At 43.9% G+C, this 144,179-nt stretch overlaps 1 protein-coding gene, 1 non-coding gene and 2 pseudogenes across 3 annotated transcripts; 2 read left to right on the top strand and 2 right to left on the bottom strand.

Annotated features, from left to right (window-relative positions):
• Positions 1-42,911: 42,911 nt before the first annotated feature.
• On the top strand, positions 42,912-44,036 carry LOC100345344 (transcription factor-like 5 protein pseudogene; annotated as a pseudogene).
• Positions 44,037-75,759: 31,723 nt separating this feature from the next.
• Positions 75,760-139,391, bottom strand: SLC25A24 (solute carrier family 25 member 24). Of its 2 annotated transcripts, none has more exon segments than NM_001082777.1 (10): positions 75,760-77,780; positions 80,676-80,826; positions 83,132-83,299; positions 87,753-87,860; positions 98,619-98,765; positions 101,318-101,476; positions 103,513-103,624; positions 117,961-118,048; positions 121,149-121,275; positions 139,199-139,391. In NM_001082777.1, coding segments are annotated over 10 exon segments (1,428 nt in total). In that variant the 5' UTR covers positions 139,382-139,391; the 3' UTR covers positions 75,760-77,595.
• Positions 90,062-92,759, bottom strand: LOC138850589 (RNA cytosine C(5)-methyltransferase NSUN2 pseudogene; annotated as a pseudogene).
• A 322-nt stretch (positions 139,392-139,713) lies between the features above and the next one.
• On the top strand, positions 139,714-141,878 carry LOC127493577 (uncharacterized). Its single transcript, XR_011390545.1, has 2 exons — positions 139,714-140,024; positions 140,105-141,878. It is a non-coding gene; the product is annotated as an uncharacterized protein (transcript).
• The last annotated feature ends 2,301 nt before the right edge of the window (positions 141,879-144,179 follow it).

Below are 144,179 nucleotides of genomic sequence, written 5' to 3'. Positions count from 1 at the left end.
GCTTTATAAAAAATATTGATGTTCAAGTGCCACAACCAGGATTCTGAGACAGCAGGTCTGGGCTGGGGTCTAGGTCTCAGGGCCATTAATTTGCCCAAGTTCACCCAAATTTTGTTTATTATGTTTTTGTTATATTACTATGTTTTTATTTGTTATTATATTATATTGTTTTGTTATTACATTATATTTTTATATATATGGAAAGCCAAGACACTCTGGCAAAAAATAAAAAAATGATCTAATGAAAGATCTCTGTGAGTGAGATCCCAGTGGAAAAAATGGGCATATTTTTGTTATTAGTTAGAGATGGTCATTGCACCTGGTTATATATCGGCTTCCCTCTCCTGAGCTTCTGTAGTAACCAGAGGCAATACATAAACAGCTCCACTCTGGGATGTTTTTCATCATGAGATCAAGAGCACCCTCAAAACCACATGTGGCTCAATGCAACTAGAGGGACTGAGTCAAAAGAGCATTGTCTCCAACAGGTGGAATTTTGTCCATTCCCTACCACTTACATCACAGGCCAGAAGGTTCTGAATAAGGTCTGGGAAAAGTAATCATTCTGCAGTTTCTACTGGCCAGTTTTATCCTGTAACCAAAGGCAAAGCAATGTGTTGCATGCTTGCTAAGTGTGCATGCCTCCCCAACACACACACACATACACACACAAACTAACTATAACTCACAGCTAGAACTAGACAGCTCTCTCAAGCCATCTGCAACTGTCCCTGAAACACAAAATCATTGACACATGCCATTTTCTTGCAAATATCAATACTTAATTACATCTGACCTTGATAAATATCTTGACATCTGTATTATAATTTAAAAAAAAAACAAGTCAGCTAATTATTTTAAAGATATTCCAAAAAAAACCCCATCATAACCCATTATCATAACCATGAAAGGATATGTCATCACTCAGGGATGTGGAACCCACGCACCCATTGTGGGTGCTACTTGGCAGTGACCCCTCAGGGCTCAAATCTCTCAGACATCACTCCTCTTAGTCACTTGATGTTTCAACATCCTGAAAACTGTTATTTCATGTTTTCTCTGGTTTTTTTTTTTTTTTTTGGTTGCTTCTGACAAAAGTTAAACACAGTTTCTATTACTTCATGTTAACCCAAAAGGGAAGCCTTGGGTGCAGTTACAACAAAAAAAGAGCACATATTAAATGTATCGAGAGAAAATAAAATTGCTTCCTCACTGTCCGCACTAGATTCAAGGGGAAAATGAGTCAGTGGCTATTATCTTCACCTTACATAGAGTATTCTGACAACCAGATTTCCACAGTTCTAAGCAGTGGCAATTACTACACACACATTGATCTGAAAGTCAGTTTGGAAGGTTTGATGAGAGACCCACCACATTGAACATACACCCAACTGTAAGGCACACCATGAAAAACATTTCAAATTCTTTATTTGAGAGACAGAGAGAGAAAAAGAGATGGTCAGAGAGAGCTCCCATCCATTGGTTCACACCACAAAGCCCACAATGCCCTGGTTGAAGCCAGGAGCCAAGAACTCAATCCAGGTCTCCCATATCAGTGGCAGGAACCCAATTACTTGAGTTATCACTGCTGCCTCCCAGGGTCTGCATTGGCAGGAAGCTGGAGTCAGGAATCACAGCCAAGAATCAAACCCAGTTACTCCAATGAGGGTGTCTTATCTGGTAGGCTAAATACCTGCCACCTTAGGATCCCAAATGTTCTAAGCGGTGGTTAGGTTGGTCAGAGTATTTCAGTCACACTGTGGATAAAAGAGATTTCTGTGACCTTTCTAAGTTCCTGATCAATATGTATAACCTGTTTTTATTGGAAAAATTGGTCCCAAGCAAAAACATAACCTCCTTCTTCCTCATGCCATCCTCTGGAACTCAAGGTTACTTGGGTGACAAAGTCCAGATCACATGAAGGAAGGGCATTTATGATGCTGAGGGCATTTCTCCCCTGCTTCATTAGTGGCTCTCTAGTGCATTGGAGTTCCCTGGGGGGCATGTTACGACACGTTATTGGACCCCACTCCAGAGCGTCATGGGTCATGAGTCCAAGATGGAGTCTCAGAATTTGCATTTCATTTCTAACAGGCTTCCAGGTGATGCTAATGCAGCTGGACCTGGGACCATACACTTCTCTGCAGCTTTCTTGGTCATACACCAACAAGGATGCAAGAGCAAAAACCTTGCTGTCTTGGGAACACCACACCCTGGTCTAGGTTTGGTGATAAGTGGAAGTTGACTTTATATATACAAGGCAATTTGTAAGCCAGACATTCCCAATTTGAAGAACGCCATCCTGAGGACACATAATCTTGTCACCTATAGTTCTAATACACTTTACATATTTAACTGTTAAGGAAAAAAAAAAGAACTCCATCCAGGCTTCCCATGTAGGTGTCAGAGGCCCAAGATTAAGATTGCCATCTTCCTATGGAAAGCCAAGACACTATGGCTAAAAATGACCTAAATGAAAGATCTCTGTGATTGAGATCCCAGTGGAAAGAATGGGCCATCAAAGAAGGAGGTACCTTTCTCTGAAGGGAGGACAGAACTTCCACTTTGATTATGGACATATCTAAATAAGGTCAGAGTTTGTGAATCATAAATAAGAGTGTCAATTGTTTTTGTTTTACTGTTTGAATACTAGTTTTACCGTTAATTTGCATAGTACAACACATTAATGACAGAGATCCTACATGAGGAGTAAGTGCACAGTGACTCCTGTTGTTGATTTAATAATTGACATTCTTATGTATGACGTCAGTAATCACCCAAAACTCTTGTCATGAGCTGCCAAGGCTATGGAAGCCTCTTGAGTTCATAAACTCTGACTTTATTTAGACAAGGCCACAAGCAAAGTGGAAGTTCTCTCCTCCCTTCAGAGAAAGGTACCTCCTTCTTTGATGGCCCGTTCTTTCCACTGGGATCTCACTCCCAGAGATCTTTCATTTAGGTCATTTTTTATTTTTTGCCAGAGTGTCTTGGCTTTCCATGCCTGAAAAACCCTCCTGGGCTTTTTAGCCGGATCTGAATGTCTTAAGGGCTGATTCTGAGGCCAGAGTGCTATTTAGGACATCTGCCATTCTATGAGTCTGCTGTGTATCCCGCTTCCCATGTTGGATTGTTCTCTCCCTTTTAATTCTATCAGTTACTATTAGCAGATGTTGGTCTTGTTTATTCGATCCCTTTGACTCTTAGTCCTATCATTATGATCAATTATGAACTTAAATTGATCACTTTGACTAGTAAGATGGCATTGGTACATGCCACCTTAATGGGATTGATTTGAAATCCCATGGCACGTTTCTAGCTCTACCATTAGGTGTAAGTCTGAGTGAGCATGTGCCAAACTGTACATTTCCTCCCTCTCTTATTCCCACTCTTATATTTAACAGGGATCAATTTCCAGTTAAATTTAAACACCTAAGAATATCTGTCCTTACGTTGTTTTACTATGTGAATTAATGGTAAAACTAGTCTTCAAACAGTACTTTATACTTTGTGTGTCTGTGTGGGTGCAATCTGTTGAAATCTTTACTTAGTATATACTAAGTTGATCTTCTGTATATAAAAATAATCGAAAATGAATCTTAACAAAGAAGGGGATGGGAGAGGCAGTAGGAGATGGGGTGGTTTGCAGGTGGGAGGGAGGTTTTTGTTTTTGTTTTACTGTTTGAATACTAGTTTTACCGTTAATTTGCATAGTACAACACATTAAGGACAGCGATCCCACATGGGGAGTAAAACCACTATAATCCAAAAGTTGTACTTTTGAAATTTATATTTATTAAATAAAAGTTTTCTGAAAAACAAAAAAAAGATGTGGTAAGCATTTGTTGGGAGAATGAGCAGCCAGATTCTAAATTAAAGTTTGTTTCCTTGATTGAAATTTCAAAGAAAAAGAAAAGATTGCCATCTTCCATGGCCACACTATAGGGGAAAGATTCATGTTTACACAAGAGAAGAGAAGATGCTAAGCCACTACTTTCTTCTAATCTCTTTCATTTTTATTATCCTATCATCCTAATAATTGATAACCATCGATGAAAATGGAAATTGCTGACTCCTGGAAGTAAAGGGTATTTTTATCATTATGTAACTGTTGAGGACCATTTTAGCACAAATATCATACAGTCACAATTCCACCAGCTGTGTCTAACCCCTAGTTGTTGGTGGTGTCAATAGGCAACTGCAGGAGGCTGAGAACCCTCACACCTCCCTCACTTTCTCCCTGCACAGCCTGCCACCTCTTGGTCTTCCAGCCTCAGACAGCTTCTTGCACCTGACCCATTTAGCTGAGGAGACAGATAGCCAAAAAAAAAAAAAATTGAGGCAACAAAATTGGTGAAGATCTTATATTTGTTGTGCTTACCTTTTAGTAAATTAAAGAAAAATTATTCACCAATCAAATGATCTGGAATTTAAGCCTTATACTTGGTTTAAAGCATTTTTAAGATAAGTTGTTTTCATACTTCAATGTATATTATAATTACCAGGAGAGTAAAGCTAGGGATGTGTATTTTTAAATTATTTTTTATCGATAGATTTTATTTTAGAACAATTTTAAATGACAGAAAAACTAAGGCAATAGTATAGAAAGTTACTGTACTCTTATACCCTATACGCACCTATTTATACACTTCCTTCTATTAACATCTTACGTTAATTAGTATGATATATTTGTTACAATTAAGGAACCAATATTGATACACTACTGTTAACCAAAGTCCATATGGTTTACTCAGATTTCCTTAGATTTTATTGAATGTTTCCTTTCTGTTCCAGAGTCTCATTCAGGATTCCACATGCTATACAGTCAGCCTTCTGTTTCCCTGGTTTCCACATCCACGAATTCAAACAAATCTGGATAAAAGATATTTGGAAAAGGAAATTTTATCTGCAATGAACATGCACAGATTTTTTTCTTGCCATTTTCCCCTAAACAACCATTTTCATAGCATCCACTTTGCTTAACGTATCAGAAGTGATCTAGAGACGACTTAGAGTATCCAGGAGGATTTGCATAGATATACGAATAAACACTGCACCATTTTAATAAGTGATTTGAATACCAGCATTTTTAAGCACCTATGGGATCTGGAGCCAATCCTGCTTGAATATCTAGAGATTATTGTTTTTTACAGTTATCAGGTCATCTTTTTTATTTTAAGGACAAGAGGAAGGGAGGGACAGGGGGAGAGAGAGAGAGAGAGAGAAAATGTTCCATCTACTAGAGAGAGAGAGAGAGAGAGAGAATATGTTCCATCTACTGGTTCACTCCTCAAGTGGCTGAAACAGTCAGGTCTGGGCTTGGCTGAAGCCAGGAGCCATGAACTCCATCCAGGCCTCCCATGTAGGTGTCAGGGGCCCAAGCAAGTGGGCCAACTTCTGCTGCCTTCCCAGGTGCATTATCAGGAAGCTGGCTTGGAAAGAGTGTGATAGGACTCAAACCAGCACTCTGGTAATGTGACAGTGCCATTGTAAGTGATAGCTTAACCCACTGTGCTACAATGCCACCCCCAGTTATCACGTCTTCTTATGCTCCTTTGTCTGAACTTTGTTTGGAGGGAGGCTTCTGTCATATGATTTTTCTTTCTGAGAGACAGAGAGATAGAAAAAGCAAGATCCCATCTACTGCTCACTCCCCAAATGCCCACTGAGGCTGAAGCCTTGAACCCATCCCATGTCTCCCATGAAGGCAACAGGAACCCAGCTACTCCAACCATCATTGCACTCACATAGCCTTCCTTAGTAGGAAGCTGACATCAGGAGCTGAAGGTGGGACTCAAACCCAGGCCCTCCCATATGGGACACAGGTGCCTTAAACTGCAAGGCCAAATGCTTGCCCCAAGCATTTCCTTGTTTTTGATAGCCCTGACAGTTTGAAGGAATACTGGACAAATATTTTCTAGGATGGCTCTCTACTACAATTTGTCTGAAATTTTTCTCATGTAGTTGGGTTACAAGTTTTGGGGAGGATCACAGAGGTGAAATGCCATTTTCAGAACATCATATCAAGGATACATAATACAACAGGATTTAAAACTGTTATTAACATTGATCATTTTACTTAAATAACGTTAGACAGATTTCTACACTGAAAAGTTACTATTTTCCCCTCTTTCCATATTGTCCTCCTTGGAAGGAAGTCACTATGTGTAGCCCACACTCAAAGAGTGGGGAGTTACCCTCCCTATCTTTTAAAATGAAATCTTAGGGGTTGGAAGTGTGGCACAGCATCCATACAGTGATGCCAACATCCCATACAGGCACCAGTTTCAGTTCTGGCTGTTCCATCTCCAATCCAACTCACTGCAAATGTGCCTGGGAAAGCAGTGGAAGATGGCCCAAATACTTGGGCTCCTGTCATCCACGTGGGAGACACAGACAGGACTCCTGCTGTGGTCTGGTCCAACCCTAGAGGTTGCATTCATTTGGGGAGTGAATCAGTGAATGGAAGATCTCTGTTTCTGTCTCTTCCTCTGTCTCTGTAATTCTGCCTTCCAAATAAAGAAATAAATCTTTAAAAAAAGATTTCCACATGTCTTTGTAAATATCTACATGAGAGATTTGTCTATTTTCCTCATGGGTTAATTTATTCAGTAATTCATTATCAGTTTGGACTCACAGATATTTATTCTATACTTTGGATTGTAATTTGGTACTACTTTATATTTTGGCTCACAGTGGCCTGGCTTTAACCATTGGGGAGGCTCTTTCAGTTGGCTCCTGTTCACCTGTGACATATCTCCATCAGTATGTCTGTGTGTGTTCAGCATATATTTGGTTTCCAGCTGAAAAATCCTCTAGACTCATCTTAATATATATTCCTGTCCCAATCCTTGAATCAGCCATCTCTCCAAAGAACCCTGTTTCCTTTTACTGGAGAATAATATAAAACACAAGAGGCAGGTACTTGGTAGGCTCATTGCTACTGAGTGTTATTCCCTTTGGGCCACATGTAGATAGGAATCTCTCTCTCTCTCTCTCTCTCTCTCTCTCTCTCTCTCTTCTCTCTCTCTCTCTCTCTCTCTCTCTCTCTCTCTCTCTCTTTGTGTGTGTGTGTGTGTGTAGGTAAATACATATATTCCTATATGTAACTAACTGCAACTATATTAAGTTAAACCTGAGTTCTTACAAATGTTTCCAACTCAAATTCATTACCACATGAATCCTTCTCTCATTTATAATCTCCCAATCCAACAGTGAGAAACTGGGCTCCCACCATCCTCTCTCCATCTACTTAATTGTTCAATTCCAGCATACTTGTACATATATAGTAGTCTCAGAATTGTTAAACTTACTCCTGGGAAAAACATTTTTTACTATATTATGGCACTTATGTGCCTTTAGCCTTGCATACTCACCTGATTTCCAGAGTTACTTAGGTCAGCAGCTTTTGCCTTGCTGCTTCAGGAGGGTGCTCCACACAGGAGAAATACAGTGAGATACTCTCGTCACAGTCCGCAGTCTTTCCTGTGGTTCCTGACTTCCTAAGTGATGTATTCAATTTGCATACATTAAAACTCACTCTTATGTTATAACATTACTTGGGTTTTGATGACTAATGCATGTGCCATGTTTACATCATTACAGCACCCTACAGAACAGTTTTACTGCCCTAAATCAACCTATTCCAGATTTCCCCACCCTCCAAGCTCCTAACAACCACTGATCTTTTTATTGCCTGTGTACCTTTTCTCTTTAGAGAATATCATATAATTGTAATCATCTAGGATGCAATCTAGGATGCAGTCTCTTCAGACTGGCTTCTTTCACTTACAATAAATGTCTAAGTTTTCTCCACATCTTTCATAGTTTGACAGCTCAGTTCTTTTTATGGTTGAATAATATTCCATTGTTTGACTCTGCCACAATTTGTCCATTCAACAATTAAAAGGCATCTTGGTTGCTTCTAGGTATTGGCAAGTATAAATGTAACAACTTATGTGCAAGTGTTTGTATACACTTAAGTTTTCACGGTATGTAAATACTCAGTAGTAAGACTTCTTTATAGTAAGGTATAACCATACTTGTTTTTAATATTGTAAGAAAATGCAAACAGTATTGTCTTTTGCATTCCTACCAGGAATGAATTAAGAGTTTTTGTTGCTCCACATACTCACCAACATTTGGTGTTGTCAGGATTTTTTTCTTTTTAATTTTGGCAGTGGTATTGCATCGTCTTATTTATTTATTTATTTATTTATTTGAAAGGCAGAGTTACAGAGAGGCAGAGGCAGAAAGAGAGAGAGAGAGAGAGAGAGAGAGAGAGTGAGAGAGAGAGAGAGAGAGAGGTCTTCCTCTTCCATCTACTGGTTCACTCCTCAAGCGGCCACAATGGCCAGAGCTGGGCTGAGCCAAAACCATGAGCCAGGAGTTTCTTCTGTGTCTCCCACGTAGGTTCAGGGGCCCAAGCACTTGAGCCATCCTCTGCTTTCCCAGGCCATAGCAGAGAGCTGGATGGGAAGTGGAGCAGTTGGGCTTTACCGGTGATGCCACAGCAACTGCCCCTGCATTGTCTTAATTAATTTGCAACTCTCTAATTATAAATGATATTGAGCATTTTTTTCACATGCAACTTTGTGCATATTTCATTTTGTGTTGCCTGGGTACACTTGTTTAAGAAATCTTTATGAATAATTCTGGTTAAGACCAAGACTAGAAGGCCATCGCTCTAGATCCATCATTTGCCACATATCTCTACTTACTGCCTGTCCCCCATGAGAGCATCCTAGTTGCCAACAGGAACACTTCCTCCACTTCATTTCACAGCTAATTTTTTTTATTTGAAAGTCAGAGTTACAGAGAGAGGAGAGGCAGAGAGAGAGTCTTCCATCGATGGTTTACTCCCAAATTAGCCGCAACGGCTGGAGCTGGGCCGATCTGAAGCCAGGAGCCAGAAGCTTCCCCTGGGTCTCCCAAGCCGGTGCAGGGGCCCAAGGACTTGAGCCATCTTCTACTGCTTTCTCAGGCCATAGCAGAGAGCTGTATCAGAAGTGCAGCAGCTGGGACTCAATCCGGCACCCATATTGGGTAACGGCACTGCAGGCGGTGGCTTTACCTGCTACGCCACAGTGCCAGCCCCTAAACATTTTTTTGTCTTTAAAATTTCACCACTTATTCATTAGTGATTTATTTGCATAGAATAGTGATCTATTCTAAGTGAACTAGGAGGTAAACATGAGCATCCCCTTGCCTAAGGAGATCTTGGTTTATTCTGCAGTTTGATGAATTCTTAATCAGCGAAGTGTGATTCCATGCGCTATGGTTACCTAGTGCACCTGCCCAGATTTCTCAGGCGAGGACATCTGGCGCCATAGGTTCCAGTTCACAATTCAGAACAAATCCTTTTCCTATGGACATATAGTTCTTTAATTAAAGAATGCATAAGCCCACTTGCAAACAGTATGACAGCAATTTAGAATAAGCCTCCACACAAAAACAAGACAAACAGCTTCTCACACTAAAACACCAGCTGTTGAACAACGGCCACTGAACCACTGCTGTGTCTCTCATATGTTCTAAGAAGAAATCTTCTTTCTCTCATGTTTTAGATGTCTTAGGACCTGTATGACCGACAACCTCCTGGGGACTCATTATTTCCTACACCACACTCAGAGAGATTTCCATTTTTATAGAGAAGGGGGTCTTTGATCTTAGCTCTCCCAATCAGCAATACATTACTTTATACACTGAGATCCTCTTCGAGGGGACTAGAAGTTCTGTTTGCTTCCTTCTGTCTGCTTTCTGTCACCATCACTTCACCATCATCATCATGGTCTGATCACATTATCCACTCCTAAACCTCTACAGATATCATTAACTGCCTTCTCCCTGCTCCTAAAAAGCTAGGGAGTACGTCCTTGGTGAGCAAATTCCTATTCTCTAAGTTATCGACCCAAATACTTGGCAGATTTGGGCAGCTGTGAGAGTTTTAACTAATTCTTTCAAATTACCTAATAATTAGCCCTCCTCCCTCCTTCTAAAGCCACCTCTGAGTTGTGTCTATTCCTGCTTTTGACCACCGATTTCTTAAAATCTGTTTTTAATCTCTTCAAATTGTTAAATATGCTTACAGTTGAACCATTTTGAAATTCTTCTTTGAACCCAACAGTGGAAATCCAGTTTATGTCTTCTGGCTTTCTCTAAGAAGCATAACCCATCTTCTTTCCTAACTGCCATCTACCTTGCTGTATATGCAATTCTGTCTAGACAGGGACCACATTTATCTATGTGGGCCGTATTATGCATTGATCTCAATGTGAGAAATGTATACCTGTCAAATTATGGCAATTGATTATTCTTGGCTGCAATATTGACCTGAGATATGACCTTCCTCAAGTTGTGTAGATTTCTTTCTACTTCAAATGTCTCCTGTAAAAATACTGACCTAGTTAAACAGAAACACTGTGAAGACTAACTAACAGATTGTTCTGAAAATGCCATGGTCTATAAACATTATTATTAACGTACTGAGCTATACATATAAACAGTGATGTAAGCAAGCTGTTGACTTTTTAATTAAAAAAAATTCTAGCTCGAATACTTTAATATTATCTATATTTCCCTAGCATAATGCTAGGTAAAAAAAAAAACTAAGAGTTCATTTTCCCCAAGACAATGACCAATACACACCAAAAGTTGTTTTAAATTACAGTTAATGTTCACATCAAAGAATTTTCTGGAATCTAAGACTAGGAGATCTTAAAGATCATCGCACTCCAGGGGCCAGCCCTGTGGCGCAGCGGGTTAACGCCCTGGCCTGAAGCCCGGCATCCCATATGGGCACCGGTTCTAGTCTCAGCTGCTCCTCTTCTGATCCAGCTCTCCACTGTGGCCTGGGAAAGCAGTGGAGGATGGCCCAAGTCCTTGGGCCCCTGCACCCACATGAGAGACTCGGAGGAAGCTCCTGGCTCCTGGCTCCTGGCTCCTGGCTCCTGGCTTTGGGTCAATGTAGCTCCAGTCGCAGCCATTTGGGGAGTGAACCAGAGGATGGAAGACCTCTCTCTCTGTCTCTACCTCTCTGTGTAGCTCTGTCTTTAAAATAAATAAAATAAAGCTTTAAAAAAATCTCTCTCTTAAAAAAAAAGATCATCACACATGGCACTCCTACCTAGAACAGGTAGGAGTATTAAAGATCTGGGGGCGGGGGCGGGGGGCTTGGTGCTGTGGTGCAGCGGGTTAAAGCTCTGGCCTGAAGCACCGGCATCCCATATGGGCATCGAGACCCGGCTGCTCCACTTCCAATCTAGCTCTCTGCTGTGGCCCAGTGCAGTGGAGGATGGCCCAAGTCTTTGGGCCCCTGCACCCTCATGGGAAACCAGGAAGAAGCACCTGGCTCCTGGCTTCGGATTGGCGCAGCTCTGGCTGTTATGGCCAATTGGGAAGTGAACCATCAGATGGAAGACCTTTCTCTTTCTCTCTCTGCCTCTCCTCTCTCTGTATAACTCTGACTTTCAAATAAATAAATAAACCTTAAAAAAAAATCTGGATACCTGGTGCTGTGGCATAGTGGGTAAAGCCTCTGCCTGCAGTGCCAGCATCCTGCACGGGTACTAGTTCAAGTCTCGGCTGCTCCACTTCCCATCCAGCTCTCTGCTATGGCCTGGGAAAGCAGTAGAAGATGGTTGGGCCCCTGCACCCATATGGTGGAGACCCGGAAGAAGCTCCTGGCTCCTGGCTTCAGATCAGCACAGCTCTAGCCATTAAGGCCATTTGGGGAGTGAACCAGCAGATGAAAGACATCTCTCTATCTACTTCTGCCTCTCTGCAACTCTGCCCTTCAAATAAAACAAATAAATCTTTTAAAAAATAAAATAAAGACCTGACCACCCAGGCTCTTGGTAGACCCTGTAAGAGCATCCTATTTCATATGGTGACCTTTTCAGGTATGTGATGGAAGCTAACTGATGCTGCCTTCTTTTAAAGGAGATGAAATCCTCCATTCAATTTTTTATTCTGTGATCTGATCTTTGGCCTGCGATCTGGAGGTAAACACAGTGAGTCTAATCACTTTTACATGACAATCTTTCAACTATTTGATGACTGATGTCGGAATCACCAAATGGTTTCTCTTCTCCAGATCCCAGTTGCTTCCTGGCTTCCTGAACCCAGCCTTCATCCTGTTTGCCCTCTCAAGACAGGCCCCAGTGTCTCACAGTACATTTCAGAAGCATTACTGAAGACTGATGACAGAACTCTAGCAGCAGCTGCCCAATGGGAAACAATGCTGGGACTCACCTCCCTTCCTGTCCTCCTCCCACCAGCACAGGGGTCCAGCTGCAGGCAATGATAAGATGCTTTGCCACTGAGCCCTGCTTCGTTTCCTGAGTTCCATCCCAGAGCTCTAACTGCAGTTTGTCAGAACACCCCAGAGCCTGGTTTCCCCTTATACATCCTACCCCCTAAACCCCTGGTGTCAAATACAAGTACCAGTCAGCACCTACCTCCCCAGCCCTGCAACTGGAGGCCTCTGCCAGCTTGCACACTGATAGCTCCTTATGCTCAAGGGCTCCTTGATCATCAAGGGTTCGCCAACCTGCCTGCACATTAGATATCCCTTGGGGCCTTTACAAAGTACTGATGCTGCTACCCTACCCTTCCCCAACAGGTTCTGATAGAATCAGGTGATGTAGGATGCAGGCATGGTACTTTCTAGAAGCTTCCAGGGAATTCCACACTGTAGTCAGAGTTAAAAACCAGTGAGGAAACATGGACCTTCCCTGAGGCTACTCCTTCCCGTATGAAGATGCTTAATCTTCCTGTCTCCACTTATCAGAGCCAGTAGGTCATTCCCCTAGTTATACTCCCTTCGATGCTGCCAGTCAGTATTGCAGGCATGTAATGTAGAATGCTGAATGAATAAATACGCTTGTGCTCCTTTGAGATCCACACTCGAGACAGACACCTCCCCCCTTCATCTTTGTCATCTGACAATCTTGTATCAATGCTTGCATATTCATCATGATCTTATGATCTTCATTTCCCAATCTTTATCATACTCAAGGAAATCAATGCCCACATTGACTGTGTTTCTACAACCTGGGCTCCCCCTCTTTGATCTCAACTCCAATCACTTAATCTCCACTTCCGTCAGCCACTGGCTTCCAAGTTCACATGCAGTTTATGTCATCATTCAGAGCATGTCCACCCTCTGACATGTGAAGCTCCACTATCCTCTTACAACCATTCTCTGTCCAGCTCTCTTCTTTTCACTCCCAACTCAAATCTCTTTTCTTTCAAAGTGAAGCTTCAAGAAACGGTACCTTTGGCCTGCGCCACGGCTCACTTGGCTAATCCTCCACCTGCGGCGCTGGCACCCCGGGTTCTAGTCCCAGTTAGGGTGCTGGATTCTGTCCCGGTTGCTCCTCTTCCAGTCCAGCTCTCTGCTATGGCCCAGGAAGGCAGTGGAGGATGGCCAAAGTGCTTGGGCCCTACACCCACATAGGAGACCAGGAAGAAGCACTTGGCTCCCGGCTTCGGATGGGCACAGCACGCTGGCCGGAGCAGCCATTTGGGGGGTGAACCAACGGAAGGAAGACCTTTCTCTCTGTCTCTCTCTCACTGTCTAACTCTGCCTGTCAAAAAAGTTAAATTAAATAAAAAAATAAAAATTAAAGAAACGGTACTTTTCATTGTCCAACAACCATTTTTCTCTCACCTATCTAGTCCTTAACTCAGAAAGACAGAGAGAGAGAGAGAGAGGTCTTCCATCCACTGGTTCACTCCCCCAAGTGGCTGCAATGGCCAGAGCTGGACTGATCCAAAGCCAGGAGCCAGGAGTTTCTTCTGGGTCTCCCACCCACATGGGTGCAGGGGCCTAAGGACTTGGGCCATCCTCTACTGCTTTCCCAGGCCATAACAAAAAGTTGGATTGGAAGTGGAACAGTGGGACTCAAACTGGCACCCATATGGGATGCCAGCACTGCAGTAGTGGCTTTACCCACTATGCCACAGTGCCAGCCCCCAACATACACTTCTAGGGATACTTCTAAGTCCTCATTTGCTCGAGTGCTTTGCAGCATTGGTGCAGCACTGGTACAGCCATTCTTTCTTTCTTCCCTCAGTTTCTAGAGCCACATTTTCCTGAATCACCTGTTACTTCACTGCCACTACTTTTCAATGCCCTTTGCAGGCTCTTCTCCTGCCAGACTCTTAAATGTTGCTGGTGCCTTACTCACATTTAAATTATTTTAATCATGCCCGTTGCTTCAAACATTCAAGAGGTTCACGGAAATGTATAATATGAAGATTATCTGTGGATGTCAAAAATGTTGCACAGAAATTAACTTATCTTTTAATCCCATTTGCCATGAAATTTCAAAAGTATCCTTGTATTGCTTTTACCCAGACAACTCCAGCCCAAGCTCTTTTCCTGACATATAACTTGAATTTCCATTTACTACAACCTCCAAAAGAATATCCTGCAGTCTTTTCAAATCCAGTATGTTCAAAAATGAAGTCATTATCATCTACTCACCATCATTGGACTCTAAAGCCGAAGGGGCTGAGAACTCCATTTAGCTCAATCTATGTCCTATAGTGTCAAAAACTCTAAGGACATGTGTATTTCTGCACACAAGCAACCTTGTAATTCATTCAACTCAATATTTTCCTGGGAAGACTTTGTGGCAAGTACACCCACAATGGACCTGCACCCTGAATTTCCATCTTGGCATACCACACCACCTTAGCCCAGTTGCCCAATGGAAAAAAACCACAAATTTCATATCCAAGCGGCCTCCAAGTCATAGTAGTAATTCTGCCTTCTGAAAATCTCTTCTCCTTCAAAAATATTTATTAACCATCTACTATTTTCCAGCCACTGTGTGAGTCTAGGGACACATAACCTTGTCTCACTATCTCCATAACAAATAGCCAAGGGTCAATCAGACTCACTTTGAGGGATAAAAGATCCAGAGTATAGATCTGACCTTATACAATTGTGGGAGCTGTTTAACAAGTTTATGTGCCATGTTGTTTCTTCATTTGATGTTGGCCTGAAGTCAGCAGGGTAGGCAGTCAAGAACAAAAGACAGACAGGAAGCAGGGGAGAGCAGAGGTAAGCTGGAACTCACCAGGGTTAAGTTGGAACCCAAGAGGACAAAGTGGAATGGGCACCACTCTGTCAGTACCTCCATGCCTTTAACTTCAGTGCTGTGAATGGACTGAAACAGATACTGGCGCCCTTTGTCAGGAAACTAAACCAATGGCTGGCACATGAGTTGGGAAGCTGAAAGACGAGATCCAGCAGTAGCAGGAATAGCTGCAGATCCAGAAGGCAAACCCTAACTATGCGGGTGATCTGCAGTTGTGCCTGCCCCTACGCTGACGTTCAGGGTACACAGAGCTGGGGCTTCACTCCCCCTTCTCAACCTTGTGAAAATCCTAACTCAGAACCAATGCCAGGAAAGGAATTCTGGGAAACCCACCGCTAAGCTGACCCGGCACGATGCTGCTCTCTCTACCATCTCTCCCCAGTACAGAGCTACTAGACCTGCCCCTGATCCCAGTGTCTTCAGGGGAAGGTTCTACTGTGGGCGCTGATCAAATTGCTGTCCTGCCCAAATTCTCTACTACCTCTCCAGCAGCAACTGCAGAAAACCTCCCCTCCTTTTCTCAATGGACTAGGTAAAATTAGATATGTCATCAAGAGAAAGAAAACTAAATAGTTATTTAAACGAAATAGAAATCTATCTCTGTCTCAGGTAGGTAGTTTGGAGGTATAAGGGTTTCCATGGCATCAAGGACTTAGCTAGGCTCTCTCTATCATGTTCTGTATGGATAACAGTATTTGATTTCCAGAATTGAGATTGGAAAAAAGACAAACACAAAGGCAAAAAAGAAAGATCATGGAGGGGGGCAAATGCTCTCATGCTTCACTGTCTTTGAGGAAGAGTCCCTGGAGCTGCCCTGTGATCCATCCATTGATAGAACTCAGTCCCCTAGCCACACCTAGCTTCAAGGAAGCTTGGGAAACATAGTCTGTAGTCCAAGCAGCTCCTTGCCCAGTTAACATGTCTGTTGTTAATTGATGAGGGAAGAAAACAAACAATGTGGGGCAATTAGTCTCCCCCATACATGACATATTGGAATCTTCAACATCCTCCAAGCTCATTTCTTTCCTATTTACATCTCATATTTTAACAGGAAAGCTAAAATACTTGGTGTTTGCACACAGAACACTCTATGAAATAGTTTCCTGACTTTCCACAGACAGTTTCCTTGCTAGAATTCCTTTCCTCAGTTGCCTGCTGGGTAAACACCTATTTATACTTGGAGCACTTTGGCTCAGAGCTCCTTGGCTGAGCTCATTGGCTCTTTGCTCCCAGGTGTTCCATCTCTCTACACACCCTGTGCCCTTTGACCAAGTACCCATTAAAATCATTAGGCCATCCTATGACAGTTTGTTGCTATGTCCCTCTCCTTGCTGACTGAATTCTTAAGAGTATCGGGAGGGCTGGCACCGCGGCTCAATAGGCTAATCCTCCGCCTTGCAGTGCCGGCACACCGGGTTCTAGTCCCAGTCGGGGCGCCAGATTCTGTCCCGGTTGCCCCTCTTCCAGGCCAGCTCTCTGCTGTGGCCAGAGAGTGCAGTGGAGGATGGCCCAAGTGCATGGGCCCTGCACCCCATGGAAGACCAGGAGAAGCACCTGGCTCCTGCCATCGGATCAGCGCGGTGCGCCGGCCGCGGCGGCCATTGGAGGGTGAACCAATGGCAAAGGAAGACCTTTCTCTCTGTCTCTCTCTCTCTCACTGTCCACTCTACCTGTCAAAAAAAAAAAAAAAAAAGAGTATAGGGAATGTTTTTTAGCCCAGAATCTCAAAACACAGCTCAGTGTTCACTGCATAATTTACAGGAAATGTTTTCAGAAAGAATACATACAGAGCACAGAGGGCCTGGTACTTCCATCAGTCCATATGTGAGATTTCTACAAATGCAATCTGGAGTTGCTGGGAGCAGCAGCCAGCCAGCCACATGCTTCTATAAGTGTGGAATCACTACATTTCTTTTTCTGTTTACTGGGAAAGGATCAAGGCAGAAGCTTCCAGACTGAAAAAGAGCTTGCCTGAGGAGAGAAGTAATTGCTTCTTTATCTCTTAAACACAGTATTGAGGGCAAGCACAGATGGTTCCCTAACTCCCTGTGCCTTCAGGGAAGAAGACAAAATGTCATAAGTCTAGAGCCAAAATACCATAGAATGCTCTAAGAAAGTTAGGAAGAGCATTCCTAGAGTAAAACTAAAAACCAAATGACAAACATTGCTTGCCAAGACACAGAGTTAAAGCTGTGATAAAGGTGGGGAGACAGTCTTCTGCCTACTGGGATTCCTCTCTGGTCTCTTGGTGTCATGTCCCCTGTAACAGCAGAGCCCCCACACTCACTCACCATCTTTTGAGAAGATACATCTTTTGAGAAGATATAAAAGCTCTTTCTTTGCCATACAAATACTTGAAGCATTAAGGAAAACCCTTCCTGGCAGTTGGTAACTATCATTATGTTTTGCTGATGTGCAAATATGAAAACATATCCAGGGTCAGAGGTTTGGCATAACAGTTAAACTCCACTTGGAACACCCATGCACCATATCGAAGTGCCTGAGTTTGAGTCCCAGCTCCCCTGCTAATCCCAGCTTCTTGCTAACGTGCACCCTGGGTAAGGGTTAACACCTCAAGTAGTTGAGTTCCTAACACCCATGTGTGAGGTTCAGATGGAGTTTCTGGCTCCCGGCTTCAGCTTGGCGCACCCCTGGCTGTCGCCACCTATTGGAGAATGAACCAGCAGATGAAAGATCTCTTTCTCTCTGCCCTTCAAATAAAATTATATATATATATATATATATACATATATATATTCAACAAAAGGTATTTTGAGGGAAAATAATTCAATTGTACTGTCTAGTTTGATACTCAGAGACTCAGAAATCATGAGCCTTGACTTCATTCTCTCTTGGATCATTTGAAAGAAAAGTAACAGGAGAAATCTTCTGAATTATTTTATGTGATTACTGACAACTCCTTGGAAAGCTCTAGATGCTGCAGAGTGCTCTCTAACCCTTGAAATTTCTATTCTTCTAGAAAGTTACCACATGGAAATAACCACTGCTACATGCAAAGCTATTTGGAATTGGATATCCATCTCATCATGGTTTATGATAGTGAGAAACTGGAAATAAATATCTCAGAGAATCAGCAAAATACACTATGCAGCTATGAAAAATGATGCTGGAGAAGAATAGTTAGAATCATAAAATGATATTCATGATGTTAAGTAAAAACATGAAGGTTACAAAAGAGAATATTAAGTGTGATCCAGATTTCATTTTAAGTGAATTAATGTATCACACATCACAAGACACTTTGCTAGGCTCTGCCGATCCCAACTCGGGATGCTGGCAGATTTGCATCCTGTCCCTCCCAGTATATCTATTTGTACTGAGTCTCTGGCCACAGTCTTCTACATCTATAAACTAAGATAGAGTGAAAACTTCTGAGAGCCCCAAACTCTCTCCTTTTGGGATTCAAAGCTTTTGGAAATTGATGCATTGGGAATAAGAGCCAAATGAGTCTTAGTTTTAGAAGGCTGGTGAGTATCCTGAAAGGAATTCACCATGTGGGTGTAAACAGTCAAGACCAGTGGACAAGTCTTGACATCAAGGGTGTAGGATCAAAGGGAACCTGGATCTGGGTCAGGATAGTGGGCTCTCTCAGAATCTCCCCAACTCAGCTGCCCTGGAGACAGATTTGGATCAGAAGAGCTTTAACAATGGGATCCAGGACATATTTCTGTGAAGCAGAAGGTAAGGCAGAAATAAGATACTCCCTCATCCTGGGAGGATCCCCCCAGGGCTGTGTCCCAGTGGTGGTGCATGACAGAGCAAGGCAAAAGAGCCTACCCTAGGGGGAGCCATCTCCAGGAGACTGCCTTTCAGATCCCTGGACTTGTAAACAGCTCCATTGGTAAGTAGCAGTCAGTGGGTGGGGACCCCACAGCAGCAGGACAGCGCCTGCCCACTAGGGCTTGCTGGTCAGTGGCAGAGTGCCCTGGCAACTTGGATCCGGAGCAGCAGAAGAAAAAGGCATAGGGAATGAGGCAGCTGAGGCCGCGGGATTCCTAAGTACCCATGAGACGTCCCAAAGGCTCATGTAAGCTCCTTTCAAAGAAGCTGGAAATCCAGAGACCAAGAAGGGTAAAATATTCTGCTTGATAAATACAGGTTCCACAAAAAATAAATGGTTCTCTTTCTTTTTCCTCCAGCCTGTGTTGTTTTTTTTTAAAAAATAATATTTTCAGTTACAATTATATTCAAAAGAATTCTGTTTTGATTACAGTACTTGTTATTTTATCTCCTGTTGCCAAAACAAAGGCAGAATTCAAATTGGTATGTGCACTGTTATTACAGCTATCAAAAGATAAGCAAGCATAAAAGACTAAAGGGTAAAAGGCATTGTTTTTAAAAAAAATTAGAGACATATGGTATTTAAAACCAGTATTTGTTGTCTTTGTGTAGTTGTAGTTATGATAATTCTTAGTCACTATATGTCAGAATACATTATATTCAGAAATATTTTTTCAAAGAGGTTTAAGAGAAAAAAGATTGTTTTCTACATAAAAATATCGTGTTTGACAATTAATTATATAATAATATATCAGTGAATCTCTCCCATTCAATAAATGTTAGATACTAGTTTTAAATGAGTTAAGAAACTGGTTGTGGCTCTGAGTGAGAAAGCAGTGGTTCTTGTACCAAAAATAACCTTTCAATTTGAATGTTATCTACTCAACATCAGCACTTATGTAAGTTTTATCCAGAAATGGTTTAGACAATGCGTCTCAGACTTAGTTGGTTAATAAATAAAAGGGAAAGGCTACAACTCTGATCTCTCTTAACCCAGCACTTCCCACTGCTCTAAAGTACAGCTAACCCCTCCGTTCTCTAGGTCACCTGATGGCAGAAATATTCCTGTTCCAAAAGGTTTATACATCCCTCATTGAACCATGCCACACAATAATTGATGGTCACATGTTACAGAGGAATCCCTGAGCCTTTCATAATGATAGGTTCATAGAAGAGAAACACGTCCACTCAATCCTGGTAGACTGACTGGACATGAATGGACACTCAGATATCAGCGGCTGTGTGTGCACAGGAAACTCTCCAGAGCTGATGAACTGACAGGAAGAATTTCACAGAAAACACATCTGTTTTTAATAGTCCAAAGCCAGGACATTGACCTCATGAGAAGCAACTTACACCATTTTTTGCTTTAGCAAATAGCAAAGCCCAAAGGTTGGGTCAATAAATGAGACTCCAAAAATCTGTTTTACATCAATGCAAGGTCTGGGCCCAATGACAACAAATCATCAGCTGGATGTTGTACTTGGAATCCAGCATGTAGCCAGCTTTAGTCCCAATTCCTTGCCAAATAGTAGGGCATGCTTCTTCCCTGATAGTCTGGTTCCTCTATATCTGTTTGAATTTGGGATTTGGAAGTTTCAAAAACTCAAGAACTTGGGAAAAAATATATTAATGATCAACAAACTGTATTTTGTTGATCTCAATGTCTGTCACAAACAACATCTACCCTTGAGGACATAAGATAGCATTCCTTAGGAACACAAGGCAAGGCTGACATGAAATCAAAGCTGTTTTCAGGATAGTGAGTGGCAAGGAACATCCGCCTTTTGTCAGGTGGATGTGCAGTGACCCAGAAAGGAGATGGAAGGAATGAAGAAACTAAAATATGTATATATTTATGAATAAATTAATCCTAAACTATCTCTATCAATTCTTACTACTACTTTCTTTCCTAGCCCTTGCCTCATTCTTCCACTAGTGTATAAAGGACATAAAGAAGTTAAGAATTAATATTTGAACACCTTTTTATTTTTTACTTTTAAAAATTTATATAAAGAGAAAACATTTAACATAGTTCATACATGCAATTTTTGCAATTTTTCTATTTATATAAGGACACATTTCATACATACAGATTTAGAAGCATAGTGACACTTCCCACCCAATTCTCCTGCCTGCCCATGATCCAAACCTCCTTCCTCCTTACTTTCTTCTTTCTTTTAACTTTTACAATGACATACTTTTAATTTATTTTATAATAATAAACTTAAAACTCCACTAAGTACTGAATTCAACAAATAGTAAGAAGAAAAAAACACTTCCTCAACAGTAGAGACAAAGGCTATAAACAATAATCAAATCTAAAAATCTCAATTTCACTAACATACAGTACATTTTTTTACTCTACTAGTTACCATAGATCACAGAGAACATATGATATTTGTCATTTGGGTCTGGCTTATTTCACTAAGTATAATGGTTTCCAGTTACATCCATTTTGTTGCAAAAAATAGGATTTCATTCTTTTTATGGGTGAGTAGTATTCCATAGTGTATATATACCACATTTTCTTTATCCAGTCATCAGTTGAGGGGACATTTGGGTTCATCTCATATCATAGCTACTGTGAATTCAGCTACAATGAACATAAGGATACAGACAATTGCTAATTTCACTTCATTTGCTTTTATTGCCTGTGCATCCTAGGTCTTTTCCAACAAGTCTTTGCCTATGCTGATGTCTTGTAGAATTTCCCAAATATTCTTGATGGTTATCAGGTTGTTGATTAGATTCTTGATCCATTCTGAGTTGAATTTTGTAAAAGGTATAAGCTAGAGCTCTTGTTTCATACTTCTGCATCTGTAGATTCAATTTTCCCAGCATCATTGTTGAAGAGACTGTTCTTTCTCTAGGGATTTATTTTAGCTCCTTTGTCAAATATTAGTTGTTTATGAGTGTGTGGATTGATTTCTGGGATTTCTATTCTGTTCCATTGGTCTACATATATATTTTTGTGCCAATATCAAGCTGTTTTGCTTATTATTACCCTATAGTATGTCTTCAACTCTGGTATTGTGATGCTTTCAATTTTGCTTTTGTTGCTTAAGATTGCTTTAGATATTCAGGGATTATTGTGATTCCATATAAATATTAGCATCATTTCTTCTGGATCTGAGAAAAATGTTATTGATATTTTGATTGGTATTCCATTGAATCTGCAAATTGCTTTCTTTTTTTCCCAGAAATCTTTTATTTAAGGAATACAAACTTCATGCATTTCATAAGTACAACTTTAGGAACATAGTGATCCTTCCCACCATATCCACCCTCCCACCCATCCTCACACCCCTACCCTCTTCCCTCTCCTATTACCATTCTTAGTTTTCACTAAGATCTATTTCATACACATATGATTAAAGTCTATTCAAAGTCATTGCTTCTCAAAATGTCAATTTTACTTCTATAGATTATCTTTTAGGTGCTCTATTAGTTATCACATATCAGGGAGAATATATGGTATTTATCCTTCTGGAAATGTCTTATTTCACTAAATATGATGTTTTCCAGTGTCATCCACTTTGTTACAAACAAAAGAATTTAAATTTCTTTACTGCTGTGTAATATTCCATGGTGCACATATCCCATAATTTCTTTATCCAGTCTTCAGTTGATGGGCATTTGGGTTGATTCCATATCTTAGCTATTGTGAGTTAAGTTGCAATAAACATGGGGATACACATAACACTTTTGTATGCTGATTTCATTTCCTTTGGGTAAATTTCCAGCAGTGGGATAGCTGGATCATATGATAGGTCTATATTCAGATTTCCGAGGTAACTCCATATGTCTTCCACAGTGGCTGTACCAGTTTACATTCCCACCAACTGTAGATTAAGGTTATCTTTTCCCTATATCCTCACCAACATTTGTTGTTTGTTGATTTCTGTATGAAAGCCATTCTAACAGGGTTGAGGTGAAACCTCACTGTGGGACTTTCATAGAGTAATCAAAACCACAAGGAAGTAAACTGCTTTTGGTAGCATGGATATTTATGTTATTTATTCCAATCCATGAACATGGGGGATTCTTCCATTTTTTGTATCTTCTTTTTATTTCTTTCTTTAATGTTTTGTAATTTTCATCATAGATATATTTTACATCCTGGGTCAAATTTATTTCAAAGTATTTACATTTTGGGTGCTACTGTGAATAATACTGATCTTATTAAGTTCTTTCTCAGTCATAGCATATTCTATGTATACAAAGGCTATTGATTTTGTGTGTTGATTTTATATCCTTCCACTTTACCAAACTCTCTTATGAGTTCCAATGTCTCTTAGAAATCTTTGGATTTCTTTTTATAAAGGATGATGACATCTGCAAGCAGAGGTAATTTGACTTCCTCCTTTCCAATTTGTATCCCATTGACTCTTTTTCTTGCCTAATGGCTCTAAAACTTCCATAACTATATCAAATAGCAATGATGATTCTTGACTGGTTCCAGATCTTAGTGTAAATGCTTTCAGCTTTTCCCCATTCAATGTGAGGCTGGCTGTGGATTTGTCGTATATTACCTTGATTGTGTTAAGGAATGTTTCTTCTATCCCAATTTGCTTAAGGTTTTCCTCATGAAAGGATGTCATATTTTATCAAATGCTTTCTCTGCATCTACTGAGATGACCATATGGTTTTATTCTTCAATTTGTTGATGTGATGCATCACATTTATTGATTTGCCTACATTGAACCTTGCCTGCATACCAGGAATAAATCCTACTTAGTCTAGGTGAATGATCTTTCTAATGTGTCGTTGGATTCGATTAGCTAATATTTTGTTGAGGATTTTTGCATCTATCTTCATTAAGGATATTGGTCTATAGTTCACTTTCTACATTATATCTCTTTCTGGTTTTAGAATTAAGATAAAGCTGGCCTCACAGAAGGAGTTTAGGAGGATTCCCTCCCTTTAAGTTGTTTGGAATAGTTTGAAAACAATTGGAGTTAATTGTTATTTAAAAGTTTGGTAGAATTCAATAGTGAAGCCATCTGGCCCTGGACTTTTCTTCAAGTCTCTCTCACCAACATAATTTAATTGCCAAAGTCCTGCTAAGTTAACATCCTAAATATCTCTTTAAGATTTTCCCTGTTCATTGTCTCTACTCTCATGGAATCAACTAGAGATCTCATTACTTGTTAACCTATATTACTTTAAGAATCTCCTAATTTGCCTCCTGTCTCTATTTTGTTCCTCAAATCCATTCTTCAATTAGCCAGAAAAATGATGTCTCTAAACCATAAATCTCATGGTATCACCTCCCTGCTTCAGTACTGTTCTGAAGGGCCTGACCCTCTCAACAAGATGAGCAAAAGAATGAATTGCAACTAATAGAGGAAAAGTTGCATTAGTTTAAGTTGTAATAACTGTCAACTAAGAAGATAAAATCAACTGAAGCACAACTATAATTAAGAAGAAGAACCAGTAATGTGGCCAGTTATTAACATAATATTCAGAAATTAGTAGCTTTCCCACATACTACAATAGACAGGAAAAAAATCATGAAAGGGAGACACCATTCACACTACCAAAACAGATCAAAAAATATCTACTAACAGATTTTAAAATAAAGGTGTATAATGTGTACAAGAAAATAAAACTTTGCTAAAAACATAAAGAATCAAATAAATGGAGATGCCAGCCATACTCCTGGCTAGAGAAGTCTGAAATCACAATAATATTAATTATACCCAAATTCACCTATTAATGTAATGTAATTACATCAAAATCCAAATAGTATGCAAAGAGGTATTTTTTCTTTTTTTTATTTTTATTTTTTTATTTTTTGACAGGCAGAGTGGACAGTGAGAGAGAGAGACAGAGAGAAAGCTCTTCCTTTGCCATTGGTTCACCCTCCAATGGCCGCCGCGACCGGCGCACCGCGCTGATCCGAAGGCAGGAGCCAGGTACTTATCCTGGTCTCCCATGGGGTACAGGGCCCAAGCACTTGGGCTATCCTCCACTGCACTCCCTGGCCACAGCAGAGAGCTGGCCTGGGAGAGGGGCAACCGGGACAGAATCTGGCGCCCCAACCGGGACTAGAACCCGGTGTGCTGGCGCCGCAAGGCGGAGGATTAGCCTAGTGAGCCGCGGCGCCAGCCGAAATATACTTTTTAAAAAGACTTATTTAGGGGACTGGTGCTATGGCACAGGAGTTAAGCTTCTGTCTGCATTGCCAGCATTCTATATGGGTGCCTGTTGGAGTCCTGGCTGCTCCAATTCTGATCCAGCTCCCTGTTGAGGCTCCTGGGAAAGCAGCAGAGGATGGCCTAAGTCCTTGGGCCCTCTATCCACATGGGAGACCTGGAGGAAGCTCCTAGATCCCGGCTTCGGACTGGCACATACCTGGCAATTACAGCCACTTGGGGAGTGAACTAGCAGATGGAAGATTCTCTCTCTCTCTCTCTCTCTCTCTCTCTCTCTCTCTCTCTCTCTGTGTGTGTGTGTGTGTGTATGTCCTTTCCATCTCTGTAGCTCTGCCTTTCAAATAAATAAATATATCTTTTTTTAAAAAGACTTATTTACTTGAAATACAGAGTTACAGAAAGAGAAGAGAAGGAGAGAAAGAGAGGTCTTCCATCCATTGGTTCACTCCCCAAACAGCAGCAATGGCCCAGACTGTGCCATGTTAAAGCCAGGAGCCTGGAGCTTCTTCCAGGTCTCCCATGTGGGCGTCAGGGGCACAAGCACTTGGGCCGTCTTCTGCTGCTTTCCTAGGCACATGAGCAGAGAACTGGATCAGAAGTGGAGCAGCAAGGATACGAACTTGTATCTATATGGGATACCAGCATTGCAAGTGGTGGCTTTACCCACCACACTATAATGCCAGTACCAAGAAACACACTTTTATCTAATTTAAGCCATGGTTGGCTTTAGGTTTTCAGCTGAACATGGTACTAATCAGTAAAAATCACAAGAATATTTAACAATTATAGCAAAAAAAATTAACAAAGATGAATAGAAGAGGATTTGTTAGGACAGCATTGTGGCATAACAGGTTAATCCTCCACCTTCAACACTGGCATCCCATGTGAGCACTGGTTTGAGTCCTGGCTGCTACTCTTCTGATCCAGCTCCTTACTAATGTGCCTGGAAAAGCAGCAGAAAATGCCCCCAAGTACTTTGGCTCCTGCACCTACCTTGGAGGCCCAGATGAACCTCCTGGCTTCAGTCTCACCAGACTCAGCTGTTGCAGCCATCTGGGTGATGAACCAATGAATGACTCTCTCTCTCAGTCTCACCAGACTCAGCTGTTGCAGCCATCTGGGTGATGAACCAATGAATGACTCTCTCTCTCTCTCTCTCTCTCTCTGTCTCTCAACTCTGCCTTTCAAATAGATAAAAATAAATCTTTTAAAAAATGAGGATTTGTCATCTCAAGTGTTAAAATACAACCCAAAACTCTGACAATTAAACTGTGCCATTGGCAAGGCAAGACAAATTTGACTCAATGGAAAAGGCTTAGAAATCTATGTATATATAGGGACTTAGGTGAAAAATTAAACACTGTCCAAATTGAATGGGAGAAAACAGTCAGAAAATAAATGTCATTAAATCTCCATCTCATACAAGAATTTACTCTAAAAAGATTAAAAACAACTTAAATATAACAATAAGGGACAAGAAAACATAAAAGAATATTTTAAACTATAACATGGGAAGATTTGTTTCAAAAAATCTGAAGCTCTAGACATCTTAAGAAATATGAAGATTTCACAAACACAACTTCAAAATGGCAAAACACACTATAAGCAAAGTTAAAAGACAACATATTGGAAGTAGATTTTCAATGTGCTTGACTATCAAAGAATCAACTATCTATAAAATATGAATTCATATAAATTAATAAGAAAATATTGTAATAGAAAAACATATAGTATATAGACAGGAAATTTATAAATAGTGATGGTCAATAAACATTTGAAGAAATAATCATTCTCTCTAATTAAGTAACATTATAACCTTGTGTGGTTCTTTTTACTCTTCACATTTATAAATATTTTAGATATTTTTAATAATCTGGAAAAATTACTGCTCACATAGCACAAGCATGAGGTCAAATTGATAATCTTTTTAAAAGATCAATTTGATTTTTTTCTTATAAAATGTTAGCATTTTTTCAGATAAATTTTTCTTCAGAAATGCCCCTACAAATGTCCCCAAAAATACACATCTTAAAATCATGCTCTCTGCACTATTTCTAATTGTAAAACTTAGAGAACATGCAAATATTCATCAATATAGGAATGGCTGACTACATTGTAACACACTCATACCATGGACCGAAGAAATTATTCAATGAGTAATGTAGAACCATGTATCCTAATGAAGAAAGATGACCAAGATCTCTTAATTCAAAAAGAAAACTGGAAAACTCTAAGTATGCAATATAACTCCATTTGATAAAATTATAACTTGTATGAAAATCACTGGGGGCTGGCACTGTGGTGCAGCAGGTTAATGCCCTGGCCTGCAGTGCCATATGGGATGCCGGTTCAAGACCCGGCTGCTTCATTTCCGATCCAACTCTCTGCTATGGCTTGGGACAGCAGTAGAGGATGGCCCAGGTCCTTGGACCCCTGCACCCATGTGGGATACATAGGGGAGGCTCCTGGCTCCCAGCTTTGGATCGGCGCAGCTCTGGCTGTTGCAGCCAACTGGGGAGTGAACCATCAGATGGAAGACCTCTCTCTCTCTCTGCCTCTCCTCTCTCTGTGTGACTCTGACTTTCAAATAAATAAATCTTTAAAAAAAAAAAGAAAAATCATTGGAGAAATACGGGCACAAATGCTGACAAAGGATATGCTAGGATTGGATTTAATGAAACTTACTTTGATATTATGTATGGATAATTTTTTGTTTTTATTTTAATAGAAAGTTTTTATTTAATAAATATAAATTTCTAAGTACATCTTTTGGATTACAGTGGCTCTTCCCCCCATACCCACCCTCCCACCCCCAAACCATCCCATCTCCTACTCCCTCTCCCATCCCAATCTTCATTGATTCATTTTTAATTATCTTTATATACAGAAGATTAACTCTATACTTAGTATAAATGGAGCATCCAGGACTCGAATCAGACCCATATGGGATGCTGGCACTGCAGGCATCGGCTTTACCTACTACACACAGCACCAGCCCAAAGACAACGTATTTTTAATTCACATTATAGTCCAGGCTTAACGCTCCACTAGTAAGGAGTAAGAAGAATTAAGGTAATGCTAGCCTCACAGAATGAGTCTGGAAGGATTCCTTTTCTCCAATTGTTTTGAATACTTTAAGAAGAACTGGTATTTGCTCTTCCTTAGAAGTTTGGTAGATTGGGACTGGAGCTGTGGCACAGCGGGTTAAAGCCCTGGCCTGAAGCACCGGCATCCCATATGGGCACCAGTTTGAGTCCCGGCTGCTCCTCTTTGATCCAGCTCTCTGCTATCGTCTGGGAAAGCAGTGGAAGATGGCCCAAGTCCTTGGGCCCCTGCATCCATGTGGGAGACCTGGAAGAAGTTCCTGGCTCCTGGCTTCGGATCGGCTCAGCTCCGGCTGTTGCAGCCATCTGGAGAGTGAACCAGCACATGGAAGACCTCTCTCTGTAACTCTATCTTTCAAATACATAAAGTAAATCTTTAAAAAAAAAAAAAAAAGTTTGTAGATTTCAGCAGAGAAGTCGTCTGGTCCTGGCTCTAGTTGAGAGGCTCTTTGCTACTGATTCAATCTCAGTTTTGATTATTGGGCTATTCAGGCTTTCAATGTCTTTGTGCCTCAATTTTGGCAAATTATATGTGCCTAGAATTTCTTCTATATTTTCCAGTTTATTGGTATACAGATGTTTGTGGTAATTCCTAATGATTCTTTGTATTTCTATGGTATCAGTCTCATAATATCTCCCTTTTCCATCTCTGATTTTATTAATTTGAGTCTTCTGATTTTTTTTTGTTTTTCTTGGTTGGGCTGATGGTTTATTGATTTTGTTTATTATTTCAAAAACCCAACTCTTCATTTTACTGATATTTTGTACAGTTTTTTTATTTCTATTTATTTAATTCTTCTCTAATTTTTTATATTTTTTTCTTTCTATTAATTTTGGATTTGGTTAGTTCTTATTTTCTTTGGTCCTTAAAATGCATTGTTAGATCATTTATTTGATGCCTTTCAATTTTTTTATGTAGGCAGCTATTGCTACAGACTTTCCTCTGAACACTGCTTTTGCCGTATTCTATAAGTTCTGATATATTATGCTTTAATTTTCATTTATATCAAGAATTTTTTATTATCCTTTTAATTTCATCTGTTCATTCAGCAGCACATTATTCAATTTACATGTGTTTGCATATTTTATAGAGTTTTTATTGTTGCTAATTTCCAGCATCATTCCATTGTGGTCAGAAACAATACATAATATGATTTCAATTTTTTTAATTTGTTGAGACTTTTGTATGGTCTAGTGTATGATCTATCCTAGAAAACATTTCATGCATTGATAAGAAGAATGTGTGGAATTTATCCCAGGGAAGCAGGGATGGTTCAATATATGCAAATCAATAAATGAGATACATCACATCAACAAAATGAAGGATAAAAACCATCTGATTATGTGCAGAGAAAGCATTTGATAAAATATAACATACCCAACACCATTAAGGCAATTTATGACAAACCCACAGCCAACATCACATTGAACAAGGAAAAACTGGAAGCATTTACTAAGACTTGGAACTGGATAAGCATGCTCACTGTCATCACTTGTATTCAATACAGTCTGGACATCTTATCCAGAATGATTAGACAAGAAAAAGAAATCTAAGAGATACTAATTGGAAAGAGGGAAATCAAATTATCCCTGTTTACAGATGACATGATCCTTTATATACAAGAGCCAAAGATTCCACTAGGAGACTATTGGAACTAATCATAAGAGAACTTGGCAAAGTGGCAGGCTATAAAATCCACACACAAAAATCAATAGCATTCTTATACACCAACAATACTCTGAGTGAGAAAGTACTTGCAAGATCAGTCCCATTCATAATAGCTGCAAAAAAACTAAGTACCTTGAGATAAATTTAAACAAGAGTATGAAAGATCTCTACAATGAAAACACAACAAATGGAAAAAACCTTCCATGTTCATGAATTGGAAGAATTAGTATCACCAAAATGCCCATACTACCCAAAGCAATTTATAGATCCACTATGATACTAATCAAAATACTAAGGACATTCTTCACAGATCTAGAAAAAACAATCCTTGAATTCATAGGGGAAAAAAAGATCCCAAATATCCAAATCAATCTTAAATAAACAAAAAAAAAAGCTGGAAGGATCACAATATCAGATTTATTCATTTATTTATTTTTTTGGACAGGCAGAGTTGGACAGTGAGAGAGAGAGAGAGACAGAGAGAAAGGTCTTCCTTTTCTGTTGGTTCTCCCCCCCCCCCCCCACCATGGTCGCTATGGCTGGCACGCTGCAGCCGGCACACCATGCTGATCCAAAGCCAGGAGCCAGGTGCTTCCTCCTGGTCTCCCATGCTGGTAACAGGGCCCAAGCACCTGGGCCATCCTCCATTGCCTTTCCAGGCCACAGCAGAGAGCTGGACTGGAAGAGGAGCAACCGGGACAGAATTCGGAGCCCTAACTGGACTAGAACTCGGGGTGCCAGCGCCGCAGGCAGAGGATTAGCCAAGTGAGCAGCGGTGCCAGCCAATATCAGATTTCAAGTCACACTACAGGACTGTTATAATCAAAACAGCTTGGTACTGGCACAAAAAAATATATATGTAGACCAATGGAACAGAAGAGAAACCCCTGATTTTAATCTATACACCTATAACCAATTAATCTTTGATAAATAAGCTAAAATCATTCCCTGGAGAAAGCAGTCTCTTCAAAAAATGATGTTGGGAAATTGGATTTCCACATGCAAAAGTTTGAAACAAGATCCTTATTTTATTCCCTACACAAAAATCAATTCACAATGAATCAAGGATCTAAACTTAAAATCTAAAGCCATCAAATTGCTAGAGGAAAATAGGGGAAATTCTGCAAGACACTGCTTAGCTAAAGACTTCATGGATAAGACCCCAGAATACAGGAAATAAAAGCAAAAATGGAAAATTGGCTTATATCAAACTGAGAAGCTTCTGCACAGCAAAAGAAACAATTAACAAAGTTAAGAGGCAACCAACAGAATGGGAGAAAATACTTGCAAACTATGCATGTATAAAGGATTAATATCCAGAATATAGGAACTCAAGAAATTCAACAGCAAAACATACAATCCAATTATGAAATGGACAAAGGATATGAGCAGATTTTTTTATTTGACAGGTAGAGTTATAGACAGTGAGAGAGAGAGACAGAGATAAAGGTCTTCCTTCCATTGGTTCACCCCCCAAATGGCCGCTACGGCTGGTGCACTGCGCCAATCCGAAGCCAGAAGCCAGGTGCTTCTTTCTGGTCTCCCATGTGGGTGCAGAGGCCCAAGCACTTGGGCCATCCTCCACTGCCCTCCCGGGCCACAGCAGAGAGCTGGACTGGAAGAGGAGCAACTGGGACTAGAACCCAGCACCCATATGAGATTCTAGCACCACAAGGCAGAGGATTAACCAAGTGAGCCACGGCGCTGGCCCTGAGCAGATATTTTTTAAGGGACGAAATACAAATGGCCAAACACATACCTCACCCTAATTAGAATGGCTACTTTTACACAAGCAGGTTTTAGCCCAGAGAGTTCTTCCCTAGGTAGTCCTGGTAGATACCAATAGGTTTGAAGAAATTATTACTGATTATCACAGTCTTTGTAGTGCCGTACACAATGGGATCATTACCAAGTCTCTCAGAGTGGGAGCAATATGTTGGGGATGGTGGTAGCCACCTGCCTGAGTATCACAATACAGAGCACTCCAGAAACCACAATGAGTGCAAGTTACTACAAAGATTTAATGCCAACATCTACAGTGCTGGCTCTGCACGACACAGCAGAAATTCCCCCAGTTCTCATGCAGCACACAAGGGTGATGCTGGAGCTAGTACCTGGGATTCCCAGCACCATGATTTAGGAGGTGCAGAGGGGATCTCCTCAGGTCAGCGTCCAGATTTGTTATGGGCTGCTGCTCGTTCTAGCACTCAAGAAGCTGGGGGAACCTCCTTGGATCACACAGAGCAGGTGAGCACAGCTCTGGGGTTCAGACACAGAATTCCCATGGTTGTGGATGCAGGAGGTCTGCTCTCTGCCTTGTAAATTGCCCTGAGTCTGACCCTAATCACTTCTGATAGCAGAGTAATGATTGCCTGTCTGCTGAGTCAGAAGAGTTCAGCCAACACTCCGCCACACCCTATTGAGTCTGGTGCTTTAGGGGAGAGGGGAGTTAGAGAAATACGGCTTCCCTTTTTGGAACAAAGTAGTCACTCACATCCCAGTCAGTTCTGTGGGCTGGACTTGAAGTCAGTGGGGGCTGTGGAATTCTCCTTAAATTAAAGCTGCCACTTGTGGGGCACTATGCTAACTTATTCCTACCTTGCCTTGGCAAGATGGCATTCCCCAGCCAGGAGATGACAGCCTAGATTCAGGGGTGGCTAATAGCACAGCCAGTCATGGCTGTGTGCCTGTCCTCTTTCCTTGCTATCCTACAGAGTCTTTGTTCTATTCTGTCATTTCTCCACTGAAAATTGATCTCCATCAGTCCCCTGGGAACATGATCCTTCCTTTGGTTTTCTGGTATCTTCCTGCAGCTGAGGTCAGTGTAATTTCTCACTATTCAGCCATCTTGGATCCGGCAGTCAGGAAATTTTAATGATCTAGAAACTCTCCACCTTTCCAATCATCACTTCCCCCTTGGTGCCAATTTATACTCTGGTCAATGAACTAAATATATGGTTGCTCATATACAACTTATTTTTGCATCCTTACTTTTGTTGATTGCAATAACTCCTATCTTCTAAAACATGAAGCCCAGGCAGAAAAACACACCTATTATTCATCACTTCATGCTCAGATGAGCTGCCTCCTTCTCCAGAAAGCCCCCTCTTACTCCCTCAATCCCCACTCTGGCTGAATTAAATATCCCTCATCAAATTCATCACAATTCTTATGTGTAATATTCAATATTGCATAATAACTATCACTTAGTAAGTCAAAATCCCCCACTAGACTGGGAGCTCCTTGAGGGTAGAGATCATAGCTGATCTAATCACAAGAAATTTATCTAATACTTGTGCCTTTTAGGTTATGAACACATAAAAGCATGGGGCATGGCACCGTTATTCACGGCTTACCTCTGGTAACCAACCCACTATCATCATACCCAGTGGAGACATTGATGAATGAGTCATGAAACATGAGTGAATCAACTGCCCACCTGACTACACTTTATGGCCATCTCTTTAGTCGACCTGAATTAACACTCAACCTGTATTTAAGAATAAAACTTTTAGGAATTTATGTTACAGATGTAATTTAGCAGAAGCAAAGAAGTATAGAAAAACAAAGATGTCCATAGAAATAGTTTAAATAAGAGATGTGGAAGTTCATGTAGACAAATAAAATGTCCAAATTTAGACACAAGGCTCAACTGAACAAACATTTATTAAGCACCTACTCTGCCATAAATGAGAAATGAGATACAGTGGCCGGCACCACGGTTCACTAGGCTAATCCTCCGCCTGCGGCACTGGCACCCCAGGTTCTAGTCCCGGTCTGGGCACCGGATTCTGTCCCCAGTTGCCCCTCTTTCAGGCCAGCTCTCTGCTGTGGCCAGGGAGTGCAGTGGAGGATGGCCCAAGTGCTTGGGCCCTGCACCCCATGGGAGACCAGGAGAAGCACCTGGCTCCTGGCTTCAGATCAGTGCGGTGCGCCGGCCACAGCACACCGGCCGCAGTGGCCATTGGAGGGTGAACCAACGGTAAAGGAAGACCTTTCTCTCTCTCTCTCTCTCACTGTCCACTCTGCCTATCAAAAAGAGAGAGAGAGAGAGAGAGAGAGAGAGAGAGAGAGAGAGAGAGAAATGAGATACAGTACCTGTGATGGGTTGAACTGTATGTAAAATCTAACCCCACTGCCTTAGAATGTAACCTTACTTGGAACTAAGGTTGTAGCAGATATAATTAGTTAAGATGAGGTTATACTGGAGTAAGGTGAACCTATCACCAATATGAATGATCTCTTTCTAAGAAAATAAGAGACAGACATTTGGCACAATGGTTAGTTTGCTACTTGGGACACCAACATCCATAGCAGAGTTTGAGTACTGGCTTTTTTGCTTCTGATCCAGTTGCCTGCTAATGCACACCCTGGGATACACCAATGATGCTTCAATTGATTGTGTCCCTGACACCCATGTGGGAGACTTGGATTGGGTTTTGAGTTCCTGGTTTCAGCCTGCCCTAGTCTTCACTGTTGAAGGCATTTAGGCAGTGAACAAGTCGATGAAAAGTTTCTCTGTTTCTCTTTCTCCCTCTCTCTCTCAAATAAAATAAAAATAAAGATTTTTTTAAAAAAAAGCTAAGAGTGACACATAAAATAACACCACGTTACAGAGGCAGAGAACAGAACTATGCAGGTACAAAACAAGGAGCCCCAAAGATTAGCAGGCACTACCAGAAGGTAGGAAGAAGCAGGTCCAGATTCTTTTACAGATGATTTCAGAAGGAGCATGACCCTAAAAACACCTTGATTTCCAACAATTTTTATCATTTTCTTTTTTTTCTTAGAGATTTATTTATTTGAAAGTCAGAGTTATAGAGAGGCAGAGAGGGAGAGAGGTCTTCCATCCACTAGTTCACTCCCCAGATGGCCACAGCAGCTGGAGCTGAGCCAATCCGAAGGCAGGAGCCAGGAGCTTCTTCCAGGTCTCCCACATGGATACAGGGACCCAAAGACTTGGGCCATCTTTTACTGATTTCTCAGGCCATAGATGAGAGCTGGATTGGAAGTGGAACAGCCAGCCAATGGGATGCCGGCACTATAGGTGGCATCTTTACCCGCTACACCACAGCACCGGCCCCAATTTTTCTCATTTTCTTTTTTTTAAAAAAAGATTTATTTATTTATTTATTTGGAAGTCAGAGTTACACAGAGAGAGAAGGAGAGGCAGACAGAGAGGTCTTCAAGCCGCTGGTTCACTCCCCAATTGGCCATAACGGCCGGAGTTGCGCCGATCTGAAGCCAGGAGCCAGAAGCTTCCTCTGGGTCTTCCCATGTGGGTACAGGGTCCCAAGGACTTGGGCCATCTTGTACTGTTTTCCCAGGCCATAGCAAAGAGCTGGATCAGAAGTGGAGTATCCAGGACACTAACCAGTGCCCATATGGGATGCCAGCACTGCGGGCCGCGGCTTTACCTCCTATGCCACAACGCTGGCCCCCAATTTTTCTCATTTTCAAACCACTCCATTTGTAATATTTTTTTACAGCAACCTATGAAACTAATACAGTTCCTGTGTTCTGAAACCCATAGTCTGAAAAGAGACAAACATAAACACTGAGTGGTAAAACCAAAAGTTAAAATTATGTACAAGATTCAAGGATAGCACAGAGTTGGGGCTAACTACTGGGAGTCCAGGTTGGGGAAAGTTCAGATGAGGTGTCCAGACTCAGTGATGTTGGCTTTGAGCATGGCTGGTGGCTGCATGAAGACCAGTGAACAAGGAAAGGATGGAGAATGAGAAGCCATTCTTCTAGGAGCGAGAACTGGCCTCTACAAAGCCTGGGAGGTGTGAGATGGTATACTGAGTTGAAGAACTGCAAATATTTCACTACTGCTGAAGTTCAAGTGCAAGTGGGATGCTTGAGAAATTTTTGACCAAAACAAACAAACGAAAAACAGAAGCAAAGATCTTCCTGTATCATCATGAATGCTGAAGTTGGAATTTGTCCATTCAACAATGGGGAGCACTAGAGTTTTGAGGGGAGTAGTAGGGTCACACTGTGTGTGCAAAGTGAAGAAGAAATCAGGGCAGAAGAAGGGGAGTCACAAGCCTGACACAAAGACAAATTGATGGGCTGCTTCTCTTGTCCTATCCTGCTTGACTCGCTCCCTTTCTACTCACACCCTCCACTCTTCCCCAACTTCAGATCTGAATGGGCCATCATAAACCTGGCTCTATGTAAAAAGGAGATTATTCATTTCTTTTCTGGGTCTCCAGGCTATAATTAAGATTAATTAGTGTAAATGTGAAAAAAGAAGGGCTGGCATTGTGGCGTTGAGGCTAAAAGTGGTCGCATGAGACTCCAGTATCCCAAATGGGTACGGGTTTAATTCCTGCCTGCTCCATTTCCAATCCAGCTCCCTGCTAGTGGCCTGGGAAAAGCAGCAGATGATGGCCCTAGTACTCGGGCCCCTGTTACCCACTTGGGAGATCTGGATGAAGCTCCTGGCTCTTAGCTTCGGCCAAGTCCAGCTCCGGCTATTGCAGTCATCTGGGAGTGAACTAGTGGTTGGAAGATCTCTCTGTCTCTCCCTGTCTCTCTGTAATTCTGACTTTCAAATAAATAAATAAATATTTTTAAAGTGTGAATGAAGATATAAAAATAAAAATTCTACTCATTATAAAGAGCTTTAAAATTATTGCAGCATTTCCCCCAAATACATCATCAGAACACTTCTGTGAGAAAGAAACAAAATGACCCATGACCCAGTGTTAGGAAAATTCTGAGTTAAACAAAATAGAAAATGTCCCCCTCTTAGTTCTTACAGAGCTTACTTGCTAATTTATATGATGGCTCTAAAAGAGGGGGAAATTTTGCACAATATTTCCCTAATGTATTTGACCTCACAATCTTTTTCTGCAAATTATCACATCCCAAACTGGAACACATTTCAGAAAGTGTTGAGCTGAGTTAGAGTGAATTTTCAAAGGAGGTAATGACCACTCCCTTTGCTAGAATGTTTGGTAAGAGCTGAACCCTCTTAGGGCTGATGTAAAAACAGATTTCTCTATTGAGTGGGATATTAGATTAAACTACTTCTGAGGTCACTTTCAACTCAATATGCCATTACTCTGTGGCTATTGATGATTTCTTTATGCTTGAAATCTGATTTGTTCTATCTTCAATGTTTCATTTGATTATTGATTTCTTTAAAAGGAGAGGAAGTTTCACCCATTAATTAAATGGTAAACATAACTGGGCAATGAGGATTGGATTTCTTTTTCCCTTCTACCTATATTAAGTCAACCACCACCACCACTCCCCTCCAACCCCCAGGATCAGACTACAAAGAGCTTCCTTAGTCTAGAAACACAATCTTCACCCCAAGAGAGCCACCTGCTCCAACATCACACTCAATGGTATGGCTTTTATTTATTTATTTATTTATTTATTAGAAATATACCTATGGAACTTATTGTAACTTAGCTACTCTTGATTTTTTCCAGAAGTGAAAATAAAATAATTTACAATTTCAAAGGAATGCTGTCATCAACAATGCTTGAAGGCGGGAGAAAGTGCAAAGGTAGTCACTGCGTAAGGACAAGCCGTGGGGCAGCCCTGCTACCTGCTACCACCAGAGCAACCACAGGATCTGTGGAAGGAAACCACTCACAACTGAGGATGATGGGCAGGAGGAAATAAGGGAAAAAAATAACTCTGTCCTGCTCTACAGCAAAGAAAGAAAAGAAAGAAACCTGATAGGGAAAATACATACATATACTCATATCATATTTTCAGAGAATTGATATTTTATAAAGAAATCTTATTGATTTCTAACTTAATTTCCAAAACACTCCTATGTGGTAGATAATAGTCATCTCATTTAATAAATGAAAATTTAGGGCCGGCGCCGCGGCTCACTAGGCTAATCCTCCACCTGTGGCACCAGCACACCGGGTTCTAGTCCCGGTTGGGATGCCAGATTCTGTCCCGGTTGCTCCTCTTCAGGTCCAGCTCTCTGCTGTGGCCCGGGAAGGCAGTGGAGGATGGCCCAAGTGCTTGGGCCCTGCACCCGCATGGGAGGCCAGGAGAAGCACCTGGCTCCTGGCTTCGGATCAGCGCGGTGCACCGGCCGTAGTGGCCATTTGGAGGGTGAACCAATGGAAAAGAAAGACCTTTCTCTCTGTCTCTCTCTCACTCACTGTCTAACTCTGCCTGTCAAAAAAAAAATTTAAAAAAATTAAAAAATAAAAATAAATGAAGATTTAAGTGCTCTGCCCAAGCTCTTATGAATAACATCAGATGTAATTTGGACTGAAATATTTTTACTCCAAACTAGTGTTCATTTTCCTATACCTTAATATCTCAGTAGGACTCCTTGTATGAGCTTAAAGTAAACTGTCCACAGACATACTCTAGCTATATTAAACCCAAAGATATCCATTCCCAAATATTGGGATGTCTGACTGAATCCTCACTATGGATAGGCCAAAGACCTGAGCTTTCAGAACAACACACAGCCCCAGAACCCTGATGCCACTACGGCCATCTCAGAAAAGCTCCCCACAGCACTGAAGGAACTTAACAAAGGAGGAAGTTGCTTACTGAAGAACCCTGATGCTCCACCACGATCCATGTCAGTCCAATGGATGCCACTCAGTTTTAACTAAGGCAAGTGCACCTGACTGGCAAAATCTGCCCTGCAAACAGAACTCTCAGCCATAAGAGGGTCTTAATGCAGCTTTTAGTTTTCTCGCCTCTGCTGTACAGGAAGGCATACTAAAGGAACATTTGAATGGATGTGGAGGAGGCCAAACCACAGTATCTGCTACACCACACATAAATGAGAAGCTTGTATTTCAACAACAAATAAAATACTAAATATAAAGAGCGAAGTGGGGTTCTGGTGCTGTGGCATAATGGGTAAAGCTGCCGCCTGTAGTGCCAGCATCTCATATGGTCACTGGTTCAAGTTCCAGCTACTCCACTTCTGATCCAGCTCTCTGTTATAGCCTGGGAAAGCAGTAGAAGATGGCCCAAGTCCTCGGGCCCCTGCACCAACATGGGAGACCTGAAAGAAGCTCCTAGCTCCTGGCTTCTGTCTGGCCCAGCTCCGGCCCTTGCGACCATCTGGGTAGTGAGCCGGCAGATAAAAGACCTCTCCCTCTCTGCCTCTCTGTAATTCTGCCTTTCAAATAAATAAATAAATCTAAAAGAGAAAGAGCCTAGTAGGTTCAAGAACAAATTGCAATCTGCTTCAGGAAATGGTGATCCACTTAGTGGTCATCAACACCTAATCATACCTACGTTGAACGTGAGTAAGAATGGGAGCCATATGCCACACATGCTTCCATTTTTCCTTTCCAAGCCCGTGCCAGACACTAGTAATCGATCACATCACTTTTGAGCTAAGCCTAGACTCAACTTCAGAGTCCTCTTCAGAAGCATGCACCAGGCAGCTGGTAACATCAACCTGAATCAACAGGCTGGCAGGAGATTTTTCATTTAGAGTCTTTATAGAAACCTTTTAATTTAAAAAATGGGAATCTGCCAGTGTCATTTATCTACTGTCACAAAAATCACACACACACACACACACACACACAAGAAATCAGTGTCTTATAGCAACTTGTTATCGTTGCCACATCTGCAAGTTGGCTAATCCATACAAGGTACAGCAGTGGTACTGGGGCAGTGCTGTTCCCCATGCCCCTCATCCTCCTTGGACAACTGGACTCCTTCTTCTCATGGTGATGGCAGAGGCACAAGAGGGCTTGCTGAAATTCACAAGGCCTCTTGTGGTCTGTGCTTGGAATTGGTGCACCGTCACTTCTGCACACGCACCAAGAACAAATCATAGTACAAGCCGGCGCAGCGGCTCACTAGGCTAATCCTCTGCCTACAGCACCAGCACACCAGGTTCTAGTCCGGGTCGGGGCACTGGATTCTGTCCCGGTTGCCCCTCTTCCAGGCCAGCTCTCTGCTGTGGCCCGGGAGTGCAGTGGAGGATGGCCCAGGTCCTTGGACCCTGCACCCACATGGGAGACCAGGATAAGTACCTGGCTCCTGCCATCCGATCAGCGCGGTACGCCAGCTGCAGCGCGCCGGCCGTGGCGGCCATTGGAGGGTGAACCAACGGCAAAAGGAAGACCTTTCTCTCTGTCTCTCTCTCTCTCACTGTCCACTCTGCCTGTCAATAAAAAAAAAAAATCATAGTACAAATCACAATGCTGAGCCCAAAGTCAAAGGGTAGCAAAGTATATTTCAGCCAGAATGAGTCCGTGGAAGGCAGGGGTGGGGAGCAGGAAGCAGTGAAATACAATGTGATGTACCACAAGGCCCACACCAAGGATCACCGTCAGCTAATAATAAAATCTCCAATTTTCATCATCAGTAATCTTGAAATATTCCATCCTACTTCATAAGACATTAAGAACGTAGATTCAGGTTTTGCTGCCAATGGAGCCAAGATGGCAGCTGAGTGAGTGGCTCTGGTGACTGCCTCCTTAGAGAGATACCAATGTGAACAGCCATACACATGCCATGTTACCTTCACCAGAGCTACGGAAGCCAGCGGAGAGACCACGGGACCTTGTATAATCATAAGAAAATTTACTTGAAGAAATCAAGAAGGAAAAACTTGCCTGAGTCACCCCTACCCCAACTCCAAGGAGCACAGTGTGCAGAGACACCTCCCATTCAGGAGAGACTGTTGAATCTCAGTGCCAGACCTGCTGTGAAAAAATTCAGATGTGCTGAGCACCAGTCCTTGCCCCCAGACCCATATCTGTGGAGTGACTATTTGGAGCTTCCACAGCCAGTGGCCTATGCCACCCTACCGTCAACTGCCTGAAGAAAGGAAATTGCGGCACTGCAGACAGACCAGGAGAGGGAGTTTAGGACTAAACCTTGGAGCTGAAAGCCAGGTCAGCAGCCCCGAGATCTGGCACCTGAAAAAGGCCAAAATCCTCTACCACCCAGCTGGTGCTCAAAGAGCCTCCAGATATGCCCATCATCAGATGGACATCTGCACTCTGGTGGGTCAGATCCATTTTGAAATGTGTCATTGCCAACCTCAGGTGGGCCCAGAGAGCACCCCAGGGACTTTGTGGGGCCCAGGAATGGTGGTGTTACCCAGGTGTGATAAGCTTGGGGCCAATCTGGGTAGCCAAAGGGCTGCCTTTATCATTCTCCTATCACTGTGAACAGATAGCAAGGGACCAAGAGACCATGTCTTAGAAATCAGTGCTGGACTGGTAACAGTTTCCATCCCTAGGCCAGAGCCTATGGACACAGCTTCCAGACTTGTGACAATATTAACCAGACCTGCACCCTAGTGAGACAGACTTGTTTGGGCATGTAGCACAATGCTGTTGCATGCCTGGTGTGCACAGGGCCTCATGACTGCTAAACCCAGCTGTGATGCACCTAGGGCCAGTCTGAATAGCTAAGGAACTGCCTTTCTCACCCCTGCCACAACCTAGGGAAGACAACAAGGAATGAAAGGACTGTTTTTGGAACTCAGTGTCAGGCTGATCAAATGATTTTAATGGTCCCTGTCCACAGGTCATTTCCTGCGGACCAAACCAGCAGACCTGCTTCAGTGCCCAGTGGAGCTCTGTGGTCCTGGTTGAACAGTCTTTTTGCCCAAGCAGTATCACTAGTGGCTGATAAGTATAGCATCTGGCAGTCAGCCCACTTCAGTAGCAGCAGACAGCGCATAGCCCACCTGAGCAGCTGAACAGGTGCATTAGAATTTCTAGAAAGACAGCTACAAAAGAAGCCAGATTATAAAACTAATCCTTCAAAGTGCAGATGATATTGTTCTCCAATCAGTATCAGGTGCTTCCAGGGAAACATAACCTCACCTAAAGAGAAAAATAGAATGCAAGACACCAACTATCTAGGAATTGAAATTTCCAAGTGCTCCTAGAAGAGTTAATAATAGCTGCTTTTAAAAAAAAATCTCAAAATGCAAAAGAACAAAGAAAAAGTATTCCATATTCTAACAACAAAATTTGACAGGGAGATGGAAGTAATTAAACAGCATCAAGCAGAAAGCCTTCAATTGAAAAACCACACCAAATGAAATTAAAAACATGATAGAATCAGTAGCAGAACAGATCAAATAAAAGAAAGAATTTGTGAGTTTGAAGACAGGCTATTTGAGACTATACAGCTGGAGGGGAAAAATGAATTAAGAGGAAGAAATAGAGCTCATGGGAAACATAGATTGGCATGAAAAGACCAAATCTTCGAGTTACTGAGATTCAAGATGGACTTTTCAATGCTACAGGGATAGGAAGTAAGTTTCAAAGAAATAATGACAGAAAACTTCCCAAACCTAGAGAAAAATATAACTCTCCAGGTACAGGATGGCCAAAGGTTACCGGTTACACTGAAGCCAACCAAGTCTACCCTAAGACATGATAATCAGGCTCTTCATTCTCAAAGCCACAAGAAAAAGAAAGAAAATGAAACATATACAGGGGTCCCAATTTTCCTGACAGTACACATACACCTTACTCAGATGGAATCATGAGAAAATACATCTATAATGCACAGTGAATTTAAATAATAAAAATCTCCCATCAGAGTAAAGCCCAGGATCAGATGGCTTCACTACTGAATTCTACTAAATATTTAAAGAATTAACACCAATCCTTACATTATTTCAGAAAAGTACAAGAGGAAGGAAGTATTCCATATTTAATCTCTGAGGCGAGCATTACTTTGATACCAGACCCAGACAAGGATACAACAACAACAACAAAATAGCCACCAGGCCATATCCTTTATGAGCACAGACACAAAAATCCTTAACAAAATACTAGTAAATTGAACCCAACAGCACCTTAAAAAATCATTCTCCATGATCAAATGTGATTCGTCCCAGGAATGCAAGGATGGTTTAGCATACACAAATCAGTAGAATAAAGGAATAAACTCATATTAATCAACTCAATAGTTGCAGAAAATGCAACTAATATAATTCAATATCCCCTCATGATAAAAAGTCTGACCAAATCAGGGGTAGAAAAGACATACTTCAGCGTAACAAAGGGGTTTCCTGTCCGCAACCACGCGCCCACCATCCTCTTGGGCCAGCTGGCCACCTGCCCAGCCCACTTCCACCTTTGGGCTGCCCGCGCCACCATGCCGGGCCCGCGCAGCAGGAGCCACAGCCTGAGGCAGGCGCGGTGAGGATGGAGCCGGGGCTCAGCGTCAGGACCAACAACCTGAAGACGAGGGAGATGGAGTACAGGCAGCTGCAGCACACCCTCTACTTGCGCACGGAAGCGGCTGATGGCGAGCTCGAGCTCAACAATTTGGTAACTCTTATTCAACATCCATCTGAATTCATGAATGTTCCTAGTCATCAGCAACAAAACAAATGAACGAGGTTAGTGAAAAACAAAAGTGCTGTGGCGACTTGCAGTTCACGTACCTCCTGTTCACCACCAGTGCCTGATACACTGGTGGGAGCTCCAGCTGGCGCAGATGCAGAATTCTAACTCCTGTTCCATGAAGCTACCAAGCACCAGGACATTGGACTGCCTCGAGCATTTTCTTTCTGTTATCAGCAAGAAATTAAATCCACCAAACTGACACTGGGAAGCAGAAACAAAGCTTTAGCAGGCCTGGATTAAAGTGGGAGAAGCAGCGCTATGTAAACAAGAAATAAATAAGAGGAATCGGAGTAGAATGCATAATTGGGCTTGAATATAGAACGAAGAGCCCTTGGAGAGATTCAGAATGTGGGTGAAGGCCACAAGGCCCACGGGGTACCTGGCAGTCCTCAGAGTCCTCGCAGTCCACCCTGTGGGAGCAGGCCCAAAGCGGGCCCCAGGGTGGAAGGTCTCAGCGTCAGGAGAGGCATAACCGAATGGAAAGAGATAGACGGCGCAGAATCCACATTTGTTGGGACGAGTTGAATCTCTAGTTCCGTTCTGCAACGCAGAGATGGACAACGCGACAGCTCTTCAGTGGAGCACGGCGTTCCTGAAGTACATTCAATAAAGACACGGAGATTCTCTCACGAAGGTGTTTTGTGGTAAAACTGGCAGAAGGCTAAAGCTGACCAGACCAGACTCCCTGGTCACCTGTCCTGCAGAGTAGCACCTTGATGGAGATCAAGTGATTGAGCAGGAGTGTTCAGGCAGTGAACAGCAGTTCTCTCGAGATACAGAGGGTTCCTGTGGTCCTGGAACTCACTGTCTAACTGGAGAGGGACCTGACAGGCTGATGGGCTCCAGCATGGCCCGTGGAGAGCACGCTCTGTCAGTCTCACCTGGCACAGAACACCAGCCCACTCATGGCCCGTGAGACCATTTGGGGATGATGACATCTTGATAAATAGTAATTTTTCAATTTTCTGCCTGATTCCATCATGTTTCCTAAACGTGATAACTTAAAGAATTAACATCCTTTGTAATTCCTTTAGTCTTAAAAGGTGCATTGCTTTTTACTTTTTTACATTTTGATTTTACATTTTTTTTTTTTACATTTTGAATATGCCCCTTTAGCAACTGAAACAAGTTAAATTGCTCTTAAGTACTAGTTCGAAAATTTTATTTCATTTGTGTCCCTGCCCTCGGTAATGGCACTGTGATGCAAGGGGCAGTCCTATTTTATACATCTGTGCTAAAAACTTTCCAGAGACTTCCTTTAAAGCTACTTTTGTCCATAAAAGAAATACTGTCTCAGTAGATTGCTCAAATGTGCACATTTTCCCATCGAGAGTCATTATTTTATGTGCGGTAAACTGCAGTGTTTGGAACTTTTTCAAAAAACAAAACATAATAAAGGCTATATATAACAAGTCAACAGCTAACATCATATTAAATGGAGAGGGGCCAGCACTGGCTCAGTGGGTCAAAGGCCCGGCCTGCAGTGGCGGCATCTCACATGGGTGCTGGTTCAAGTCCCAGCTGCTCCAATTTCATTCCAGCTCCCTACTAATGCTCCTGGGAAAGCAGCGGAGGATGGCTCAAATTCTTAGGCCCCTGAACCCATGTGAGAGGCCCAGAAGAAGCTCCTAGCTCCTGGCTTTAGATCGTCCCAGCTCCGGCCATTGTAGCCATTTGGAAAGTCAATCAGTGGATGGAAGACTTTTCTCTCTTTCTGTCTCTCTCTGTCTCTAGGCCTCTCTGTAACTCTGTCACCTCCTGACACCATTACATTGGGAATTAAATGTCAACGTGGGTTTTGTTGGGTACAAATCACATCCAAACCACAGCATCTCAGTTCACTCTGATACCAAGGAAGCAGGCCCAGCACTTCTCATTTCTTCAGACTTTGTAATGTAATATTTTATACATGTGAGAGTAAATCTAATATATATGTGTAGTTTAAAGAGGATAAAATAAATAAGTCTCCATACTCCCACCCAACTTAGTAGTGTATTTAGCAATGCTTTGCCATGAGCTGTCTGCCCTCATGAAGGAATTGATGTAGTTCCCTCCAGAGTGGGTTAGTTTTCACAAGGTTGGGTTGTCAGTGGCCCTGGACCTCCCCGGCATCTCTCTTGTACATGTGCTTCTCTTTTGCACGCACATGCTTGTTTTTCTACCTTTCCACCACACACACAGCAGCATGAGGCCCTCACCAGACTTGGAATAGGTACCAGTGTAATGCTCTTGGACCTCGATAACTGTGAGCCAAATAAACAGCTTTTCTTTATAAATTAAAAAAAAAATTGAAATCCATGTATAGTCTTTTAATAATACCCATTTTTCACATACTTTTTGAAGTATCCTCATATCAGACTACCTTGCTACTAACTAGTAATCAATACTAATCCGAGTCATCTGTCAACTAAGCACTTTTTTCTCTACTTCCCGTATTTTCTGATGTGGTCATGGCACTTCAAAATGAGGACCACTGGCCCAGTGACCTATGCTTCCTGTGCTACAAAAAAAGCAAAAGGGAAAGACTAGAAGTAGCCTTCCTTTTGAAATTATGGACAGAATAGCCCCTTCAATTGAAGCAACTAAAATTCAGGATAAAATCTTGGGTCTTGGCTGGCACTGCAGCTCAATAGGCTAATCCTCCGACTACGGCGCCGGCACCCCGAGTTCTAGTCCCGGTCGGGGTGCCGGATTCTGTCTCAGTTGCCCCTCTTCCAGTCCAGCTCTCTGCTGTGGCCCAGGAGTGCAGTGGGGATGGCCCAAGTGTTTGGGCCCTGCACCCGCACGGGTGACCAGGAGAAGCACCTGGCTCCTGGCTTCAGATCAGCGCGGTATGCCAGCCGCAGCGCGCCAGCTGCAGCGGCCACTGGTGGGGTGAACCACCAGAAAAGGAAGACCTTTCTCTCTGTCTCTCTCTCTCACTGTCCCCTCTGCCTGTCAAAAAAAAAAAAAAATCTTGGGTCTTTTAAAAATGTTTTAAATGCATCACTGAGCTGGTGCAAAGGGATATACAGTCTAAAACTAACATGAGGACAGGAACCCTGAATGGTGAGCAAATACCAACCCTGTTAACAACGGTTTGTGCTGGACCCCAGAGACCTGAAGGCACGTTTAGTAAAATCACATGGAGCACAGGCAAGAAAGGTGAACCCCAGCTACTACATAGCAGGGAACTGAATAGGAGACTCCCGCCTAAAGCTGAAATCACAAGGCAATGCACCTCGGAATAAAAGCAATAAGAAATAAATGCCTCTCTGCAGAAAGCACAGTGTGTCTCCACCATGATACTAGGTGGAAGGGAAAAACTATTACTCTCCTTGAGGTCTCTTACCCACAGAGGGTCTCATGAGGGTTCTGAGGCTATGTTCACACCAACTCTGTGGTCCAAATTCCCAAGCAGTGGTCCCTGGAAAAGTATGATGGCAGCAGCATGCAGTTATTGAAGCTCCCCAAACTCATCCTGAAAACCAAACAGAACAACCCAAATCACTTGGCAAATACTGACCACCAAAAGAAGAGCCCGCCCCAGTGGAAACCTCTGGAGCCCCACTGAGAACAACTGGTGAAGCTGTGAGAAATGAGAACTCCTCAAAGCCCAAGTCCTGCTGCAAAAGCTGCAGTTGTCTCAGCCTTTTCCCATCTCAGAAATGTGCAGTGGTTTCCCAAAAGTGCTTCCTGTTGGCAAACCCATGAGAAGGCAGTTGGCACGGAAGCCCATGAAACAGGGCTGGTCAGGGGAGGGGCAAAGAATAAACAGCTTCATGAGCGAACAGGCAAAGGACCTGCTCAGCCATCCTCTCCTTTCTGCCATGATCATGGAAGCAGGTGTCGAGGAGTGACCACCAGCAGAGCCTCTGCACACCTACACCTGTCTTAAGCTATGGAGATCTTGAAGTCATTTTGTACTACAGGACTGGCTAGGCTTCCCTTAACAGGCAAAACAAATGGTACCAGAACCAGATTTCTGTTGTAACAAAAAAATCATCAGTATGTGACATTGTCTTAGCAGCCCTTTGATCAACAGCAGGGAAACAATAAAGACGAGAATGAAAATCCAGTTCATACAGTGGAACCCAGTTGGTAGAACGGTCACTATAGTGACTTGAATGGCAGACCCTATACCTAGTAAATTCATAACCCTAGGGGAAGGGCTCAGGAAACCGTGTCAGTTATGACTGGCTGCATCCAACACGGAGCCAGAGGGATAACCGGAGTTTTAGAGAAGATCAGCCAGGTGCAGAAAGGAGAACAGCATCAGGAATCCACAAGCTCAGGGACTTAGTGCAGGAGGCAACTGATTTTCAACTCTAAACAATAAAATATGACATGGAGGAAGTTTGGCACAACAAAGGACAATTAAAACTCAGCTCGGGAATGAAACTCCAAAGTTTTAGACATCTAAATTCAAAGACTGATATCTTCAAATTGGCTGGGAAGAGAGGGATGAATCAGCAATGTGGTAATCAATAAATCCCTTCATTGGGAAGTGGCTCAGGGAAAGGATACTCTATCTGTGATTTGTTTATAAAAACACACAAATTGTATATGGACATACACATATATGCATATATTGTTTTCAAAAAAGAAAGGTAAACCAAAGGGTTTTAAAAGTAATTATTGGATGGAGGAGGGAGTGCTACTGGAAGCAAGACTTGTCATAATATACCTTATCACATGGTTTGATTTTTGAATCATATCATTGTTTTATGTATTCTAAGACATACAATTAAGTTAAAAAGCAATTCCTACATGTGGCTATTTGGATAAGACACTGCTTGAGATGCCCAGCTCTCCTATGGAGTGTCTAGATAAAAGTCCCAGCTCCACTCCAGATTCCAGCTTGCTGCTGATGCATGTCCTGGGAGGCAGCAGCTATTGGCTCAAGTATTGAGTCCCTGCCACCCACAGGAGAGACCCATTGAGTTCTGAGCTCCTAGCTTTGGCTCAGCCCTACCCTGGCAGTCGTGGGCATTTGGGGAATGAACTAGTAAGTTGGAGATCTCTGTCTCTTTCTCTTTCTCCTCCTGTCTGTCTTTAAAAATAATTAAACAAATCTTTATAGAGCAATTCTTAGAAATGGGACAGAAACTGGAATGGTTAGTTATATAACAGAGAAAAAAACTCAAACTGGCGTTCTGATACAGGATGCTGGTGTTGCATAAGGAAATAATTCAATGGAATTAAGTATATTATTTAAAAAAAAAAAACTTGTCAAACTGGAAATAGAAAATCTCCAACGTATTAAAGGACATTACTATTCATCACAAAACATGGATGCCCACTTACCATTATTCCTATTGAGCATCAGAGTGGGGATTTTAACCTGTAACAAGAAAAATGTGCAAAAAATGATTTAAAAAGGAGAAATATATTGCTATTTGCAAGTTATATGACTGAATATAGCAGTTGCTGATATAAAATCCATACAAAAATGCCAATGGCATTGCTTTATACCTTACTTGGATACTATAACTTTTTTAAAGATTTTATTTATTTATTTGAGAGGTAGAGTTACGCACAGTGAGAGGGAGAGACAGAGAGAAAGGCCTTCCTTCCGTTGGTTCACTCTGCAAATGGCTGCAGTGGCCGGAGCTGTGCCAATCCGAAGCCAGGAGCCAGGTGCTTTTTCCCAGTCTCCCACGTGGGTGCAGGGGCCCAAAGACTTGGGCCATCTTCTACTGCTTTCCCAGGCCACAGCAGAGAGCTGGGTTGGAAGAGGAGCAGCCAGGACTAGAACTGGCACCCATATAGGATGCTGGCACCAGAGGCAGAGGTTTAACCTACTGTGCCACAACGCTGGCCCCACCACTGTTCCTCTTTCTATCTAGCTCCCTGCTAATGTGTCTGGGAAGGCAACAGAGGATGGCCCAATTGTTTGGACCCCTGCCACACACGTGGACCCAGCTGCTTGGGCCAGACTCAATCACTGCAACCATTTGGGAAATAAATCAGCAAGTGAAAGAGATATCTCTTTCTCATTCCCTTTTCTTCTCCCTATCATTCTGCATTTCAAATAAATAAATCATAAAAATAAATTAAAATTTAAAAGCTTCAGTTACCCAGAGGGACATAACAAAAGATAAAACCTTTTATAGGAAAAAATAAAACTTTATTGCAAGACTATGTGAAAGACATAAACAAATGGCAAAATATGCCATTTTCTTGAATAGAAAGATTTAATGTCACAATGAAATCAGTAAAATGGCTTTTAGATTCACATATACTTTTTCTGATTTCCAAAATATTATGCAGCAAAACATACAAAAGGAAAAAGAAGAATAGCTAACACCAATTCCAGAATACCTTTGGGTGGGGCTGGGAAGTGAGTCAAATTGGGAGGAGCTTCCCAGGAGGTTTCTGGGATCTAGCAACTTTCTGCTTCTTAAGCTGAGATGTGGCTGTTGCAGGTATTTGTTTTATTATTTTTCATTAAATTTTACATTTATGTTTAATACACTTTTGACTATACGTTTCAAACATTGAGATCTTCAGAATAAGGATCTTAGTAAAGAATTTGCCCAAACTCTTCACTGACCTATGGTTGCCTGGAAGATTCCAGGTAATGGTAGCCCATTGAACTAGGAAATGCTAGCAGGTAGCACTAGATCTTCTTAAGCCCATTTTCCATTGCCTAGTACAGACACTATGGGGGAAAAATAGCTCCATAAATAATTCTTAACAAGTGATTAAAGTCTCATTAATTCTCTGTAATGCCGTGCATCCAAGGCAAAGCCAATTATTCTTATCCTTAGAATTATGCTTTTCATGTCCATGTACCTCAAAGCCCTGCTGGTGTTCCTGTTATTTCCTGCCCACTGTCTCCTGGATTGCCTTTCTGCTGAAATACTTGACTCACTTCCTCATGTATGTTTAATGAAGTTGTCAGCAAGACCCTTTTCTTGCCACTCAGCCTGGCTTGTGTTTTACCTAAGGTCTTATTAGCATATCGAATTCCATTTCCAGAAAACACCATTAATTAAACAGTGGCCCAGCATCACTCTTGACATTTAGTTTATATTCATACCACCAAGGGAAATCGGGGGCCCAGTTCTCTTGCTGGGGCTTGAGTACATGGCAAGAGCACCCAGGGCCTTCCCGGGGCCAATGAAGAAGAAATTAAGGCAGCAGTCAGGGCACTGGGAAGGTTAGACTCCAACATGAGAGGCAACGGTGAGAGGAGCTCACTCACAGCAGCCCCTAACTGCAAGCTCCTGAGCCTATCCTGAGACTCAGGGCTCACGGCTCAGGCCACTGGAAAAGCCACATAGCAGATTACTTCTTCCCAGAAGTTATTGAATGTTTTTAAAAAGCCATGGTACCATCCATACTTCCAGGGGCTCCTGCTCGTAAGTGACCAGGAGGTATCTTCTACTGACCTTGACAGAGCAGCACTGACCAACTGGGAGATTGCCATAGGAAATCAAGGGTCTCGGGAAGACAAGGCAAAGCTGGTACACAGCCAGGGTAGGCCACTGCCAGGCAGCTCCAGAGCCCAACTGACACCATCAGAGGCTCCTGCTGCCCTCGGCCCCATTCCACCTCCATGGGCCAGCACCACCCTAGCAAGGTGAGTTCCTGCCATCGGCCCTCCTTCCCCAGGGAAAATATGTAAATTCACCTCTTTTTTTTTTTCAATTTTTTTTCTTATATTAAGTTTATAGAGATTTAGGTTACATGAATTTTCTTTTTTTTTCTATTTTTTTTAATTTTTATTTAATGAATATAAATTTCCAAAGTACAGCTTATGGATTACAATGGCTTCCCCCCCATAACATCCCTCCCACCCGCAACCCTCCCCTTTCCCACTCCCTCTCCCCTTCCATTCACATCAAGATTCATTTTCGATTCTCTTTATATACAGAAGATCAGTTTACCATACATTAAGTAAAGATTTCAACAGTTTGCTCCCACACAGAAACATAAAGTGAAAAATACTGTTTGAGTACTCGTTATAGCATTAAATCTCAATGTACAGCACACTAAGGACAGAGATCCTACATGAGGAGTAAGTGCACAGTGACTCCTGTTGTTGTCTTAACAAATTGACACTCTTGTTTATGGCCTCAGTAATCACCCTAGGCTCTTGTCATGAGCTGCCAAGGCTATGGAAGCCCCCTGAGTTCACTGACTCTGATCATATTTAGACAAGGCCATGGTCAAAGTGGAAGTTCTCTCCTCCCTTCAGAGAAAGGTCCCTCCTTCTTTGATGACCCGTTCTTTCCACTGGGATCTCACTCACAGAGATCTTTCATTTAGGTTCCCCCCCCCGCCCCGGAGTGTCTTGGCTTTCCATGCCTGAAATACTCTCATGGGCTTTTTAGCTGGATCCGCATGCCTGAAGGGCTGATTCTGAGGCCAGAGTGCTGTTTAGGACATCTGCCATTCTATGGGTCTGCTGTGTATCCCACTTCCCATGTTGGATCGTTCTTTCCCTTTTTTATTCTATCAGCTAGTATTTGCAGAGAAGAATTGTGTATTGATTACAGTATTCAACCAAAAGTATTAAGTAGAGCAAACAAAAAAAATACTAAGAGGGATAACATATTAAGTTGCTCATCAACAGTCAGGGTGAGGGCTGATCAAGTCACCGTTTGTCATAGTGTTCATTTCACTTTAACAGGTTTCCTTTTTGGTGCTCAGTTAGTTGTCACCTATCAGGGAGAACAAGTGGTATTTGTCCCTTTGGGATTGGCTTATTTCACTCAGCAGAATGTTTTCCAAATTCCTAACAGGGATCACTTTTCAGTTAAAATTTAAACACCTAAGAATAATTGTGTGTTAATTACAGAGTTCAACCAATGGTACTAGAACAAAAAAATACTAAAATGGATAAAGTATTACATTGTACATCAACCATCAGGACAAGAGCTGATCAAATTCACCTCTTAAAGTGATTATGTGATTCTTGGGTAATTAGATAATAAAAGAAATTCAGAATAGGAAAACATACTTCATAGAATTCTAATTCTTGGTTCTCCATTACATCCCAAGGCAAGTTTTGCCAGAATCATAAGGTTGAGACAACACCTGACTCCAAAAGCATGCCCTTCCTAACCAGCACCGGCATTTGATGGCCCCAGCAACAAGGAAGTCAGTCCCCTTGCCTAGCAGTCAGACGGCCTTCTGCACTCAGCCTCAGGACTCTGAAGATGTGCAACTTTGAGCATGTCATGCAACTTTTCTCAACCTCACCTTTCTCATTTGTAAAATGGGTACCAAATGGTCCTTCTTCTACAGTTACTGAGGTGGTTAATGATCTGACACATATAAGAAGTATTTATAATATGCCTACCCTAAAATATGCCACTTAGGCAAAAGAATTACTTTGAGGTAAAGGCAATTGAGAAGTAGGTACAAGAAAAGTCCCTTGCCCTCCTCCCACTTACTAAAAGCAGGACATAAACTTAGAAAAGTGTCCTTCCCCTACTCCACCATCACACCAGGTTGATGACCAGGGATGGCTTCTGACCCATATCAGCTGGCAGATGGCATCAGAGGAACCTACCTAACAACACTTAGTCCAGGAGCTGCTCATAAGCAGCTGGAAGAATGATCACGAACAGTCTTGATCAAGACAATCAAGAACGATGATCTTCACCTACCCATAAGTTTCCCACACATTTGCCTTTGTGCAATTTCTTTCCAAGAGATTCAAAGTCTTTTTCCTTTGTCTATTGCTTTTCTGAAATTCAATTATTCCTTTGCCAATCCAAAGGTTCTCATCAACCTTTGGAGTTTTTCATCTCTGGGTTGCTCTCATATGTTAACGTCTGATACACAAGTAAATAAGCTTCTTTTTGTTTTTCTCTTGTTAATCTATCTTTTGTTCTAGGAGCCCAGCTGAAAACTTAGAAAAGTGGAAGGAAAATTATTTTTCCTCTCCATCGGTTGCACAGGGTAGGCTGTCCACAAACAGTAGCCATTTGTGTGAATGTTATCAACAGTCTCCATCCTCCCTCACACTGCCTCTGGCTCCCCAACACAAACACACCTACCTACCCCCATTTTCCAAGAATGCTCCAGGGGACTAAAGCCTTGCCTCTGGGAACAGACTGTCCTGTTTCAGCCTTGACTCTGCCTGTTGATATGGACACAGCCTTAAGCAAGCCACGCACCTTCTCTTAACCTGGAATAATAATGGCACCCACCTCAGGAGATCCTTATCAAGCCATTTACAGAAAATGGCCAGGGCAGTGCTCAGTACCCACAGTCATAATTATTACTTTCTCAGTTCCTCAACTCAAATTCCTAGTACTTCAATGCTGATTATCTTCTCCATGATTTTGAAAAAGATGTACCTTTTAAAATTTGCAATTTATATAATTAAATAACATAAATAAAAGAAATAGAGGTGGGCACAGCAGTTAAGACACCACTTGGGACACCCACATGCCATGTCAGAGTGCTGGTTAATATCAGAGTGCCTGGTTCAGGTTCTTGCTACTCTGCTTCCAATCCAGTGTCCTGCTAATGCACACTCTGGGAGGCAGCAGGTAATGGCTAAATGACTTGGATCGCTTCCACATTTTGGGAGACCTGGATGAAGTTCTGGGCTCCTGGCTTTGGCTTGGCCCAGACTGGCTGTTGTGAGCATTTGGGGGAATGAACCAGCAGATGGAAGATCTCTCTCCATTTGTCTCTTTGTCTCTCTGTCTCTTTGTGCCTTCCAAATAAAATGAAAATAAATGAAATTTTAAAATATATCAGATAAAAAGTTACATCTGTACTGAATACAGGAGAAGGAAGGAAGGAAGGAAAAAAGGGAGGAGAGAAGGAAGGAAGGGAGAGAGGGAGGAAGGAAAAGTTAATATACATAACCCTAAGTATAGGTTATTAGGAGCCGGCACTGTGGCATAGTAGGTTAAGTCTTTGCCTGTGGTGCCAGCATCTCATATGGGCACCGGTTTGTGTCCTGGCTGCTCCTCTTGTGATCCATCTCCCTGCTAATGGCCTGGGAAGGCAGTGGGGGATGACCCAAGTGCTGGGACCCCTGCACCCATATGGGAGATCCAGAAGAAGCTCCTGGCTCCTGGCTTTGGATTAGCCCAGCTCCCACCATTGCTGCCATTTGGGGAGTGAACCAGTGGATGGAAGACCTCTCTCTCTGTCTCTCCCTCTCTCTGTCTGTAACTCTGGCTCTCAAATAAATAAATCTATTTTTTTAAAAGGAAAAAGAATAGGTCATTAACCAAGATAAATTTCCAATGGCCCCCAAGTATTGGAAAGACACTTTTGAACTGGGGCACCTCCCTCACTCTGGTGCCTTTCTCCACACTCACAGGCTTTAGGCCACATTTTAATAACTGCTCCTGATTCCTGACACGAGCCTGACACGAGCCTGACACCTGCTTTGAATTCACAGAGGCCAAAAGCAGTATCTCTGTTTGGATTCTTAAAAGACAAGAGCAATGTGGAGTTATTAAGCAATTATTTCCTTGATGCTATTCCCTCTGATTTTTTTGGCAGTTGTTCCCCCTTCTCTCAATTTGGCAATTTAACATCTCTAATTAAAGATATTTCTGTAACCCAGAATACTGTGAGTTTAATTTGTAAATCTACCCTGTGGGCATGTAAGGATATCGCTAGGATTCACTATGCAATTTGAGAGCAGGCTGATCAGCAGAGAAACATCGGTGACTCTTTAAAAATATTTATTTATTTATTTAAAATGCAGAGTGATGAGGGGGCAGAGATGAGAGAGAAAGAGAGAGAGAGAGTCCAAGCACTGGCTTGCTCCCCAGATAGTTACAACAGCCACATCTGGGCCAGGCTGAAGCCAGGAGACAGGAATTCCATTCTGGTGTTCCAAGTGGCGGCAGGGGCCCAAGTATTTAGACTATCATCCAGTGCCTTCCCAGGCATATCAGCAGGAAACTGGATCAGAAGCAGAGCAGCTAGAACTTCAACTGGCACTCCAATATATGAGATACTGTGGCTTAACTTGCTGTGCCAAAATGCTGGCCACACAACGGTGACTCTTACAGCACTTTTCCTTCCTAGTAAAATTCCCTAACATTCAGAACAGACTAATTGGGGAAATATCTGTTACTGACACTCCACCATGCACACACGCACACACAACTCTTACCCCACGGTGGTGGATTTGATCACCACAACATAACCAGTATCTGCTCCGTACTATCCACCTAAAATGCAGTTAAAAAGTACCTGCTGAATAAATGAGCAAACGCAGAGAGTCCGATAGAAGGAAGTTCTTTATGTCCCTCTTTCTTGGGGAAATAAATTCCAACATTGGGTTGGGATTTTAGAATCCACTATTTCAGAACCACTGAGAAAAATTTAGAAAGCGTCAGACAGTAACTGATATAACTAGACTGAAACCCATGGCTTGAAGAGCAGCAACAATAGACTTTTTGCTACGTACCCAATCACAGGCTCACCAGCACCAGCCTTCCTTCCCAGCTGCACAACAGAAAAGTCCCTAGTGGTCGAGCTGTTTTGTATAGGCCAGAAAGCAGATCAAATTAAGCCTGTTCTGTGAACAGGTGGCTCAAAAGAGAGTAAAAAGGAGAGCAGACCTAGCTGAGCCATGCATGCTCAACTCCTTCCAAAGCCAGACAAGTTGCCTCCGCCCACCTCCATATATGGGGAGTAATGCGCTGAGCCATTGGCTAAGAACTAGGCCAGAAGTGTCAAACAAGTTGAAGTCTTTCCACATGGGAAACATGGGGCCGTGACAAAAGCTACTCACACACCCTTGTGCCAAACTCTGCTCTTAGACCAATGGGAGAAGACTCATCATTTCCCATTGGAAAGACCTGGGCTTGTTCAGATCAGCAATGAACGAGGGAAAGATGATCCTCAAACAGGTTATGATGTTCAGCCTACCCTCAGTGTGACATGGGACCAAAAGAGGGCCCTCTAGACCTGCTCAGCCTGTCCTTGCAGGGAACAGGGAGAGTGAAGGTCTGGGGTTGTGAATGAAGCCAGTTGTCCCACAATGCCATCAGAGACAGAAGGGCACCCTGAAGCATGCTTGAGCACAAATGTGCAAGTATGTGCAGGCACATACACACACACACACTCTGGAGCAGGGGAGAGACTGGGCACACTGGAATGTCCAATCACAATGTGAGCTTGTCCAGAAGTAGAACGCATCAAAAAGTCCCTGAGGGTGAGGGGAGCACTCATTACAAAGCCTCCTTCTCTTGTTATCACCCTCTCATTCTTCCTTCTGACATCTATCCTCCAACCCAAAGTTCCCAGTGCTCTTGTTCGTCATTTTCTGTGGCTTCCCGGGACTCACCCAAACCTGCCTCCTCTGAATTGACCTCAAAATCACAAAAATAAGTTTCCATTTTCTACATCATAACTCAGAGTCCCAAAGCTCAATCTCCCGCAAGGAAGCTTGACTAGATACCAGGAAGAAAACATTTTGTTGAATTAACTTACAAGAATGTTACCCTTTTTTTACCCCAGACATAATTTAGCATTTACCAGGGGAGTAGATGGGGCCTTTACCTTAGCCCTTAGGTATAATATGTACTCCCCCTGAAATGAGTAAGAGAAAAGACCACTTGTGGACCCAGATAACTTCTCTGCAAAACAATTAGACACAGCTTCCTGTGTGCCTGCCTTAGCCTTTATCTCTGAAGTCCCATTGCACTGCCCTAACCAACCACAGCCATAGACGTGCCCCCACCAATGGCATCATCCTATGTTACAACTTGAGAGCAAGTACACCTGTCAAACCGAAACTCCTGGGCAGGGTGGAATCCTGCCTGGGAACAGGCATTCCAGAAAAGCACCTCTGTTCCATTCCATTTATTCTTGCTCTTCCTTCTGATTAATCAGCAAATGGACTCTCCTTGAGTCCATTCTGCTTCCTTCTGAGCCCAGCACCTGCTTCCTTCCTCTGCTCTCTGAGGTTAAGCCACTACCTCTAGGCGCACTCGACCCACGTCCCAGCATCAGTGGACCACACAGCTGGAGGTAACCCCTGAGTGTCTGCACACTGCAGTGCTGTAGAAAGCATGAAATTTGAAATCCAACAGAGTCTAGGCTTCAATAGCTGTCAGACTTTGGATAGAAAGTGCACATTATTTAGAGCTTCTGTTTCCTCACATTTAAAATTAGGGTGATGCCCACTTCTTGTGCATCTAGGTTTAAAAAATGAGAATAGATGAAGTAACCTGGAATGAAACAGAGGGTCAAGAAATCTGAATTCCTTATAGCACCAAGTATGCTTCCAGGTGTTGCGTCATGATCCTTTCAGCATGGGATAAAACATTCATTAGCCCATTTTACAGATTAGAAAGTGACCCAATCTGTGCCCCTCCCTCTGTATCTTTAGCATCTGACCTCATGCATTTCACTAGTAGATACTCAATAAACATGTGTTGAATAAATGAATAGATGAGTAAGCAAGTGCATAAATGTAAAGATCCCTTTAGAAGATTCCGCATGGCCCTTCTTCCTTGCACATCAGTTCTGCCTTAGAACAGTAAGGCTCTTCTTGAAGACACTGTGGCAATCCTAAGCACTGGCCCCATCAATGGCCCCATTTATTCCCGACTTTATCATTCCTTCTTCAGATGTTCTTCCGGTTTGTCTCTGTTATTTTTCTAACTTCTTAAATTGAAAGCTTAGTTTAGTCTTTATCTTTTAATTTCCTAATAAATGGGAGAGGAGCTGTTACCTTTTTAGATTCCAATTTTATTGTATTGTGGCTGGTGAATTGAACAGCTTTTAGAATTTACTGAGATTTGTTTTTGGAGCCAGAACAAGGTCAAATTTTTGTGTGCATGTATATTCTCTGCTTGTTCAGTGCAATATCTCCGTAGTATCAAGTTACTATGTGTGTTTGTCATATCTATCTATTATCTACCCCCCTATCATCTAAAGAAGGAAATGATAAAGACAAAAACCAAATTTAAAGGAAAGGAACGCCAAAAGTAGAGATCTTTAAGAAGGCTGTGAGCAGAGAGACAGAGATCGCTCATTCACTGATCCACTCCTCAAATACCTGCAACAGCCATGGCTGGTCCAGGCCAAAACCAGGAGCTTGGAACTCCATCTAGATCTCTTATGTGGGTACCAGGGACTGAAGTACTGGAGCCATCACCTGCTGCCTTCTACGATGTACATTCGCAGGAAGCTGGAATCAAGAGCAGAGTCAGAACTCAAAGAAGGAACTCCAATATGGAATGCAGACAACAAACATGGGCTTAACTGCTGCACCAAATGTACACCCCAACATTTGTAAGATAAAATTTACCAAAATTAGCCCCAGAAGTAGAAAATGGCATCAACTACAATAGTCAGAAACAAAATAAAGCCAGCACTGCCACAGTGCCAACCCTTCTTTTAGTTTTTACAATGTCATACTTTCACTTTATTTTATAACCAAAAGCTTAACAATATTACACCAAAATGAGATATAGTTTATTCCCAAAGTGCCAAGATAATTCAACGCTAAAAAATCTTTCAAAGAACTTCAGTACACTGACTAGCTATCAAAATTGTATGGTATTAGCCAGGAATAAACAAATAAGTCAACATCACAGAAAAGAAAGTCTTAAAACAGACTCAGGTCTATGTAAGAATTCAATATCTGATGGACACAAATCTCAAGTCATTAAGGAAAAAATGGAAGCACTCCACACCCACCTCCTGGTTCTTGTTAAGAAGCCTCTGTCTAACCAAGGAGGGACACCCTGGGTCAGGGCCAGCTTCATGGACAAGCGACCTGCCCATTCACTCAGGGCCCCAGGCTCCAAGGGGCTTCACCCGTGGCGAATGCTCTGCAGTCCCCGTGGTGAAATCCTGAACAACTAAAGGCTCTGCATTTCCATTTTGCGCTATACCCTGCAAATTACACGGCTGGCCCCAGCCTATGCCCAGCCAGCATGAGGACTGGCTGGACTCATGGGAGCCCCATTCTCCTTGCCAGAGATCTGTTTAGGGTGGGCATTTGTTTTTTTCTAATGAGGCATGAGGAAGAGTGTGATGGACGCCTCTGGGAAAGATCGTCATCCTGAAAACGAGACCCAGAAAGTGTGTCCCCCTTTATCCTGCGGATGCCACCGCCTCCGGACGTGATTCCTGGGACCGGCCCAGCAAGCTTCCGTCCCAGGGAGAACCAGCCTCAGAAGGAAGTCAATACTGAGGATGGCAAAATGGAAGATGAAAGGAATCTGATCCTTGATGGTATCATTGGGCTGAGGACAGTAACATGCCTGGGGCCTGAGCTGTCCTTCCTGTGAGTTCCTTATGACATGACCTAATAATTTTTTATTGATTAAGCTCCTCAGTGGGGCCAAGATTAAGGTGAGGTGCATGAGGCAGAGCTGAGCAAGAGAAAGATTCAATCTTGTCTGCATTTGAAATGTTTATGTTATTGTTCATCCTGGATTTTTTGCATTAGTTTTCCTTTTTTAAAAGTATTGCATTGAAATCTTTGTCTGTGTGGCCAAGTTTTTTGGATCCCTCCCCCTACTCCATATTTCTCCCAAAATGAGTCCTTCAGGCACATCACCCTGGTCTTGGCCCTGCAAATTTCAGTTGCAGTTTTTGTTACTTTCAGCCAAAATCTTCCTCAGGATGGGAAAAAAATAAAGAACTGGTGAGTTCAATAAAAGGTTTTAGGGACATTGATTATCCATATAAGATGAAAGTTAGAATGGGATTCTAACTTTAGAATGGGCCTGAGGAGGAGCCTGTGCGCTAATTTATTATGGCAGGAAGAAGGGAGAGCAAATACAGGGAGGTGAGTTCCACAGCCTGCCATAGCTTTACACTGTCTTAGCCAGCTTTCTGTTACTATAACAAAGCACTTGAGGCTAAAAATTTAGGAAGGCAAATAAATCTACTTAGCTCATAGTTTTGGAGTTTCAAGTCCAAGATCAGGTAGCCCTACTGATTTGGCATCTGATGAGGCAGCACATGGTAATGGCAAAGTAGATGTAGAAGAGGCTTCCTTGGTGAGCCATGAGCAGAGAGAGACTGGGCCCAATTCAGGCTTCTGTAACTACTCTCTCCTCTCATGAGAGTCCAAAGGGTCACTGGAGAATGATCTAAGTGTACAATCCCAATGCCCTAGCCCCACCTCCTACAGGTTCCACCACCTCCCAATAGCACCTCCCTCATAAACCAAGCCTTTCAAACATGGACCTTTGGGGGACACCCAAACCACACCAACAGAGCTCACTGATCAGTCTCCCAGCACTCTCCAGGTCATGTGACCACATGACATCAGTGTTGCGTCAGCACTGGGGGAGGAGAAAGCCAGGCTATCTGAGTGCTGGCTTTTCCCTTCCTCTCTCTCCTGTTACTGGCAGAAGTCCACCTGCTAGGCTTTAACTTCCTTGTACTTCCAGGTCACATCCCACCTGCCGCTTCAGGCAGCCCGTGGAAAACCCAGAGCCCCTACAAGTTCCATCTAGCCAGAGCGTAGGGATGGCCAACTCTTCTTGTCAGTCAGTACTCCACCTGCGACACCAGGAGCTATGAATTCACAAGCATGCAAACAAACCAAGCTACAGCCAGGATCCCTCTGGCCAGGAAGCGAGGCAAGGGTGCTGGGTGCAGTGGAGCAGGCAGAACCAGGACGATCGCGGGTGGTGCACACACTGGCTCTGCTACACAGCTTCACCTCCCTTTCATACAAAATAAATTCCAGAGCATTAAAGGCCTAATTTTGTTAAAATTAATTTTATTTCTTTGAGAGAGAGAGAGAGAGACAGAAATCTTCCATCCACTGGTTTACTCTCCAGATAACCACAACAGCCAGGGCTGGGCTAGGCCAAAGCCAGGAGCCTGGAACTCCATCTGGATCTCTCATGTGGGTGCAGAGACCCAAGCAATTATACCATCCTTCGCTGTCTCCCAGGCACATCAGCAGAGAGCCACATTTGAAGTGGTGCAGCTGCGACTCGAGCCTGCGCCCTTCTAGGATACCAGCGTCTCAGGCATCTCAGCAGCTTAACCCACTGTGCCACAACACCAGCCCCAAGATCTAAATTTTTTAGCAATAAATTGTTGAAGTACTAGAATAGAATAAAAAGGATGCCTTTATTACAGTCAGCCCTCCTTATCCTGAGGGTTTGCCTCCATGAGTCCAGTGAGCTGCAGATAAATATTTGGAAAGAAGATTTGCATCTGTCCTGAACAGGCACAGACTTTCCCCTTATCATTATTCCCTCACCAGAACTGGTACACTATTTACATGGTGCAGAAACTCTCATCCACGCAACCAGAGGAGCAGGACAATGAGATTAGCAATTCCTCCACAGTAGGTTGGAGAGATTGGACTAGGAAGGTCTCAAAAGGAAGGTAAACATATGCTCTAGTGAACAGGGCAGCCCATGAAGGCAGGTGCAAAGAAATGAAACAGGGACCCAAGGCTGTACCCTGGAACCCAGCCGTGAAAGCAGGAGTGACAGAGGTAAGAGTCCAGAAGCATCAGAGGCCTAACACAGAAGGGCTTGCAATGTCACGTTCCAGAGCTTCAGCCTGGCAGCACTCCATCGATGTGAAGAGAGTATGCTGGGGAGTGGGCGGGGGGAGGGGAGGAGCACAGTCAGAGCAACAGGGACCCAGAAGAGAGGCCGTTTAGGTGGGAAAACCCAGAGCAATCGATGATCCACTGGGCATAGGGGAAGAAAGAAGAGGAGGTGCGGTCAGGTTCCTGGTGGATGTGACCTTTTCACCTCTGACGGGTAGAGGAGAGAGCCATGCTGTGCATCTGTTCATGAGACCAATGTGGTAGGAAGCCGGCCAGTCCCCGTGCTGCCAAGTCTGAGGGGGTCAATGCATGGGTGACACAGTCAGATCCTGTGGGGTGGCACAGCCAGATCCTGTGGGGTGAATCAGACGGGTAGGATTAGGAAGGAGTTAGAGGTGGGGAGAGGCAATCGCTGGCCTCTGCTCTCCGTACAGAGGAAAAGGGCATCCACCTTTCGAGCCAATGACCAGTACTTAAATGTGCCCTAGAATGGCCTGGGCTCCCGACTCCCCACCGGTCGGAACTCACTGTGGCTTTTACCAGCATTTTTATTTCAGCTTCACAGGCCACAGGTGCTACAGAGAGGAAGGATGGAAGTGTGTTGTCCCGTATTAGAGACCCTGGCATCTCTGTGCATAATCTCTAATATTTTCAATTAAATCAGGAGGAAATAATTATGCAAACCATAATTTCACCATCCACAGGGAAATGATTAGTTTATTATCCTTGAGAGGTTTGTACCAGGACATCTAAAAGCTTTAGATAAGGAGCTAATTTGATTTTGGTTCCCCTTCTGCTAAGATTTCATATTCTGGGGTAATATATACAAAATAGGGAAAACACGTGCAGTCTCTAGGTCAAGAATATTAGCATGATTATTAATAACTGGAAATGTGGCTTTCAGATGGTTTTGCTTCCTTCCTAGGTTTTCTGAGTTCTCGCTCACATACTCTGGTTTATTCTTAAAGATAATATAAATAAAGCCAAAGTTAAAAAAAAAAAAAAAAACAGAATACCCAAGTTACACTTGAGGCAAATCATACTATGGGAAGAATCTTATTTTTATTTGTATGCCTTGCCAAACTTACAACACTTCAAATCATAGAATTTCATTGTCCATAGACGCCATTCCACAGAACTTCACTTGGCTGAGAGGTGAGATGACCAAGGCTCAAAGTGGATCAGTAACTGGGTGACACTCACACAGTGGACTGATAGCAGCACAGGGACCAGAACTGAGGTCTCCCGCTCCTGGACTCAGCATTCGCTCACCCAGTCCATGCCTGCTTACTGTCATTTAGTCATTCTTTTAAAAATCACATTTCAAATTTAAAACTAAAAAGTGTATGTAATTTTTGATTGTATCTTTTATTCTTTTTTAAAAAATTATTTATTTGGGGCCTGTGATGTAGCATAACAGGTTAAGCCACCACCTACAAAGCCAGCATCCCATATGGGTGCCTATTCGAGTCCCAGCTGCTCTACTTCCAATCCAGCTCCTGACTAATGCACCTGGGAGAGTAGTAGAAGATGGCCCAAGTCCCTGGGCCCCAGCACCCACGGGGGGAGATCCAGATGAAGTTCCGAAGTTCCTGGTTCCTGGTCCTGGCTTTGAGGCCATTTGGGGGATGAACCAGCACAGGGAGGACCTCTTTCTCTCTGTCAATCTCTCTCTCTATCTCTCTCTCTGTCTCTCTCTCTCTTAGTCTTTCAAATAAATAAAATAAATCTTTAAAAAAATATTATTCAAGACGCAGAGAGACGGGCAGGCAAGGAGAGTTCCCATTCATTGGTTCATTCTCCAAATGCCTACAAGCTGGAGCCAGAGCAGGAATTCAAACCAGGTCTCCCACATGGGTGGCAGGGGCCCAACAGCTTGAGTCATCACCACTGCCTCAGAGTCTGCATTGCCAGGAAGACGGACTCAGGAGCCTGGGCCAGGAACTGAACCTATATGGAGCATGGATGTCTTAACCATTAAGCCAAACACCTACCTCTCTCCCCACCTCTCCTATTTATTTACCTACTGATTTAATCCTCTTTCCTCCACTGTTTTTTCTCAAGTTCATAAATTATCACCTTGTAATAAAAGGCACCCTTTTATTATATTATTATGTATTCTATATTTAGATATATTTTATGTATTTAGATATGTTTCTTTTTATATATTATTTATATATTATATATTATTATTATTATATTTATTTTAGAGGAAGAGTTATAAAGGGAGATTGAGAGAGAAAGGGAATATCTCCCAATTCACTCCCCAAATGATCACAACAGCTGAGGCTTGGTCAGGCTGAAGCTGGGGGCCTAGAATTTGACCCAGGTCTCCAACATGGGTGGCAGGGCCCAGGCACTTGGGCCAACACCCACTGCTTTCCCAGGTATATTAGCAGCGAGCTGGATTGGAAGTGGAGCAGCCGGGGCTTGAACCCCTATGGGATTCAGGCAGCAGCTTAACACACTGCACCACACTGAGGGCCCCAAAGGGCATTCCCTTGATCATTCCTTCCCCTTAAGCTACCTCTCCTCTTCTTCCCTTCATTGCCAAACTTTATGGAAGATCCCCCCTGTTGCCCCCTATTTGTTCCTCACCCCACCACTGTCAGGAGCCTGCTGCTGCCACTCCAGTGAACTCTTCTCTTGGAAAGCCACTCAAGACCAAAGCCTGGCAAAGCCCAAGTCCTTTCTGGATGTCTCTACTTCATGGGTTGGTGTTGACCGTGCCTTCCCTCTTGAAACTCTACCAGTGCCGGCTCTTAGGTGTTTCCTCTGTTCTCAGCCACCCTGATTGTCACTGGGGTTTTTGGGCAGCAGAGTCCTGAGGCACAGGTAACTAATCTGGCGAGGCGCAGAAGGGGCACAGTCATCCTCAGATGTGCCCCTGCACCCCACCCCCACCCCCAGTGTGCTGCATCCACCACTCTGCTCGCCAATCTTGGCTTTACTTCCTTCATTTATTCACTCAGCACCAACTGTGTGCTGCAGGATCTGCAAGACGCACTGGGGACACAGATAGGAAGGATAGGGGCATGGCCTCCGCCTTCAGTCTCTCCCCGCCTCCAACCCAGTCCCCAAAACCCACCCGTGACTTGAAAGGACACAGCTGTTCATATCATTCTTCTCACCAGACTCCTCCAGGGGTTCTCTTAGTGAGCCCAAGTCCTTGGCAAGGCGTCTAATAGGCACTAATCAACCCTTAACCAAAGCTCCCACCGTCCCCCCACCGAGTGCTCCAACCACACGCAACGACTTTTGGATTTCTCCCAAAGCATCTTTTCATGCCTCCCGCCTTTCCATCTGCTGTGCTGTCTCTCCAGAACGCCCTTTACTTAATTCCGCGTGGTCCACAGCCTTCAAAAACAGCGAATAGTTCCTCTCCCTTCCCACGCCTTGTCGACACCCCTGCCAGCATTGCCATAACTCACTGAACACTCCCAGAGTTTTCTTCACCCCAGCCTTTCTAGCAGACTGAGAACTCAAAGAGCAAAACAACGAATGGGAACATTTTAAAAAAATTCATAGTAAACATGGAATTCAAAGTTTATTTCGGTGCAGAGAAACGTTGACACCCATGCACAGCTTTTTCCTGGCAGGAAGACTCTTCATACTAATCTGTATGCAAGGAGTCTTCAAAAAGTTCATGGAGAGCATGGATCATGAAAACGCTATTGCATGGATTTCAAAACTTTTCAGCACCAGAATACATTTATTTTTTAATTCCACTTTCGCATAAGCTTTCTGAAGTACACTGATACAGTTAGAAGGTGTGGAAAAGAACATGTTGAGTCGATTACTACATTTTCAGCAGTGCTAGAAACACTTGCTTTGTATGTCCCCACCAACATGCGATATTTTCTGGGTTGATTTCATGTTCTTGCCAATTGTCTACATCTCACTGCTTCTCTCTATGCTATTTATGTACTTCAAGTGGAAAAGATAAAACCTGACCTCTTTTCTTATCCCTCCACCTCCTCTTCTTTATTATGCTGAAACCAAAAATATTACACCAAAGACGACTTCTGGTTCTAGTGCCTCCTGCAGCTAGCAATGAGGCCAGATTCCTTTTCACAGGATTTGATTTATTCCTTCATAATAGAATAAAAATTAAGTTGACAGAAACAGTACATACAGCCAGGGGTAATTCAATGACTAATGAATGAGATATTGCAATAACAAAGCAGCTTAATTGGCTACTCTTGATTTGCCAGGCACAGGCTCCCGATGACACAAGGTTTCATTTCCTTTCATGCTTCCCAGCCTGGTGATTGTGTAGTGATGACCACAGTGCCCTCTTTTAAGAACTAGGCCTTTGGCTCCTCCCATTCCTGCCCTTTGAAGTGAACCACGCCCACTCACATTAGACTTCATTGAGATCGAATTAAAAAGTCACCACATAGCAATGCAGGCCACTGCCCTGCCTCCAGAACGCTCCTGGACCCTCCTGTCTGCCAGGCCCGCCAGGTCTGTCCCTCCGCTCTCTGGATCCCCCCCCCCACTCTCCAGGTCAGGGTTTGTCCCGTGGCCCCCCGTGCTCTCTCAGTCTCATAGACGGGCGCTTCCATTTGGATGTGCTGACCAGCTGAGCTTGGCAGCCCTCCAGCGTGGAACTTCTAGTGCCTTCTTGCTGCTGGCCCAGTGCCCGCTGACCAGCAGTGCCCTGCCTGGCGCCACAGAACCAGTGCCAGGAGCACAGCCTCAGAGAGCCCCCACCTGGCCGGGGTGGCCACTGCCTCCTATTCCTGCTGTCATCAGCCCTTCAGACGCTACACACTCTCCCCTCAGCAGCGGCCCTCAAATCTTCTGTACCCCTGGGCCGCCCTCCCAGTCCCCTTTCCTACTAGGGTCCACATCTCTGAGGACAACCCTTGCCTTCTGCAGGGTGGAGGTGGGGCATGGGTGCTCCCCACCATCCGCGTGTTCCTCAAGACCTTTCCCCCACATAAACCCTCTTGTTAGGCCCCTGTTCTGCCAAAAGTCCTGCCAGCTGATGACTTATTCCCCACTGTTGTCAACATTTAACCCCCAGTTTCCTGGTCACTCCCTGTCATTCATCAGAGACATTAGGTAGCTGGGTCAGTAGCAGTCGCCACCAGCCCCACTGTTTCTGTCAGATTTGCACTCAAAGGCTCTGTCTGGCCCAGCACTCTCTCCTTCCAATTTATCAGCCAATCTCCCACCTCTTTTGTTCATCAAATTCTTGGGGCTTGCCTGTCCACGGAGCCACATATTTTTCCAGGCTTCCATCTCCTTCCCTTTCCTCTACTTTGTAGGTTCAATGCCCTGGCTTCAAAGTCCCTCCCCAGGGTTCTCAGTTCCTTTTCCCCTCAGCACTTTTTTTTTTTTTAACTTATTTTAAATTTGTATAGAGAGAGCAAATTTCATATATACAGTTTTAAGAGCACGATACTTCCCACCCCATCCTCCCGCCCTCCCATCTCCCCACCCCCCTCCTTGTTTTCTTAAGTTTTAATGGTGATTAATGACATACTTTCAGGTTTCTTTATAATCACACGGCCAGTGACACCCTGGGGAATCAACCTGCTCTCTCTGCTCACCCTGCGGACGTTCATTCTGCTGGAGAGGATCAAGAGCGGGTGAGCAACAGTTTCCTTCCTGCCCCTCGTTTCTTCACTTCCTCTCCTTCTCCCAGGGACGTGCAGGGCGTGGAAGGCGAGGACTGAGTCTTAGCCCTCATCCCCCCTGGGGCGGCTTCCAACACACCCCTTTCTTCAGGCTTCCGCCTACAGCCCGGCTGCTCCTCCCCACGGCCCTCACTCTTGCTCCTCGCTCCCTAACGTCTCACTGGAGGACCCAATGTTCTTCGCTCTTCTTAGGTAGACTCGCTCCTTAGGTAGTCGTCTCGCACCATGGCTTGAAGGACAGATGCTAAGACCTCAAAAGGCTAGCAGAAAATAAGATTAAAGCATGTTTGGTTTTGTGCAAAAAAAAAAAAAATGAAGCCTGTGCATAGCTTTTTGTAATATGCATTTTTCGTGACCCTGTTTGAAGATCATTGTACGCGTGGACTTTATTGCCTGGGTGTGACCCACACCTGGCCCCTGAAGTCCAAAACTGCCCACCTGACTTTTTCACCTGGATACTTCATGAGCATCTGAAAGTCCATGCGTCCAAAACCCAATTCTGCATCTCCCTGCTCTGCCCACCCTGCCATGCATGCTGCCTTCCCATCTCAGCAACAGGCAACTGCACATTCAGTCTTTCTCAGGTCAAAAACTTAGGGTCATCCCGGACCCATAGATGTCTTTTAAACAAACTTTTATCTGACTGCTTGATAACCTGGATCAGCTCTCTCCCTCCTGGTCTCCTCTACGTAGCAAGATGACAGAAAATATTATTCTTCATATATAGTCAATTCATTCATACCATTGATGACATTATTTGAATGGATGAAAAGAGTTCGCAGTGATTCTCAGCACATTAGCATCTCTTAGGGGCAAGTTTGGGCATGGGATGGTCTTTTTTATTTTATTTATTTATTTTTCTTATTTTTTAATTTTTTTTATTTGAAAGACAGAGTTACAGAGAGCCAGAGACAGAGAGAGAGAGAGAGAGAGAGAGCCAGAGAGAGAGAAAGGTCTTCCATCCGCTGGTTCACTCCCCAAATGGCCACAATGGCTAGTGCTGAGCCAATCCAAAGCCAGGAGCCAGGAGCTGCTTCCAGGTCTCCCACACAGTGCAAGGATCCAAGGACTTGGGCCATCTTCACTGCTTTCCCGAGCCGTAGCCGAAAGCTGGATCAGAAGTGGAGCAGCCAGGACTCGAAGTGGTGCCCATTTGGGATGCTGGTGTTGCAGGCTGGGGCTTTAATCCACTGCACCACAGCACCAGCCCTGGGATGGTCTTTAAAAACTATTAGCACCTAGGGTTGGCGCTGTGGTATGGCCTGTTAAGCCGCTGCCTGCGATGCCAGCATCCCATATGAGCACTGGTTGCAGTTCCATCTGCTCCACTTCTGATCCGGCCTGGGAATGCAGTGGAGGATGACCCAGGTGCTTGGGCCCCTGTACCCGCATAGGAGACCCACAGGAAGCTCCTGGCTCCTTCTTTGGACCGGCCCAGTTCTGGCTGTTGCGGCCATTTGGGGAGTAAATCAGCAGATGAAGGGACCTCTCTCTGCATCTCTCCTCTCAGTCTCTCTGTAATGCTCAAAAAATAAATAAATAAAAACTACTAGCCCCTGTGTCCCACCTCCAATGGGTCTGACTTAATTAGTCTGGGTGTAACATAAGATGTTTAAAAGGCAACCCAGCCCCCACCCAGGTGGTCCAAATGTTTCACAGAAGAAAGGCAGGCAGGAAGCAAGGAGGGGAGGAGGGAGAAAGGTGAGCCCTGTGGTGCAGTGGGTTAGCCACTGCTTGGGAAGCCCACATCCATATCCGAGAGCCTGGTTCAAGTTGCTCCGGATACAGTTTCAGTTAATGCGCCCTGAAGGGCAGCAGATTATGGCTCAAGTGCGTGGGCTCCTGCTGCCCACATGAGAGAGCTGGATGCAGTTCCTGGCTCCTGGCTTTGGCCTAGCCTGGCTGCAGTGGCATCTGTAAGGTGAACAAGGGAATGGAAGAGATCTCTCTCTCTCTCTCTCTCTCTCTCTCTCTCTGCCTTTCAAGTAGAAAACAAATATTTTTTTAAAAAAAATTTTTAAAAGAGCTGCTGAAAGTCATTAATATTCATCAGTGTTTAAATGTCAGGTTTTGGTATGTACTAAAAACAATATCCCAAATATTAAAACATACAGTAATAACTGAGAATGGGTAGCTATGTAAGTATACTCCTCTCTTTTTTAATTGAACCTTATCTTTCTGATCTTTTAAAAAAATCTTTAATTTCTCATTTTGATAAAAAAAATTTATTAGTTTTGTACACTGATCTCTTGGTGAGAAAATCCTCCCATGGCCTACAAATTGGACAGGAGATCACCAGACCTCAGTTCCGGGTCCTCTCTAAGTTTTGTTTCTAAGCCCAGTAATTTTTTTCTGTGAGTTTTGGAAGAAATGAGCCATAAAGCTCATCTCCATTTTTGGCAGGGTTAAAGCAATCCAACGATTTGATAGGACCAGTTCTGCCAACTTGATTTTGTTGCATTTTTCTTCCAAATGTATTCAGACTGTACTATTTTCATGGATGACCACATAGCCGTTGTTAATGATAAGTTAACAGAGAAGAAAGAGCTGATGGGGAAATAAACAGTGGCGTCACAAGCACCCTGTGGATGGTGGGCAGGAGAAGGAGCAGAGAGGAGGCCAGGGGCTGGGATGGGGCACGTCTCAGCCCCCACCCTTCGAGGAAGTCTGGAAAACCACCAAGAGCGGGGGACCGTGGAGGGCAGTCCCCAGCATGCCTGGACATCAGAACCCCACATTTCCCTCCCACATCCTGATTTCTATTTTCCTCTGATCAAAATTTCTATTTCTGCCTGTTCACTGGCACAAAAGGCATTCCAGGTTAATCCAAAAATACAGGTTGAACAGCCTGCTTCTCTGATTAAATTCTTCCTCTCATGCTATTATTCCATGGATAAAACTGAGCAAGTTTGTGTTCACCTGAAACCCAAATTCTGTTTCTTTAAAACATGCCAACCGAAGCACCATGTAAATCATTGAAAATAACTCTGGAAAAAATAATAAATAAAAACAAAAAAACTCCCTAACAGGAAGGGAATAAACTAGATTCTGTGAGTGTTTTATGACTTGTTTTTTTCCTACTCTACCACTCTTGCACTGCAAGCTTGAATTATGACTGGCCTTCTCAAATGATTTTAAGCAAATGAAAAAAAACACTCATTATGTTGTGACAACAAATGTCCCAAAATATTTTCTACGGTCACAATTTTCACATCTGAACATTCCCAATGACTCTGAATGTGAACAGTAAGACTTGTCTTTCAATCATTTCTAATTTGACTTGTCAAACATGCAATTTTTCTATTTTCAAATGATGTCTAAAAAAATCACAACAAGCCCTTCTCTTCAGTGTTTACACATAAAGGACCTTCTGTGTACCTTCTTTCCTGGAATGGCCACAGGCCCACCCCAACTCCTCCAAACAAGGCAATGGTGGTGTGTGCAGGAAACCTAAAGCTGGCCTCCCTTGTAGCCTAGTGATTTTCCAGGTCAAAGAAAGGAAGGCACCATCGCTATGCGGCTTCCTGAGCCTCTCCCAAGTAACCGAAGTGCGCCAGGTAGCTGGGAGAAGTCTGCCATCTAGTGGAACATTTAAGCCACTGACAGCAACTTGTAATAGTTTGAGACCTGCAGGTCCTTACTGGCATCATTTCGCAACAAAATGAATGCAACTGGAGACCTTTATGCTTAGTGAAATGAACCAGTTCCAAAAAGACAAATATCACATGTTCGTATGCTTTATCTGATATGTGGAAGTTAATATAGAATGCAAAAATAATGTATGAGAATGAAACTGACATCTTAAGATTTGAGTATTGTTTAGAGCCCTTGTCTATGTTCCTGTGGAATGGTGGTCTTTCTACTTTTTATTTGTTGAACATTACGGTTAGTGATACCTTAATCCTGTGATTATAAGGTAAGTTGAAAGCATCTTATTGCAAAGATGAAAGGAAAAGAAAGAAAGGAAGGAACGAGGGAGGGGGGATTGAGGAAGGGAGGGGAGGAAGAAAGTACGTTTATCTTCTTAGAATTGTATCTATGAAATACGTAAAATCTGTTCTCCTTATATCAATGAATTTTTAAAGTATGTTATTTCAAAAATTAAAAGAAAAATAAGAAAGGAAGAAGGAGTGAGGGTAAGAGGGACGGAGGGTGGGAAGTACCGTTATGTTCTTAAAACTGCGTATATGAAATACAAGTAATCTCTCATCTTTACATAAATAAATCTAAAGACTAAGCACTTCAAGACAAGAATCAAACATTACATGGGTCAATTAAAATTTAAAAATAAGTCCATGTACAAACAGGGTGCTTGTGGTCACGGGCCACAGCTTCCGCTGCAGACGTGGTGGACACATGGGGGACTATTCCGCAGCAACCAACAGCAAACACAAGGCACACAGTGTTCCTCTCTATAAATTAGTTAGTTACGCAGAGTGGCCTGTACACTGCCCCTTCCTTCAGCGGTGGCAGGTAAAGCGCTAGGGGTCTTATGTAGCCAGTCCCTTCTCATTTCCACAGAGATCAATCGATGTATTTTGGGTCCTCCTTCCTACTTGAAGAAACTTCAACATGTTCTTGGAAAATAGGACTAAAAGGCAAGCTAATTTTGGTGCAAAAATACTTTTAAATCCATGCATAATTTTTTTTGTAATATGCATTTCCCACAAACTTTGAAGACCTTTATACAATGGCAAAGACACAGCCCTCAGTGCAAGGACTAAAGTCATATTCTAGAAATTTCTGTGTGGAGAACATTTTCCATCTGTTCAGATCCAGGAAATAACCTCAGTTTATGGTGGTTTTTGGAAAATGGTTGCAGGAAAAACTAAAGAATAGGAACCACAGGCCAGACCAGGCCACTCAGCTGTATTAGTGGTATCTTCTTTTGATTCCATTTGTCACTTCCATCCGGTTTGCTTTACAAATTAAAGGATTGTTTTCCGTTGATGTTGATATGGAATGCGCACGTCTGTATCTGAAGGCACATCCCCAGTTCTGCTCCTCCCACTTCCATCTGGTCGTGCTCCCCAGAGCTGACCACTTGCAGTTGTCAGTGGCTTCTTTTGTGGTTTCCTGCAGAATCTTCCAATGGAATGGCAGAGGCTGCTGTTTGCAGATCTGTCCAAGGTGGGCTGCCTTGGTTTGAAGTTTCCCAGAAGGAGAGCTGGAGGTAAGGATTTAAGGACAGGATGGGGAAGTTGAGAAGGCAGGCAGCAAAGAGTGAATCACCCAACCAGTGACAGCCGTGGGCACCTGGAACCAGGTGCTGGTGTGCAGAGAGAGCAGGTGTATAACAGGGTCCGTACTCACTGGTTTGAGGCTGTTGCTGTCATGTAGGCAGTAAACAAGCTGCCACCTCCAGAGACACCTCAATGCAAAGAGACATGGATGCTGGCAAGCAGACCCAGGGCCCCTGGGGACAGCCACAGTCAAGGCCAGGCGTATGGGCAGGCAAGATAAGCAAGAAGCCTGCACACCTCCACCTCCTCTTGTTCCCCCAACACTACCAGTGTTCTTGCCTTTTCTACACACGCTCACTAACATTTATCTTTTGACTTTTTGATGGCAGTCATACTAACAAGTATGAATTGGTAGCTTATAGTTGTTTTTAAAGAAGAGGAAACCAAAGGCCTGAAAAGATTCAGTGGCTTGCTCAGCCAAGCATGGTGCAGCCACTGGGCCAGCGATCAGGCAGGCTGTGTCAAAGGGCCCCGTGGCAGGGGCTGGTGTGGACCCCAGGTCACCAGCACAACCTGGAGTGGGGCAAGAACTTCCAACTGGATTCAGGTTGATTTAAAGAAAAGGAAGTGCCATGTCTTGCACGTTGCTGTTGGTGCACTAAGATTCACGCAGGGATCCCTTTCTGAATGGCAAAGACTGGAGTGAGAGAGTGGCTGATGCACCTCTGCAGGGGACATGGATTACAGGTGCTGGGACTCAGGCTAAGCCATGCTGAGCTGGTGGCCAAGAACGCATGGTGGAACCTGCTTAAAGAGGTGAATTGTGAACTCTTGGAAAACCTGGCTGATAGAGAAGTCAGGGAAGAGCCGCGGGCTCCTTCAGGACATTGTGAAAACCGTGGATAGACCAGCCCCTCTCTCGGGTGTTATAAAATACCCATCTCTTGTTTGTTACTGTTGACATTATAGAAGTGAATCCGAAACAAGACAATATCAACGAACACAAACTAAATCAAGGAAAGCCTCATTTCCAACACTGTAAAGCTTGTATAAATTAAAAGCAAATAAACAAACCGTGGGCAGAGACAAAGTGGGCAGAGGAGGCAGTGAGGACCCACAGAGCCCCCTTGGTTTGCTAAGATGAAAGTTCTCTGCAATTCTTAGGAAGATTGCCAGGCGTTAAGGGCTCAAAGCCAACTCTCTTTGTAAAAAGTCAAGTCCTCCCTGCAGAGGGAGCAGCTCAGGGTGCTGCCTGCACGGGGCCTCTGTGCTGGGGCAGCACTGGGGAGAACACCAGTCCACTGTGACAGAAAGGAGTCCCGGAAACTGGGAGCATCCCAATACTGAAACTCCCACCCCTCGAGGAGAGACCTTGAACCCTGATTAGGGAACATCTCCAACAAACCGTCACTATTGTCGAACTAGAAAGTGTAAAAGGGAGAAAAGCACCCCAGGCAGGCTCTCTGGGGCTCACTCCGCTCCAGCCAGGCCAGCTTCCTCCTCCGTGTTCTGCCACCCGCACCCATGGCACCTGATGCTCTCTGCCCGGATGCTGCTCCCAGACATGGAGAAGGCCCAGCCCTGCACCCTCTTTGAATAGCATCGGCACTTGGCACCATCTGACAAATGACACCTTTGCTTACTGTCATTCCCCAGGAGCTAGGCTCAGACTACAGGTACTGAGATTTTATTTTTAAGATTTTACTTATTTATTTGAAAGAGTTACAAACAGAGAGGGACATACAGAGAGAAAGGTATCTTATCTGCTGGTTCACCCCTCAGATGTCTGCAGCAGCCAGAGCTGGGCCAATCCGAAGCCAAGAGCCAGGAGCTTCTTCTGGGTTTCCCACGTGGATGCAGAGGCCCCCCAACACGGGCCATCTTCTGCTTTCCCAGACCATAAGCAGAGTGCAGGATTAGACGAAGAGCAGCTGGACACGAACCTGCACCCATATGTGATGCCAGCACCACAGGTGGAGACTTAGCCTACTGCACCATAGCACCAGCCCCAGGTACTGAGATTTTTGCCCAGAGCTGTGTCCCTAGTTCCTACAGTGGTGCTTAACAAGTACTCCCTGGGGTGGAGTGGCCTTGTGGCCCAGTGGATTAAATGAACACTTGTGCCTGAACACCAGCTCCTTGCTAATGAGCCTGGGAAAGCAGCAGGAGACAACTTAAGTACTTGGGCCCCTGCCACCCATGTGGGAAATCCAGATGGAGCTCCGGGCTCCTGGCTTCAAGCTGCCATTTGGGGAGTGAACCCCCAGATGAAAACCTCTCTCTCTCTCTCTCTCTCTCCACCCTCCCATCCCCCGAGGTGGCACGGGCTTGAGGCACTTCTGCTGTCACAGCAGTGTGGCTGTGGCCAAGCAGGACAACTGGAGGCCACACTGCTTCTGACCCCTCAGCGGCTGGCAGAGCTGGGCAGCCACAGCTGAGTGCTTAGACTCAGCACAGCTTCGGTCTCCGCGTAAAGATGGACGTTGCATCGCTGGGCTCAGAGAGCACAGACCACGCCACTCTCATCCCTCGAGGGAACCCGGAACAGGAGGGCCAGGAGGGGTTGCTGCATGCTCCTCTCCAACACCATTGCTCCTTGGGAGCCCTTCTCAGAAAAAGGAAATCCCCCAAGAACAAGAGTGCTGCAAAATTTCTGTCTGGGGACAAGGAGACCGCACCACACTGAAACCTACGACCTAATGCTGGAGCTAGGAGAACACAGCCGTTATTTGCAGGAAGCTCATTCTCAAGCAGCAGCCAAGGCAAATGGGCAAGAAGCAAGTCCGTGGCATCTGTTTATCAAACAAACGATCCTCGGGAGTGGAGGGGAGTGGCTCATTTCTGCAGTGGGAATGTAGGATTTCTCTCTAGTCTCATGATTTGTTTTGGTTCGAAGTCAAATCTTGTCATCTGCATTGCAACTTTTTAAACTACTTACTGGCAAATGCCAGAATTCCAAGACAACCTGGGAGTCGACAGGGAAACATGCAAAGATGGTGCTGTAGCTTTGGATTTTCCTGGCTCTGTGATCCCCAGCTGGCAAATGTGGAATTCACCTGTCATAAGAAACATCATCTCAGGCCAAAATGCATGATATGAAAAATAACTTCTCTGGCTGCTCAGGACAGGTCAAAATACGGGAAAGACACTGTGGAATCTGATATGCAAAGCATTGTTCAAACCATCACCAGTGATATAAGCTGTATGACAGTTAATTGTTGCTTTATTATTTCTACTTTTTTTAAAAAAAATCAGGAAACAGTCATTTTAAAAACAAACTTTCTTTTTTAATATAAATGGACAGAAAATAGGCAGTAACACCAGAAATAAAGTATCTTAAGCCCTGGGCTTTTCTCCAAAAGATGAAAGATCTCTTTTTTCAAAAGATACAAGATGCACAGATAAATCACATTCACACCTGAAAAAGTCAGAGAACAATTTAAATTCATAATGAACAGTGAATATTTTCATATGCTTCACCAGTTTGGAATTACAAAAATGTTAGCAAAATTGTTCATTCCCATAATTTTTATGACTAAAAAATAGAGCAAATCATGTACCTTAATAGTCATTTTATGTCTTACTCAAATGTACAAATAACCCTAAAGATAGTGCCCGTGCTTATTATACATACTACAAAAATACTGAGATATTTACCAGGCATAACTAATATAGATGAAATTATATTTTATGTTTCACAATCACAGTCCATCTTTTCCCTTTGGTTCAGAAAATGAAAGAGGTAGGTTCAAATAAAGTAAATGCCGACTAGGTCACAGGTTTTCATTTAAATGTTGGCAGCTTAAAAAAATTATGAGAAATTGAACTCAAATGAGCTTTAGGAACTATATAATATCTTCAACTAATAAATATTTTTCTAGGTTCTAATTGCACAAATCAGAAAATATACTTGACTACAAAACTGGCTTTGGTAAAATTAAAAAAATGCTACCAATATTATAAACTAAAGTTTCCAAATCATACCACATTCATCAAACTTGGGGCAAGAGAGAATATGAATGTATATGTTTAAAAATTGGGTCTTTCATTTAAAGTAGGTATCTAATATATAAGATTAACACATACTACTATTAATATATTTTTAGCTTCATTAATTATATTAATAGTATTAATTAATACCATTCTTTAGCTTTGTGCTTCCAAATTAAGAATGGCAGGTTCAAAACAATTATGCAGTGAGGATAAATTGAGCATGTCATCCACTTATGATTAATCTACTTCATGTGAGTAGCAGAGAAATTTCACATCACTAAGAGTGGTCCCAGGAAGTCTTCCTGACTAAGGAAGACTTTTCTGATTTGAAAAGTAGGAAACAAAGTATAAGGGTTTGGCTTTTGGTTTTTGTTTATTTACCACTGTCTTGGTTGATAATGGTGACATCTGACAATCAGTATATAATATAAGGAATCAAATAACAGTGCAAGCAAAATGGAAAGGTGCCTACCGAAATAAATAGTTTATCACTCCTTCTTATAAATTCCACTACCTATGTGCATTCCTGTTCCACTTAAAGAAAGGTGAAGATATAAACTCTATTCTTATTGGACTAATTTAAGACATATTTTAAGTGCAGTGATTTTCTGTTTATGATTTTAAATGGAAGTGCGAAGATGTCTATAGATATATTCAAAATATATCTATATCGAGGTTTCTGATCATTTTGCTTTTAAAAAGACATACAAATATAAAAGAACTGGCATATATCTAAATCAATCAAAATAAAGATTTATAATTCTACCACACAAAACAAATTTAGTTCCAGCAAATACATTTTGAGATTGAGGACTAAAGTTAGAGATTTGCAAAAGGAGTAATACAAGAAGATACAGTACAATTTTGTGGCTTTCCAAAACTTATTAAAACTATGACCTTGAATTTCTGTGTATGGAAAACTGAACTCAAATGTTTGAAGTGATTGTTGATATGTTCTTCCCTCTGGTGGGAAAAAAAAAAAAAGTAGACTTTTTTGTTTTGGTTTGGATTTTTTTTGCCACAGACTTGTTGCAATTTTAGGAGAAACATTCTCTCCAGAGATGGTTGAAGATTTCAATAATTATGCTGGATCACAAGCCTCAACCTATCACTTCTGGGTTACTCCTAAGGTTTGCTTCATATTTTCATAGACCACGTAGCTGATGCCTACAGCAGGGAGCACCTTCATGAAGTTTGGGGTGATGCCTCTGTAAAGTCCTGGGAGTCCTTCTTTGGAAATTATTCTTCTAAAGAGGCCCACCATGTTCAGCTGTGGGGCTCCTTCCAGCATGGCTAGAAAAGAGAAAATTTGCAACAGCTTAATTGAAGCAAGTTTTGTTAGAATTACAATAAATAGGATTCAGAATGATATTCTATGATATAATGAAAGGTTAACATTTATTCTAAGGGTTCTGAGAAAATATCTCTTTATATAATTCTCTTTGTACAGCATCTAATAAGTGAGTGCCCTGATGATAATGTTGGTAGTAGCAACTATTATTGAGAAATGACTGCAGGCTAGGTACTGGGTTAGTTTCTTCCACATCAATTGTGCAAGGTAACTGCTATACCCATTTTGTAAATGAGGAATTGGGAGATGTGGAAGGGTGGAGAAGCTTGACCTGTAACCCCAAGACAGGAAGTGGTAGAGCAAAATTCACATGGTCTGCCTCCAATATCCATTCACTTCCAACCGCACCACCCGGGCCTCTCTCATTCCTCCTCTTGAGTCAGGTGCAGAAGAGAGAACAGTAGGCAGAAGATGGGAAACCTTTGGAGAGCTTAGGCAAAGTATAGAGGACCTGGGCCTATAACATTAGCAGGCAAAAAAGGAAGGAGTATAGGTATAAGGAAGGAGTGTAGTACAGTATAACAAAGACAAGGGCAGGACCAGGTGTGTGTGTGTTGCAGGATGTGGTTATCACACTGGCAGCTGCAGGTTAGAGGTGGGCGGGTTAGGGATGGGGATGTGGAGACGAAGTGAAAAAGTAAAGGTGGGCCAGAGTATTAAAGGCTTTGAAATTCCCTCAGCGCCTGCCTGGACTTCACTCTGAAAAGACCGAACAATTGCAAAGACATCTGAGCACGTGTAAATGATTAGACTTTGACATTAGAAACGGCAGGTCTAGCCGCCCTACACAGCTCCCGATTGCAGCTGGCACCCTGGAGGGCTCACTGGGAAGCCTGGGTTTGAATTCTAGCTCCACTGTTCACCAAAAGCATAACCTGGTGGAAGTTCCTTAATCTCTCTCCGCCCCAGTTACTCATCTGAAAAACGGGGATAATAAGAGTGTCAGTCTCTTAAGATGACCACGATGGCTACAGAGACAACAAACAAGAAACAGGGCCTTTACTCCTCACGAGTTTCTGTGTAGCCACATGACTGTCTCTCAGCCCCTCCACTGTGCCATGCTTCTTCCTGCCCCGGTGCCTTCACATGAGATTTTTCTCAGGCTAGAAAGCCCTCTCCCACCCCACTGCACCTGCTTGAGCTCAGCAGCCCCACCTGCCTTTCCATCTCAGCACACACGGCTGCGTTCCTCAGGGCTGTGTTGAGGACAGCAGACTGGGCCGCCTCCTGTGACGCAGGCATCCCATATGGGTGCCGGTTCCAGTTCTGGCTGCTCCACTTCTGGTCCAACTTCCTACTAGTGTGCCTGGGAAAGCAGTGGAAGATGGCCCAAGTCCTTAAGCCCCTGTCATCCATGTGGGAGACCTGGAGGAAGTTCTTGGCTCCTGGCTTCGGTCTGGCCCAGCCCAGGCTGTTGTGCTCATCTGGGGAATGAACCAGCTGATGGAAGGCCTCTCTCTTCATCTCTCTCTCTCCCTCTCTGTACTCTGCCTTTCAGATAAATAAATAAATAAAATCTTTTTTTAAAAAAATGGCTGCATTTGGGGCCAGTGCTGTGGTGCAGTGGGTTAAAGCCCTAACCTGAAGTGCTGGCATCCCATATGGGCGCCGGTTTGAGTCCTGGCTGCTCCACTTCCGATCCAGCTCTCTGCTATGGCCCAGGAAAGCAGTAGAAGATGGTCCAGGTTCTTGGGCCCCTGCACCCACGTGGGAGACCCAGAGGAAGCTCCTGGCTCCTGGCTCCTGGCTTCGGATCAGCGCAGCTCCGGCTATTGCAGCCATCTGGGGAGTTAACCAGCAGATGGAAGACTTCTCTATCTCCACCTCTCTCTGTAACTCTTTCAAATAAATAAATCTTTAAAAAAAAAAAAAAAAAAGATGGCTGCATTCTCCAGCTCCCAAGTTAGGTTACAGTCCCTTGCTCTGTGCTGCACTAACCAAGGAGAGGCTGGATGGATGTCATTTCCCCTCTAAAATGGCAGAACCACATCTGAGTTGCTGACTGCTCTAACCCCAGCACCTGCCAGTGTCTATCTGACAATGGCTCAGAAAGTATGAGTCATCTAATGATGGACAGCTTGCGGGAGGAGTGGTTGGGAGAGGGGTTAGAGATGGAGCTGCAGATACTGAGGGTGTACTATTTAAAGAAATATGGTACATGATACTGTCCAGGCAACAAGAAGGAAAAACAAGCACAGAATGCATACTTTATGATAGAGTAGGTGGCATACTGGCCGCCAGCAAAGAGTAAGAAGTGAATAACCAGTGATCTGGCAGAAGAACCAGGAGGGGACAGTGTGATCAAACCCCATGAGAGAGTCACAGTGAGGAGGAATCAGGGTTGAGCAGCTGTAGGGTCCACGCAGCACTAATAATAAGCAACTCCATTCACCAGGAATTTAACAAGTGCCAGGTTTTACCTATGCTGCTGTTAATTCTTACCACACTGCACAATTCTCATTCCCATTCACAGGTGGGAAAATGAAAACTCGAGAGTTCTGGGGCAGTGTTCTGAACCCAAATTCACCCAAACGCATGCATTCAAAGTACCAAAAGAAATGTCTTATTTTGCTTATATGTAAAACATACATCCTGCTTACAGGGCACAGGCATTGTAGCTGTGGCATTACAATTTCATGAGCAGGGAGAGATTAGCAAAAGAATTTCTGTAAAGGTCCCTTAAGGAGGCAATAACAACAACAAAACATGGAGAAACAGAATGGGTGGAGAGATGCCGTCTTAGATGACACTGTGCTGCCTCAGTAGAACTTGAAGTTCCAGAGCACATTACTGACACTGCCCTTTTACTATCTTCATTTCTCTGATCAAAAACTCACCTTGAGCCTGCATGCGTGTTCTCACCAAAGCCAAGGGATAGCTGGCCAACTGGCCACAGGTGCTGGATAAGGCACCACACCCCAGCAATACCAGAACTCCAGGGTTGACAGAGTCTTTTGCAAAATTATCTAGCCAGTGGGACTTCAAGAGCTGCCAGAGAAAGAGAAAAAAGAAGAGAATGAACGGCAAAGTGTACGACTGCTTTCACTCGAGGTGAACATTTGCACAGCTATTCTCATCCTTATGAGAGATGGATAGGAGCAGCAGGTGCTGTTGAGAGGTACAGGCCACTGGAGGGTCAACATAGGCACCTACAGTGGTTGCTCACTGTCTTCTAAGCAAGCATGAAAGTCAACAGTACACCAATGTCGTGAGATCTAAAGCACATTTCTTACACGAGTACTAACAAAATAATATACTACTACTTCCTGTATCTCATTTTCCACTTTGCACATTCTTTCATTTGGGCCTTAGAAAAACTTGGACACAGATGCATTATCCCTGACTTCATAAATGAAGAAAATGAGTCTCTGTGGAGTGTTCTAACAAGAGTCAGATGTGCTGACCCATAGGCCAGGCTCTTCTCTGTTATCCTAGGTCCCTGTAGTTCACTAGAAGGCAGCTGTTGGGAGAAATTACATTATCTACAGCTTAACTTCTTAAACATAAAATATGTTAAGTATAAAAATGCTAATAGGTAAAAAATTATACCTAGTCCAAATGTTTATATTTTTTAATCCCATAAGATTGGAGGATCACTTGACGGAAGTCTTGCATGCTATATTCCAAGCACTGAAATAAGCTGCCAACCAATAAAACTGTCTTTCAAAAATGAATGAGAAATTCAGACCATCTCAGGAAAACAAAAATCAACAGAGTTCATCACCACCAGAGCTGTCCTACAAGAAACACTAAAGGGAACCCTTCAAGTTGAAAATAAAAGACCACAAACAGCAGCAAAAAACCACATGACAATATAAATACCATGGGGAAGGCAATATATAGAAAACTAAAATCCTACAGCATTGTAATGGAGCTGATAAATAACTTTTCTAAAATACATACTAGATTTCAAAACAAAATCATAAGAAGTAACTGTGAATGCATATGAATAGAAACACAGCAGAGAAAGAAGTAATTTGTACCATCAATAACACAGGAAAGGGGAGGTCAAAGATATAAAGGAGGGGAGTTTTTACGTGTGAGTGATGTAATCAGTATTAAACAGGCTTTTATAACTTCAATATGTTTTATATATTTGCAAGAGTAATGACAAAGCTATAATGTCTATAGAATATACACAAATGAGAAGGGAGTTGAACATGTCACTACAAAAAATTCAACAAGATACGGAAATACAAATATTGCATGACTTCACTTATGAAGCATCTAGAATATACAAATTCATACAAAGTAGCTAGGGGAGTTATCAGGGGTTGGGGGAAGTAGGGGTAGGGAGTTACAGCTTAACAGTTAAAAAGGTCCTGTTCTGGAGTGATGAAAATGTTTAAGAAATATTTTGTGCTGAAAGTTACACAACATTGTGAGTGCAATTACTGCACTGAATTGTACATTTAGAAATGATTAAAATGGCAAACTTTATATTTTGTCATAATTTTTAAAAAATTGATAATATCAATATACCAAAACCATTGGACTGTACACTAAGTAGATCAAATGCAAGTGGTATAGGAGCTGTAGCTCAATAAAGTTTTTTTTTTTTAATTTCAATATAAATAGTAAATTCCTCTAAGAAAGCTCCCCGTACACATCCCAGCAACCCCTCCACCTCAGGATGGGGCCCTGCTAACCTGTGCCCTGGCAGACGCCTTCCACAGCACAACTACCACACTGGGCCCTAGCTGTGGACTTCTCCATCTCCCACCAAACCTTCAGTTTCTTAAAGGCAGACACTGCATTCTTATTTCAATCCCAAGATTCAGTATCTAACTCAGTGGCTGTTACACAGTATGCAATCAATGTTTGTCAGATTGATCAATTATTAAGTGATGGCAATGACAAGGTTGACCCAAGATTCGTACTGAGCTGTCCACTCAACACAAAGATAGAATTTGAGTTACCCACATGAGTCACTTGCTGGCTTTGCCACTGACAGATTTTGACAAACCAAAGAAAATGTGACATTTTTGCTTATTTTGTCTCCCACCACAAAGATTCCTAGCACCATCTTCTAAGCTGAACAGCTATACCTGAATTTGAGTCTACTCTCTTCATTAACCAAAATACATCAGAAAGAAATCTAACACAAAAGGGACTCCATGCACTTGTCCTCAAGTACTCAAAGTACTTGAAAAGAAAGATCAAAGAATGCATTCTTGAGCCAACTTTGGTCACTTACTGTTTTCTGGTATACATCCACCTCTTTATAGAGAAATTCTAACAATAAGAGCTATTTAAACCCATTTTCAGAATCAAGACACTGCTGCTCACTCACCTCATACACAGCAAGGTCTATGCCTGCATAAGGTATGATGCCTAATAAATTTGGAACATAACCTTTGTAAAAAGCTCCAAAACCTTCATATTTCAAAATCTTCTTGGCACAGTCATATATTCCAGAGTATTGTCCAGTTTTGCCTACAGCCAGTCTGGTTTTCATAACCTGGATATGAAAAAACATGATAAAACATTATTCTTCATATTAACTCTATCATCATGAAATTCAAAATAAGAAATTTTACAAGGAACAAATACCCACACATATTGTAACTCAAATGGTTATAAAACTGGTTGATAGATTCTCCCTAGCATATTAGCTCTACTGAGGAGGTAAGATAGGAGCCAGGAAGACTTACTTATTGCAAAGAGGATTTGAATGAGGGTAGTGACAGAGGAACAAAACTGACTGTTGGTCGATTTGGTAGCCAGTGATGGAAACACTCCAGTGTTTTGGCTTGCACACAGGATGGGGACAGAAGGGAATGGGAAGTAATGCTATTGAGATGAAGGATGTAAGAGGAAGTCAAGTATTGAGTTAGGAGACTTTTCTGACGAGTGTATGGAGCAATAGGAACAATTGCATTGTGATGCTTGCAAAGCTATGATAACATGCATACCACAAAGCAGTAGAAATTAAAGAGTGTATCTTAGATCTTTTCAGTTATTAAAAATTCTTTGAGAGAGAGACCAAGATGGCATAATAAGGAGAGAGCTACTGCTCTAGTCTAGGGGAATATAGTTTTAAAAATGTGGAGAGAGTGCAATCTCAGGCAAGAGTTAGGGAGAAAATGGCAGAAGAAACTCCATGCAAATTAGAGGGACACCATGGACCTACGTGGAGGGTGTAGACGCACACAACTCAGAACCCCAGCAGCCGAGAGGCTCAGCACCAGTTTTGGAGAATGAGGTGAGACCAGACTGCAGCAGCCCAAGCCACTGGAGATAAAGCTGCAGAAAGAGCCTGGCATGGGTCCAGCTTGGAAGCCTGTGGGTAGACAGTACACCTGCCAACATTAGGGGAAAGGGGGGGGGGGGCACGTTTCTTTCTCCCTGACTACCCAGCACCAGCATCCTATAACTAACTAGTCAAGAGAGGGCAGGTGCCATTTTGGACATATGTAACAGCTGCACCAGCTCATGTCTGTATGCCCAGCAACCAGAAGAGAGGAGATGCCTAACTCTGGCTAGGAGAATTGACAGGAGGCTGGGTGCTCATAACTGTGGGACCCTTGTGTGCTGAGACTGTTAAAGCATGCATGGGAGGGTGCACGGTGTGGCTGGGTCTTAGGGTAGTTACTGTGGGCAGCCCCACACACTCGGGGCTCCCTGAATCCCTGGTGAGGGTCACTGCTATAGGATCCATGCTTACACCAAGGACTGCAATGGAGGAGGGGGAGAGGGAGGAGGGAGAGGGAGAGAAAGAGGAGAAGAAATAATTAGGAAACTAAAAAACAGTGTTGGAGATTTGTGGGATACTATCAATGGACCCAACATACAGGATCTTAGGAGTTCCTGAAGGCATGGAGAGAATGGATTATAAGGCCTTTTTAGTGAAATAATTACAGAAAACTTCTATAATTTGGTAAAAGAAAGGAACATCCAAGTACAGGAAGCACACAGAACTCCTAATAGACATGACCAGAAAAGATCCTTACCATGATACATTGTAGCCAGACTCTCCACAGTAAAACATAAAGAAAAGATTCTAAAATGTGTACGAGAGAAACACTAGATCACTTTCAGAGGATCTCCAAATAGACTCACAGCTGAATTCTCATCAGAAACCATACAGACTAGGAGAGAATAGCGATATATATTCCAGATCTTAAGAGAAAAAAAAAAACAATAAACCCAAAATACCATAACCTGCAAAGCTCTCATTTATGAATGAAGGTGAAATACAGACCTTCTATAACAGGTATTGAGTTTGTCACCACTTGTCCAGCCATACAAAAGATGCCTACAGATGTGCTATACACAGAAACACAGAAACATGGTCATCACTATGAAAGAAGGTGAAGGCAGAAAATCTCCTAGTAAAATAACAAAGGAAATCCAAAATAAACAATGGGAATATTTATGGGAAAATGGCAAGGCCAAGTCTTTACTTATCAATAGTCACCTAGCATATAAATGGCTTTAACTCTCCAGTTAAAAGATACAGACTGGCTGAATGGATTAAACACAAAACCCATCTATTTGCTGCCTACAAGAAACACATCTCACCAACAAAGATACACAACAAAGTGAAAGGAAGGAAAAAGATATTCCATGCTGACATAAACCAAAAAAGGTCAGGTATAACCATCCTAATATCAGACAGAAAAAAACTTTAACACAAAAACTGTTAAAAGAGACAAAGAAGGGCACTATACAATGATTAAGGGATCAATTCAATAGGAAGATGTGACTATAATAAACATATATGTACTTAATTACAGGGCACCCGGCTATTTAAAAGTAATGTTAATGTATCTGAAGGGAGATGTAGACTACAATACAAATAGTAATGGGGGACTTCACTACCCCACTTTCAGGAAAGGACAGATCAACCAGCAGAAAATCAGCAAGTAAAAAACAGTTAATCAACATTACAGACCAAATGGACCTAATGGATATCTACAGAGTTTCTCATCCTACAGTTGCAGAATACACATTCTTCTCACCAGTGCATGGAACTTTCTCTAGGATGGATCAAAGGCTAGGCCATAAAGCAGAAAATTCAAAAAAATGAAATCATAACCATACATAGTCTCAGACCACAATGGAATGAAACTGGAAATCAATAACTCAAGAATCTCTAGAACATATGCAAACACATGGAGATTGAACAACATGCTCCTGAATGAACAGTAGGTCAGAGAAGAAATCAAAATAGAAATCAACAAACTGTTGAGGAGCAGGGTTTTTTTTAATATAGTATTTGTTGAACTCTTTACTTAGTATAGAGTTAATCTTCTTTGTATAAAGTTAATTGAGAATAGGTTTCAGTAAAAAATAAGAATGGGAATAGGAGACAGAGGAGGAAGAAGGGTGGGAGAGCTGCTATGGTGGGAAGAATCATTAAGTTCCTAAAATGCATCAAGTTTGTATACCTTAAATAAAAGGTTTTTGAGGGAAAAAAGTTCTTTGATATATCAAAGATATCAACATCTACTTTTTTTTTTTTTTGCTCTAAAGCAGGAGTTGGCAAACTTTTCCTGTAAAAGTCAAACAATAAATATTTTAGTTTTTGCAGGCTTAAAAGATGAGGTCTGTTATATATCCTTTGCTTTCTTATGTTTTGTTTACCCTCCTTTAAAAAATTGTTTCCATTTATTTGAAAGGCAGAGATAGAGACAAAAAGAGAGAGAGATTTCACCTGCTGGTTCACTTCCCAAATGTCCACAGCAGCCAGGGCTGAGCCAGGTCAAACCCTGGAGCCTGGAATCCAATCCAGGTCTCCCACATGGATGGCAGAGACCCCAGCACTTGAGCCATTACTACTACCTCCCAGGGTGCACATTAGCAGGAAGCTGGATCAGAAGCAGAAGTGAAACTGAAAGCCAAGCAGTCCAATATGCCTGTCAAATGCCTGCCCCTACCTACCTTTTTTTTTTTTTAAGAATTATTTTATTTATTTGAAAGACAGAGATACAGAAAGAGGTAGAACCAGAGAGAGAGAGGTCTTCCATTCCGCTGGTTCACTCCCCAAATGACTGCAATGGCCACAGCTGAGCTCATCCAAAGCCAGGAGCCAGGAGCTTCTTCCAGGTCTCCTACGTGGGTGCAGGGGCCCAAGGAGTTGGACCATCTACTGCTGCTTTCCCAGACCATAGCAGAGAGCTGGATTGGAAGTAGAGCAGCCGGGACTCAAACCGGTGCCCATATGGGATGCCAGCACTGCAGGCTGGGGTTTTAACCCACTAAACCACAGCACCAGCTCCACTACTTGCCTTTTAAACACATAACCATTCTTATCTCAAGAGGCTGTGTGCAACAAGGAGGACCATAGCCGCCAACCCATGCTCCAATGGAAGAAGGTCTAGTTAGGATCACCATCATTCTAACAAAATCCTGAGGATCCCTTATGAAATTCATGGCACAGAAACTCCTCAGAGGGAACAGGAGTCACAATTTCTCAACAACATAGTGGTACTTAGCCTTTCATATGGCCCCCAATAACCTCTGGATCCTGGTATTTGCACCCTGTGTGGTCCCCCCACACTCTGCCAAGGTTGGATTGTGGGACCTTGCTCTCTCATCACTGGCTGTAGGGAGAGCTGGCTCCCATGCTGAGAGGATACTCAGGCAGCCTACAGAAAGGTCCACGTGGTGAGGAACTGATATCACCAGCCAGTAGCCCATGAGGCCTGTAACACCCACACCTGGGTAAGCTTGCAAACACACCATGCCCAGATGAGTCGTGAGTTGACTGCAGCCCTGGCCAGCACCTTGACTGCAGGCTCTAAAAAGCCCTGAGCCAGAAGCACCCAGTGAAGCTGCCCCCAGATTCCTATAGAAACTGTGAGAAAGTAAATGCTTATTTATTGGAACTGCTGGTTCTGGTATGAGCTGTTACACAACCTCAGAGAATGAACAGACACAAGGCTGGCAGGCGTCACGGGGGTACTCACCTCCATGGGATAAATGAACGTCTGTGCGGTGGCTCCGGCCATCGAACCCGAAATAAATCTCTCAAAGGTTCCTATTTTTTGTCCTTCCTCAGTAAGCAACTTCTTGTACTGCATGAATAAAGCATTAAATGCACATTAGTATCTGCTGCAGACTGAGCTGTGCCCCCCCAATTCAGAATGTACTTAGGGATTTACCCCAACATGATGGTATTAGGAGGCGGGGGCCTGAGGAAGTGCTCTGGTTTTATGGAGGTCAGAAGGGTGGGGGTCCTCTTGACAGGAGTGCCCCTCTCAGAGGAGACACCCAACAGCTGTCATCTGGCTGTCTCTCTCTCTCTCCCCCTTACATTGGCACTGGGCAAACACCCTGCATGTACACATTGAGGGGACGGCCTCCTGCAAGTCAGGATAAGAGGCCTCACTAGGAACCAATGACTGGGCCTTGCTCCCAGGCTTCCCAGCTTCCAGAACTTTGAGAAATAAACGTCTCCTGCTTTTTAAGCCAGTCTGTGGTATTTTGTCATGGAAGGCTGAGTTAATTAGGACAATACCAAAAAGCAAATCAGCTCCTAGAGGCTAATTCACTAACAATGCAATGATGTGTCTCAAAATCCACACACTGCATTAATAACGGCAGAAAGGCAAGGCGTGGAGACCAACACGTTCAGTTTACTGCACAGTGGTTTCCAAGTTGGACTTCCAAGGATACACATTCCAAAGATCAGGCATAGCTGCTCCTTTGCTAAGACAGAATAAGGGCATTCTTTCCCAACGCACAGAAAAATAAAGGGTTAACAAAGCTTTGACAACCTTCAGACACTTCCCCCATAAAGTTGTTAAAAATGCACTTATTTTTACTACTATGAATAAAACCATTAAGCAACAATTATATATCAACCAAACGACTTAGAAAACTAGCTTTTGTAAATCACACATATAATTATCCTAACACATCAACCGCAGCGCCTCCCAGATCCACTAGTACTAAAGCAGCCCAACCAAGGGTGGAAATATAACCTAAATGTGGCCAAAATATTGGGATGTTGATACCACGAGCTCCAGATTCCGACAAAGCTGGGCTGCAATCAGAGCCACATGGCCCTGAGCAAGTGCAAGCATATGGCCAAGCTGCAGTGTCCTTGACTGTGATAACAGCACCAATCTCACGAGGCGGGTGAAAGGAGTATGTGAAATAATGCACCTAACAGTGTTAGCACAGGCTGGGCACAAGGCAAGTATCCAGTAGATGTTACTAACATTTTTTTTAAGTTTGAAAGTCAAAGTTACACAGAGAGAGAGAAAGAGAGGCAGAGAGGCAGAGAGAGAGAGAGAGAGAGAGAGAGAGAGAGAGAGAGAGAGATCTTCCATCTGCTGGTTCACTCCAATTGGCCGCAACAGCCAGCGCTGCACTGATCAGGAGCCAGGAGCTTCCTCTGGGTCTCCCAGGTGGGTGGAGGGGCCCAAGGACATAGGCCATCCTCTACTGCTTTCCCAGACCACAGCAGAGAGCTGGATCGGAAGAGGAGCAGCCGGGTCTAGAACCGGCGCCCATATGAGATACTGGCACTTCAGGAGGCGGCTTTACCCACTACACCATAGTGATGACCCCAGATGTTACTAACATTTTGAAGTTTCTCTGCCCTTTTTGTGTTTCTGTTATGGGTTTTTCCTCCTAAATTTTTTTTAGTAATAACTCTTTATTTAAACACTCTTAGGATCCCAAACCCCATTTAAAAATAAAAACTGCAAAGCACCCCATAAACCCCCTCATCTAGTGTCAGCCCTTCTGACACAGCTCCTGCTCTGAGAAGGCACAGTAGTCACGGAGGCCTGCTGGTCCCCTTCCACACTGCAGAGTCACAGAGTATGTGGCTCAGTGCACGCGTGGAAGCTCACACAGGTCCCGAGAACTCACACGGAGCTGAGCTATCGACTCACTCTATAAGTAATAACTTAGACTGGACCACAAGAGCAGTATGGGGGTAGCAGAAGAGACGGACATCCCTGCACAGGGAAGAGGAGCTGGGAGGTGACAGAAACACCGACATGGAAACAGCAGGCACAGCTTTGTAATGGGAGCCACTTCTAAGACGCTAGAAGACCCCTTTCCTGTGAGCCCGAGGCAGGACGCCTCCTCCCGCCGCGCCCGACAGCCCAGCAGCTTCTGGGTTCACAACCAGGTCCTTCCAGGTAGGAAGCGCTCCTGGAGCTGGGACAGCAGAGGCCAGGGTGGAAGCCAGGTCACACGGGCATATACCCTGGGTCTCCTCACCAGGGCGGCTAGGGCCCGCCGGGTCGCAGGCTGCTGGGCCATCAGCCTCTTTCATCCTCTGCTCCTCACCCGCCTCTTCCACCGGCTGCACTCTAGTTCGTTCGTGCAACCCCGTCTTTCTTCTTTTCTCCCAGCACCTCCAGCCCCATCATCCTGAGATAACGAAGCCACTCATTCTTGGGCACGAAAGTCAAAGTCGGAATGGAGGTCTTCCCCTGCTATCTGTACAGCACAGTGGGGCACTGCAGGGCCTCTGGCTTCTCAGGGTCCGGCTCGTACTTCAGCACTACGGTTCCCTTGGCTTGATCGTAGGTCTCACTGCTGAGCTTTCTCAAAAATGAATTTTCCTGGGTCAACAGTATCTTAACATCTTCATGGGACACTAATAATCCTTGAATTAATAAATGGATACAGTGTATATATTCCTTCCTGTGCCAGCCGGAAGGCACAATCAAAGTCTTCACCACTGTTATTTCGACACCAGGCTTTTATCCCTGTGTTAATGACCTTCATGCGGCCGGCGCTGCAGCTCACTAGGCTAATCCTCCGCCTAGCGGCACCGGCACACCAGGTTCTAGTCCCGGTCGGGGCACCAGATTCTGTCCCGGTTGCCCCTCTTCCAGGCCAGCTCTCTGCTGTGGCCAGGGAGTGCAGTGGAGGATGGCCCAAGTGCTTGGACCCTGCACCCCATGGGAGACCAGGAGAAGTACCTGGCTCCTGCCATCGGATCAGCGTGGTGCGCCGGCCGCAGCACGCCGGCCGCGGCGGCCATTGGAGGGTGAACCAACGGCAAAGGAAGACCTTTCTCTCTGTCTCTCTCTCTCACTGTCTACTCTGCCTGTCCAAAAAAAAAAAATTAGGGAAAATGACCTTCATGCACTCACTATTGTTCAGAAGCACATTGCGCAGCTCCTTGGAGACCATGTAGAGCTGCCTCTTCCCTTCTGTGGTCTGAGTTAACAAGTTCTTCTTTGGGAATGAAGAATCCAGAGCATAAAACTTTTCAATAGGTGGAAATAACGGATCGTCTTCAGGAATAAACACAAAGAGGTTTTCTTTAAACCCAAATAAATAACTTCATTCTCTTTGATGGAGGAAGGCCCCACACACCATCCTTCTTATTCCCACCGACTCACGAGTTCTCAGCTGCCTGGATGGCTTCCGGATGCTCAGCCCCAGAGGCTGACTGACCATCCAGCTCAGGGCTGTCTCCAGGTCTCTCTTCTGCAGGCTCTGCAGGGCTGGACTGCGTGGGGTCTCTGGTCTCTGCAGACCTACTTTGCACCTTTGGCTGACGTTTATTCCATGGAATTGAAGATTTTTTCACTAATACTGCCATGAAGAACCCTCCAGTATTCTGATGATGTGATAATATTCTAAGGCACCGCTCCAAGTGCATGGCCTGCAGCTTCTCTTGGTCCTTGGGCGGGAACATGGTGGGGCGGATCTGGGTATGCCTGCTGTGGGGAACGTCATCCCAGTGCGCAAACCACTGTCCATCTCTCGTCATGACCTTCCAATGTGTGAGTCCAGGCGTCCACTTTAGTCCTGGCAACTCAGCAGACACATCTGCCAGTTCCAGAGCACTTTCACTTTTTTCCAGCAGCGACGCGAAGATGGCTTCATCCTCGATGGGGTTCAGCGAACACGTGGAATACGCCATCCTCCCACCTTCTGCCAGCTGCTCGGCGCCTTGTGTTGCAATCCACAGCTGTAAGCCGTGTAGCTGCAGGTGGGGTTTAAGGTGGTCCACTTTTTCCAAACATCAATGTTTTTTCTCATGGTGCCATCTCCACTGCAGGGGACGTCACAGAGAATACGGTCGTAGAAGAGAAGCTCCTTCCTGCCGTCCACGTCCATCTGCAGCCGGGGTATGCTGGACACATCGTGGTTGACCACCATGATGCAGGGGCTGCTCAGCCTCTTGGTCTGGTGCACGAGCAGATAGCAGCGCTTGTTGTCCACATCATTTGCGATAACAAAGCCCTCTGGAAACGGACGTCCATGTCGGCATGGAGCATTTCACTGAGGTGTGTGGTCTTTGATCCAGGTGCTGCACACATATCTAAGATCTTGTGATGGGGCTGGAAGCTGAGCAGCAGCAGGGGGGTCATGCTAACCGCTTCCTGGCGACTGATAATTCCAGATTCAGTTTCGCTAATGAGAAACTGATGAAATCTTTCCAACTGTGGGGAATTTCTCAAGATTTTTCAACTTAAATGTGTATGCCAGGCAAGTTCTTCAGGATACCAGCTCAAGGGCTGCGGAACTTCCACTTTCTGGCCATCCACCTCCAGCGCCTCCAACTCCTAGAAATACTTGTTCTTCAGGCAATGCAGGATCTCTTTTGCGTGGCTCTTGTACCCCGTGATCCTCAGCGTGGCGGGCAGTGGCTCCCTGAGCGCGCCCATGGCTCCCATCGGGCTCGGGCACAACGCGGAGCTCCTCGTAGTAGAGCTTGAACAGCTTGTTCTCCTTGATGATCTCGGGGTAGCCGCCTTCCCAGCCCGCATCGCAGCGCTGCCCGCTGCCCTCGGCGCAGTCTGCCCCAGCCTCGGCTTGCGACTGCTGTGGGAGCCACCAGCCCCATGCCCTCCACCCCATGGCCCACGCCGCGCGCAGACACCCGCCCGCCTCCGCCGCCACCGTCCTAAATTAATTTTTTGATTAGCGTGTATAGGGTACAGAATCAATTGATCAACCCAGGCAATTAGGCTTATCTGTTTCCTTACGTTTTCTTTGTGTTTACAGCCTACCAGCTCCTCTCTTCCAGTTCTGTAAACAGCATATAATGCACTACTGGGAACGACAGTTGCCCCCCTGTCCTGTGGAACACTTGGACTTGTTACTTCTGTCTGTGTTTTGGTACCTGTTATCCAACCTCTCTCCTTCCCTCTCTCCCCTCACCCTTCCCAGCCTCTGGTAATAATTATTTTCAGTTTCAAACACACTAATTTTCTTTAACTTCCACATAGGAGAGAGAACATATGGTATTTGTCTTATCTGGTTTATTTCCTATACCACGGTGAATCCAGTCCCATCCATTTCAGTGCAATGTCAGGATTTCATTCTTCCTTCCCACTGAATGATATTCAAGTGTGTTTATGTACCACATTTCCTTTATCCATTCATCCATCAGTGGACACCCAGGTTGATTCCATACCTGGGCTATTGTGAACAGTGCTGCAATGAACAGGGGAGTGCAGGCATTTCTTTCATATGCTGATTTCATTGCCTCTAAATATATAACCAGAAGTGAGATAACTGGGTCACATAGTCAATCCATTTTTAGTTTTCTAAGGAATTGCCATAATGGCCATACTAATTTGCATTATTGCACTCCCACCAACAGTACATAAGTGTTCTCTTTTCTCCGCATGCAGCATTTGTGAGTTTTTGTCTTTTCGATAATAGCCATTCTAACTGGAGTGAGATGATACTGCATTGTGGTTTGGATTTGCATCTCCCTGGAAGCTAGTGGTCTTGAACACTTTTTCATGTATTTAGACGCTATCAGCATTGTTGTTGTTGTTGTTGTTGTTGTTGTTGTTATCCTATCCTTATACAACGTGGAGAGGAAAGTTCTGCCCAGACACAGGACTATAGGAATCAGCCAGGCAAGCCAGATTCCTTCTTGCAGAAAGGTGAGGTGGGTCTGGAGAGGCAAGGCGCTCCCAACTCGTGACGGAGAAACAGACAGGTCAGCGGGGCGGGGCAGACATGGGCATGGAGAAGAGAAGGTCAGGGAGGCACCACTTCCCTGAGGATCCCTCCCTTACATCCGCACACAGCCCCGCAGTGCAGTGACCCCCTGCTGGGCGGGCCACCTGCTATTCCTTAGGACCTTTGGAGCCCAGTGCCACACTACAGGCTGACTTCCTCCAGGCAGGGCTGTGCCTTTCTGCTCGTGAGATAAATAAATTCTGTTATTTCATGAAGGTCCTGAAAGAACAGGTATCCTGCCACCCCTAAAAGAGACCAGGACTGCCGGCGCTGTGGCTCAACTAGGCTAATCCTCCGCCTTGCGGCGCTGGCACACTGGGTTCTAGTCCCAGTCGGGGCACCAGATTCTGTCCCGGTTGCCCCTCTTCCAGTCCAGCTCTCTGCTGTGGCCTGGGAGGGCAGTGGAGGATGGCCCAGGTCCTTGGGCCCTGCACCCATATGGGAGACCAGGAGAGGCACCTGGCTCCTGGCTTCGGATCAGCGCGGTGCACTGGCCGTAGCAGCCATTGGGGGGTGAACCAACAGAAAAGGAAGACCTTTTTCTCTGTCTCTCTCACTGTCCACTCTGCCTGTCAAGAAAAAAAAAAAAAGAGAGAGAGAGAGAGAGAGAGACCAGGACTTCCGAGGCCGTGATTCCTGGACCACCAGAATGCTACATAGCACTCCTCTCTGCACAGGCCCTCCTGATTCTCCTGCATGTCAGACTGTCACAACCACTGAACACCCTCTGTTAAACCACAATAAAACCCAAAACCTGCATGTTGACAGGAGCCATGACGGCATCTTTTACACCGGACCCACCGCAGCACCTATCAGAAGTTCTCAGTGCATATATAGTGACTGGTGAAGATTAAATATTTAAAGGATGGAGAGTCTGGGACTCCCGTGCCCAGACTCAGAGGGAAGAGCTGAGGGCAGAGAGCCAGGCACTTAGCGTCACCAAGCTTCATCCCCTCTCAGGGAAGGGAGGGGCTGACTGTCCCAGAGACTTTCAGTAGTCTGCCAGCACCGCAGGCTTAGATTTTCTCAAGGGAGATATAAATGGGCTCTCAGAGCCTCCTGAGATCCTGCCCATCTCAGTTCTTGCTCCCCTTGGTTGGGAGCCTGCAGCAACACCTCTTCCATCTTTTTCCTGTGCTTTAAGAATAGGAAGCCCACCAGGCAGGCAGTGCGGTCTTCCTGCCTCAGCTCCTCCCCCCAGATTACCCACGACTGCTTACATCTCTTTCCTTCCAGGCAGGCACAAGAAGAGCCCTTCTGCAGTCAAGGGCTCATCCTTCTGGCACTTTCTGGATGGTGCTTATTTCTCTCCCGGGCCCTTCCTACCCTCTTCCCCTCCCCCCTCAAACACATTTCCTCAGCTGCTACATTAATCAGCATCTCTTACCTATGTACTTTTTTTAAGTTTAAATATGGATTTATGTTCACTTTGTTTGAAAAGCAGAGAGACCTGGACAAATAGATCTTCCATCCACTGGTTCACCCCATTGAAACAGTTACCCTAAACTTACCCATCTCTGGGTTAACAAGTCTTAAAAGACAATTTCCTTATTGTGTTCACTATCCTACAGCACTTGGCCATCATGAAACCCTTCTCTTCCAGTAATTTCTGGGCCAACACTCTCTGCATTGCCTCCTGTCCCTGTGGCCATTCCTCTCAGTCTCCTGTCAATGTTCTCTTCCTACTGCTCCCTTTGAGCTTCTTCCCCAAATATTTCCCATTCCACAAGCACTTCTCAACTATCTTCCCCATTGCAATGACTTCAGCTGGATAATAATCTCTCCATCAAAGATCTTGCTCTTATTTGTAGATGATACATCCACTTGCACATTGGACAGATTTCCCCTACATGTCAGAGAGGCAACTCCAACACAGCACGCCCATCATGGAGCTGCAGATGATATGCCCTGTGCCTATGCTTGTTCAGGAACCAGAGTATCACCCTTGAGTCTTCTCTTCCTCGCCTCCACATCCAATCAGTCCGTGAGTACTGCTGATTCAATTCCCTAAATATTTTTCAGTTCATTCCTTTCTTCTCTACTCCCCTATAGACATCACCTCACATAGGGGATCACCATTTCATAACTGGATTATTGGCATGTGTCCTTAGAGAGTCTCTCTACCTCTGGTCCAGCCTCACTCTCCCCTATCACCTTCTCCATTTATTTTCCAGGTTGATCTAATGAAAAGTAACTGTGCTGGAGCCCGGAGTGGGTTAAGCCGCTGCCTGTGACTCATCTGTGTTCCAGCCCCAGCTGCTCCTGTTCCCAACCATCTCGCTGCTGATAGCCTGGGAAAGCAGTAGAAGATGGCCAGCCATTGTGGCCATCTGGAGAGTGAATCAGCAGATGGAAGATCTCTGTCTCTCCCTCTCACTCTGTAACTCTGACTTTCAAATAAATAAATAAATAAATCTTTAAGAAAAGTAACTGTACTCATTTCACTTCTCTGTACAAAATGTTTCAATATCCACCCCCAACATTCAGGACGAAATGGAGACTCCTGTTCCGCTTGGCTCTGCCTGTCTGTGCAGCCTTCTTTGGTTTCATCTTCAGAGATGCACCCCACCGCACTCTTTCCTACGTTTCTCACCACATACTGCTGCTTCTGCTTACAAAACCATCCTTCCCTTCATCTCAATGGCCTTGAGACTTGAGCAGGCTTGGGTTCAAATTCCAGTTCCAGTAGTTGTGTCTTTCCATTCATTCCACAAGGATTTAATGGCACTGGGCAAGGTGCTGGGAATAGAAACCTGGAAAGAAATAGCTGCTGCCTAAGGAAGCTCCGGTGCCACAGAGGGGAGGGTAAGAACTGGGAACATCAAAATTCAGTGGTAGATCTCCTAACAGAAGGAAACAGAGCTATCCGTAACAATGCAGGAAGTCTCCTGTTGCAAATAACTTCTGAATGCAGTCTTGAAGGACAGTCACCACCACATGACACCCAGAGGAATGGTGTGTGTGTGTGTGTGTGTTGCTGGTGCAGGAAGGCGATGGGGGTAGGGTAGTCGAAGGATGACTGTTGCTCTATGGATGTTCTGAGCTGAGTTTGACATAACTCTGGGATATGCAAGCAGAGATAGAGCTGTAGAGATGAGAGGAAGGGTGTTCAAATGGTGGGCACCTGGTACACAGGTGGAAGCTGAAACCCCTGCACTATACACACACCCTGTCAATGAGAGCACAGCCTTATCCCTAACTGATGAGGTGTCTGAGCGAACTACAGGCCAAGATGAAAATACCCTTTTTTCAGTTCTCTAAGCTACTAGCTATTCAGTGAACAGAACCTATCTGAAGTGAGTTTGCTAAGTACTCAAGGAAATTTGAGAATACATTTGGCATGATATTTACCCTGAAGTTATTTGGAATTCACTTGGAAAACAATGGATTTTTCCATTAGCCAATGGGAAATGAGATGGTCTGCAATTTTACTCTTCAAGGAGGCTGCGCCCCTCAGGCACTAGCCATACTTGGGAAGCTTGGAAAAGACAGGTGGCCAGAAGAGAGTCCTAAGGGATGAATGGGCCTTCAGCAGGAGGGGGCACAACAGAACCATGATAGGCCCCAGAGACCATGAGAACACTACATCACACTATGCAGTGAGCTTTCTCTCGGTGTCTAGGGAAAGTTAGTTTGCAGAAATCAGAATATTGCAAAGAGGGCTCAGAAAGGAGCCTGGATAGACAGAAGCAGAGGATGCCTGTTTGTTTCCAGGGTAAGAATTCAACAAGTGGCATCAAAGTGTTCTAATACACAATAACCATGGACTTAAAACTAAACTCCCTGCAGATTGAAAGAAAGGCATATGCTTGAATATTTATTTCCTTTAAGCCAGCTTCGGCTTTCCTAACACAAAATCTAAGTATGTGGTGAATAAAACCTTAAGGCATCTAAACCACGAGCCTTTAGTAGTTGTTACTTGAATGCTCATTCAGCTAAGGAAAGCATCCTTCCCAAGGACAGATTCTCGTAAGGTCCTGGCAACTAGATTTTCTCCAACCTTCTATTTGCCTCTCTATTTCCTCGGCCAAGAAAAGGACACCACTACACTTGCAGTCTTCTCAAGAGTGTTCTGCTGCTCAAGAACAAAATTCCCTCCAGAATAATCTAAAACGGATTTAAAACAACACAAAAATATGGATAAAAGTTCAAGGTCCTTAGGGTCTGTGATAAACAATAATGGAATAAACAAGGGGAAAAATAGACGTGTGGCTGCTCAACTGGACAGGTCTGCCAATGACCATAAAGAGACACCCTTCTGAAACTCACTACCGTATCCCCTCCTAACACCGGGGGAGGCTGTAGCGATACCCTAAGCATTCTAAGTTAACCAACCCCAGAGGCAAGTTGACTCAGAGGCAAATGGCATTCAGCCAGCACCGCCTGGGCACTTCCCACACGCCAGGCTCAGTCCCGGGACTGGGACACACTGGGACGAAACCGAGCTCTGCCCTCTGGGGGCTTTCACTCCACGTTCAGCTCTGTTTCCAGGCAATGCAAATTACACGAGACTTCAGCTTCAAAGTGCTCCCTCCAGAGTGTAGAGGGGGATCATTCCACCAACCTAACATTACTGTGCTGCTTCTATTCGGGATTCAAAATGAATGCAATAAAAATCCACCTTTCCTTGAAGAGCTACTTAGAAAGGAACACAAAAGTCTTTCCTTATAAATAATCAAGTCATGAAATGCAGATTCCAAGAATTGCATCACGAGGACTCACTGAGTTTATCTCCTTTGAGAAACTCCTCAGAGGGCACATGTGACAATGCATCACGCATTAAGAATCCCAAATGCACTGTGCACTACTTTTTAGTGAATCAGCCGACTAACTCTTCCTTGTGAACAGATTCCCCAGGGGACATCAATTACCTGCTCATAGGCCCAGAACTTCACGGCTGTCTCAGGAGCAATCTTAATGACATTTGTCCCATTTCCTCTCCACAGGGAGCGGACACCTCCTTCCTTTATCATCTGTCGAAAGCCGCCAAATATGTTCATTGATTTTGAGCCATGCACCTAAAAACAAGAACAAAATGATATAGAAACACTTGGGACATACTACTGTCACTGTTCCTAATGTGACCATAAATCAATTTCGAATACTGTTTACGACACCAAGGAAATGTATTTGAAAATGAAATACAGAAGGTTGAGAAACACATAATGATGGGAGGGACTATCACCACCATTTTAGATGCCTGGCTCTGAATCTAAATCCAGAATAACTACTGTCCACAGTGTGGGAAAGCAAAGACATGATTAAAATTTAAATTAATATGAACAATGACATTCATACGAAAATGTGGACTATGGCTATGAAATTCCTTGGAAATGTAAGCAAACATTTTAAGAGAGACTTCAAACAAAAGTATATTGCAGGTGATGTATTTCGTCCCCACTCTCCCACTCCCCCCACCCCCATTGTACAGACCTAACTACACAATGAGCCTGAAAATGATTTAGATACTATGTACGTCAGAGTCCAGACACAGTGTGCACAGCCTGAAGCCAGACTCAAACACCGTACCTTCCGTGACATGTCTAGATAGGATACTAACTGCCCAACCCAGTGAGGACTCATGAATTACTTAATGTCTGCCACAGAGGTGGTGATCATTCACATCTACTGGCCCTTAGGACTGATAGTAGATTAAAAACCAATGAAAGAAGCCACAAATAATTCAAGAAATCACCCAGCCTTCTGTTTCAGCATGCACAAAATGAATGACTACCATGTAAAAATAAACAAACCAGCAAAACAAGCTGGAAGGCGTTAAAGACTAAACCCCCTCATGACCATGCTAAATCCCTTGTGGCCAACACGTGATTGAGCCCCAACGGGGTCTGCAGAAGTCTGCACACACCACGCCATGGCAATGCCGGGAAAGTTGTTTGTGGAGACCCCACAGGGCAGGCAGCAGAAGCCATGCGTTGCCAGTTCCCCAAACTCAGCGCAGTGCACTTCACTACTTGGCTGACTCTAATCGGTATCTTTTCCCTGTAATGAACCCTGACCACGAGTATAACAGCTTTCCATGAGTTCAGTGAGTCTTCGTGGTGTCTCAAACCTACAGGTGGGTTTGGGAACCCCCACTCTTACAGAAACTAGAATCCAGCAAAAATCATTTTATTTTAAATAAACCAATTTCACAGTAAAATATGAGAAAGGAAAGGAGGCTTACTCAAGTTCTCTCAGACACTCCACTATTTTTCCTAAAGAAAAACACGTACACCAACTCCCTCCCCTCTTTTCTTGAAAGCACTATCTTTGCCCCTAAATAAATGAGAGTATTTAGATGCATTTTTGAATGGGTGAGAGCTTAAAATATTGCCAGAAATATTTTTGTACAGAAACTTAAGTTCAAGCATTAAGTAATGCTGCCCATAGGCATAACAAACACAACTCTTAAAAGTATTTTTTAATCAACTGCTGTGTTCCAACAGGTGGTTCTGTGTATCTGGCATTTTCACAGACCTGACTCACAAGCAAATTGTCTAATTCTCATGAGCATCCTTTTTGGAGATTCTCACTCAGAATGAAGGAGAAGGAAGCCTCCATGGTTCCATGTGTGTGAGAACCACGAACTTCACTGGCACAGATACTACATTGCTTGGCCAATCTGCTGCAAGGGAAAAGTTACTTCATTCTCTGGGCCTCAGTTTCCCTACTGATAAAATGAAGATACAGTGTCTGCTTTCCTGGGCTCCTGTGAGGACTGAATGGGTTACCGCAATGAGAACCAAATAATTATTTGGTTATTATCCACTTTGGGCAGCTACAGTCAACCTGTAAATCTAGGTCTTTATCTGCTAACTTCAGCTTCAGAATAATTAAAAAATTTAAAAATTGGGACCAGCGTTGTGGCACTGCAGGTTAGGCCGCCACCTACAATGTCAGCATCCCATATGGGCGCTGGTTTGAGCCCCCTCTGCTTCACTTCCAATCCCGGCCCCTGCTGGATGTGCCTGGGAAAGCAGCGGAAGATGGTCCACAGGCCCCTGCCACCCACGTGGGAGATTCTGATGGAGTTCCAGCTCCTGTCTTCAGCCTGTTCCAGTCCTGGCCATGGCAGCCATTTGGGGAATGAAGCAGTGGATGGAAGATCCCTCTCTCTGTCTCTCTGTGTAACTCTGCTTTTCAAATAAATAAATAAATCTTAAAACAAAATTTTTAATTACACAAGGATGTAATTTTTTATAAATCACAAGATCCCAGATTTCAGAAAAGTCTCATTTTTGATAAAGAACCTAAAAGAGAAATAAAATTGAAATAATTTAAAGAGAACAATACAATAACAAGAGACTCTTATTAAACATTGAATAGTCACACAATGGCAAAGATGAAAAGTTTCTTGCACACACACACCAACAATTTAAGGTCTGGCAGAATACTGCAACACTTCCATGAGCTGAATTTAGAAGTAATGACAATAAAATAGTCATTTTTTTTTTCTTTTAAGATATCAAAGACCATGACTGAGAAATTTTAAAACTTCTTCTTCAAAGTACCACATTTCTCCCTGCTTCGGAATCCCTGGGACAAGCTCAGACACAGACACGGAGCTCACCTGCATCATGACTTTCAGGCGATCCAGGGGGGCAGTGCTGGTTCGTGACACAGCCCCGGCAATCCCTCCGGCCAGAAGCTGCCTCCACCACTGCCCGGACTTTCTCTCCTCTTCTGTGAATTCATCCGGAATAGTTAAACTATCTCCTATGTCGATTCCCTATTAAAGTGGGGGGAAAAAAAAAGATGCAGTGCACCTTCAATTAAAAACTGATACTCATAGAAGTTTTTAATTCCAGAGAAGAACACATATTGTATGGTTGAGATCAACTTTACTCCTTGGGATTTATGCCAACCAGCTTCAGCAGATAGAAGACTATGAGACGTCTACTCAATGCTAAACAAAACGTAGTATCAGCTCACGAGAGGAAATTCCACAGCAACTGCACATGTACAAAACTAACAGTAACAACTACAGCTTCCTTCATAGATGCAGAGTAACTTTTCTCCTCTTTGTCAAGGTCAGAATGAGAGGCCAGCATTTGACCAGGCATAGTGAACCCTTTTTTGTTAGCACTTTTCATAATGCCAGAAAGCCACAGCTAACTGGTGAGGGCATCTTTAAAGGAATTAGCTTGTCATTTCTTCAGAGATATTCTCTTTATCTAAAAAGTATATTCCTCATACCATGATACACATTGTAAATATGTAGATAAAACTAAAAATACTATAAATGTGAATTTCCCTAAACTCATTTCCTATGTTGACTCTAAATATTTTCTAATGAATCTGACTTGTCACTTAAAGCATGCAATGGATTCCACAAAAAATTTAGCTAACAGGAAGGTACTGTTGGAGGGGATGCGCCATGGCTCACTTGGTTAATCTTCCGCCTGCAGCTCCAGCATCCCATATGGGTGCCAGCTCTCTGCTGTGGCCTGGGAAGGCAATGGAGGATGGCCCAAGTGCTTGGGCTCCTGCACCTGCATGGGAGACCAGGAAGAAGCACCTGGCTCCTGGCTTCAGATCAGCGCAGCGTGCCAGCTGTAGTGGCCATTTGGGGGGTGAACCAACAGAAGGAAGACCTTTCTCTCTCTCTCTCTCTCTCTCTCTCTCTCTCACTGTCTAACTCTGTCAAATTAAAAAAAAAAAAAAAAAAGGAGAAAGTACTGTTGGAAAGCATCACTCCACCAATCTATTCTGAACATGACTATGGCTGGAGAGGAACAAAGAGCCTCAATGATAATGGTTTTCTAACATTTTTACCTAAATGATTTTAGCATAAAAGGTTTTATAGGCAAGAGTGTACAGGTAAGGAGTTATGCTCTGGTAGCTCCCCTCTCACCCTTCATTTCGTTATTAATAAAATGGACATGGTAGCCTCAACTGTTATCAACTGCCTCCAAAGATACAATAAAAATCATGTAAATAAAACTTCACGTTTTTCCAGGCAACTGGAATACAAATACAAGATAATTTATACTCATGATTGAAAAGGCATTCAAATCAGCGATTATTAGTAATCCATGGAAGCTGGCGGGTATGGTTACCAGTAGCAATATGAACCCCTGGCTTCATTTAGTGCATAGTAAATTTACAGAAATCCCTGAATGTGTGGAGAAGAGAGGCTCACTAAGAAAATACCATCCCTATGGAAAGTTCCCAGCGCTTTCCCGGGGCAGACTGCACAGTCACGGTACTTTATTTTCACCAGTGCATTTTGGAAGAGTATTAATGAGACAATCCAACTTGGATATTCTGTGCAATACAAACCGGTGTGAAGAGCTGGGCAGCATAATCAAAAAGATTCAGTAAATGATTATTATAAATGCTTCATGCCCGAGACTGCCAGGCAGTCTCACTAAACAAGCTAAAGTTTCAGAAGGGAACTTTGGTCCTATCATCAACGGCCAAGGAAATAAACCCGCAGCAATCAGGAGACGTGGAGATAATTCAGACAACACAGGACCAATAAAAGTAAAAAGCCGAACGCTGAAATGCCAACAAAAGCCAGGCGGCCCATTGATCTGGGCGCTATTTCTTCCAAGTTTTGAGAACAGCTGTGTTTTATGCAGTCTGGGGGTTAAGATACTCTAAATCTACAACCCACAGAATGATCAGAATGCTACAAGGAGCTACCCACACCTAGGCACCCTGCCCCTCAAGCGTTGGAGGGTCTGGGGGTGAAATCTGTACCCATGGCTTCCAGCTCCAAGTGAGTTCACCTATCAGGACACAGACATGAAGTGTGCTTACAGTAGAGTGTTTCCAGAACCGGATGATTTCCTCAATGTCTGCGACAGGGTTGAATAAGAAGTAGTCTCTCCATTCATTCCAATCCACCGTCATTGTCCCGTCAGCATCAATGCTGAAAAATTTTAAACACGATTAAAGAACAAAACAAAGTTGGTGAATGAAATATCACCGTTGACCATTGTGCAGAATGGTGGTTACTCTTCCAGCTTAATATTCTTATTAAATGTTAAATCCCACTTATAGGTAAAGGTTGTTGGAAATGGCAGAAAGCATTTTACTGTCTTGCCAGGTAATTCATCTAGGTAAACATGGATCCAGAGATTACAAAGAGAGAGCTCACCAAAGAGTGCTCTCAACACTCTGGCAAGCCCTAATCAATTAGCTATCAAACATAAAAACTGGAAGGTAAAAACCGTGAGGTATGGGGCAGCGCTGTGGCCTAGTAAGCTAAGCCTCCATCTGTGGTGCCAGCTTCCTATATGGGCACCGGTTTTAGTCCCAGCTGCTCCTCTTCTGATCCAGCTCTCTGCTATGGCCTGGGATAGCGGTGGAAGATGGCCCAAGTGCTTGGGCCCCTACACATGTGGAAGACTCAGAAGAAGCTGTTGGCTCCAGGCTTCAGATATACCCAGTTCCAGCCATTGCAGCCATCTGAGGAGTGAACCAGTAGATGGAAGACCTTTCTCTCTGCATGAGAAACCAGGTGCACCAGCACCATATTTGGCAGTCTCTCCTCTTCCTAGTTATCTGCAGAGCTACTCCTCCCCTGTCCCAAATCTAAAATCCCAATGGGTCCATCTCTGGCTCTGCATTATGTGTCACTTATCTACTTGTCTATTTGTGTAGCAATTCCACGGTCTTAATTACAGTTTTATGACAACTCTTGATATCCAACAGGACAGGCCCTAAACTGCTAATGTTTCTTGAAAAATGCCATGGTTATTTTGGGGTCTAACATAGGTATATATTTTGAGATCCAGTTTGATCTCAAAAAAAAAAAAAAAAAAACACACTACATAGGTTTTTTTCCAGTAGCAATGAATTTCTATTGTGCATTTGAACAGAAGGCATATCTCTTCTGTACTGCATCTTCTTTACTATCTTTTAATTTAATATTATAAGTTGCTCTGATAAATGTATTGATCATGGCGCACTGTTTTTACATACAGCTGATTTAGTTCACTAATATGTTCCCTAAAGTTTTACACTTAAGTCATAAATTATATTGACCTCTCATTTCCTGCTTTCCTTACTTATTCACCATACACAAAAGATAGGACAGTGTACTTCTATTGTGGAAATGTTTGTAGATCTGCCCTTCAACAGTTAGCAAGAACCATCTGGGGCTGAAGTTTCCTTTATAGGAAAAATTTTAATGCCTGATACAATCTCTTTAATTGTTTAGGCACAGTGGACTATTTCTTCTTTGTTCTGTTTTGATAAGTTACATGTGTTTTTTAAAAAATCATCTATTGCATATTTTCCATTTTTGATGAAATTATAATATTTCATCTTGTTAAGATTTCTAATGAACCTATTTGCAATTGAACATAATTTATTCACATCCCATTTATCTTCAGCAATCACTTCAGAAATTGGTCTTTCCAGCAACTAGCTTTTGGCTTTGCTTATCTTGTCACTACATATTTGCTGTACAGTTCTATTTTCTTTATTATAAACTTCCTTCCTCTACCTTCTTCAAAATTATTGTGGGGCTGGCACTGTGGCATAGTGGGTAAAGCCCCCACTTGCAGTGCCAGCATCCCATATGGGTGATGGCTCGAGTCCCAGCTGCTCCACTTCCAATCCTGCTCTCTGCTATGGCCTGGGAAAGCAGTAGGAGATGGCCCAAATCCTTGGGCCCCTGCACTCACATGGGAGACCCGGAAGAAGCTCCTGGCTCCTGGCTTCAGATCAAGGCAGCTCTGGCCATTGTGGCCATTTGAGGAATGAACCAGCAGGCGGAAGACCTTTCTTCTCTCTCTCTCTCTTTCTCTCTCTCTCTCTCTCTCTCTCTTTTTTTCTCCTTTTCTCTCTGCTTCTGCCTCTCTGTAACTCTACCTTTCAAATAAATAAATAAATATTTTAAAAAATACATTATGGACTCTCTTCCCTAACTTAGCACACTAATTTTCATCTTTAATTATTCTTTAATAAAACCACTGGGACTATAACATTTGCCTAAATATCATCTTAGAAATATACCATTTGTGGGGCCAGCACTGTGGTGCAGTGGGTTAAAGCCCTGGCCTGAAGCGCCAGCATCCCATATGGGTGCCAGTTCTAGTCCTGGCTGCTCCTCTTCCAATCCAGCTCTCTGCTATGGCCTGGGATAGCAGTAGAATATGGCCCAAGTCCTTGGGCCCTTGCACCCACTTGGGAGTCCTGGAAGAAGCTCTTGGCTCCTGGCTTTGGCTGGTGCAGCCAACTGGGGAGTTAACCAGCGGATGGAAGACCTCTCCCTCTGTTTCTACCTCTCTCTGTCATTCTTTCAAATAAATAAAATAAATCTTAAAAAAAAAAAAAGAAATATACCACTTGTTTTAAAATTTTCAAGTTTTTAAGTCAAACTACCTGTGAATGTCCACTTATGATTTCCTCTTAGAACCATAAGTTACTGAGAAGTATCATTTTTGGAAATATTGGCAGTTTGTATAACTCATTTCCATTGTTGACTTCTAATTTAACACATAATGGTCAGAGAAGATAGTCTTTGTGATACCAATTATTTATAATACATTGAGTATGGTCTTATGGCCTACTGTGAAATCAATTGTTAAACATGTTCCATCTGTACCTGAGAAAAAAATATTTGTACCTTTTCTAATTTTTTGGTATAATATTCTGTTATATGTTCATCAAACTAAGCTTATTTATTTAAATCTTTTTGCCTTCATTGTTTTTTCTCTGCTTGACCAACCAAATACAAGAAGAAATGTGTTAATATTTCACTATATCGACATATATATGTATTGATATAGATATATTAATTCATCCCCATAATTCTATCAACCAGATCAATTTTTTTCTATATTTATGGTGACAATTATTTTCATTTTCAATTATTTAAAATGTGGTGACATTATTTTCATTAATGCTTTTAGCCTTATATTTTCCTGATATTAATACAGCCACTCCAGCTTTCTTTTGGTTAGTTTTGCTTTCTTTCATCTGACAGTCTTGCTCTTCCAATAAAATTTACCTTGGTTTTGATTTTATCATGCATTAAAATCCACTGTAGGGGGCAGCATTGTGACATAGCAGGTAAAGCCATCACCTGCGATACCATGTGGTTGCTGATTTGTGTTCCAGTAGCTCCGCTTCCTATTGAGCTCCCTGCTAACATCCTGGGAAAACCAGAAGAAGATGATCCAAGTGCTTGGCCTCATGTCACCCACATGGGAGAACCAAATGAAGCTTCTGGCTCCTGGCCTTGGCTTAGCCCAGCACTGGCTCTTGGAGCCATCTGGGGAGTGAACCAGTGGACGGAAGATCTCTCTCTGTGTTTCTCGCTCTCCTTCTTTTTCTGTAACTCTTTCAAAATAAATCTTTTTTAAAAAATCTACTGCAATTTAAATGGCATCATAAAAAATTTAATATGGCTTTCATCCCTATGGAGGATAATGTTTTCAATTTTTTATATTATCATAAAAGTTTCAGTATGAAGATAACGTAATTCAGATGTACCCACACCAAACTGAGAAAGTCCTGACTGACCAGAGATGATTCCCTTTTAACTTACTCTTCACCCATTCCCAGACCCCTGGGAAAGAAGATAAAAACTTTATTTAGACTATATTATTTGACAGTAAGGAATGAAAAAAACAGTATTGGGCATATTTTGGTGGGGTTTGAACTTATTTCTACCATCTCCCCTTTCGCTTCTCCATTCCCCTCTTTCTTCGATTGTCTGATTTTATACTTTGCTTTTCCACTTCTTATCTCACTACTTTGAAAGTTATACACTCAACTCATACTTTTAGTGGTTTCCCTTGAAATTTCACCATGTATACATAACTAAATCTAAAAGTGCTGTTTGACACAGCTCTTCTGAGTCAGATAATAATCTTTGCCGTTGGTTCACCCTCCAATGGCTGCCGCGGCCGGCGCGCTGTGGCCAGCGCACTGCACTGATCCGATGGCAGGAGCCAGGTGCTTCTCCTGGTCTCCCATGGGGTGCAGGGCCCAAGCACTTGGGCCATCCTCCACTGCATTCCCTGGCCACAGCAGAGAGCTGGACTGGAAGAGGAGCAACTGGGACAGAATCCGGTGCCCAGACCGGGACTAGAACCTGGTGTGCTGGTGCTGCAAGGCGGAGGATTAGCTTAGTGAGCCGCGGCGCCGGCCAGATAATAATCTTAGACCTAGTATAAACTACTATTGTTCAGTTTACTAACTGACTATGATTATATTCATGGCTGGTTCTAATGGAGCACTCGACCAGCCCAGAGACCACCAGCAGAGAGACAGCCCACCATGGTCAGGAAAGCACCTCCAGAAACACTGCTCAGCCCATTCTCCAAACCCAGTGTGGACACGCACACCTGCCTGTCTGCCTTTTCCTCTACCCAGAATGTCTTTCCACCCAACTTTACACCAGGGTAACCTCTATTTATCCTTCAGTATTTTCTGAAGGTCTGCTATCACAAAGAAAGTGTTAGTATTGTGTTCGTTTTATTTGTTTATTTATTAAAAGTGGGGGTGGGGGGGAGAGAGAGAGAGAGAGAGATCTTCCATCTACTGTTTCACTCCCCCAAGTATCCACAACAGCTAGGACTGTGCCAGACTGAAGCCAACAATCAAGAACCTAATCCACATGTCCCATGTTGGTGGCAGAGACCCAAGTACTTAAGCCATCGCCTGCAACCTCCCAGAGTACACATTAGCAGGAAGTTGCAATCAAAAGTAGAGCTGGGAGTAGAATACCGGCATTCTGATATGGGATGCCCAGTGTCTTAATCACTGAGCCAAATCAGATAACGTGTCCTGTACCCTCAAAATTTACGAGGCAGTGTGAAAGACAGATACTACACAATAACAAGCATTAGCTAACATTCATTGAGCATCTTCTAGATATTGTTCCAAGAACTGCAAAGTTAACTGACTTTATCCTTATAATAAGTCTATGTACTTACTACAGTCTGCTTTACAGAGATGCCAAAGATTTTGTCCTAGGCTACAGAGCTAATAAATAGAGTGGAATGATGTCTATAAACCCATGCATTCTAACTCTAGAAACTATACTTACAACCACTGAGCTACACAAAGCAGTCAGTGGTTACAAACCACAAGCTGCATAGATAAAGAATAACTTGGGCAAAGGTGGGAGAGGAGCTAATTTAGATAGGATGATTCATCTGTTTGAAGTTGCCGAACCATCTCAAAGTTCCTACAGGGTAAGGAAAGGGCTCAATCTCTTAGGCAACCAGAAGTGCAAACAGAAGCCCCCAAGTTAGAAAAGACTTCAGTGAATTCAAACAAGTGAAAAAAAATCAGTTGGAGTACAATTAACAGATTTCACACCTGATCAGCTTAACGTCTTCTTTGAAGAGACAGAATATCCAGTTGTGAAGAGAGAGGGAAGCAGGAAGAACACAGCACACAGCTGCAGTGGTCACTGATGGGATGGAAGACAATGGTGGCTGGGGTAGATACACAAAGCTTCAGACCTGGGGTCAACTGAGAATAAAGGCATTACATTTCTGGCTTCAGTTCACATAGCTTCATTCCTCTCTAGAAATGTTCGATGGCCTCAAAGGGCAGGGCTAAGAAGGGCATCAGCAGCATGTCTCAGGGTTAGGGGGAGAGCAAGGGGACTGCTGAAAGGAATTGGATCAAGAGGAGACAGACGGCTGGTGGAAATGCAGAGCAAGCAATCTCTGCACCACAAGCCAAGTGTAAAGGAAATATGTAAAAGCTGGAAGAGGACCAGAAGGGAGCATACAATGGGGTGGGTGTTGGGCAAGTGGTAAGATGCCACTTGAGATGGCTGCATCCCATTCCCAAGTGCCTGGGCTTGAGTCCCAGCTTCACTCCTCATTCCAGCTTCCTGCGAATGTGCACCCTGGGAGGCAGCAGGTGATGGCTCAAGTGGCCAGGCCCCTGCCATGCACATAGGACACCTGGAATGAATTCCCAGATCCCAGCTTCAGCCTGGCTCAGCCCCAGGTGTTATGGGCATTTAAGGAATGAACAAGTGGATGGGAGATCTCTGTCTGTCTGTCTCTGTCTCTCTGCTTTTTAAGTAAAAATTAATCAATCAATTAATTAAAAATTATTTAAAAAGAGAAAGGAACATATAGGCATTTGAGACCCAGAAAGGACAAGACAGCTACAGCAAGATCCTGAGAGGGAGTGGGTTGCCAAGGCAGAACGGAGATGAATTAGGAGCTGGGGCAAGGAGTACAAAGCTAAGGTGAAACATGAGTCACCAGCCAGAACACTAAAGTCTTCAAGGATGGAGGGTTGGGGGGGGAGGGGGGAGACCAATTGGCAGGTGCCAAGGTCCTCAATAAACCTGGGGGAAAAAATCTAGAAGTAAGAAAATATGAAATGAGATGGAGATAAAAGTCAAAAAGAAACATGGATTTTCATTCGAGGGCAGATGATAAATAGGACCTCAGTGGCCCACACATTGAAAACATGGACCTCGGCAGTTATATTTCAACTGAGTAACTCCACCCTTCTGTGCAGATGACCTGGCTACACCTGCTTCCATCAGCACCTTTCAGATCTCTGGGACATGGAGGGAGAATGCAGTGGTGGAAAAAAAACTGGCATGTGGAGTTGCATGAGTCACATTGATGGCTCAGCCCTTGAGGGAAGGCCCACAGCTCCCAACACTGAAAATCCAGGTTATGGGGCTGGTGCTATGGCCTAGTAGGTTAAACATCTGGCTTCGGTGCCAGCATCCCATATGGACACCAGTTTAAGTCCCAACTGCTCCACTTCTGATCCAGCTCCCTGCTGATGGCCTGGGAAAGCAGTAGAAGATGGCCCAAGTCCTTGGGCCCCTGCACCCACATGGGAGACCCAGAAGAAGCTCCTGGCTCCTGGTTTCATATTGGCCCAGCTCAGGCTCTTGCAGCCATTTGAGGAGTTAACCTGCGTATGGAAAAACTCTGTCTCTATCTGTGGCTCTGCCTCTCAAGTAAACAAATAAATCTTTAAAAAAAAAAAAAAAAAGGAAAGAAAAAGAAAACCCTGGTTACATTCGGCCTTTTAAACATTTTGCTAGTATTTTTAGTGAAGGAGTAATAAACATTAGTATTAAAAATAGCCAAGTGGGGCCGGCGCTGTGGTTCAGCAGGTTAAAGCCCTGGCCTGAAGCGCCAGCATCCCATATGGGCACCGGTTCTAGACCCGGCTGCTCCTCTTCCGATCCAGCTCTCTGCTATGGCCTGGGACAGCAGTAGAGGATGGCCCAAGTCCTTGAGCCCCTATACCCATGTGAGAGACCCGGAAAAAGTTCCTGGCTCCTGACCATTGTGGCCATCTGGGGAGTGAACCAGCGGATGGAAGACCTTCTCTCTCTCTCTACCTCTCTCTGTGTAACTCTGTCTTTCAAATAAATAAAATAAATCTTTTAAAAAAATAGCTCGGCATTACCAAAGCATACACCACTCATTAATCATCAGGGAAATACAAACTAACACCATAGTGAGAGGCCACTTCATACTCTCCCTGTGTTAGTCAGGGTTGCCTAGAGAAACAGAATCAACAGATGATTAAAATCAAAAGCTGTGAGGTCAACATTGTGGCAAAGCAGGTGAAGCTGCCACTTGTGGCACCGGCATCCCCTATCAGGACACTGGACTGAATCCCAGCTGCTGCAGTTCTGATCCCTGCCAATGCTTCTAGTAAATCAGTAGAAGATGGCCCAAGTGCTGGTGTCCCTGCACCCACGTGGGAGACCCAGATGCCGCTCCTGGCTCCTGGCTCTGGCCTGGGCCAGTCCTAGCTGTTGTGGCCATTTGGGGAGTAAACCAGCAAGCAGATGGAAAATCAATCAATCAATCAATCTCTCCCTCCCTCCCTCCCTCATTTCTCTCTGTCACTGTGCCTTTCAAATAAATAACATCAATCTTAAAAACAAAAATGAAAAGACACACAGTTAAAGGCAGTGCTGTGGATGTGATGTGCAGAAACTGAAACCTTCACACATTGCTCCTGGGATGCTAAACAGTGCAACTGCTTGGGAAACAGCTTGGCAGTTCTTCAAAATGTTAGGCAGATTTAGTATACTGCACTCCAGGCAAATATTTAGGAGAACTGAATACATGTGTTCATACAATACTATGAACATGACTGCTCAGAGCAGTGTCACGGACAGCCAAGAAAATGAAAACAAGCCAAATGTCCATCTATTAATTTATAAATAACATATGCTATATATACATACAGTGGAATATTAATTGGCCTAAAAAAAGGAGTGAAGTACCTATCTGTGCTACAACACAGATAAACTTTGAAATCACGCTAAGTAAAATAAATGGATGAATGAATGAATAAATAACAGACACACAGGAGATGTACAGAAACACAAATCCACAGCGACAGAAAGTAGGTCATGAGTTACTGGGGGCTAGCGGGGATGGGCTACTTTCAGAGGTGAGGAGACGCTCTGAGTTAGTGGTGATCATTGCCTATATCATTGCTGTGAACATACTAAAAACCACTGAACTTTAAGAGTGGACTTTACAGCCTATGAATCAATAAAGCTATCATAAAATAATTATTTATAAAGTTAAGATAGCTACTTTTAAATATCCACCCCTCTGCTTCCTCCTTTGCTATGGACTGACTTGTCTCCCCTCACAAAATTTCTGTCGAAGCCTTTTCCAATGTGCCTATATTTAGAGACAGATTCTCTAGGAGGTAATTAAGGTTGAATGAGGTCCTAAGGGAGGGCCCTAATCTGATAGGACTGCAGCCTTATAAGAGGAAGTGAGAGTGATCTCCTTCCTGTTCTCTCTCTTCTTTCCTCTCCCTGCTCCTGCTCCTGCTCCCTCTCTCACTCCCTTTCCCCCAGACACAGTAACAAGTTGGCATCTGCAAACCACAAAGAGAGCCTTCACCAAAACCCAACCATCCTGGCACTCTGATCTTGGACTTTGCATCTCCGGAACAGTGAGAAAATTAATTCCTGCCGTTGAAGGCAGCCCGAGCTGACACACACACCTTTACCTATTCTGGATCTGGGGCTTAGAATTTGCATTACTCCTAAAGCCATCAAATGGAATATAGGAATACTAGTTGTGGCCCAAGAGCCTGAGGAAGAAACCCTACTGTCCTGGCAGAGTGTGATTTTAGAAGCAGAATGCTCTAAGTGCAAGGTCCCAATGTCAAAATCCTTTTTTCTTCTTTTCATATCTCAGTTTTTCATTCCCTCTGCAGACCTTCCTCACCCAGTGCTCACAAAAGTAACTGTGATGAGCTTTGAGACTTCAAGACTTCCTACTGGGCATCTGCTTATAAAAGAAAATGTGAACACACAGAATGGGGAAAAATGCCACTGGTACAGATGTAAAAGGAGATAAATTTGACAACGAAGTCATTTTGCAGAAACATTTTTAGGTAATGTGGAAACTAAAAACAATCACAAGAATATTACCATAATGCACTCTCCTTTCTTATTTCTGTTATCATTAAAAAAGTGGTCCCAAGAGTTGGACACCATAAAAATAAAAAAGAATCATCAGAAATTACTAAAAAGAGCTGCATTGCCAACAAACCAGGAAACCTAGAAGAAATGAATAGATTCCCAGACACATACAACCTACCTAAATTGAGCCATGAAGACATAGAAAACCTAAACAGAAAACCAAGACAGAAACTGAATCAGTAATAAAGACCCTCCCAACAAAGAAAAGCCCAGGACCAGATGGTTCCACTGTTGAATTCTACCAGACATTTAAAGAACTCCAATTCTTCTCAAACTCTTCAAAACAACTGAAAGGGAGGAAATCCTCCCAAATTCTTTCTATGAAACCAACATCACCTTACACATTCCTAAACCTGAAAAAGATGCAACAGAAAAAGAAAACTACAGACTACTTTCCCTGATGAACATGGACTCTTTCTTTCAAGGCCTCAAAGTGCAGAGGAACAACAGCAGGAGATGTTAAGTCTACAAATGGGCAGTCCTTTTCCCCACCAGGATTCTGAAAGTGACTGGATAATTCATTCTTTCAGGATAAGGAGTGTCAAGATTCATCATATTATTGACTATTCACATGACTGGATAAGAGACAGGGCTCTCCTTGCTAGCACAGAAATAAATACCAGTATGAATCTGCAGAACCCAGAGAGCCCTCTTTGTACTTCGATATGTAATGACTTAGAACAGCCCTTGTTTCAACTATTGAGGAACAGGTGTTTTTTTTGTTTTGTTTTGTTCTTTGGTTTTTTTGGTTTGTTTGCTTGTTTGTTTGTTTGTTTTTTGTAAACTGTTGAACTCTTTACTTAGTACAGAGTTGGTCTTCTGTATATAAAGTTAATTGAAAATAGACCTTAGTGGAGAAGGGGTCTGGGGATGGGAGAAGGAGGAAGAGGAGGAGTGATGAAAGCATGGGAGGGAGGGTGAATATGGTGGGAAGAATCACTATATTCCTAAAGTTGTACTTATGAAATGCATGAGGTTTGTATTCCTTAAATAAAAGGTTTCTTTGGGAAAAATAAAAAATACTAGCTAATCGAATCCAACAACACATCAGAAAGATCATTCACCAGGACCAAGTGGCATTTATCCCTGGTATGCAGAGATGGTTCAACATTCATAAATCAATCAATGTGATACATCACATTAACAAATTTAAGAACAAAAGCCATATGATTATCTGAATAGATGCAGAGAATGCGTTTTATAAAATACATTTTATTTCATGAAAACTCTAAGAAAACTGGGTATAGAAGCAACATTCCTCAACACAATCAAGGCAATTTATGACAAACCCATAGTCAATGTCCTATTAAATGGGGGAAAGTTGGAAGCATTCCCACTGAGATCCGGAACCAGACAAGGATGTCCACTTTCACCATTGCTATTCATTTATATTTATGGAAGTTTTATACAGAGCCATTAGGCAAGAAAAAGAAATCAAAAGGATACAAATTGGGAAGGAGGAAGTCATACTATCCCTCTTCGCAGATGATACGATTCAATTTAGGGGATCCAAAGAACTCCACTAAGAGACTATTGGAACTCATAGAAGAGTTTGGCAAAGCAGCAGGATATAAAATCAACACACAAAAATCAACAGCCTTTGTATATACAGACAATGCCACAGCTGAGAACAAACTTCTGAGATCAATCCCATTCATAATAGCTACAAAAAAAATTACCTTGAAATAAATTTAACTAAAGATGTCAAAGGTCTCTACATAACAATTATAAAACATTAAAGAAAAAAATAGAAGAAGATACAAAAAATGGAAAAATATTCCATGTTCATGGATTCGAAGAATCAATATCATCAAAATGTCCATACTTCCAAAAAGAATTTACAGATTCAATGTGACATCAATCAAAATACCAAGGACATTCTCAGATATAGAAAAATGATGCTGAAATTCACATGGAAACACAGGTGACTCTGAATAGCTAACACCATCTTAACAAAAACAAAGTGGAGGCATCACAATACCAGATTTTAAGGCATACTACAGGGCAGCTATAATCAAAACAGCCTGGTACTGGTACAAAAACAGATGTGTAGACCAATGGAACATTATAAAAATGCCAGCAATCAACCTAATCATCTACAACCAACTTATATTTGATCAAGGAGCTAAAACCAGTCTCTTCAAGAAATGGTGCTGGGAAAACTGGATTTCCACATACAGAACTATGAAGCAAAACCCCTACCTTACAACTTACACAAAAATCCACTCAAAATGCATTAAAGAACTAAATATATGACCAGGTACCATCAAATTATTAGAGAACGTTGGGAAAGCCTTGCAAGTTAACATAGGCAATAATTTCTTTGAAAAGACCCCAAAGGCACAAACAATAAAAGCTAAAATTAACAAATGGGATTACATCAAATTAAGAAGCTTCTGTACTGCAAAAGAAACATTCAGGAAAATGAAGATACAACCGACAAAATGGGAGAAATTATTTGCAAACTACACAACTGATAAAGGATTAATAATCAGAATATATAAAAAGATCAAGATACTCAACAACAACAAAACAAACAACCCAGTTAAGAAATGGGCAAAGGACTTAAACAGGCATTTTTCAAAAGAGAAAATCCAGGCTGGCGCCGCGGCTCATTGGGCTAACCCTCCGCCTGCGGCGCCGACACCCCGGGTTCTAGTCCCGGTTGGGGCGCCAGATTCTGTCCCAGTTGCTCCTCTTCTGGTCCAGCTCTCTGCTGTGGCCCTGGGAGGGCAGTGGAGGATGGCCCAAGTGCTTGGGCCCTGCACCCACACGGGAGACCAGGAGGAGGAACCTGGCTCCTGGCTTTGGATCAGCGCAGCACACCGGCCCTGGCGGCCACTTGAGGGGGATGAACCAACAGAAGGAAGACCTTTCTCTCTGTCTGTCTCTCTCTCACTGTCTAACTCTGCCTGTACAAAAAAAAAAAAAAAAAAAAAAGAAAGAAGAAATCCAAATGGCCAACAGACACATGAAAAAATGCTCAGAATCACTACCCATTAGGAAAATGCACATCAAAACCACAATGAGAGTTCACCTCACCATGGGAAGAATGACTTTCACTCAGAAGTCAACAAACAACAAATACTGGCAAGGATGTAGGAAAAAGGTATCCTAATCCACTGTTGGTGGGAATGTAAACTGGTAAAGCCACTATGGAAGACAGTACAGAGATACCTCTGAAAAATGAATATAGACCTACCATATGACCCAGCCATCCCACTCCTGGGAATTTACCCAAGGAAAATGAAATCAGCATATGAAAGAGTTATTTACACCCCCATGTTTATTGCAGCTCAATTCACAATAGCTAAGACATGGAATCAACCCAAACTGAAGACTAGATAAAGAAATTATGGGATAAATACACCACAGAATACAACACAGTGGCAAAAAAAAAAAATTTTTTTTGATCATTTTACAACAAAAAGGATGATACTGGAAAACATCATACCTAGTGAAATAAGCTAGTCACAAAAGACAAATACCATATGTTCTCCCTGACCCGTGTAACTATCAGAGCACCTAAAATGCAATCTATAGAAGTGAAAGTGACACTTTGAGAAGCAATAACTTAGACAGCCCTTGTCTTGACTATTGATGAATAGTTGCTTTTTTTTAATACTGTTTGTTAAACTCTTTACTTAACATAGAGTTAAACATATGTGTATAAAGTCAATTGAAAATAGATCTCAGTAAAAAAATAAGAATGGGAACAAGACAGGGAGGAGGAAAAGGGGTGGGAGGTCAGGTACAGTGGAAAGAATCACCATGTTCCTAAAGTTGTAATTATGAAATGTATGAAATTTTTAACTGTAAAGCTGTATAGTTTTGCATACATTCCTATGGACTTCTTTCTAAGGGTACAGTTTAAAAACTTGCCATGGGACCCCAAATCCCCTTAAGCTGGGTGGTAAAAATACCATCTTAAGTGTTAAGTGATCATATGGATAGGATTAAGTGTCTGGTGATAATAGATAGAATTAAAAAGGAATAAATGCTCCAACATGGGAAGCAGTCCACACAGCAGACTCAGAATGACAATGGCTTTAAGTAGAACTATGACCTCAGAATCAGCCCTTAAGGCATTCTGGTCAAGAGAGCATTTCAGGCACAGAATACCAAGACACTGTGGCAAAAAAAAGTCCTACAAAAAGGACCTCAGTGGATGAGACCCCAATGGAAAGAAGTGGTCATCAAAGAAGGCGGTACTTTTTTCTGAAAGGAGGAGAGAACTTCCACTCTGCTTATGGCCTTATCTAAATACTGATGGAGTTTGTGTATTCAAATTGCTTCCATAGCCTAGGCAGCTCATGTCAAGAGCCTCAGGTGGTCACTGATCATACATAAGAGTGTTACTTGTTAATTGTCAACAGGAATCACTGTGCACTAACTTCCCATGCAGGATCTCTATCCTCAAAGAGTTGTATTATAATTATGTCTAAGTGCTTACAAAAGATGTGTCATTCTTGGGTGCTTCTTTAAAGTTAATTAAGTTCCAAAAAAAAAAAAAAAGTGAAATTAACTTCAAGATGCAATGACTTTGAACAGCCCTTGTCTCAACTATTAAGGAAGAAAGAGTTCAGTCTGAGTTTACAGTTGCCTTCTGACACTTAAAATATTTGCATGCATAGAAAATGGAAAAAGATAGTGGAGGTGCAGTGTGGATAAGGCATTGTGCAGTGTAACAAGGTATTTTAGAACCACACTTGCAAATACTCATCATCAGTAATGCAGACCATTAAGATAAATATCAGAAACAATCATCAGTAAGAAGAGCTTACCTTTGAAGAATCAACTCTGCTTGTTGCTCAGAAATGGTCAGGCCTAGTGTCTGGAGAGACTGGACAATTTCTGAAGCTTCAATTTTTCCTTTAAAAAAATGAAAATGGCAAAAATCAGGAGTCAGAATTGACAAGGATCTTACAAATCATAAAGTTTGAATCTCTCATTTAATAGAAACTTTGAAATGATTAAGGCAAAAATATGCATTTTTATGAGTTATGGATGTGCTTAAATACACATGATGACATCAATATTTAAACAAATGCACAAAGCAAGTATTCACACATTATTTCATTCAGTAGTCATAACAGTGTTGTAGAGAATGATGCTCCTCTGAGGACAATGACACCGGTAGCTCAAGTGGCCTTACCAAGTAATGAAATGAAGAAATTGCAGGGGTTTGTGAGTTTAGCCTAGCTGTTAAAGACACCTGTGTCCCACATCAGAGAACCTGGGTTTGAGAACTGGCTCTGGCTCAATTCCAACTTCCTGCTAATGCAGACCCCGGGAGTCAGCAAGGATGGCTCCCCAAGCTCCTGCCACCTACATAGGAGATCTGGATTGTGCTCCCAGTCCCCATTGTGCTCATCTGCAATCAATTCTCATTATCCACTGTATTCCTCTTCTGTATCACTTGAGCACTGAATCAGCAAATACCGAACCATTGTTCCTATGGGAACCATTGTTCCATAGGTTCCCCATGAGCCTCTGACCGTGATGTTTTCATCCATCATCAGTGCAAAACTTTGTCTCTGAGTGTTTCTACTTTAAAATACTTCACTGAATGTACAGTCTTCATTCACAGACATTGAACTCATGGTGAAATTCAATTCCAGCTTAAGGCATAACATGGCCTTCTTGAGCTTAGGAACACGAAACAATGCTTCAGCCAACACTTGGAAACATTTTAAAATGTGAAATTACAAAATATACAAAAATGCAAAAAACACGATACAAAAGAGACCACAAAAAGGGCAAGAGCTGGAGCAAGAAGGCAGAGCGTCCTTGCCATGGTCTCCCTCCACTAGGAACGTAGGTGTTGAGCAACTGCAACTTTCCACCACTCTGTGCTCATCCAACATGACCAGGAAAGCACTGTGAGTAAACATTTTGGGGTAAAATCGTACCAAGTTGCAGAACCCAACAATAATGAGCATCCACAATATATGCTTTGCTTTTAGGAAGTTTGATAAATAAAAATAGGGACCTACAGGGAGAAATCAAAATACACAAACAAGAAAAATTAAAGAGGATGCTGTTTATATTTACTCCAAATGTATCAGCATTTCATTTTTAATTGTTTTCACTGATTTGTTTAGAATTTCTGAGAGAGACAACTGATGAGTATATAACTCATGCACCAGGATGACGTGTGTCTAATTATTAGCGGTTGGTCCTGGGATAGCCCCGTATCCGGCTACTGCCAGCTCTGATGGTACACAGTTTTCTCTCAGCAGCTGCACTGGAAAGGGTCCAGGTTGGGAGAGAAGTTTGCAGGGAAGAAGGAAAGGTGATTGGAAGAACTGAATGTTTCCTCACTTGGGGCATATGGTCAAAGGATTATTAGAGGCAACAAATGTCTAACAAATGTCAGTGCTTCTTGGTTGACAGATTTAGATGATCATCAAAACCATTCAAAGGGTTTAGCTTGTTTGTTTGAAGGAAGTTGCTTTGAATTTAACTGAAGTCAATGTTCAATATAAACCAGCAGCTGGCAAACTTTAAGGCCCATTGACCATTTCACAATACAGACCCATATTTTCCCTCATTCTATTTAATTTAAATAACAAGTTGACCAATAGAATGACTCTAAACATTCATAAGTATTAGAGGAATTTGGGGCTGCATTGAAGTGTTTGTAAAACCCCCTCTTCCTATCAAGGCTGCCTCTGATGACAAGGACTCTGTGACTCTGCCCTTTCACCTACTGCCCTTGTTCTTGCTGGGACTCTAAGCTATCAATGTACATAGAGAAGCCATAATCTCAACCAAAGGTACATCCTTAAATGTTTATATGCTAACTTTCCCCAAATTTGCAGGATCAGATGGTGTCTAAATTATTTCAAGAAGACTAACAAATATAAGATAACTGGACAGTCTTTTAAATTTTAGAATATACAATATTCATTCCTATATACAAACAAAAATAAATCTCTATCCAGAGGGTAAGAAAAAATATGTATTTTTAAAGATTTATTTATTTGAAAGGCAGGGTGACAGAGAAGAGGGAGAGAGACAGAAACCAAGAGAAAGAGATCTTCTATCTACTGGTTCACTCCCTATATGGCCACAATGGCCAGGTTTGAACCAGACCAAAGACAGGAGTCAGGATTCTGGTCTCCCACATAGGTGGTAGGGGCCCAGGTACTTGGGCCATCTACTGCTGCCTTCCTAGGCACATTAGAAGGGAGTTGAATGGAAGCAGAGCAGCTGGGACTCAAACCAGCACTCTAATATAGGATGCCGGTGCTGCAAGCAATGGCTTAATCCACTGTATCACAATACCAGCCCCTATGTTTATGATTTTTAGCCCATAGCTTTAAATCAAATCAGTATAACGTTCCATAATTACATTTTTTGACAGGCCACATCCACTTTTTAAAATTCAATGGACAGCCGGCGCCGCGGCTCAATAGGCTAATCCTCCGCCTAGCGGCGCCGGCACACCGGGTTCTAGTCCCAGTCGGGGCGCCGGATTCTGTCCCGGTTGCCCCTCTTCCAGGCCAGCTCTCTGCTGTGGCCACGGAGCGCAGTGGAGGATGGCCCAGGTGCTTGGGCCCTGCACCCCATGGGAGACCAGGAAAAGCACCTGGCTCCTGGCTCCTGCCATCGGATCAGCACAGTGCGCCGGCCGCAGCGCGCCGGCCGCGGCGGCCATTGGAGGGTGAACCAACGGCAAAAGGAAGACCTTTCTCTCTGTCTCTCTCTCACTGTCCACTCTGCCTGTCCAAAAAAAAAAAAAAAAAAAAAAAAAAAAAAAAAAAAAAAAATTCAATGGACAAAGCTTTGTATGAGCTTTCTTCACTGAAAATGAATTCTACATGAAAATTATGTTATTAAGAAAAGTAAGTATTAACACAAGTAATAATTATCATCTGAAAAAGAGAGACTAAATATGCATTGTTTTAGACTCCTGGAAGCAAAATATGTCTTCATCGCTGGAGATAAATAGACAAGAAAAACGCACCATCATTGTTTTTGTCCAAACTCTTAAATGCCAATTTCATCTTTTTCTCATGGTCTTTAAGGTACTTCATAAATTCTTCAAAATCCAGCTTCCCATCTTTGTTGACATCTCCAGTAGTAAAAATTTTCTACAAAAAAAAAGACACTTTAGTGATATTATGGGCTAAAGTGCTAAATTACTTGTATATAAATTTTGAATAAATTGACTATTTCCCTAGAAAACTAAAGTGTGGGGAGCAACCCGGACTGGACTGAGTTACTGGAATTAAGACTTATTCTATGCATCTGCTCTCCCACAATATGGCGCTGGGAGAGGAGAAAACAGCTTCTACACAGCTGCCTCCAGTTCAACCAATAAACTGTAGGACCTACTCCTGATTGGAGGAGAGCAGCATACTCGGCGTGTGGGCAGCCGAGTTGGGATTGGCAGAGGAGGACTATAAAGGAGGAGACGGCATGCACAAGGAACATCTAAGGGGAACATCTACCTGAAGGAACACCTGTGCAGCCCCCGAAAGAGCCGGCCGGCAGTGTGCCGCTCCCCCGCGGAAGTGGGGAATGTGGCAGGGGGAACCGCCCTTCCACGGAGGTGGAAGGGACGGTAGCCAACCCGGGAAGAACCAGCAGCAAACCCGGGGAGGGCCGAGCAGACGAAAGAACAACGCAGGGTCCTGTGTCGTTCCTCCACGAAGAGGGGGAGCGACATAATGGTGCCGTGACTCGGATATGAAGCCTAGGCAGGGTTTAGTGTCGTTCCTCCACGAAGAGGGGGAGCGACATAATGGGGCCGTGACTCGGATAGGAAACTTAGGAGGGAAGAAACGGGAAGAAGTGGAAAATACCGGAGAGAGAGACTAGCAAAGAGCCTAGGGGAAAGCTGAACGGAAAAGGTGCCGGAAGAAGCTATTGAAAGCCTAGGCATAGACTCGGATATGGACTGTGGGAAAGAAGTTAGGATTGAAAGCGAAAGTGAAAGCTTTCATAGACTCGGATGCGGACTATGGCAGGGAAGCTAGGAGATTGAAAGCGAAAGTGAAACCTGGAGGAGGCTTGGACTCGGATACGGACTGTGGGGAGAAGCCAGGAGAAATGAGAGGAATATTGTTGGAAGAAAACTTAGGGAAACATACCGGGTAGAGAAAAATGTTAGGGAGGATGAAGCCGCGAGTGCAGGCCGAGGCGAAGACTTAAGCCAGCTTGGAATTCTTCAAGTCAGCCCGGGGAGCAAAAGGCGAAAATCTGGAACCAGAGGCAGAGACGTGGGCCGCCAGGTTGGAATTCGCCAGGTTAGTCCGGGGAACTTGGACTGAATGCCGGTGGTGGCGGAAACATTCGCAGAAGCCGCCACGTGCAGAGAGAGCACGGGGCGTGAATAGATAGGGAACGCGGGGCTGGCGCGAGGCCGTGGTGCGGGTGCGAAGTGCGTGGAGACCGCGGAGCGTGCGTGCAGAGCCGGGAACCCGCCGGCGGGGCGAGGCGCCGGGAAGCCACGCAGAGCCGTGAAGCTGCCGCGGGGCGAGCCACCGAGAAGCAGCCTCGGGGCAGGTGCCGGGAAGCCGCAGGGATAAGAGAAACAGAAGTTTAGAAGTAAAATGAGAGAAATAAGAATGCTGGTAGATAGAAGTAAAATAGGAGAAATAGGAATGCCCGGAGATAGAGAAACAGAAAAATAAGGCCTCCCCTCAACATGGCAATGAGAGAGCTTGGATTCGGTCTGCCTGATTAGGACGATAAGCACCTGCGGGCGGCTAGCAGCTTATGCGCCGCAGGTCACCGAAGACAGGCATGAATTAACACCAGTAAGTCTCCCCACAATACGGCAATGAGAAGGCTTGGATTCGGTTTGCCTAATAGGGCTTGTAAGCACCTGCAGACAGAGCATGCGCTGCAGGGCACCGAACACAGGCACGCATCAGCGCCTAAAAACCTCCTCACAACATGGCGAAGAGAGGACCCGGATTCGGTTTGCCTGATTGATAGGACTTGTAAGCACCTGTGGGCAACTCTAGCAAGTAGAGCAGAGTGTGTGCTGCGGGACACCGAAGACAGGCGCGTATCAACGCCAAAAAATAAAAAGAAAGGGGGATCTGTTGGGAGCAACCCGGACTGGACTGAGTTACTGGAATTAAGACTTATTCTATGCATCTGCTCTCCCACAATATGGCGCTGGGAGAGGAGAAAACAGCTTCTACACAGCTGCCTCCAGTTCAACCAATAAACTGTAGGACCTACTCCTGATTGGAGGAGAGCAGCATACTCGGCGTGTGGGCAGCCGAGTTGGGATTGGCAGAGGAGGACTATAAAGGAGGAGACGGCATGCACAAGGAACATCTAAGGGGAACATCTACCTGAAGGAACACCTGTGCAGCCCCCGAAAGAGCCGGCCGGCAGTGTGCCGCTCCCCCGCGGAAGTGGGGAATGTGGCAGGGGGAACCGCCCTTCCACGGAGGTGGAAGGGACGGTAGCCAACCCGGGAAGAACCAGCAGCAAACCCGGGGAGGGCCGAGCAGACGAAAGAACAACGCAGGGTCCTGTGTCGTTCCTCCACGAAGAGGGGGAGCGACATAATGGTGCCGTGACTCGGATATGAAGCCTAGGCAGGGTTTAGTGTCATTCCTCCACGAAGAGGGGGAGCGACACTAAAGTACCAATTTTAGCCAGGTATATCATTATCCATTATAGTTAAGACCTGCCATGAAAAGAACCATAGCCCTGCAAAAAGATGCCAGATCTTGTGATAAGCTTTCAATTAAAACAATTACACACCCATTTCCATGAAACATGGCATTTTAAGGCTAATGTAATCACACTCTAAATTTCTTGACATGTACTTTATAAACTCCAAAAGCCAAACATGACCTAGCATAGGGTTTAAATGTCTAAAATAGTATTTTTCCTTTGATTTCTAAAGTTAAAAATCTATTCCTAAAAATGATCCTTACTAAAAGCTATCATAGTAAACTGTCCATTTCTATTAATAGAAATTGTTGCTTCTGAGAAAGAATGATTTTATGAGATTCACTATTACACATGAGCCCTCTCCCTCCACCACCACCCATCACAACAGTCACCCACCCACAGTTTCTACCACTCTGGTGGTCTCTTCTGGGTAACTAATGTGCTGTTGTGGCACGACGGTAGAATGGCTAAACCTCCAAGCTCTGGACTCAGAGTGAAAGGTCTGAACCTTGTGAGCCACACTAAATCTATATTTCCAGTGAGATTTGTAGTTTAAAATGTAACATTAGAAAAGAGGCTAAAAATCAATGATCAGATGCTTACTTCAATCTGAAGACATTAGAAACAAAAAGCTGAAGGAAAAACATAAAGAACAAAAGGTAATGAGGAAGAAAACAACACTGAGAGCATAAACAGTGCCAAAGATGGTCCTTCGAAAACATCATTAAAACTGACAAACTCCTGAACTTGGCAAATAACTAACATCAGAAAATACATGGAAGTCACCACATACTACAGACATTAAAGATCTCATGAACAGCTTTATATCAAAAATATGAAAATCAGATACAATAGAAAAGTGCCTAGAAAAAGAAAATACATACAAAAATCACATAAAATCATAGAAAATGTGAGTATAATAGTCCAATAAATACTAACATAATTTAATATGTACATTGAAACATTGTCATAAGGAAACTCCAGGCCCCTGTGGTTTTAAACTAATGCCTATCAAACTTTCAAGGAAGAAATAATCCTATTTTCCAGAGTACTGTTAAGGTGGGAAAGATTTCAAACCCCATTTCATGAAGTGGGCGTATCCTTGATTCCAAAATCTAAGAGCAGCATGACAAAAAAAAAGTAAAATGACAGGCAATGTCACTAGTGAAATAGATACAAAACTATGAAATAAATTGCTAGTAAAGCAAATGTAACATAAACTAGTTAAACACTGTGTGTATGTGTGTGTGTGTGTGTGTGTGGTGCACACTGATAATAAGATGAGTGTATTCCAGTAATATCAGGTTGGGTTAACATTTTTAAAGAAAGAAAAGGAAGGGAAGGAAGGATGAGAGGGAGGGAGGGACAAACACACATTTAGGTTAAGATACCCACATCTCATACCTGGTGTATCTGGGTTCAATTCCCAGTTCCAGCTCCTAACCACAGCTTATGGCTAAAGCAGACCCCAGGAAGCAGTGGTGATAGTTCAAGTAATTGCATTCTTGCTACCCAAGATTACATTTCCCAGCTCCCAACTTCAGCCCCAGCCCAGCCCTGGCTTTTGCAGGCATGTGGGAAGTGAACCAATGGTTAAGAGTCCCCTCCCTCCCTCCCTCTCTCTCTCTCTCTCTCACCCTCCCTTTTTCCCTCCCTCCGTCCCTCACAAATAAATAAAGTAAAATAGGGGTTGCCATTGTGGCCTAACAGGTTAACCCACTGCCTGCAACACCAGCACTCATATGGGTTCGAGTCCAGGTTGCTCCACTTCTGATCCAGCTCCCTGCTAATGTGCCAGGGAAAGCAGTAAAAAATGGTCCAAGTGTTTGGGCCCCTGCACCCACATGGGAGACCCAGATGAAGCTCCTGGCTTTGGCATGGCCCAGCCCTGGTCATTTTGACCATTTGGGGAGTAAACTAGTGGATGAACAATCTCTATCTCTCCTCTCCCTCTCTCTGTAACTCTGCCTTCAAATATATAAATCTTTTTAAAAAGTAAAATAGAAATTTTGTCACCACATTAACAGAATTAAAAAGTCATATAATCATCTGAGTAAGTATTTGATGAATTTAATACCATTTATGATTAAAAACTCATCAAACTTGGAACAGAAAGCTGCTTCCCTAGTCCGATTAAGGATATCTACAAAGAATTCTAGCCTATTCTGTGTATGCTAAATCTGAGTAGGATTCTCTTGATTAAAATACACCAAGTGGCAGGCTTTAAAGCAAACAAATTTGTATTATGTCACTGAAAAATAATTACTACTAGGGCCGGCGCTGTGGCGCAGTAGGTTAATCCTCCACCTGCAGCGCCAGCATCCCATATGGGTACCAGTTCTAGCCCTGGCTGCTCCTTTTTTTTTTTTTTTTTTTTTTTTTTTTTTTTTTGACAGGCAGAGTTAGACAGTGAGAGAGAGACAGAGACAAAGGTCTTCCTTTTCCGTAGGTCTTCTTTTTCCGTTGGTTCACCCCCCAAATGGCTGCTACGGCCAGCGCACTACACCAATTCAAAGCCAGGAGCCAGGTACTTCCTCCTGGTCTCCCATGCTGGTGCAGGGCCCAAGCACTTGGGCCATCCTCCACTGCCCTCCCAGGGCCACAGCAGAGAGCTGGACTGGAAGAGGAGCAACTGGGACAGAATCCAGGGTCCCAACCAGGACTAGAACCCCAGGGTGACGGCACTACAGGCAGAGGATTAGCCTAGTGAGCCGCGGTGCCAGCCCTGGCTGCTTCTCTTTCAATCCAGCTCTCTGCTATGGCCTGGGAAAGCAGTAGAAGATGGCCCAAGTGCTTGAGCCCCTGTACCTTCATGGGAGACCTGGAAGAAGCTCCTGGCTCCTGGTTTCAGATTGGCAAAGCTCCAGCCATTGTGGCCATTTGGAGAGTGAGCCAGCGGATGGAAGACCTTTCTCTCTGTCTCTCCTTCTTACTGCCTGTAACTCTACATCTCAAATAACTAAATAAATAAAATTACTACTATTTAATTCCTTTTAAGTTAAATTGAGAATGATCTTCATCTGGAAATTATTTCCTGAACACTTATACTGAGGTTTGTGTAACCAAAAAGAAAATGTCAGAGGGTTCTGGGGACCCATTTATGTACAGAATTTTCATCTAAGAAGTTTTTTATTTTAGCCAATGGAAATATCAGTGCATAGCTCTCATCTAGGAAATGACAAGTTAAAGGACATCTATAACCCCATCTCTGAACAGCTTGATATTTTTTGTACCCATTTCTCATCTGAATTTTCTTGTAAGCTCCTCTGTGGAAATGAATGAAGACCAACAAAGTGAGAGTCAGCCATCTTCAGTGGTGTTTTGGCAGAGACTCAAAGGCAGGCAGAGCACTTGGCAAGCTCCATTGTGGATAAAATGAAGGCTCCATGTGTGCAGGCTGCTGGCACTAACTAAAAGCGGGGCAGATGGGTTAGAGGCACACACTTGGCCTCCTCTGGTTGGTCCTCAATTGTAAACAGAGACAAAACACAGGGAAGCAGCAAGTGTTGCAGCTTAGCAGTTAAAACAGGAATGTCTCACTTCAGAGTGGGTAGGCTTGATACCCAGCTCCAGTTCCTGACTCTAGCTTCCTGCTACTGGGGACCCTGGGAGACAGCAGTGGTAGCTCAAGTGGCTTGGCGCCTGCCACCCTTACGGGAGATCTGGACTTTATTTCTAGCTCCTGAATTCAACCCCTGTCCAGCCCTGGCTGTTGTGGGCCCTGGGAGAGTGAACCAGCAGATGAGGGTACTCACTCGCTCACTTTATATATATGTGTGTGGGTGGGTGTGGGTGTGTGTAGGTGTCTGTGTGTGTGTGTGAGAGAGAGAGAGAGAGAGAGAATAAATAAAAAATAATTTAAATTTTGTATTTAAAAAAAAGGACAGCTTTCAGTTTTAATCAAATCCTGGCCATTTAGGGCTGACTGCTACAGAAGTCATCACTTCGGGGTTGTCGTGAGAGATAGCCATCTACTTCCTGCAAGCCTGCCATAGCAGGCTGGTATGCTAGGCTGATTGTTATGGATAAGGGGCAGCTTTCCTGGGCAGGTTTCTGCAGGCTGTAGGTCAGGGTGCTGTCTTTATTTATTATCAGCCATTCAGTCTCTCACCTTTCACAGCAAAAAGCAAAACAAATCATTCATGAAACCTACTAGCTGGCATAAGGAAAAGTTACATCTTTTGTACCTTAGCACACAACATGTAAGTATCATTCCTATATTTATTTATTTATTTATTTATTTATTTTTGACAGGCAGAATGGAGAGAGAGAGAGAGAGAGAGAGAGAGAAAGGTCTTCCTTTGCCGGTGGTTCACCCTCCAATGGCCGCCGCGGCTGGTGCGCTGCGGCCGGCACACCGCGCTGATCCGATGGCAGGAGCCAGGTACTTATCCTGGTCTCCCATGGGGTGCAGGGCCCAAGCACTTGGGCCATCCTCCACTGCACTCCCTGGCCACAGCAGAGAGCTGGCCTGGAAGAGGGGCAACTGGGACAGAATCTGGCGCCCCGACCAGGACTAGAACCCGGGGTGCTGGTGCCCCAAGGCGGAGGATTAGCCTAGTGAGCCACGGCGCCAACCATTCCTATATTTTTTAATCAACTGAATTCTCAGTCTATATAAATTAATTTCTTACTATGGAAGCTGGAAACATGTGGGGAAGGACCACTCACCAGAACTTCCAAGAAATGTGACTGTCACCCAAGGAAAAGCCAAACACTGCTCCTCTGATGTATAACTCTCTGAGGATGCCTCTGCCTTGCGTTTGACATGTGAGCCCTCATCAGTCATCACTGAGTATACAAAGCCTGTATGTGGTTCATACCATTGCCTACCAAAAATGATATGCAAGAAATGTGTTTCGGGGCCAGCACTGTGGCACAGCAGGTTAAGTCACCGTCTACAGTGTCGGCAGCCCATACGGATGCTGGTCCAAGTCCCAGCTGCTCCACTCCAACTAAATACACCTGAGAAAGCAGCAGAGAATGGTCTACGTTCTTGGACTCCTGAACCCACATGGGAGACCAGAAGAAGCTCCTGGCTTTTGGCTTTGGACTGGCCCAGCTCCAGACATTGCAGCCATTTGGGGAGTAAACCAGGAAGTGGAGGATCTCTCTCTCTCTCTCTGTATGTGTGTGTGCGTGTGTGTGTGTGTGTGTGTGTGTCCTCTCTCTCTCTCTCTCTCTCTCTGTAACTCTGACTTTCAAAGAACCAAATAAATCTTCAAGACAAACAAAAAAAGAAATGTGTTTCAAATGACTGAATTTGTTTATTGAATCCAGAATTCCTTAAGAACAGCTAGCATATCAGATAAGTAAATAGAAGTCATACTTGGGAATCTAATTTAGCATTAGGTCTCAAAGAAAAGACACTTCCCTTTTTTAGGAATTAAAACCCTGTGAACCTTACAGAGATGTCGTTTGGACTGGACTGGCCATAGACTGCACCCAATCCAGGCTTCCGCAGCCACAGACGAGGAAGCCAGGATGCAGTGGCTGTTATGTGGAATGTGCTCAAAATACAACCGGACAGTGAACGAGTGGGTGCTTAAAATAAGACTCCCAAGGTTTACACGCTGAACAGAAAAGGATTGATGGGTATGCAGGCTACCAGCGACAGATGAGCACACCCAAAAAGGTAAGCCCAGAAAGAATACAGTTGTAGCCAACATCTTGAGAGCAATCCAGAGTAGAAAACTGTATTGTCTCCAGAGAGAAAACTGAGGAAAAAAGCTTGAGAAAAGTATTAGCTATGTTGGGTTCTTCTTAATAAACAGTAACAATGGCCAAACCCCACCCCTGAAGCCCTCACAGTGGCCCAGGTCAAGTTCGGGGAACCTTCACCCCCTCTCTTCCCTAGGTTTTTTCCCGGGGCTCCCAGCCCCCCAAGGAGACCCACCTGCTCTACTTCCAGGGACTGAGTGACCCCTAGATCCTTCAGGCCTTCCTGAAACTCAAGGATGTCCAAGCTTCCATCGTTATCATAGTCCAGATACCAAAAGAGATCTCCATAGAGAGCATCCATCCAGAAGTCTCCGGAGGCAGGGGTGGTCCACGTTATGGCCCCCGTGAGTCCGCCCGGGGTGCAGGTGGGAGGGACGAAGGAGACCTCTGCCCACCACGGTGCACTGGCTGGAGACTTCAGACAACAGCCTCCAGGAGGCGCAAAGAGAAAGCACCTGTAGCAGTTAAAGCGCAGGGAGGAGAGGGCGCATCATATCATAACGGCTCCAGGGCGGAGGCGCGCGCGGGTGTGGGCAGGTGCGCCCGTGGGCCAGCGCTGGGGTCGCCGTGGGGCTCTGGGGCAAGCCGCCTCTGGTTCCCATCACTCTGGGACACGGATCAGATGCCCTGGTTCCCACTGCAGGAGGAGCTGAGAGGGGGATGACACACCATGGCTCCTCAGAAACCTCTGGACAGATGCCATCCATCACAGGGCTGTCTCACAGTAGAAATGAGTTTAAAGAAAAATAGGCTGGGGCGTGCTGGGACGGACACCGGCGCATCTGATGGTGGAGGTGTGCGGACTTTTTCTTAAAAGCATATTGGGTGGCGCCTGTCTAGGAATCCTTCCTCTACAGCTGAGGCCCGGAGAACTGCCGGTGCCAGGATTGGAAACCAAAGAACATCAGCCCGTGTGGACCTTTCCTGCTGTGACCCCCACACCCTCCTCCTCGCACTCCGGGTCTTCACTCAGCGTCTACACTCAGCGTTGTTCTAGCCTTAGTCTCTTGGCAGCACATTCAGGAGGCTAGTCCCAGAACAGGTACAGTGAAGCTTGCAGGGTCCCACAGAGCAGTCAGGAGGCCCTCAGGAGCCACGGACCCTGCAGCTTCTAAATACCCATGCTGCAGAAGCAGGGGGCCCCGGCTTTCCTAGACCTACTCGTCTATCTGGGGCCCCTCAGGGAAATGTGGAGGTGCAAAAATGCCCTCTTTTTATAATATTTTCCTAAATGCGGAGTGCTCTCTAAAACGTTAATTATTAAATTTCATGATGAAAATTTCCTTCAGCCACTATGTGCAAGTGCTGGCTGGACATGCATCAAACAGCACCAGGAACATAAAGAGGCTCACTGTGGCTCTGGCACCCTCCTTCCATAGGTCCCCTCCAGGAAGAAGCTACACCACTGCTGGGCTTAAGATGTAGGCTCTGCAATAAACCTTTTCCCCAGATCTGTTGAGCAGTGGCACACGTCCAAGGCTATCTCGCAGAATGGGCTGTGGCCCAATCAAGAAGGAATTCTCCCACATTTTTCCCCTGTGCATCACAGAGAATGCCAGTGGTGGCAGAGACCCAGAGACAGCCACCACAGCAGAGAATAAGCATCAGATTAGCAAGCATCTATGGAAACAAGTAGAAAAGAAAGAAGTCAAGGCCAGGTAACAAGGAACCAGACTGACAGCAGTTTACAAAACTGATGGGAGACAGCAAAACCACAGAGCTGATAGTCTCATCGAGCGAAAGGCGAGTATTTTTGTCAAGTGGCTCTTGTTACTTTGCAGATTATCCTGTTCGTTATTTGTAATTTTACAATTGAGGTTTCCAGGCATTAAATAACTTACCCCAAGGACACAAGTTTACCATGGGGTAAATTTTTTTTTCTTAATATTTCTTTTATTTATTTGAAAGGCTGAGTGACCCTTAGCACGACACCAAGAAGGAAAAGGTATTTTTCCACTGCAAAGGAATTCCTCCATTTCCTTCTTTCTTTTAGGAACTGTATTTCCACACCAGAATTTAGAATATAAATCAGGAGAAAACACACAAGATACTGATGTCATGTATTTTAGATCATTTGACATAAATGTAGCTGGAATTGCCCTGTTTTTCTTACACCATAATCTCCCTGCCGTAACACCCTACAATGCACACCTGTTACTTCCATACCATGTTTCCTTAGTGTCGTGCCAGAAATGGAAGTTTCTAATGACTGAAAAGAAATTCCATCCCATTCCAACATTTGCTAAGCTGCTATTTTTGTGTGTGACTTTATTCCATCTGTGGTTGTCAATACAAAACCTAGCCAGAGAACCAAGAGATTTCCGAGTCTAAGAGTTACAAGGGCTCTTCAGTCAGGTGACCCAGTCCAACCACTCCCCTGACACTGCCGCCTGATCTGTACTGAACGCATGGGACACAGGATCCTTAGAGTTCATGATCTAGTACCTGGGACAGCATATTCTTTTAAGGTTTATGTTTAATGAACGTTCACACCCAGTCATACATGAACTTGTTGAAAAAACTCTATCCAGGAGGCAAGGATGGTATTTGCATTTTATCATGTATTCTTTTGTTATTTATTTTCATTTTATTTGAAAGGCAAAGAGAGAGAGAGAGAAAATGAATGAATCTTCTATCTACTAGTTCACCAAATGCCTACAACATCCAGGGCTGGGCCAGGCCAGCCTGAAACTCCATTTGGCTCTCTTATATGGGTGGCAGGGTCCCAAATACTTGGAGCCATTATGTGCTGCTTCCAAGGGTACACATTAGCAGGAAGCAGGACTAGACACAAAAGAGGCAGAACTCAAACCAGGTACTCCAATACGGGATGCAGGCATACTAAGCAGCGTCTTAAACACTGCACCAAACACCCACTCCAATATTTGCATTTTTGAAATAAAAAAAAAATACAGGCCAAATGAAGCTCCAACTTGAAAGCTGCATGGTCATGTCACACCAAGTGCAGAACTCCTGGAGCACGCCACTTCCTGTCTTGCTCTTGCTCACGTTGTCTGAGTTCATTTGGACTGCTATACCAAAATACTACTGCCTGGCTTACCCAACAGTTCTGGAGGCTGGAGGTCCTAGATGAAGGTGCCTCTGGTGAGGGTGCACTCACTGGGTCATAAGCTGTAGACGTCTCACTGTGCCTTCACATGGCAGGAGACAAGTTCTCCTGGGTCCGTTTTGTGAGGGCACAAATTCATGAAGGCACAAATTCCCTCATGACCCAATTACCTACCAAAGGCCCCCACCTCCTAATACCATGACCTCAGGGTGAGCATCTCAAAATCTGACCAATCTGGGGTTGGGAGGAAGAGACCCCCAAATATGCAGCCCCTAACAGTGATCTTGTCAGCTTCGTGGGTCCCAAGCCTTCATCATTCTAAGTCTCCCCGAAGATTGTGTGCCTGTGAAAATATGGCAAACAGCTTTGTTTTTAAATTGCCTAGAATTTCCCAGCCTAACTGACTACATTTGTTAAATCAGCAGCAATGAACTTGGGTCCAGGAACACCCTCATATTCTCCAAAACTAGTCCTCCCTCTCCTCTGCAGGTTAATGAGAGGAGCTGCCAAAATAACACCAGGCTAGGGAAGGAAGAGAAAATCTCTGCAAAACCCTGCTGGTTGTGATCACATACTTTTCATTTTCCTGTCTCATTTCTAAATCCTGATTTCTGAGGCCAGGCGCTATAGTATTCTAATCGCCAAGCCTCAAATGAGCCAGCATAAATTCACTTCAAAAGGTTCATGGCAAATTGAATTAAAAGATAAATTTATTTGGATACAAAAAATATTTTTAAAACCATGCATATGAGGTCTTCCAAAAGTTCATGAAAACTGGATGGATTTCCAAAAACTTCTTGCACCAAAATAAACTTGTCTTTTAATTCCATTTTTTCACATACTTTTTCAAGTACCTCCACATGAGGAGGGAAAAAGCAGCAGCCTGGTTTACTAACTGGTCAGCTCGCTTTGTGAGTGTAAAAATCAGGCCGGTGCTGGGGCTCAATAGGCTAATCCTCCACCTGCAGCACCAGCACCCCAGGTTCTAGTCCCGGTTGCCCCTCTTCCAGCCCAGCTCTCTGCTGTGGCCCGGGAAGGCAGTGGAGGATGGCCCAAGTGCTTGAGCCCTGCACCCGCATGGGAGACCAGGAGAAGCACCTGGCTCCTGGCTTTGCATTGGCGCAGCGCACCGGCCCTAGTGGCCATTTTGGGGTGAACCAATGGAAGGAAGACTTTTCTCTCTCTCACTGTCTAACTCTGCCTGTCAAAAAAAAAAAAAAAAAGAGAGAGAGAGAGAGAGAGAGTAAAAATCAGACATCAGGGTAAATGGAGGTTAAGATGCCCACATCCCCCATCAGAGTACCTGGGGTGGACACCTGGCTCTGGCCCTGCTCCAGCTTCCTGCTCAAGTGGACCCTATGAGGCAGCACTGGTCACTCAAGTTATCAGGTTCCTGCCACCCACATGGGAAACCTGGACTGAGTTCACAGCACCCGGCTTCAGCCTGGCCTAGACCTGCTCCTTACGGGCAGCTGGGGAGTAATCCAATCGATGCACTCTCACTCTCTCTCTGACTCTCAAATATTAAAAAAAAAAAAAAGACAGTAGTTGCATTATAGCAACATGTAGATATGACCCTGAAAAATAATAGAGAAGGAAAATCTTCCCAGTGGGAGGAATCACCCACTTTGTGTGGAAGGAGAAACGGCCAGAGATGAAAATATATACAGATTGCTGAGTAGTAGTGGCCAATGGCCTGGACAGTTCATAGTAAATAAAGGGTAAAAGTTGGCCTACAACCAAGACGTTCACTGGCCATATAACATACCACACATCCTAGTGCACCTGTGCTGCTGTAACAAAGCACCTGAGCGCAGATAATTTGTAAAGAAAAGAGGTTTATCTGGCTCTCAGTTCTGGAGGGTGGGAAGCCCAAGGGCCTGGCCCTGCCACCCGGCTCAGCAGCTGGTGAGGGCTTTCCTGCAGCAGCATCATATGGCCGGACAGGGCAAAGATGCTGGTGTGGTCTCTTTTTCCCTTCTCACTATGGAGGAACCACCTTCATGCTCTCATTTAATCCCAGTTCCCTTCCAACAGCCACACTTCCAGTTGGGGGACTAAGTTTCTAACACAAGAACTTTGGGGGGACACATTCAAGCCACAGCACCATACCATCCAGAGCAGCCAACCTCATAGCACACCAGAATGGCATACCCAACGCACAGGAGAGGCTGCAACTGGGAGACAGTGTCTGGCAAACAGGGCATTCTACTTTTCAGGATGTGACACTTGCACAAAATGAAAGGTCTCCCCGTGGTTCCAATAGGTGGCCCCAATTGAAGAATACATGCATCCAGTAATGAAGAGGTAGAAGCCGAGAACAGTGTCACTTACATCAATCCCAGTGACCCAGTAGGGGGCTTTCTGCTTCTTGTCCCCACAGCTGTTAGCTCTGCAGAGTTAGTTTCTGGTCTTTAAATAGGAAATAGTCTCACCAGGGAACACAGCAAGGGTTGCAATCAACTACAAGCTACAGTTGCCACCTGGCCATTTTGAACCCCTTGCTTCCAGAAACCAACAGGCAGGAAGAGAAGTTACCATCTTGGCAGGTGTAAACTGACCCTGATCAGCAGGAGGCAGGGTTGCTTTACAGGGTGCAGATGGAGAGAAACACTCATAGGTGTGGGATTCAAGCGCTCCAGGTGGACGCCTCCTGACACTGCCACACCCAGTGATCACTGTGAATGGGCACCTGCAGCGATGCTGGGAAGCTTACAGCCCTCAGGAATGAAGGCTTGGATCAGACCACAAAGACCTGCAGAGATTCTATACGGTGTGTTGAATTTTTAAATAGATAGAGTCAAAGGGTCCGGCATCGAGGCATAGCAGGTAAAGCCATCACCTTCAACACTGGCATCCCATGTGGGCGCCAGTTCATGTCCCAGCTGCTCCACTTCCCATCCGGTTCCCTGCTAATGTGTCTGGAGGTCCCTGCACCCACATGAGAGACCTGGAAGAAGCTCCTGGCTCCTGGCTTCAGCCTGGCCCAGGCTGCCATTGCAGCTATCTAGGGAGTGAACCAGTGGAGGGAAGATCTCTCTCTCTCTCTCTCTCTCTCTCTCTCCCTCCCTCTTCTCTAACTCTGACTTTCAAATAGATAAATAATTCTTAAAAAAAAAAAAAAGAAAGAAAGAAACATAAAAGACAGTCAAGGAGGAAACTCATGAACACAGCTGTGACTAACTGAAGCAATGGGGACAACAGTTTGTTCCACTGATCTCCCGCAGGAAGAGAGGCCAAGAAGCCTGAAGGAGTTGTTGCCCAACCTATGCAAAGGAGAAGGTCTTTAATATGAGGAGTGATGGGGTAGCCAGGGTGCTGTATGGTTCAGTGAGCCTTCCAGAAAACCTGCTAGAAAAGCAGAGTTGACTGACAGCCTACCCCTGCCACACCTTTAGACCTTTGACCCACCACAGAACTCAAGATAGATTCACACCTGCCCTGCGCTCCTCCAACCAGCGATGAGGCACACCCAGAGTATGTGCCCTAGGCAGCCAACATAGATTCCCCCCACAGATAACATCTCCTCAGTTCCTCCACATTAGCCTACTGGAGATTTTTTGTTTAAGATTTATTTATTTATTTGAAAGTCAGAATTATACAGAGAGAGAAGGAGAGGGAGAGAGAGAGAGAGAGGGAGAGAGAGAGAGAGAGAGTGTGTGTCTTCCATCCACTGGTTCACTCCACAAGTGGAAGTGGCTACAATGGCCGGAGCTGCACCAATCTGAAGCCGGAGCCAGGAGCTGCCTCTGGGTCTCCCACGTGGGTGCAGGGGCCCAAGGACCTAGGCTATCTTTTACTGCTTTCCCAGGCCCTAGCAGAGAGCTGGATCGGAAGTGGAGCAGCCAGGACTCAAACCAGTGTTCATATGGCATATCGGCACTGCAGGCGTTGCCACGGCACGGGCCCCTAGAGACTTTCTAAGGACAATGCTGTGGTCTAGAGTCTTCCTCCACTGGTCTTTCCCTCTCGCACTCTTTTCACAAGGGTTAAACTTGCACTGTGGTCTGAAGCCTGCCTGGGCTCACTGCTGTTCCCTCCACCTCATGCACCACAAGCACCGCCCAGTGCATGTTCTGCACACGTGATCCCACTAATATATGCTGGGAAGCAGCAGATGGTGGTTCAAGTGCTTAGGCCCCTGCCACTCACATGGGAGAGACCCAGGTGTAGTCATGGGCTCTTGGCTTCAGCCTGGACCAGCCCCAGCCAGTGCAACCATTTGGGGAGAGTGAATCACTGAATGGAAGATTTCTTTCTCTGTCTTTCCGACCTTTCTCTCTCTTCTCTCCTTCTCCCTCTCCCTCATCCTCTCTCTCTGCCTTTCAAATAAATAAATCTTAAAATTAAGTTTGGTGTTTTTTTCTTTAGATATTTTTAAATGGCCCTCTACCTTGTTAGGGCATTTCAAACAATGGCCTTAAATCTTTGCAGATGAGTAAAACATGGTCCTCATCCTCCAGGGGCTTATTCTTAGCAGAGGGTGAAATATTCAAATTAAAATAACACTGTGTGAAAATTGTAACAGTAGCAACACGTGATAATCTTCTTTGGAGGGCAATCCAGAAAGACTATCAGAGAGATGATATTTATTCAAAATAAAAATAACTCCCTTCTCGAATCATAAAAACAACATACACCCCTTTTTTCTCAATTGTAATATAAAAATTGTAAAGAAAAAATAGAGAAATAATCTAACTCCTATCATCCAGAGATAGTCATTATTAACCTTATTATCCTTTTATTAAAGAGTATACCAATCAAAAAGAATGCTAGAAATGGATAATAAGGTCTGGCATGAGCACTAGGAGCAATAATACATACAAACATCAAACATGCTTTAGGTGAGGTGGGCATTTGGCTCAGCTGTTATCACTTAATGTTTGAACGCCTGGCTCAAGTCTGGGCTACTCTGCTTCAGATCCAGCTGCCTGCTAATGAGCACCCTGGCAGCAGCAGATGATGGTTCAAGCACTTGGCTCCCTGCCAACCACATGGGCACTACAAACTGAATTCTGAGATCCTGGCTTCAGCCTGGCCCAGCTCCACCTGTTGCAGACATTTGAGAAGTGAACTAATAAATGGAAGATCTTTCTCTCTGTTTCTCTCTGCCTTTCAAATAAAATCAAAATAAATAATTTTTAAATTAAAATATATTCTATGTATATATACAAAATATATACATACCTATATTAAAGTGATAAATATATGCCAGACTGCTCTACGTATCTGCATACATAGTTTTACACAATTTATTTTATAACTTGTTTTTAAATAAATTTTGGAAAATTAAAAACTTATTCCTGCTTTTGAGTTCTGTTTTTCATAATCAATGTTGCATACAGACTTGTCCATTTTATTAGTATTTTCAAAAAGCATACAGTTGGAAATGTAAGAATACACTCTTAAATAATTCACAAGTCAAAGACAGAATCACATTGGAAATTCGAGAATACTAGAAAGTAAACAATACCACAAACTTGAAGCATGCAACTAAAGACACTAAAGAGATATTGAAGCTTAAGACGAATGAGTCATGAAGTTTAACTCAGAAAACTAGAAAAAGAATCATAACTAAGGCCAAAAAAGGAACGACAGAAACAGAAATTCGTGACAAATAATATCAGCAAAAGTTGGTTTCTCTCAGCATGAACAGGACAAGCCTTTGCCAGACGGAAGAGGAGGGGAAGGATGGACGTCAGGCATGAATTGGAGAACCTAGCTACAGATCAACAAAAAGCTTTACAAATTCATGACTATTTCAAGACTCTGGGACAAGATGAGCAATTTCAAAAAAATGTGACTGACAGTCTGACTCAGGAAGAACCAGAAGACTGAAGACGCCCACAGGACTAAAGACACTGCAAGGGTAGTTTCCGACAGCACAGCCCACAGCCGCTGGCCCTCGCTGGAACTGAGTCCTTCCCGCTGTGGACAAGCAATGCCTGCGACCGCTGGCGCTTTAACGGGATCGGCCAAGTTCCAAAGGCTCCATCCTTACCCCGCTACGGGGGCTCAACTTCAGGGGCGCAGTTAAGATGACTCCCGGAGGAGGTCGCTCAGCCACGGGTCAAGCCTGGGGATCAGCCGTGACACTTGGGCATTCCCTAACGCACGCCTTCAACCCAGGAATGTCGCCCTTCCTCCCTTCACAGGAAGCTGGGGAAGCCGAAGGCGGGTTTGCCAACAGGTCTGAAACAGTAACCTCTCGGCGGAGCAACAGAGCAGCGGGAAGAGATACAAAGTGAGGACCTTGTTAAAGATCCTGCATCCCACCCAAATCCCGAGCTCAGAAGTCAGCCGAAAGGCACAAAAGGCAGGTGGACAAGCCGGGGTGCACTCGGGAGCAGTGCTGGGGTCGGGTTTACAAACTTCACAGGGCTCGTGGGCGGGGTGTTCCCAGCACGCTCGCAACTGGAAAAACACCAGCAGCCTCCCGGACCCCTGGTAAGCACTCGAGCTCCCGGGGCCCCGGGATCGGAACCGAACTGCGCTCGAAAGCCGCAGTTCCGCCTCCCCGGAGCCGCCACCCTCCTCCGGCCCTCGAAGCCCCGGCTCGCGCGGCCCCCAGCCGCACCCACCTCCTCGGCGTCCTGGCCCAGGGGGATGCCTAAGCTCTTGAGCCCCTCTTGCAGCTCGCGAATGTCCACCACGCCGTCCCCGTTGCGGTCCAGCGCCTGGAACAGGGTCTCGTAGCGCGTCGGCGGCTCTGCTCCTTGGCAGGCCGCGGTGGGCAGCACGAAGCCCCTCAGCCAGCGCAGCATGGTCGCTGGGGGTGAGGAGCGGCCCAGCGAGGAAGGCAGCGGCGGCCGGGAGCTGAGGGGCGCGCCCAGGACCCGCGCCAGGCCTGGCTGGGAGGAGCCCGCGGCGGCCGGGGCGTTCGGGGCGTCGCCAGGGGCGCGGCTTGGGCTCCGAGGCGCGGCGGCGCCCGGCCGGCCGGCTCGGCGCGCGGGGAGTGGCGGCCCGGCTGCTGCTCCGGGAGGGGCTCGCCTGGCGGGGCTGGGCCTGCCTGGAGCCGGAGCCCGCGGGAACTGCGGGCGAGTGCCGCGGGGTGGCTCCCGGGAGAAGCGGCGCGGCCCAGGCCCTGGTGCGCCACGGGGCTGCGTAGGAGGAAGCCCCCAGGAAGGCGCGGGCCCCGGCGTCTCGGTGCTGATGGCTTTGCCGACGAAGCACTGGTGTGCGGTCAGGCTGACTCTGATGAAAGCACCCCTCCAGCCTGCAGCCTGGCCGGCTGCCCAGCTTGTCTTGTACAGATCTCTAAACTCTCAGGTGACTGCGGACACTACGCGCTTGTGGGCCTGTTCGGCACCCCCAGATATGAGGGGGTTTGGGGGTTTGAACACCTGAGGTGGGACTGACACTCGAAGAAGCCAAGGAGTGCCATAGGAATGCATCTGTTAGGACAAGGTAAAAATGGAACGGGGGTCTTCAGGGGCGTAGCCAGTTGGATGTGCCCATGCTCACATACTTGGGGTATCTGCCCGCAGCGCTCCTACGGAACCCTCCTGTCCCCAGCCAGGGGCTGCTCCCACGTTGGGGTTGAAGGCAGCAGCGAGTGAGGCAGCACTTAGCACAGCACAGACCAGACGGGACGCTGCACTTCACAGGGCGTGCCGGGGTCCCGCTCCTTCCCCTGCGGAAACCTGAAGTTGCGACGCGGCCTCAAAGGAAGACCGCACAGATGGCCGCCGCCGACAGCGTGGCGGTGATAACCCGCCCAGACATCCTTCAAAGTGATAGTTCTCGGTTCGGCCACTGAGGTTGTACCTTTGCACTCGCACCTCAGAGCCTCGCCCCATCTTCTGAATCACTCAGCAAAGACGCCCTGGCCCCAGCAAAAGCCAGGAAGCTGATCTACCGCCCTCGTCTTCTTTTTTTTTTTTTTTTTTTTTTTTTTTTTTTTTTTTTTTTTTCCAGTTTAAGCATGTACGAATGTGGAGGTTGTATCTTGAAGACCGTCAGTTTAATAAATCGTCCTGAGACCAGTCTATCTGGTCTGTGTAACTGTCAGCTTCCGCTTATGTTCAGAATTATTTCCTTCCTTTGGAACAGCCTTCAAACCTCACTGCACTTCCTATCTGTCCTTTGAAACCTCTTTTACTCTACCGTGGTTCCCCTGTACTTGAGGCGTGGCTGCTTTGTGCGGTTTTTCTCTCTTCCTCCTCCTTTCCTTCCCCTTCCTTCTTCTCTTCTCTTCCTCCTTCTCCTCCTTTCTTATTCTCCTTCCCCTCCTCTTCCTACTCCTCCTCCTTCTCCTCTACCTACTTCATAACAATTAGAATTACCTATCAACATTTTTACCCAAAGACCTTTGTCTTCACACAAAAACTTTTACATGGTGTTTGTAGCAGTTTTATTTATAATTCCCAAACCCAGAAACAACCACAAGCTTCTTTGGTGGGTACACTGGAAAACAACCTGGGTTGCAGTCACATGATGAAAAAGTATTCACACAGTAGACATGCAACAGTGCAGGATATGTCATTCTAGAAAAGGCAAAACTACAAGGACAGAGAAGTAGTTTGGAGTCATGGGAAGCTGACTACAAAAGACTGTAAGGAAGGTTGATGGAGCTGCACTACAGCATCATGAAGGTGGTGGTTATACAAGTGCAGCTGTTCAAGGGGACTGCAAAGAGAAATGAACTTTAAAAATAAGCTTACTATGCTGCAAAATAAATGAAATCCACAGGGTTGCCATTGTGGTGTAGTGGATAAAGCTGCTGCCTGCAGTGCCAGCATCCCATATGGGCACCAGTTTGTATCCCAGCTGCTCCACTTCCCATCCAGCCCCCTGCTAATCACCTGGGAAAAGCAGCAGAAGATGGCCCAAGTCTTTGGGCCCCAGCACCCACATGAGAGACCTGGAAGAAGCTCCTGGCTCCTGGCTTCAGTCTGGCCCAATCACAGCCATTGTGGCCATCTGGGACGTGAACCAGTAGATGGAAGATCTCTCTGGTTCTCCCAGTCTTTCTCTGTAACTCTGACTTATAAAAAAATTAATAAATCTTAAAAAGAAAATTGAAATTCATGTGTATGAAGCAGCTTCAAAAAATTCATGGAAATGCATATGACAAAAAAAATGCATGGGTGGATTTCACATTTTTCATGCCATAATAAACTTCTCCTTCATTTCTATTTTCCATGGGCTTTTTGAAGAATCTCTGTGTTTGTCAAAAACTTACAGAACTATACACTGACAAGGGTTAATTTGACTCTGTTAAATATATCAATAAATCTGGCTGCAAAAGCTGGCTCAAACCTGTGTGAAATGGGGTAAGGATTCTTTGCTGAAAAGATCACTGTGGGAGCAGGTGTTTGGCCTGGAGCTCCTGCCTCTGATAAAGACTCCCACATCCCACATCAGGGTGCCTGAGTTTGCTACCAACCTCCAGCTGCTGAAGCCACCTTCCTGCTATGCAGACCCTTCTAGATGCAATGATGGATCAACTAGTTGAGTTGCTGCCACCCCTATGGGAGACCTGGATTAAGTGCCTGCTCCTGTCTTTGGCCTCCACCCTTCCCTGGCCATTGCAGGCATTTTTGGGGAATGAAGAGTTGAAGGGAGATCTCTTTTTTCCTAATTATTTTTTTTATTTAAAGATCCCTGAAAATCAGATAAAATACTCTATGAAGAGTATTTGTGGGCCACAGATCAGCAGGTTCAGCATCACTGGGAGCTAGTCAGAAAGATAGAACTCGGGTCCACCGGAGACCTACTAAATAAAAATTACACTTCAACAAGAGCCTTGTTGGGTGAGTATTTCATGCATTAAACTTGAGAAACACTGCTAATGTAAAGCAGCACCACCTCAGTGTGGTTTGTACACTGGGGCCACTCAGCAAGTTGTTATTTGTCTGCAACTAGATAAGTCAGAGAAGTTCTAGATTTAGAAATTTGTAGCATTTTGATAAAGTAATTTTATGTTTGTTGAGTCTAATAATGAATACTTGGGCTTTATCTTTTTTTGTTTGTTTGAAAGACAGTAGGGAGAGAGAGAGAGAGAGAGAGAGAGAGAGAGAGAGAGAGCTCTCATCTGCTGGTTCATTCCTTTAAATGTGTTCAATGGCCAGGCCCCAGCCAGGCTGAAGCCAGGAACTGGGAACTCAATCTATGTCTCCCTTGTGAGTGGTAGCGACTCAACTACTTAAACTATCACCTGCTGCCTCCCAGGATGCATTTGAGCAAAACACTGAAATAAGAAGTGAAGACAAGATTTGAACCCAGGCACTCTGATATGGGATGCAAGCGTCCCAATCAGCATCATAACCACTAGGTTAAGTGCCTGCCACAGCGCTTCCCTTTTTTATCTCAATTTTCTGGTAATTCATTTTTTTCTATATTTTACAAAAATATATCTGTGATGGGTCAAGAAATGACAAAGAGATAAAAGGTGTAATTTACACTAGCAATTTCCCACATAAGAAAACTGTATATAAACATTTAAAAATCTACAAGAGAAGGAATCCTTGCATCTTATAACCGGTAATTCTCAAAAAAACAGTAATTCCAACAGAGACCAGGAATGGAAACCATGAAAAACTAACACTTCTTTAACATAATTCATTTATGCAATCAGAACAAACACCTAGGATTCAGCCCAGTTCAGTTTTTCCCAACTTCCAACTTTCTCACGTGTTCTTATTTTCCACTTGAATAATCTTCACACTTTATCAGTCTCATAGATTCTGATCCACGATGACTTCTTTCAACAACTACTTTGGATCCCTCCCTCCCTTCCTTCCTTCCTTCCTTCCTTCCTTCCTTCCTTCCTTCCTTCCTTCCTTCCTTCCTTCCTTCCTTCCTTTTTTCCTTCCTCCCTTCAACACCAATTAAAAGCCTTTATGCAGACTTGGCTGAGCAAAACTACCCAGCCTCAGCTATTGTGGGCATTTGGGGAGTGAATCATCACATAGGAGATCATTCTCTGTCTCTTTCTGCCTTCTAAATAAATGTCTGAAGTGTAGACACACACACACACACACACACACACACACACAAAGAGAGAGAGAGAGAGAGAGGGAGAAACAATGAGAGGCCTCTTGCTGTCAAAAAAGTGAGTTACAAATATGGAAAAGTTTAAGCTAGAATGATCCCTGAAGTATTGTATTGGAATTAGTGATATTGTCATAAGTTCATAGTTTTATAGTTATGTTTTCAGGTTGTGGAAATACAAAGGTGTGTGTGTGTGTGTGTGTACCCACATATGTTTCCAAGCTTTTTCCACTGACAGGATCTAGAATCAGTAATACCAGCAGTAAGCACATCCAGATTTTTCTTTCTAAATAACATTCTCAAGGCAGGTGTGTGTCACAACAGTTAAAATGCTGCTTGGGACGCCACATCCCATATTGAAGTGCCTGGGTTTGAGTCCCAGCTCTGCTTCCCAGTCCCAGCTCCAGCTTTCTGCTATTGTGCACCCTGGAGGCTGGAGATGGTGGTTCACATACTTAGGCCCCTGCCACCCATACAGGAGACCCAGAATGAGTTCCAGGCTCCTGGCTTCAGCCTGGCCCAGCACCAGCTATTGGGGCCTTTGGGGGAGTGAACCAACAGATGGAA

Source organism: Oryctolagus cuniculus, chromosome 7, assembly GCF_964237555.1.
Source record: "Oryctolagus cuniculus chromosome 7, mOryCun1.1, whole genome shotgun sequence".
Taxonomy (NCBI): domain Eukaryota; kingdom Metazoa; phylum Chordata; class Mammalia; order Lagomorpha; family Leporidae; genus Oryctolagus; species Oryctolagus cuniculus.
This window is presented reverse-complemented; position numbering and strand designations above follow the sequence as displayed.

Bases quoted from the DNA above. Each gene is read 5' to 3' on its own strand.
- SLC25A24 (XM_051856040.2), bottom strand. From the start codon at position 129,848: ATGGATGCTCTCTATGGAGATCTCTTTTGGTATCTGGACTATGATAAC. The intron at 101,477-103,512 runs GTAAGCACACTT...CCACTTTAATAG, and splicing joins GGTTCTGGAAACACTCTACT to GGAATCGACATAGGAGATAG. The intron at 77,781-80,675 runs GTGAGTTTTTGA...TCTCTTTTCTAG, and splicing joins AACACGCATGCAGGCTCAAG to CCATGCTGGAAGGAGCCCCA.